General features: G+C 47.7%; 9 protein-coding genes across 13 annotated transcripts in view; 4 read left to right on the top strand and 5 right to left on the bottom strand.

The window, feature by feature from the left end:
- Positions 1-9,281, bottom strand: part of ric1 (RIC1 homolog, RAB6A GEF complex partner 1) — a 21,669-nt gene extending 12,388 nt beyond the window's left edge. The window contains 2 exon segments of the mRNA XM_067250854.1: positions 1,207-1,314; positions 8,791-9,281. Coding sequence (XP_067106955.1) covers positions 1,207-1,314; positions 8,791-8,931 — 249 coding nt within the window. The 5' untranslated portion in view covers positions 8,932-9,281.
- Positions 9,282-11,779: 2,498 nt separating this feature from the next.
- On the bottom strand, positions 11,780-20,118 carry si:ch211-241b2.5 (programmed cell death 1 ligand 1). The gene is made up of 7 exons (XM_067250957.1): positions 20,017-20,118; positions 16,829-16,888; positions 16,350-16,694; positions 15,458-15,736; positions 14,703-14,819; positions 13,565-13,627; positions 11,780-11,956 (listed from the first exon to the last, which is right to left on the bottom strand). The coding sequence occupies exons 2-7, from the start codon at positions 16,881-16,883 to the stop codon at positions 11,817-11,819; spliced, it is 999 nt and encodes a 332-aa protein (XP_067107058.1). The 5' UTR covers positions 16,884-16,888; positions 20,017-20,118; the 3' UTR covers positions 11,780-11,816.
- A 2,413-nt stretch (positions 20,119-22,531) lies between these two features.
- plgrkt (plasminogen receptor, C-terminal lysine transmembrane protein) lies at positions 22,532-29,744 on the top strand. Its single transcript, XM_067250626.1, has 5 exons — positions 22,532-22,654; positions 23,068-23,164; positions 27,532-27,662; positions 28,605-28,714; positions 28,899-29,744. Exons 2-5 carry the CDS (start codon positions 23,084-23,086, stop codon positions 29,024-29,026), a joined length of 450 nt encoding a protein of 149 aa, XP_067106727.1. The 5' UTR covers positions 22,532-22,654; positions 23,068-23,083; the 3' UTR covers positions 29,027-29,744.
- A 594-nt stretch (positions 29,745-30,338) lies between these two features.
- rln1 (relaxin 1) lies at positions 30,339-32,145 on the top strand. The gene is made up of 2 exons (XM_067250992.1): positions 30,339-30,685; positions 31,280-32,145. The coding sequence occupies exons 1-2, from the start codon at positions 30,493-30,495 to the stop codon at positions 31,654-31,656; spliced, it is 570 nt and encodes a 189-aa protein (XP_067107093.1). The 5' UTR covers positions 30,339-30,492; the 3' UTR covers positions 31,657-32,145.
- Positions 32,146-32,928: 783 nt separating this feature from the next.
- Positions 32,929-52,808, bottom strand: jak2a (Janus kinase 2a). The gene is made up of 24 exons (XM_067249691.1): positions 52,142-52,808; positions 46,059-46,347; positions 44,494-44,617; positions 43,777-43,894; positions 42,354-42,499; positions 41,292-41,586; positions 40,932-41,051; positions 40,621-40,778; positions 40,382-40,493; positions 40,048-40,234; positions 39,684-39,805; positions 38,864-38,998; positions 38,659-38,746; positions 37,948-38,075; positions 37,539-37,677; positions 36,951-37,102; positions 36,580-36,730; positions 36,269-36,396; positions 35,938-36,127; positions 35,447-35,571; positions 35,133-35,305; positions 34,927-35,044; positions 34,630-34,746; positions 32,929-34,436 (listed from the first exon to the last, which is right to left on the bottom strand). Exons 2-24 carry the CDS (start codon positions 46,303-46,305, stop codon positions 34,329-34,331), a joined length of 3,381 nt encoding a protein of 1,126 aa, XP_067105792.1. The 5' UTR covers positions 46,306-46,347; positions 52,142-52,808; the 3' UTR covers positions 32,929-34,328.
- A 1,715-nt stretch (positions 52,809-54,523) lies between these two features.
- On the bottom strand, positions 54,524-61,261 carry rcl1 (RNA terminal phosphate cyclase-like 1). Its single transcript, XM_067249722.1, has 9 exons — positions 61,033-61,261; positions 60,428-60,499; positions 59,903-60,078; positions 59,728-59,802; positions 59,450-59,574; positions 58,927-59,052; positions 58,693-58,849; positions 55,705-55,808; positions 54,524-54,712 (listed from the first exon to the last, which is right to left on the bottom strand). The coding sequence occupies exons 1-9, from the start codon at positions 61,244-61,246 to the stop codon at positions 54,559-54,561; spliced, it is 1,203 nt and encodes a 400-aa protein (XP_067105823.1). The 5' UTR covers positions 61,247-61,261; the 3' UTR covers positions 54,524-54,558.
- A 574-nt stretch (positions 61,262-61,835) lies between these two features.
- On the top strand, positions 61,836-67,345 carry ak3 (adenylate kinase 3). The gene is made up of 5 exons (XM_067249725.1): positions 61,836-62,196; positions 63,351-63,470; positions 63,622-63,794; positions 65,204-65,322; positions 65,993-67,345. Exons 1-5 carry the CDS (start codon positions 62,049-62,051, stop codon positions 66,111-66,113), a joined length of 681 nt encoding a protein of 226 aa, XP_067105826.1. The 5' UTR covers positions 61,836-62,048; the 3' UTR covers positions 66,114-67,345.
- Positions 67,346-67,351: 6 nt separating this feature from the next.
- Positions 67,352-73,749, bottom strand: cdc37l1 (cell division cycle 37-like 1). Of its 2 annotated transcripts, none has more exons than XM_067249723.1 (8): positions 73,417-73,749; positions 72,236-72,526; positions 71,984-72,077; positions 71,790-71,905; positions 71,246-71,368; positions 69,982-70,173; positions 69,659-69,730; positions 67,352-69,132 (listed from the first exon to the last, which is right to left on the bottom strand). In XM_067249723.1, exons 1-8 carry the CDS (start codon positions 73,525-73,527, stop codon positions 69,016-69,018), a joined length of 1,116 nt encoding a protein of 371 aa, XP_067105824.1. In that variant the 5' UTR covers positions 73,528-73,749; the 3' UTR covers positions 67,352-69,015. The 2 variants fall into 2 exon arrangements, with proteins under 2 accessions (XP_067105824.1, XP_067105825.1); XM_067249724.1 differs by having other exon boundaries at positions 71,246-71,365.
- A 2,665-nt stretch (positions 73,750-76,414) lies between these two features.
- Positions 76,415-99,631, top strand: exd3 (exonuclease 3'-5' domain containing 3). Of its 4 annotated transcripts, none has more exons than XM_067251059.1 (20): positions 76,415-76,479; positions 77,718-77,782; positions 78,318-78,479; positions 78,705-78,890; positions 79,022-79,075; positions 79,196-79,335; positions 79,461-79,567; positions 79,689-79,762; positions 79,887-79,925; positions 80,054-80,220; positions 80,328-80,478; positions 80,623-80,821; positions 80,943-81,052; positions 81,446-81,626; positions 81,714-81,880; positions 82,000-82,218; positions 82,514-82,567; positions 82,682-82,813; positions 98,822-98,888; positions 98,979-99,631. In XM_067251059.1, exons 1-20 carry the CDS (start codon positions 76,452-76,454, stop codon positions 99,383-99,385), a joined length of 2,709 nt encoding a protein of 902 aa, XP_067107160.1. In that variant the 5' UTR covers positions 76,415-76,451; the 3' UTR covers positions 99,386-99,631. The 4 variants fall into 4 exon arrangements, with proteins under 4 accessions (XP_067107160.1, XP_067107158.1, XP_067107157.1 ...); XM_067251057.1 differs by having other exon boundaries at positions 80,048-80,220; XM_067251056.1 differs by having other exon boundaries at positions 78,318-78,509.
- Positions 99,632-102,724: the final 3,093 nt, after the last annotated feature.

Raw genomic sequence — 102,724 nt, 5'->3', positions numbered from 1 at the left:
AGAGTGCTGAATGTGGAGAGTGCGTGTGTGTCTACACCTATTCGATTACTGCAAATGCTTGGTTTCACCAAGGCCTCCTCTCCTCTCTGCTACAGACTGTTGCCTGGGCAACCATGCTTTAGTTAGGCCAGACCAGAGCGGAGAGACGGAAGAACACTTGTCATTTCACACATCCTCCTCCTCCTCCACACCACAAACACATGGCCAGGTCCGACACCAGTGTGGTCAGACACCACCAGGCCCGAGCAGATGGGGACTCTCGGACACCAGAGTCCCGAGACCTTCTCCAGATGGAACACAGGACGAGACAGACTCTTTGACAACTCCGGGTTTAGAACTTCACCATTCAGACACTACTATCAGTATTCCTCCCTGCTGTATCTGAGCCTGGCATGGCCCCAAACATGGTTCACTTCACTTTGATTCCCCCTCCCCTTCCATCGTTGAGGGTAAAGTACAAGCTAACTGGAGAGACTGAGGTAGCTATCAGCTGTGATGTCACAGAGAGCTCTCTCCTCCCTGCCAAGTAGGAACATTGTGTGACAGAGAAGAGACCCTACAACAGAGATAAGCAGGCCCACTATCAAGCACCACTCAGCTAATCATTACCAGAGGTAACAGTACACTCTCAGTCCGAGTCAAAACAAGACCCTTCATGAGATTCTGCTGGACAGGCCAAGACAAGGGTGAGCCCCTTGGACCTGCCTACTGGTGTGTCTGACCACTGCTCCTGGGAGGAAGGATGGCAGAATGGGTGATGGGCAGAGGGGAAGTTCCGCGGTGAACACCGGGCATGTCCGCCGCTCCCTGCACACGCGTGTGGGATCCACTAACTGAGATCAATTAAAGGATTCTTCTTTCTTTAACTGAGTAACTGATAATGACACCACTATACTGTGAGATACTGTTAGACATCTGTACTGTAGACATCTATACTGTGAGATATACTGTAGACATCTATACTGTGAGATATACTGTAGACATCTATACTGTGAGATATACTGTAGACATCTATACCAGTGTTTCCCCTACCATTATATTAGGGGGGCGCACCGGCACCCCTCGCCCCCCCTGGAAGGTCAAGTAAAAAATTAAAAAATAAACTTATTTTAATTTTATATATAGAGTGAAATAGAGAGAGGGAGAGAAACAGAGATAAAAGGAGGCAGAGAGAGTGAAATAGAAAGAGAGAGACGGCCAACTCACAGCCACAGCCACCATGGAGTCGTCTGGTTTCCATTCTGCCTGCTGGTAGAATCCAAACTGGGATGCCGCCTTGGACGACTCGATGTAGCTGACGACCAGAACACTGGGCTGGGGAGAAGGAGGGGGAGAGAACCAAGTGAGATGAACATTTTCGTCCTGCATTACAAAAGGCCTAAGCTTTAGTTGTGAGCCCAGGAGAGAGAGTTCCAGAAGAAGCCCTATATCCCTGTATGTAGGCTAGGCTAGGCAGTCAGAGCACACAGAAAAGAGGGAATATATAAATCACTGCAGCATGTTGTTAGCTGCAAGGGTGTATGTGGTGGTGGGGGGGGGGGGACGTTTTAAACAGGTCATGGACTTCAGAGGTACATTCCATATAAGTGTAATGCGCCGGTCAGCTTGTCAGGTCATGTCAGCACAGGAGAACAGGTGCCACACACTGCATTCTACACAGAGAGACGGTGGAGGGAGACATGGAGAGGGGGAGAGAGGGGGGAGGGAGAATGGGAGAGATGGGGGAGGGAGAGATGGAGGGGGAGAGAGAGAGAGAGAGAGAGGGGGATAGAGAGAGGGGGAGAGAGATGGAGAGGGAGAGAGAGGGGGAGGGAAAGATGGAGGGGGAGAGAGATGGAGGGGGGAGAGATGGAGAGGGGAGAGATGGAGAGGGGGAGAGAGAGATGGAGTGGGGAGAGATGGAGAGGGGGAGAGGGAGAGATGGAGGGGGACAGAGAGATGGAGGGTGGAGAGAGAGGGAGAGATGGAGGGGGAGATATGGAGAGGATAGAGATGGAGAGGGGGAGATGGAGAGGATAGAGATGGAGAGGGGGAGAGAGGTGGAGGGGAGAGATGGAGAGGGGGAGAGAGATGGAGAGGGGGAGAGAGATGGAGGGGAGAGATGGAGAGGGGGAGAGAGCAACAAAGCAAGAGTTGTTTGTCTCTGATGCAACCTGCTGCCAGCCAACAATAATCAATGCGACTGAAGAGCTTCCAAATTCCAAAAGGCATTACGTAAGCCTTGCTCTGTTACTGCTCTCTGTAAACACACACACACTTGTCCTAAAGTACTCTGAGGTGGACCATTCCAGGGTAATCATCATTAGAAAACAATCCGCTAATCGGACCATAGGATCATCCGTTTGCCTGCCTGCCTGCTCATAGAGCAGATCAGTATTCCAGAAGAGACTCTACGCTCTGTCTGTACAGGAGTAGCAGGAAGCAGTGAGGTGTGAAATATGTGATAAACACACACACACACACACTCGCAAGTATGTGGGGTAAGCTTGGTTTAATTTGAGAGAATCTTCTTAAAAGTACTCTTGAAAGTTGACACAGATAACTTTCCCAAATCAGCAAAACCTACTGTACATAACCTACTGCACACCCAGCCTACAGTAGATCCAACCTACTGTACAAGCATCCTACTGTACAAGCATCCTACTGTACAAGCATCCTACTGTTAACCCAGCCAGCAGTAGATCCAGCCTACTGTTAACCCAGCCAGCAGTAGATCCAGCCTACTGTTAACCCAGCCAGCAGTAGATCCAGCCTTAGCATCTTTGTGAATATGTTTTAGGAGGAAACTTAGCCAAGAACTTTTACTATTTAGAACTCTTACAGGTAAGATAAAATGTTTGGGAATACGGCCCCAGATTGATATAAACCATCTCATTTAAGAATTGTCTGAAGGCATTGTGAAGCCTTAGTTGGAGCTAGGCTAACCTGGGTGTGTTGCCCTGTCATTGTGAAACATGAAACCTGACCAAAATTCTTCCCCTTTACCTCCCGGGGCTAAAATTAAAACGTCACCGTGCCAGGGAGAACTCTGCGGAGAGGCCCGCAGAGAGAGCAGAGACAGAGCGAGCTCAGAGCTGGGGGACCGTGTCTTAGGCCAGAGACACCAGCAGAAAAGGGAGGTATAGCTCTCTCTCTGCTCCCATGCGTGGCCTGGGTGAGACCACAGCAAGGGTGGAAAGAGATGCAGGGATACCATAATGACGCTGGAGATAGAAACACGACCTCGAAACTAAACACAGCCTGCAGCAAACGATACAGACAAACCTCTGGCCTCTACCCTGGCCTCTACCCTGGCCTCTACCCTGGCCTCTACCCTGGCCTCTACCCTGGCCTCTACCCTGGCCTCTACCCTGGCCTCTACCCTGGCCTCTCTCATAAACACACAGCTTCCTGAGCAGACAGTCTGTCAGTCAGTATTAGTGTAACAATGCCTGAGGATAGAGGATTGGGGGTGGGTACTGTGGTCATGCTGTACTCTTTAGTAATAACAGCTCCTCTACCCCAGTGAGGACCACAGCCTATGGGTGAAGGGGGATGAAAACTTTGGGAAAGACTGGGGAAAGGCTCTGGTCCAAAACCTCCATCCCGTCCCCTCTCCCTTCCTCTCACCAGCTCTCCTTCTCTCCGCCTCCCTCTCCCCTCTCTTAAACTTCCCCTCCTCCCCCACCACCCCCACAGCGCAACCTAGTCCAGCTCAACCACAGTCCCAGCTAGGAATACAGCTAATTAGCATACAGTGCACCGCCAAGGGCATGGGCTCCCAAAATGTAGGCCAGCATTTTCATAAGCCCGTATAGGAGTCTGTGAGGCTCTCTTGCCGTGACACTTCAGCTTCACACAAGATAACATTCCTCGGGAGCAGCTGGGCGGTTGACGTAGATAACAACAAGAGCGGAAGTATGAGTTCAAGATAACGTTGTGTAGCCTAAACACCTGGGGCCTCATCTATAAAAGATTGTGCAGCTTTCATACCAGAAGATGGCGTACGGCCAAAACTTCAACAGTACCTACGCACAGAAATATTCACATGTATAAAACCGGTCGTACGCCAGGTCCTGCGCACCTTTCCTTTATAAATCACAATCAACGTGAGATTGACCGCACGTGAACGAGCCACTGACCCCGCCTTGCCTCCTTCCATAAATGAATATGCAGATGACTATAAATGCGCTCCTGTGGTCATTTCTTTGTCTGAATTGAAATAGCTAAACATGCAAAAAAGAACTAATTTCACAGACTGTGAGATATAGGTTCTAACAATAGAGGTGGAAGCGAGAAAATGTGTCCTGTTTGTCGGCCTGTCATCAGGTATAAGCAACAAAAGAAAGTTGGCGGAGTGGAAAACTGTCACTATTTGTGCCCTTTCTTTTTTTTACCTGTAGCACTTTGAGATTTAGCTAAATGTAAAGTGCATTACAAATACAACTATTATTATTATTATTATTATTATTATTATTATAGGGCTGTAAATGCTGTGGGTTCGAAGAACCGGACCATGGCAGAAATTAAGAAGAAATGGTCCGATGTAAAACTCGAAATGAAGAAACGAGTGGTGGCGCATCGTAACAGCATGGCAGCTATAGGGTTAGCGTGACATGCATTTCCTGAGTGATTTTGGCGTTCATTTGACACCTTCAAGTTTAACAGAAGCTATTAAGTGGTGGCGGATTAAACAGTATAGCATTTCCCGTTTGGGTTTTGGTATTTTGATGTGCTCATCCACATTAATGATCAAACTTTTATTTGTATGTTTTTTTGAATAGTCAATGTCATAGACGTATGACAGCTTCCAGTTTAGTGGAAAATGTATTTTGTAATGTTTGGTGAGTTTCGGCACTTTTCAGTTAGAATTCGCCACGTTACAGAGCCAGACAAGACTTTGCGGACGGTCCGCACATTCTCACGTCAAGTACATTTTTATACATCAGACCGTGTGCGTGAAAACCAGCGTACGCAAGCTTTTTGTGCGTAAGCAACGTTTATACATGAGGCCCCTGGGCTTCTGGAACCTCAGCACACCTCTCTCTGAGAAACACAATACATACACAGAGTAGTGAGAGACAGGAAATATGGTTAAGCTTTGAGACTACAATACCCAGTCTTGGGGACTAGCAGTTCCTGCTTCTGTCTCTCTAAAAGGATGGAACACGGTCACTGAGACGCCCTACTTGAACTCTGAGCTACTCTTTAACCCTTGTGTTATCTTTGGGTCATTCTGACCCATCAGTCATTGTGACCCACCGTCGTATTGCGACAAATTTACCTCATACAAAAACAAAGTGAAGCATTTTCTTTTAACTGTCGGGCTGTCTCAGACCCCCCACATTGGAATGGTTAAAATAAAATAATTTGTTTTTGTTTTTGTATTGGGTAAAATTGGGTAAACACAATGATGGTTGGTTATGAACCTTTGGGTCATGTGACCCGGAGGCAGCACGAGGGTTAAGAAACAGAAAACAACTTCACCGCCATTTTTTGCGCTTCTTCCAAATTCATGACTCAAGGTGATTCTGTGCAGTGGCATCCACAGAGCATGGGAAACAGTCATTAGACAGGTCCTTACAGGCCCCTGGCTTCCCTAGAAGATGGATTGTAAGTTGCTTTCAGTTTTGGACTTGACACCCAACACTTCCCTGGTACTGCCGCATGCCGTGTCTATTGGAAACCTAGCCCACCCGCATATCCTGTCCCCTGCTTACCTCCAGCCCACACAGCCTGTTTCCCTGTAAGCAGAGACAGGACTGGAATGGATAAGAGGATGGGTATAGCTCAGTGGTAGAGATAGGATGGGTATAGCTCAGTGGTAGAGAGGATGGGTATAGCTCAGTGGTAGAGAGAGGATGGGTATAGATTAGTGGTAGAGAGAGGATGGGTATAGCTCAGTGGTAGAGAGAGGATGGGTATAGGTTAGTGGTAGAGAGAGGATGGGTATAGCTCAGTGGTAGAGAGAGGATGGGTATAGCTCAGTGGTAGAGAGGATGGGTATAGCTCAGTGGTAGAGATAGGATGGGTATAGCTCAGTGGTAGAGAGGATGGGTATAGCTCAGTGGTAGAGATAGGATGGGTATAGCTCAGTGGTAGAGAGGATGGGTATAGCTCAGTGGTAGAGATAGGATGGGTATAGCTCAGTGGTAGAGAGGATGGGTATAGCTCAGTGGTAGAGAGGATGGGTATAGCTCAGTGGTAGAGATAGGATGGGTATAGCTCAGTGGTAGAGGATGGGTATAGCTCAGTGGTAGAGGATGGGTATAGCTCAGTTTATCGTTTCTTTTATTATTATTTTAATTTTAAAGGGGTTACTGATGAAAGAACACAGCAGGCACTAGCAGAGGAGATGTGGAAAACTAGTAGATGGACAGGAAACAATATCAATTCTCAAACAGTTCAAGTTAGGACATTCCTCATAAAAGACTGTTGGAGAATGGAAGTCTACAGGCTGTTTCCTGGCCTTCGTCCTCCACTATATGACTCACTCCCTGGACAGACACTGCAGGCATGTTTAATGGTCTTTTGAGTCTGAGATTTCACCTTTGTTTTGGTTCTGACATTCACATTCAACTAGTGGCATTGCTTGACCCTTTTTACTGGGGCGCATGCAGTTTTACCTAAAACACAAACTGATGCGTGCTTGCAGGGGGGGGGGGGGGGGGCATGTAGAGACAGAAATGACATGCCATCATGTAAATAAGATAAATAACATAAGACCATTTAGTTTGTTTAATAAAAGAGCAAGCTATAGACCTGTTTTATCGGAAAGGTAACCTTAAATGACTTATTTTGTGATTTTTTTTTTTTACTAAATTAACTTGACCTTCCAGGGGGGGCGGGGGGGGGGGGCGTTGGGGGGGTGGGGGCGCCCCTCTAATATAATGGTAGGGGAAACACTGGGCTATAATATCCACTGCAGCGTGCACACAGAAGTCCAGGTGTCGGCACGCAAGTCAGAACTGAAAGTAATAAGAAAACATCACAAAACTGAAGAAAGTTTCTAAATAGTTGGTCTACCGATCACCTTATTTGGACTCAAACATAATAACATGAGTCCAACGTATATTACATGAAGCTCAAAAAACTTTATTTGCTCTCAAATTATTGTGAAGAAAATTCTCATTAACTATAAATGTTCCTGCCAAAGCTGATATCAAACTTATATCCCTGAACTGTATAGTGGGTTAAGCAAGGGAAGTTTGTATAGTGCATTGTGTCACACACTCTTGTGCGCAAGCAAGCTTGGGGAAAAAACAAAGGGATTTGAGAATGGGGCCTGTGCCCCAGTAGAGCTTTAAGTCTAGCGCCCCTACATTCAACCCTAAAAAACTAGAACTGAACGGCACATGCAACATTAACTTCAGCCTTAAGCACGGTGAAGATTCCCCAATCTTTGCATTACATGGATCAGTGTGTTCTAGTCAGTCTAAGCTGTCTAGGTGATTTATAGATCTGCTTGTATATGTGCTCGTACGAGGCCCTGGCAAACACATGGACACAATCTGCAGAGAAGAATTTCCAGCATTAAACCCAACTCTGCACGCACAGCTCAGACATGACAATAACGCCTCTCACAGATTGGACAGGACAAAATATAAACCTGAAGATAATATTCCAGAAATCAATAATGATACGTTGTACTGGTCACATTATTAAAGATCTCTCACAAGTGCATCTGAGGCCAGGTTTTGGAGCCAGTGTTTGGATGGGAGTTAAGTAATAGTGCAGCTGTTAGGGCCTGAGGAAGGAGGGAGAAACAGCCACATTCCTGTGAGGAGGATAGGGTCCCTACTTCCTGATGGTAGTCTCAAGGCAAGAAAGGCAGGAAGGACTATGGGACACATCCTTCAGGGCAGGGGGGATAAACAATGAGAGTATACAGGCATCCATTCAAGGCCTAGGAGTGCTCTATCTATAATCGACACCGTCTATACAGCACAATCTGTCTATAAACTAAACGAAGCTATGCCTGTAACGGACATGAATAGCTTACTGCACAAGCCTTGCTAGACGATCAGTCTTTCACTTGCGTTCTTCTTTTAACTTCTTAAACAACGTGTAATCAAGTAGCTACATAGCCGATAAGTGGCCAATTCGTCTCCAGTTCAGACTGGTGAGGACAAGAGAGAACCGGAGGTGGTTTTCCTTTTAAGCAGCTTGATAAGTGTGAAGTGCCCAATGAGCTACCTATGGTTCAGAACGGGATTCAACAGGTTACGGCGTCTGAGAGGATGACTCCTCACTGTTTCTGAAAATGAGGCCAATACTAAAGAAACACGAGTCTTGACACTATTTCTAAATTATCCGATGTACGCTGAATTTGCCAGCGAGTTTACAAATAGCCTAGTTGTGTAATGGTTTTAGCACTGATAATACTCCACGGCTCACTGTTTCTCCCCATTCTTCACCGAGAAAATGCAATTTTGACAACAGTTAAATCAAGTTAACCTTTGTTTACCGATACACACCAGTAAGACAAGCTCGTCACAAGATGACTGATATTGCTTAGTCTGAAACTTCTAATCCCGACCTTGCTAGTTAGCTAGCAAACACCTACAAAAAATGCCAGTGACATGTTAAGTTGGTGTTCATAAAAACACATTTAACTGGATAGTCAGATATTACTTTGTGTAAATTGCTAATGTTCTGCTAGCAAGACCGCCTGGTGGTAAACCCACCATGCCGTGGGAGAACCAAAAACTCGGTGACGCGGCAAAGTGCCGAGTAGACGGGGCTCATGCTAAGAAGCTAACTAGCTAGACTCACTCTTCAGACATCACTTATTCCTCGACTTTCACTTACCCGACTGAACCAAATGCTGAGTTGTGTCTCCGATAGCACTGCAAAGTAAAACCTCTGTGAGCTTGGTTGAATATGAAACGGCTCTTCTTCACTTTTTAGCGGACAAAGTAGCCTCCGCGGCCAGCCAGTTAAAAAATACATGACGACCGAGTCAACCCACTTCGACACTGGCTGTGTCGCGACTGGGCCAGTTCAATGGCTATATTCCCTAAACTGAAGAGATCGTATGCCCAATTCGACCATGAAAATTATTTTTTATCAATCCCCAGTAAGATCTCTTTGCGATCCCAATGTTGTGCTATTCCATTTCTGGTAGACTAGGCACAGAACTGAGCTGTCACTTGGTCTTCTCTAAAACAAATCGCTGGCGCTCCCAGCGCTGCGACCATCACGCCACGCAGCACAGTTTGTTAGACAATTTGTCAGTTGCTTCTTTATGTTATTATTAATATGGATATTTAGCTATCTGAAGGAACAATGTCTGTGTATAATAACGGTGAAGCATCCAATTTTCTTTACGGTGTCCCTCGCCGTCGCCATCTTTACTGATTCTATTTATCCTCAATCTGATTCGCTATCCGAAAGAGCCCCCCTCTCCCAGTATGCGCGTGATGTTGACGTCTGACGTTTTCTCCTGGAGAAAGATGCTGCTCTCTGGTGGAGAAATGTAAAAACGAGAAAGAAATGTATACAGAAACCGGTTTTGTATTTTAATCTAGTAGTACGTTTTTATTTTTTGTGAAGGCTCAGCTAATAATTTTATTTTGTAATCAATCTGTGTTCTTCATCTAATGTTGTATGCAAATTGTGGGTTGTTCTTTACTTTGCAATATTGTCATTGTTTAATTGCATAAAACATATTTTAACCTGTTATTTTACCAATCAGAAACACAAGCAGCCCCCCCCCCCCCCTCCCTCACACAAACACACATACATACACCCCTACCCCCGTTGCGCTTAGCAAGGCAACATGACCAAAGACTAGAACAATTCGGGGAATAATCTGTCACAGTGGGTGAGATAGGGAGTTCCTTTTAATGGTTGAATGGTTGTAGCCAAAATATTTGCATACTCTCTGTAGTTCATTAAACACGCAGTTTAATACTATACACACCTCAAGGAACAAGGAGTCAATCGTCGTAAAATTCCAGTGATGTACTTGCGAGATCCGAATGCTTTGGCGGGACGAGTAAGAGTATATCTACGGTTTGACAACTAGATAGTGCTGTTGTCTAAGTGGAATACACAATGAAAATCCCCGCGATCCCCGTCCAAAAAAATCAAACATGAACAATAGGACATCCACCTACACAACCAGGAAACAACTCCCACCAGCGACGGATATGTTACATAGAGAAAACGTGTTCGATCATGTTATGTAAATTAGGGTTAAGTAAAGTTAAGTTGTCCTACTTCCTGGAGTGGAGTTGAAGTAAAGGAACACAGACCAGTGTTGTAGCTTCTGTTCAATAGTTACATTTTTGGTAACAATCAAGTCGATGAATAAACTGTAATTGTTAGTTCTTTCACCATAATGGAAACAATGCTATAATTTTCTTAGGAAAGGTTCCAGGATGTGATGCTGCCTGACTGGTTTGTCTGACTATGGTCTCCCTCCTTAGATACCAAAGTATCTTGTGTGACTGAGACAGAAAGTGAAAAAGACATCACCAAACACTCAGCCAAGAGATGAACAGTAGTTTTGCAACAGATGTATACATGGCTCTCAAGTTTTATAAAAAGTTTGAGGTGAGATAGGCCTCCCTGTCAACGTGGGGGAGGGGGGGCTGCTGGTGTTTTTGATTGGCTGGTAGGTGGCATTTAACTCTGTATAACCGAGACACCTCTCAACACGGCAGAAAACTTACCTCCGTATGCCTGCCCCTCGTCCATACATTTTATATAGCAGGACGTTATCCCTTACTTCTCAGCATGAGAAATACAATGTGAGAGCATGTGAACTGGTTGAAACGGCAAATGCGTGAGACTTGAGAGCCCTGTGTTTATACTCCATAATGGCTGGAATCAACCACTATGCCTTGAGAACTCTCAACCATTAGAACTTCAGGGAATAGCTTGATGTCTCAGCAGGCTTTCAGAGGACTTCCCCTATTTAACCCTAGGTTATAGCTCTCTCTCCTTCTACCCTCAGATTGACTGTACACAGGAACATTTGAGATTTCTCACACACACACACACATCTGTTGACATGTTCCTCTCAACTGTATTTTCTTAGTCAATATGGTAGTTTGAAATGAAGAGACGATCTGAGATATTATGTTTTGGAAACAAGTTATTATCAATTACATTACACCCCCCCCCCCCCCCCCCCAAAACAGCATCACATTGAGAAAAGGAGCCAGCCTAATTTCCGATGTTTACGAAGATGAAAGGGATGTTCATTTATTCTGTATCCATTTAACACAAGTAAAAAAACAATGTTGCATTACAATGATCATAACAAACAGTTACAATTAGAGACAGTAGCAGCTCACAATATGTTCGAGTTATGATATTGTCATGTATGTCCTTTGAAGAATGGAAACATGATTGCTACATGTTGTGCCATGGTTACTGCACATATTTCTTTCTATTTTTACACAAGCCTTTTCAGTGTATGTAAGGCATTCTGTAAGCTTCCCACCTCATCCATTCGACCAGCTCCTCTTCAGAGAGCTCCAAACCTAGGAGGAGCTGTGACATCACTTCCTGAAAAGTCACATTCTGCTGTGTTTGCAAAGTATAATTCCACTGGCGGGTAAGAGGGGTCACAGAGCTGAGCCATGGCTTTGTAAGAGGCCCGGACACGGGCAATGGTCTTTTAGGGGAAGGCTTGGACACTCAGACCGGAGCATATGTCAGTAGATTACAGGATGCAAGTCCTGCTTGTTCAGTTTCCTGTGCTGAGGTACCATGTAACTCTAACAACCCCCCCCACACACACACACACACACACCCCTCCTCCCCTCCCTGTGTTCACACACGCCCACTCCTATTTCCTAAGAAGTTCTCCCACAACCAATGAATCACAAGCTCTGTTGTGGAGTACCACAACACGCCTTCTCACAGAACACAGCGAGGTGTTCTCTCGCCTCCTCGTTGGTGGAACTCTCAGTGCAGTTCGTTCTCAGGACCTTCCTCAGGTTCTCCATCGGTTCCACACCCACTGCACACACACGCACAACAAAGAAAACATCTCTCTTTACTTCCCGTACATGAGTCATACAGAACAAATGATTGTCAAATGTCACAAGTCTGTTCCTTGCAACAGCAGAAAATGCTGCTAGTGGTTTGGAAAAAGAGGAGTTGAACAGCAAACAGCTGATACCCCCTGATGGCTCACAGGGTAGAGGGAGTACCACATGAGCTGAGGTCTTACCGCAGGGGCCTGGGTTCAATTAAACCCCAGGCCATTTCCTGAATGTTCTCTCTCTCTCAGGAGGGGGCCTCTGGTAGTAGAGGATTAGTGAAGTCTAAAAGGATCTAGCAGCCTCGGCTATTCTCAGAGAGGAAAGGGGGGAGGGAGAGAGAGAGAGCGAGAACGAAGGAAGAGCGAGCGGGATTCTGTGGGAAGAGAGGGTCAGAGGGAGAACTCTGGGAGGTCAGAGAGTGGGTGAGGGAGATGAAAAGAGAGTTGGATCCTCGTGGTGTATGTATGTTAAACATTAGGCAGGCAGGTAGACACATCCTTAAGAGTCCAGAAAAGCAACGCCATAGAATCCATATTATCACGCCTCAACTGTGCGTGCTGTGCTTTGCTGTACTGTGTGTGCAACTCCAGTGCTGATGAGTTTAGCAGATGCCAGTTACAGATCCTCCCTCTGTGTTCTCCAACCATCCCAGTTCACATGCTGTTTTCTAGGATAGCTGCTCTCTCTCTCTCTCTCTCTCTCTCTCTCTCTCTCTCTCCTCTCTCCTCTCTCTCTTCTCTCTCTCTCTCTCTCCTCTCTCTCTCTCTCTCTCTCTCTCTCTCTCTCTCTCTCTCTCTCTCTCCTCCTCTCTCTCTCTCTCTCTCTCTCTCTCCTCTCTCTCTCTCTCTCTCTCTCTCTCTCTCTCTCTCTCTCTCTCTCTCTCTCTCTCTCTCTCTCTCTCTCTCTTCTCTCTCTCTCTCTCTTCCTGCCTTTCATGTCTCTCAACTGTCACTATCAAATTAAATAAAGAAAACAATATATATAACAAAGTGTGCAGCTTGCACAGCTAAAACACTTTCTTCTCATCTTCAAAGAGGAGGATGAAACGACTCTTAGGTTCTCCTCATTCAGGTCTGTCTCTAGACTGGCTTCCTGTTTGAGTCAATAACAATGGTGTTTTACATATCTCTGGTATTGTTTTGTCACATCCAGTATTGTTCATAAACATTTATAGACTTTTAATCTTCATATTAACACACAAACTTGTTTGCACCTGAGTGTATTGTACACAGCAATCATCCAACCAGAAAACTAAAATGTAATTCTTCTGGCCTGTAGTCCTTTGACATGCAAAATGTTAATGTGTTAAATTTAGTTAGAAACTCAGCTTATGTATAACATTGATAGACTTAATGTGATCAAATATATTTCTGTGTATTTGTATATCATAACTGTGTTACAGGTTTGACATTAAATACTGTACACAACATGAAAAAAAAAAAGAAACGTTACTGAGATCATATTTTTACATTAACATGTCCTGATATGTTTAAAACATCTGATATGTAAAACAATTCAATAAATAAGTGATATTGTTCCCTCTGTTCAGTCACGTGTGTGTTTGTGTTGTGTGTGCAACTCACTTGTTGCATCAGATGTGCCCTCCTCAGCAGTTACAAATATATGTTTGGTGTCCCTCCTTGAACCTAAACACACACACACATAACACACAAGCAAACGTTTCAATAAACAAGATACATACTACTTGGAATGGAATTGTATTGGGCTTCAAACAGGTATCCAACAGTACTTTCATCAACTGTACATGCTTTCACACTGATCTAACAATTGTTAAAACTGTTCAGTCATTTGTCACCTCAAGCTGCCTAAAGCAAACTTCAACTTTTTCATTCTATTTTCACATCTCTTTATTTCTATCAACCTCAGACCTAAAGGGTTAATATGTCACAATGGTGACAAATACCGAATGATTAAATCAACAAATGTGCCCACTCATTTAATGGATAAACAATTCCCCTGACACCAGAAATAGATCAGTCAGGGTGTTTCCATAATGCATATGTTTTGAAAATCCTGTCAAGTCATGTTCTCACATGTCACCAAGTCACATGGCATGTAAAGTCCCCTCAAATGTCCTGTGTCAAACTAATCATCACGGCACCGATGAAAATGAAATACTTCTCCTACTGTAACCAATGCTGTGGAAAGCCCTTACTACAAACTCATTGCCAAAATGTTACAAGTTGTCTAATAGGTCTGAATTCAGTTTTGGTTTTACTCTGTAAAAGGTGTCATTAAGTACCTTTGAAAGAGCTGTTTTTATGACAACCTGTAAAACCCCTCATCATACAAACTTGATTATTCAAACTCCTTAAAGGGTAGATTCTGACACAGTACAGATTACAGTATACAAAGACTACACAGGCTGACTTGTGTAAAATGTCTCAAATGTGGCATCTGTGTGTGGTCATCTACACAAACTTGTTGTCGAACCTTCAGGGAACAAGCCCCAAGAGATTATGGTATTTTACAAGAAACCCATGGGTTGTTCTATGGTCACAGGCCAGGGACCACACTAACCACACTAGACTAGGGACAAGTGACAACAGCACATTAAACACAGTAGTAAATCAACCCAGTTTTTTTTCAATATGTTTAAACTAGCTATATAAATGAAAGATTTACAATGTACTGTGTGTAGTTAAATCATAAAAGGTTTAGTAGCTACAGGAAGGAAGGAGTTCTGGTTTACAGCTTTACCTTTCTGTCTACTGTAGTACAGGATGATTGTGATAATGAGTCCAGCTACAACCAAACAAGGAATCACTATCACTATAATGGGAGGGTTGGAGTTTCTAGAAGGGTCCAGTATATCATCTGTGAAAAATGGAGAAACAATCATTAAAGCACAGCTGTAAGATACTCTGTAATTCATTTGTTTGGTAGTTTTTTATATTTACAGTGTGTGTCCGTCTCTCTGCTAATAGTACTCAATGTCAATATAATATAAAGGTGTACCCGTGTGCCACAGATAACAAAAAATCCTGTGCTTTAGGAAAGTACATGGAGCAAAAAAAGTGTATCAAAGTTGGAAAGTATCAAGCAAGAACGACATGACAGAAAACGTCCTCCCTTTAAAAGCTGTCTTCTGCAGCAGGTATGATGATAAGTGTTCTATAAATAGTCTGTTGTTCATTAATAGTCTACAACAGACAGTATTTCCATGGAAAAGCTTTTCTCAGTAACCTACTACATACTCCCACTTACTTTAATTCCTTTGAACACAGATAAACCCACACTGTTTCGCACATGCAGGACATTTGATAATGTTTTCAAATGTTATGTTCTGTGTTCCACTTCACTCAGGCTCGGCTGAGCTGGGCTGGGCTAAGCTAGGCTGGGCTGGGCTAAGCTAGGCTGGGCTGTGCTAGGCTAGGCTGGGCGGTGCTGGGATGGGTGGTGCTGGGTTAGCAGCCTGCAATTGAAAAGCAATTTAGCCTAAAGCCATTCCATACCTGGTATAATAAATCTGGCAGAGCGGGTGTTCAGCATATTCCTCTCCTCGAACACACAGGTGTAGTTATTCATGACAGAGGATTGGACCTTCAACTTGCTAGTGACCTGGAACAGCTGTTCCGGTGTCCTGACTGAGGTCACGTTGGATGGAAGCTCCTGGAAGGTTCCGTCCATCCAGGTGACAGAGGCCAGAGGGTAGCCCACCGACTGGCATCCAAGCTCCAGCTCCCCACCCTTCGTTGACCTCTCCAAGGTTTGGATGATCGCCTTATAAGACGCTGTACAGAGACAGGAGAGTAATCTGTGAGATCTCCTTCGCTCCATCCAGCTGGCAGAATACAACCGAATAAATTAAATTTGCAGTATTGTAGACACTAATCTTACTAAACAAAATATTGCTCCCCAGTTGCTTCACTACCGGGGAGTTTCACTTTCAGTTTTTTTTCCAAGAATACCAATTCTGGTGGTTTACTGGTAGCAAACGTGTTGTAAGTTTCGTGTTTTTTAAATTGGAATCCACTCATAGGCCTATGTGAAATTTCCAATTCCAACTGAGAAGTGGTTTTGTAGAAATATTTAAATCCTATTAACAATCATAATTTACATTTAGTCATTTAGCAGACGCTCTTATCCAGAGCGATTTACAGTAAGGGACATTCCCCTGAGGCAAGTAGGGTGAAGTGTCTTGCCCAAGGACACAACGTCATTTTGCACGGCTAGGAATCGAACTGGCAACCTTCAGATTACTAGCCCGATCCCTAACCGCTCAGCCACCTGACTCCCTAATAATAATAAAAGATATTCCATCATGGGTCTAGGAGTAGCCTATATAACCCAGGAATATTTTCATAATCTTCTGGGATTTTTTCTGTTTAACTGAAAGTGACTCACCTTTGACAGATAGCTCAGTCTGTTTATAATCTGCTCCCCCCATCTCCAACAGGCACTGGTACGTCCCAGAGTCGTTGATGCCTAGATGGGTGATCTCCAGCCTGGCCCACCCACTCGCCAGGTCCTCCATCACCAGCCTCGTCCGCCCACTAAACGACGGATCCTGGGTCTCCAGGTCCTCCTTTCCATGTTCCAGACGATACACTTCCAGGTTTTTACCGGGGCTTACCCGTTGCCAGACCACTGTCAAGTCACCAGTCCCAGGCTGGAACATGCAGCCCATTGTGACCTTACCCTGGTACTGGGCCTGATATGACCCTTGCTCCACCTCCACTGTGAACAATGCTGGGAGGGCAAGTAGAAAGAGATGGGGGTGAAACACTGGCAGCATACCAGATATACAGCTGTATCTAAGTTGTTCTATGCGCAACCTTTATTCAGAGGGTATATCATTGCAAGGTGATAGCCCGAAATCGTACCTGAGATAGTCTGCCATAGAAGTGACATTAAAATGAATAGAAATAGCCCGTCCATCGAACCTGTAGGATGAAAAATTAAATGTTGAAAGCTCTTTTCTTTAGTTGTTATTTACCAGAAAGCATCCTGCATGTCATCGTCACCAATAGAAATCAGTCAAGTAGTCTGGTCTCAGTGATGATTAGGTCAGGTCTTTCTTTGATTTTAAAGGCAACCTTTGACCCCTAATGAGTCAGAGATGTACTAAGCTACTAAAACAAGGATGTGGAGCCGTCAACGGGCACTTCACTGGCGTGTGCGTCCGACGTGCACTGCATTACACAGTGAAACACATTGAAGACTCAAAAAACATTTGACAAAACCACTGTCCTAAGCCGTTAACCTGTCTGCCTGCCTACTTCTCATATCCTAACATCATATGAAATATTTTGAGAACTATAGCCATTAGGAAAAATCTGTCTGCGTTGCCAACCCTTTTATGTGAACGACCACAAACTCCTATTAAATTAACACCGAATCAACACACCAACGTCTTAATCACCAGCTGCATCACATGCATGAGCACTAGCTCATGTGAGAACACACAGTCAGCAGTCAGCACAGAGTGACTCCGCTTTATACCGAACCAGCATAAGTCATCATTCCAGTGAAAATAGGATCTGTTTCCTTGTTACTACTATACTACTTTAGTAGCGACTTACAGTAAGTACAGGGACATTCCCCCGAGGCAAGTAGGGTGAAGTGCCTTGCCCAAGGTTAGGGTCATTTTGCACGGCCGGGAATCGAACCAGCAACCTTCTGATTAAATGTAGGGAGTCAGGTGGCTGAGCAGTGAGGGAATCTGGCTAGTAATCCGAAGGTTGCCAGTTCGATTCCCGGTCATGCAAACTGACGTTGTGTCCTTGGGCAAGGCACTTCACCCTGCTTGCCTCGGGGGAATGTCCCTGTATTCACTGTAAGTCGCTCTGGATAAGAGCATCTGCTAAATGACTAAATGTAAATGTAAATTAATAGCCCGACTCCCTAACCGCTCAGCCATCTGACCCCCATTAACACACATGCACAAACTAGTGCAGGGATCGTGTCCGTGATGCCCGAGCCCATGATGTAGCCAGAGGGGGTGCGACTTAACAGAAGTAGCCCTGGCAGAAATAAGAAGGCATGTCCTAGGCCTAATATACGCATGCAACATTGATCAAATATACCGCTGTAGTTTGACTATGAAGAGTGCTTACGTTGTCCTTGGTGCTCAGTGCCAACATTGACAAGAAAAACAAATATTCAAATAACGAAGGTTGTTTTACTCTTAGACTAATTAATTTTATTGTAGGCCTATTTGTTTATTTTTGGGCTAAAAACAGGGACCTCCCTTGGTAGGCTACTGTTTAATTCAAGGCCGTAGCCATGGTGTCCCCATTGGGGGGGACGAAATCTGCTGGGGAGTCTGAAGGTCCCGCCCTGAGAACTTTAAAAACAAATGAATTAATTTTTATATTTGGTTGCCTGTCATAGTGTAGCACATTTATATTGTATTTATATTTTTATATAAATATATTGGGGGGGACATTTTGACCAGATTTGAATATTATTGATAATAATATTCTATATACTATGATTACGGCCCTGGTTTCATAATCTACTTCACTTAATAAATCATATTTTTTCCCTTCATTGGGAACTTTGAGAAAATTACATATGCTATCTTACAAGTTCGTCAAACTTTAGCCTACAGTTACTCAGCCCTGCATGGGACCTGCTAATGGGCAGTGACCTGCCTGCCCGTTTTATATTACATCAAATAGGCCTAGACCTACACTTTTTTCTTTTCTTTTGTCGCGTCCTAACAACTTCACCCCCTCTTAGTTACACCTGCCAGATTTCAACTTCATTCAGTGACCGGTTCACGACGCACAGACAGACAGACAGATCCTAGCATCATAGCGGTTCACGACGCACAGACAGACAGACAGATCCTAGCATTATAGCGGTTCACGACGCACAGACAGACAGACAGATCCTAGCATCATAGCGGTTCACGACGCACAGACAGACAGACAGATCCTAGCATCATAGCGGTTCACGACGCACAGACAGACAGACAGATCCTAGCATCATAGCGGTTCACGACGCACAGACAGACAGACAGATCCTAGCATCATAGCGGTTCACGACGCACAGACAGACAGACAGATCCTAGCATCATAGCGGTTCACGACGCACAGACAGACAGACAGATCCTAGCATCATAGCGGTTCACGACGCACAGACAGACAGACAGATCCTAGCATCATAGCGGTTCACGACGCACAGACAGACAGACAGATCCTAGCATCATAGCGGTTCACGACGCACAGACAGACAGACAGATCCTAGCATTATAGCGGTTCACGACGCACAGACAGACAGACAGATCCTAGCATCATAGCGGTTCACGACGCACAGACAGACAGACAGATCCTAGCATCATAGCGGTTCACGACGCACAGACAGACAGACAGATCCTAGCATCATAGCGGTTCACGACGCACAGACAGACAGACAGATCCTAGCATCATAGCGGTTCACGACGCACAGACAGACAGACAGATCCTAGCATCATAGCGGTTCACGACGCACAGACAGACAGACAGATCCTAGCATCATAGAGAAACTTTAAACTTACACAGGAGGGTAGACATTTCCACCGGATTGATTCCAATTTAAGTATGATTTTCTGTTGTATTGTGCACTTATTTGGAATTTGTATTCAATTAACGGGACCATTTTGGAACATTATAAATAAATTGCCTAAATTAATTGGACACACGTGTGCGCTAGCACAGACGCATACACACAGTCGGATATCAACGTGATGCAAGCTGCTTAGAGATGTGCAAATGTTGACACATTCAATTGAACGAGATGAATAGCTTTTTAAATAAAAGCTGGAAATTGAAGATTGGTGACGCAAACAAGTTCAGCCTTTTTTAAGATGCAACACGCAACATTCTGCAAAACAATATACATACCTTAGTGTGGTCACAGAGGCGAATCAAATGATATTTTAACAAAAACCTCAACAAAAGCTATTCAATTCTCGTTAAAATCAATCTTAGTCAATCTTAATTGCACAACCGACTGCAACAGTACTAATAAATACACAATCAAATGTCCGACGACAGCTCGAGCATAATAACGGTTCATATCTTACCTTGTCATAGACTCTCCAGGAAAAATGTGTTTCTCGTCAGCGCATCAAACTATATCAGTTATTGCTTCGCCTCGAGCGCAACCCTCCCTTAAGAATTTAACTTGCTCTGGACATAGAAGACACTGCAGACATCGGCAGTGGTTAACAGCTTTTAGTTTTTAAACAATTTAAGCAATACAGTCTATGTATATACGCTTCACGGTGCGCGGTGCGTCTTCTGTTCCTGCCAAATTAATTGGCCCTTTCACGCGGCGTTGATTCTTGTGTTATGGACTGCGCATCACCATGCTGCCGCTGGGAACAAGGAAGTTGAGTTACAGTAAATAAAGTCTTCCACATTGACCAATGTTGCTGTTTCCTGGAAAATATCGAGTACGGCGAGACGAATTTAGGAAAGTTAGCTTATTCATTGGGATTCCCAAACGTTTGATTCTATTATGATTAATCAGAGTTATCTGCCGCCTGACTGGGCTGAAAATGAAAAAATATTAGGTCATAAAAAGAAATACTCAGTCAAGGTGTCGATAGTTTCAATGACTGTTTGACGCTCATCTCCCACCACAAGTCTCGTCTTAAACATATTGTTATCCTATGGCGTTCAAGTCAGTATAGGGTCACGTGGTCCAACTGTACTGTTTGATTCATGTCTTTATTTATTCTATTTTATTGTGGTGTGTCCTATTTGATTGGTTGACAATTTTGTACAGCACTTTGGTCAGCATTGGTTGTTTTTAAATGTGATAAAAATAACATGTTCTTGACTTGACTGGATTTTTACGATGACTGGAAATTCTCTTCATGACTTCTGTTTATAACTATTTTGTTGGTATTAGTTTTATGGTTAGGCTACCTGAAGTTGTTGCCAAATCAAATATGGACTGTTAAATCGTTATTGTAACATTAAGACATCGTGTTTAAACTTTGTTCTGACAGAAAGCGCACACGAAGAACAATGTATCGATCTTTTTTTGTTTATTTTCTCTATAGCTTGTGCCCTGTAGCTTTTCTTGTCATGTTTATGAGACAGCACTGTGAGACGAAGCCCCATTGTGTTTATATGGGGAAGGTGAGAATTACTTCAGTTACAGGAATCAGCCGTTAAGAAGGAGTGGTCATCAACGATTTACCAGCAGTTGGAGAAATCAAAGCCAATGATGATGGCTTGGCTTGAGCTATCCGATACTGTTATACTATAGGCTATAGCCTATTATACTGATACGAGAAAGCAAAGGAGATGCTTCGAGATAGGGTGAATTGGGGTAATCTGGGAAATGTTTTGCATGCATTTTCTCATCGAAGCTTCCCGATATAACTAATGTCACCCTTTCTGTGACACCACACCAATCACATTTTGTGATTTCAGTCACATAACATCCATGCAGACTCGGCTCCAGAACGAATTAAATGGGTGGGCATTGTTTTTCACACACTAAGAAATGCTGGGTTATTTTTTCTACCCAAACGCTAGGTTGAACCTGTTGGGTCATTTTGTTGGGTTATTTCCATGGTGCAAGGGGGCACACACTTACAAAGCATGTATGAGTCCAAATCAGAATCAGAATGGGATTTATTCGCCATGAAAGTTTGCGCAGACAAGGAATTTGCTTTGGCAGGAAGGTGCATACAATAAACATATAGGGACCTAAAAAATAAGAGCAGACCTACATATTTACCAGGAAAGTGTAGCCATCTTGATATTTAATTTATATACAACTCAAACAGAATTATGACACACTTATTTATACTTTAACAAAATTATTTTTGTCTCCCCCTTGGAGCCGACCCTGCATCCATGCTAAACCTAGAAAGTTCTGTGGACTAGACATTGTCATAGCAGGGAAGAAAACGCCCTGGAGTTAGGTGTCCCACATTACCCAATGTCCCAGATTACCCGAATTCACCCTAAGGCCAGGCAAGACTCCAATGCAGGGAGATGATTGGATGGGTGAGAATATTTTTTTACAGTTTCTGTGACCTCAGCTGACACTCTACATAGCCTACAATGACCATTGGCAACTGGCACTCAGCAGGTTGGATGTCCTGCATCCCATGAAACAGCTAACCTGTGGTTGAACTTGTCTTGAAAAAAAACGGACACAGTTCTGAGTCGCATATTTCTAATCGGAATTGTTAAATACGCGGAGTGTACAAGGTATTTACCGTTGTTGAAAAAAGTAAACGTTTTTATAACTTCTTTACAAAAACGTGTATTTAACGTTTGGCCTCTGTAGCCTTAACGTGGCTCTATCTTCCGTGTACTACTGAGACTGAACACTAAGAGGAGTCATTCTACAAATGTATTGATAGGCTACGTAGTTCAAACGGAATACAAAGCTAGACTTAACACGGTTAAAACAAAATACACTATTGTAAACGGTCTTTGGCTAAGGCCGTATTTACCTGTTTTGTGCTGATAAATGATCATTTTTTTATTACTCAATGATTTTTTAGCAACTCCAACGCGCCGGTTTTCCCGTTGGCAAATTAGACCAATGAGAAGCCACGCTTAGGTTGTGTGGGTGGAGCCCGCCGTCCAGCGCTGTCAGTTTGGAAAGTGCAGTGACCATGCCCTTGGAACTTCAATGAAAACACATAACTAATTTTTAGCAATATTAAGTACACCTGCAAAAGTCAAGGGGTATGTAGTGGAAACACGTTGTAGACTATAAAGTCCTATACAGAATCTAACTGGATGTTGATTAGCTTGCTACCACTGTCCTTTCATATCTCTTAAGTACGGCAGGTTGCTAGAAATGGCTAGCTCCTTTGCTACTATCTTAACTCGTAACTGGAAGTTCGCTGAAAGTATCAAGCTGTCAAGTGGCGTAGCCAGCTACCCATTTACTAGAATACTATTAAAGTTGTCCAACCATGTATGCGCCGGCAGGACTAGGTTGACTGGCTGGCTATGAAAACAAACCAAAATAGTCGCTTGCTAGCTAACGCTAGCTAGTTAAATTAGTGCAGCCTCCTCATTAAGTGTATGGTAAGCCATTATGCGTAACATAAAAAAAATGATCTCTCTTTCTCTGTCTTTCTTCCGACCGTCAGCTGAGATAACACCATCATGGGGTTCCTGCTGTCTAAATCCATGGACCAGAACTTTCAGAAGCAACAGGAGTTCATGCTGCACAATGCCAGACTTCAGGTGAGACAGACTGGGGTTTGACTAAGAGTTCTTAATTCATGTCTGTATGCTACTGATAAAACTAAACTACTATACCAGGCTGTGGGCCCCTGCACACCTAACACTGGGCACAAGGCTGGCGGCCCAAGTTCAAGTAGTTTACACATCTATAAAACAAATGTTTGTTTTGGCTTAGACATACAATTAGGGGGGGGGGGGGCGCGGGGGTTATGCATTAACTTAAACATAAACGTTACATGTGTATAAGTCACAAGTCATCATGTATTTTTCTGGGTAAAAATAGAGTATGGGAAATATGGTGTTTAAATGTTGTATAAATTGTTTTCTTTATTGATGTTCCTGTAGAATGTAGAAGCCTGATCAGCTTCCATTCACCTCTCGGTGTGAAATAGAAAATCCACTTTTTTCTTCAATGTACCTATACCAGGAGAGAAAAAGCATTTCTTTTTTACATTCCCTTCCTTTTTTGTGGACAATTAGAGTTTGATTCATTCTTAACCCGCGAGGGAATCGTCACCTGCGATATGCAGCTCTCCCCAGCCTGCTGATGTAGTTACCAGAGAGCAGAGAGAGATGGCCACAGGCATGCCACACTTATTAACCACTCCAGAACATATGGGTTTGCCTTCCTCCACTGTAACTGTACCAAATGATGACCAATGACCATGCTCCCTTGCTTCCGTAGTGTGAGCAGCAGTGACTGAGTTGGAGGTATGTGTTCCTGGATAAGGTCACTGCGATGACTCACGGGCAGATTTGTGCACCTGGGGATTTATCTGAATTATGTTTAATATTGGAGGTGGATTCAGTTCATCTGAATCATATTGATTTGGATGTCTTTCCATTGAGTTCACTTCATATGTAGGTCTGCTTGTATGTACGTTGAGTTTAAATGTTGACACAGCCTTAATTGCGGTCTTATTTCGTGTTGATAAGGATCATCTTGATCTATTGGAAGAATGGGCTCCTTTCACATGATCAATGATGACTTTGTGTATGACCAAGGCTGTATGAGGACAGATCGATGCTGCCGTCCAGCGCAGCTGCCCATCCCCCCGGCTTTGTTGAACGGCCTCTCGTGTGTGTGTGTGAGGTGACGCGACCCCGGCCGTGTGACACGTGCGCCTCGTCTCCGTGCGTCCTGCATTAAGATGTCAAGGCGATCGCACGACTCTGCGGACGCTCTTTTCATGCCGTGCCAATCACGGCTAATGACACGCTCGTCGCCGCACATTGTGGTCGGGATCTCGCCGGGCTCCGCGGCCACGTCGGAGACGGACACGTCTTGTGTGAATGTGTCTCCGGGTAATTGGAGGTTCGGACATTTTTGATGGGTTCAATTTGAAAACGTAGGACGAGGACGGCAACTTGATGATAGGGTTGAGTAGGTTCTGGTGTGACGTTAACATGACAGACCCCCTGGGCTTGTCTTCCCATATGACCTTGACTGACTTTCACCTCATTGAGGAAAAGGCTATATTAGTATAGTGTAATGTGGTTACAGGTATCACAACAGTCATGCCAAAGGGATCTGACACGTTTTGTTTCAGGAGTTGGATGGGTTAGGAGCAAAGCAGACATGGGGCAGAGGTGACTGGCGTGCTGACTGCACAGGCTGTCTGTTTGCTCGCCTGTCTGCCTGCCTGCTTTCCTGGCCACCTTGCTGTCTGTCTATCTGCCCGTCTGTCTGTCGGCTGGGCAGCCTGCCGTGTCACTGTCAGTTTTCCGTCTGGTTTGCCAGCCTGTGACCTGGCCAACTCCTCTTCTGGCCTTTAGGAAATGTCAGTGAACTTCCCTCCGCGTATGCTGCTTCCACCTCGACACCTCGCTACGACTCTCCAGCCCTCTCTCCACTCTACCTGCCCTCCATCCATACCTCCCTTCCCCCACCTGCTCCCCCCATCCTCTCCCCATCGCCCTTACGTCCCCCAGTCCTCATTCATGTCACCACGACACGATTACAAAGCAAACTTGAACTCCCAAATATTGCTCCGTGAAACTTGACTTTGGATGGTGCTGGGGTCGAAAAGAGAAAGAGCGAGATTAGGGAAGGGGGAGGGAGAGTAAAATGGGAGAGAGAAAGAAGAAATAAAGAGAGAGATAAATGTCTTCCTCAGTCTGATCCCGGCATCTAGTGTTTTCATTGCCTTACACACACAAACACTGGTATAAAAGCGCCAATATACTGGAGATTGTAGCGTTGACCTCCCCAGTTCTTCTAAATGGAAAGTCAGATATAAACATCCAAGTTGCCTTTCTCTTTGTGTCACCTAATGAAAAGACAACTTGTCTCTCCGGATGTTCTGGCTCTTTAGAAAACACATTACCCCTTATCTAAACTGCACATCATCCTTCACTCCCTACTTCCTTCCGGAAATGTCTGCCTCCCAGAGGGGGCGGGGCCATCTCTTGGGTTGGGGTGGCACTAGGGGTGATAGAGTAGGGAGGGGTATCAAGGGCTTAGCTCTGCGTCACACAGCCAGCCCCTGGTTAAAATACTGCAGATGAGAACTCCTTCCTGTCTGATGGTTATCAGAAGAAAAGATGATATCCCCCCCTCTTCCTGTGACCTGATTGGACGCGGCCCATCCTCACCCCCACATCCTAACTTCCTGCCTCTCGACCAATACGGAGGCCAGGGAGGCTTTGGAAACCTGCCTATGGTGTCTGAGATAAATGGTTCATGTGTCCTCAGCACCCTTGACCATGGGGGCGTTGATCCAGGTCCACTTCTCTCTGCTGGTTGCTGAACAGAGATGTAAACCCCTCATCCCCTGTCTCAGTGCCCAATCTCTGCCCTCTTCCCCTGTCTCCCTGCCCAATCTCTGCCCTCCTCCCTCTTCTCCAGCCCCCCTCCTCCCCTCGCTCCAGCTCTCTCTCCACACCTTATCTCCATGCTTGGGTCTTATTCACTTACATCTTACATGCATTGACTCCACTCAGCTTCCCTGGGCTTTATGAACAAAAGATTCTTGATTAGGAAGCGAAACAAGGACTAGGAAAAAATAAAATGTATATGGTGACATTTTCTCCCCTAATTTTGTCATCATCCAGTGCTTGTTGAGGTGCCAGAATGTCAAGGGGACTTACATCAAGCACCTCTCCTTTATCTGCCAGTGACACACACACCTCAACACACACACATACTGATTAGGCCGCTTGGAGCTCACTACCTCTTCTATTGATTGGAACCATTAGACTCGTTGGCCAATCAGACTTGCTAAACTGCACAGTTGGTCGCATCAACGCAGGAAGTGTGTTTTTCCAAGGTATTGTTGCGCACTCTCAGAAGTGTGATTTTTATTTTAATAGGTAGCTTGATTACTGAAATGATCGGTGGCTGGTGTACATTGTAATTTAGACATTGTCCAAATGGTGTCTCATAGGCCTTCATATGATGCCATCGGCTTATGACGCCATGCTACATGAGAGAAAAGAGCTATTGAAATAATGGCAGTGACAGCCTATAATTAGTCTCTCATCATGAGAAACTAAATGGCATTTTAGTCTTTTGTATGGTTCGTACAGTGAAGTCAGCCTCTACCCTTGATATGCACGTAGCTTCTTTTTTTTTTTTTTATACCATCTTTGACATCTGACTTTCAGAAACAAAAAGCTCTCGTTTGAAAAGTCAACCATCTTCTATGTCCTGCAATGGCCGTCACAAAGAAAGAGGAAGCTGGGAAGCAGGAAGTGGCAAGCGTACTCGAGGTCAACAGGAAATGGTGCAGACAAAGAGTCAAGTTGACTTACCGCAAGTCACCTTCAGATACGAAGGGTCTGTGGTCTTTAGTCCTTTAGAAGTGTGGCTTGGACGTCAGTCTGTCTGCAAATAAGTCTTTTTGTCCTTGATGGAATCGTTAATGAGATAATTCACCTGAGCCTTACTACATCCTCTTACCGTCACCCCACCTACTACGTCCACCCCTGACTCTTCCTTACACACACACTCCTCTCCCTTACACACACACTCCATGCTACAAAAACAACCACGCACGCACACGCACGTGTCCCACCACACGCACACAGGCATCACACAGCGTCACAGGCGTCGGGGGTTAGCGGAGTGTGTCTCCCCAGGGTGTGTGTGTGTGTCGGGGGGGGCGTCAGTGTGTAATAGATGTCTCGATCCTTCCCCTCTCCTCTCGATCTTTGTTAGCATTGTCCGTGCGCTCGCCACACCGGCAGATCCAGAGTCTCTGGAGACCATTGTTCTGGAACTCTGGAGACTTAGCTTGTTGGTACTGAGGTTCTGTTTCGTTCTGTGTAATAATTTGTTCTACTAGCAGTTCTTTTTTCCATTGGTTCTGTGTTCTAGGTCATTTCGATGCAGTTTCAGTGTCGGGGTTGTGATGTTTTGGTTTCAGATGGAACGTCAGATCCTGATGCAGGACCAGATGAGGGAGAGGATGGTGGCCATGCAGATTGCCTGGTCCAGAGAGTTCCTCAAGTACTACGGAGCCTTCTTCAGTCTAGCCACACTGGGGCTGACCGTAGGGTGGGTCGCACACACGCACCCTCTCTTTTCTCTGCCTCTTCATCTCGAGCTCTCTCGCTCTTCCTCTCTCTACCGTATCTTTCCCTCCTTTTTTCCCCACTCTCTTTCTCCCCCCCCCCCCCACCTGTCAGAGAAGCAGGCAGTCGTGTGACCTCACCACAGCACAGGTTCACGTCTCAGGCACATTCATGTGAGGTCATTCCTCGCCAGGTGAGGAGACTCAGCCATTGAGCGTTGTCCCCCCTGTGTGAGGTAGCTGCTGCATGTCTTAACATCAGCGGCGCTGTGAGGCGTTCACAGATACAAACCCTCACAGATAACGAACCACGAGGGAAGGTCAGTGGCCTTTACAACAATACCCCTGGTTTATTCCCACCAACAACGGTGTGCTTGTGCACGCTCAGGTGTTGCTACTGAGAGACACAAGCCTTGGTAGGTGTTGGTACCAGTGTACATTTGTAGCCAAAACTATTGGCAGTAAAACATTTTGTATTGGCAAGGTTTGCTCCTTCATTGGCCCCAAAAAATGAACTTGATCACAAAAACCCACATTTCACAGTTTGTGGGCCCTAGCATAAAATTGCCAGCTAACATAATTACACTAAATCCTTAACAAGTTTCAACAAGTTCTAGTCAGGTGAAATCCCGCTATCATTCTGATTGGATTAGATTGATTGCTACAAAGGGGGGACTCTTTGCATATATTGAATGTTTTTGCCAATGAAAGCCTTTAAAACTTGAAATGCATGTTATTGTTTTCCAGGATGCCATAGAAACATGTGAAAAAATGATCTACAAATACTGAACCAGCAAACTTTACAAAACACAATGTGTCACTGCCAACACTTTTGCCCACGACTGTACTTACTTTGTGTCTGTGTGTGTGTGTGTGTGTGTGTGTGTGTGTGTGTGTGTGTGCCTGCACCTGCACCCTCCTCTCAGTGCAATAAAGCAGAAGAGGCCGGCCTTCCTTGCTCCCCTGGTCCCTCTCAGCTTTGTGCTAGCCTATCAAATGGACATGGCCTACGGAACGTTAGGGTACCGGATGAGGGGTAAGACAGTGACTATTACCCCCCTTCACCAACCACCTCCAGTACAATGTCGTTTCATAGCAGGGTTTGGTGTACTGTATCCAACTCTTCTGTCGGAATCGACCGATATTGATAAAGGAGGAATATCATGAATAGCAGATGTGTTTGTGTATATTTGTTTTAATGTGTGCGTGTGTGTCTCCAGGTGAGGCAGAGAGCATCATGGCTTCTGAACACGATCGTCTGCCCATGCCCCACGGGACTCCAACCTATGAGAGCATAGAGAAGGCTCGCCGTGCTCGCAGTCACCTGACGTCACTCCTGGAGAAGTAACGCACACCTGACGTGGGGTCCGTGGAGCCAGCCATCCAATCAGCACAGACCCCAGCACTTCCTTCCTCGAGGATAGGACAATTGATTGGTTCACACCTTCATTGACAGACGGTCCCAGTACCGAGCACATAAAGAATGTATGAGATGAGCTGCAGGAGTGACAGTTCACATTTACAGGATCTGCATACAAGTCATGCTAAATTTGAATCATGTCACTGAATCATTCGTCCAGTACAGAATTAGAATTAAGTTATTTGTATTGTCCTAGTTCTATTCTTTACAATGGTACTACATGTATATGGGTGCAGAGATACTTATTATATACATGTAAATATTATACTGCAAAATGGAGGTGTCTTACTGGCCATGATTGTGACAGCCAAAATGTGTCACCACTTTGGTGACAGTATGTGCATTAACAGTGAAAAGTATGCTTCATACATTAGCCTACAATCTGCATTTTTTGTTGAATCATTTAGGAAAATATGTAATTGGGAATGTGATTAGCACCCATGTTCTTTAAAAAGAAACAACACTATTTTTTTATTCTATCATGTAGACCTATAATTTGTCTTCAAAAGAGAAAAGCCTAAATTATCGATATAGCTCTTTATGTAGGCAGGAAAATATCTATTTCCATACTGTCTGAATCTTCCATGATGTGAGGTCATTGTATGATATGTACAAGCCTTTTTAAACGAATAATAAAGTCAATTTCAGAGGGTTGCTTGTGTTTAATTCCACCCGACACCAATGCAAAGCCTTGTTTAGAATTCTATACCATAAATGCCAAAGCTACGTTCTTCTCTCCGTGACAAAGTCAACCATAGATGAGCTTCGAACCACAGAGTTAAATCTCCGATTTAACTTGGTGAATTTAAATGTGCTTCACACAGGTGTCTGGGGCCCAGTGTTTATTAGATCAGATGTTCTCTTCCTTACTGCTTTCTGTAGAAGTACCTCCTAAGCTGCGTGAGCTTAGGAGGTAAAGCACATGGATATTAGATAGGTCTCAGGTGGAACTGGCGATGTGCTCCAAGCTACAATGTCTTAACACTGCAAACTGACCTTTCTCTGTTATTCCGCCAAACGGAAGAAATAACTCCACGTACGTCATTATCATCCATCGAACTGGCAGAGGAAGAGTGTGTGTGTGTGTGTGTGTGTGTGTGTGTGTGTGTGTAATTGGGGGAAAGGGGGGGGGGGGTATGGAGAGATGGAGTATCATGACTCACAGTTTGGTGAGGTGTGGACTATATAAGATGAAGCTGTGGCAAACCAAACATACCTTAAAAACAATCGGCGTTTGAGAAGAGGCTGAGGAGGCGGAATTCTTCCAAGTAACAAGAAGGAACATCAGCCAGCAGCATCTCAGGACAGATCAAGTCCAAGCGCAAACAGCACCGCACTTTGGGCGAGTTGTAGTTTCAACGTTCCTTCAAAGCTTATCAACCAAGTTTCTTAGAATGCTCCTCAGACTCACGTCCGTTATTCTTGTGTGTGTATGTAGTATGTTGACGTGTGTAGGCGCTCAAGGCGCAAGCAAAGTCGTTTTACCGAGAGACTACGGGGTGAAACTGTGCGGTAGAGAGTTTATTAGAGCCGTTATCTTCACGTGCGGCGGGTCCCGTTGGAAACGTTCCTTAGAGGAAGGCTTTGGTGAGTAGTTTTTTTTATTGCTTTATTTACTATATTTATGCACATAAATAGGACACATAGCTCATGTTTAGGTATTTTAACAGTAGCCTTTCAAAAGATGAAAATATGTTAATCTTCAAAATATGTCAATAGGCCCACCTGTTAAAGAATACATACTGGGAGTATTTAAAATGCAATATAAAATTATTATACCATAATAGGAGTAGAAGAAAAAATCGGCAGAAACGTTGTTGGCCTAGTAATAGCATGTCTTTGACCACGGACTGCTCCTGTGCTAACCTCATTCTGAGATCACGGTCCGCAGAGTGAGTGCACAGTTTTGTGTTTAATGACAAATCGACGGAAGTAACTGAATGAAAAAAATGCTGCCACTTAAAAAATATATTTTTTCCTTCTCTTTTCCACAATATTTCACATATGCTTGCCTTGATCAAATTGGTTTTGTGTCAAAACCCTTTATTAAAAATGTAATATCTTGATTGATTCTTAGATGGATGTTTGCACCTATGACCCTCTCACACTGTAATTACTTGATTGATTGACTGATCAAAGAGGTGACTCTGACCTGTATCTTCCTTCCTCCCCCTCCCTTAGACCCCTTCCATATCAGCTCCTACAGTGACATCACAGAGGGAGGCGACCGACTGTCCTGGGAGCGTGGCATGGAGATGGGGGCTCCCCAAGCAGAACGCTCTCCTCTCCAGCTCCCCTCCTCCTCCTCCCCCTCCCTGGCAGATCTCCTGGTCATGCTGGGGGCGCCAGCAGAGCCCCGTCAGTCCCCGGCGGACACGGACCCCATTGATCTGCCCCAGGTGGCAGCCATGATGGGGGGCGGGGCCGGTGAGCAGGGGAGGAGCCCCACCCTTTCTTGGCCACGCCCCGACAGGCGAAAGAGGAACTTTTCCCTGGGTGTGGCGGGCATGTGTTGCAACCAGGGCTGCACCAAGAATGACATTGGCCGGTTGTGCTGAGACTGGGTGGGGTTTGGGGGGATACGAGGAGAAGTGAGGTGGGGTTTGGGGGGATACGAGGAGAAGTGAGGTGGGGTTTGACTCCTACTGGGGAAGCGACCTCCCATTCTAGTACACACAGGTTCTAATACTCACACTAACTAGAACGCATGGTCAGCATTGTATTAGTGTACTAGTGTGGGTGCTGTAGGACGTAGCCATGTTTGTTTTTCTGTGAGTTTGTGTGATAACATGTCTGTATAGTTTAACTGTTCTGACAAAGCTGTGTTCCTATCAGGACAGTACAGGATTTTGGTTTGTTCATTTCTGTTGTGACACATTGCTATACACTCCCATTCTGTGATTCATTATCTGTCACGTTTTTGGCCAGCATTAAATGCTTGTTTTGCTGAAAAGCAAGAGCACTGATGTTAACCTGTTCTGAAAAAAATGTAGTTTATATGCTAGAAGCATACACATGAATGATGTCATGTGTATTCTAATCTGTACAATAAAGAAAACCAAAATAAATACCATTATGTTAACCATGAACTTTTTGACATCACTGGGTGCTTGTTACAAATCATTGTTATTCTGGCCCTGTGGAAAAAACTGCATGGACTGAATTATAGATATCAACTCCATACAGCTTTAGAGATATCATCCTAAACTTAGTTTCATTGCAGAAAAAAATGGTGATGTCAGTGGAACACCGGAGGCCACCTGTACAGCCCATAATGACTCTGAAACTAGACCCGAGGGATGACGGTAGACAAAGTAACTGTTCGTTTTACCAGTTTTAATCTGTTACCTAGACGACGGTTGCAGGCCACAACGCTGTGTTAACGACCCTTTAATAACATAGAAACATATTTTAGTGATGTGCTGTCCAGGTGTGGCCTGCAGGTCCTCAGCAGGCCTGTCAGAGCCATCAGAGGGAAGAGGGGGGCTGGAGATAGACTACACTACTACACTAGAGACCCCTGTGGAGAAGACGAGGAGAAGCAGGAGGGAGATGGCAGAACTGGAGATACTCCCCACAAAGATCACCCAGAGATCCATCTACATCTCCACACCACTGTCAGCTAACCCACAAGAAGCCCTTTGGCCCTGGAATTTCAATATTTTAGTAGAACAAAATACCACAGAATTAAAATGTTGGAAAGATTTGTGTGTGTGTGTGTGTGTGTTTGAGAATGTAAATACTTCTGTAAGGAGTTATAGAGGGAGAATTATTTTAAAAGTCAATACATAATCAGATGTCAATCATTCAGGCAACCAATGTAATTCCAGGAAATAGAAAGACCTTCAGTTTTAATCCAGTAATACTCTTCATCATGAATTTAGGAAAAACACAAAAATTAGATGAAACACGATACAGAACTCTTGTCGTCATCGCCTCCATCTTACAGCATGCAGAGCTTCACAAAAAAACGCCTCACAAACTCATAGAAAAACAGACAAATTAATAAAACAAAGAAGAACAGAAACATTCTGATTCATTTCAAAGGCTTCCTCCAGACCTGCAGCACACAGACAAACATGGAAAATATTAATCTTATTAACGACCATGCACCATACTGTTCCAGTAGAGATGTGTATGTGTGTGTCAGGGGCAGTTCCAACAAGCTTTGACTCCCTTGTGGTCCCCCTAAATGTAAAGTCTGTATTAACATGGTCTTTTTCCTGTCATTCAGTAAAGAAAACTATATGACAACAATAATGTTTAACGTAAATGGCCCCTCTAACAGTCAACTGACCCAGCTTGGCCCCCCCAGCTTGGCCCCCCCAGTTTGGCCCCCCAGTTGAAATGGTCTACAACCTCCCCTGGTGTGTATGCCCCAGTGGCCCAGAGGTGCGCCATCGAGGGGAGGTTTGTCCCCATCCCGCCTCCCCGTCAGCTGGGCGGAGCCACAGCTGCCGCACACCAGCTGGTTGGGAGACGAGGACAAGCAGGACAAACGGAGGAGAGCGGGGAAGACAAGCCAAGGTGCGGGTGAGAGCCGGACTCCGGCAGCAAACACAATACTGTCAATAACTAACTGGGCTCTGTTTCACAGACCGTGCTGGTGGCGGGGGGAGTGAAGGCCCGGCAAGCAAGGAGGATTTTTCAGCTTGGTTTGGCTTTGAGTTTTTTGGTCTTATTTTTGTTGAATAAAACGGCGCTCTTTATGAAGCTCAGCTTTTAAACCCTGGTGTGCAACTCCCTCTCTGCTGTGCGCGACATGCTGAAATATTAAAAGCATAAGGATGCGCTTTCGGGCTTGGGCTGAAGTTGTTTTTCTTTCAGAGGAATAGACACCATTCAACATCCAGCAGACATGAGAGAGAGGATGTTCAGTCTGTCGCTGCACAGTCTTCTCTGTGGGTGTGTCTTTTCGTCTGGCCTGATACTGTCATTACAGCAGTAAACAACAACAGCATCAACAACACCACCACCACCGACCAAAATGGGTCTTCTTCAAGCGTCCAGAGTCCCATATCCATAAGAACAGATGCATATTACAACAGACAACCTTCCTGGAGCACAGAGAGAGGAACTTCCAAGGTCAGAGGTCAGTCTAGGGCCGCCTCTGGTGCTGTCCACTGGTCCTCTCCCAGAGCGGGTCGGATGGGACCGCTGAACCCCTCCCCCCCACCCCTCTCGCCCCCAACACCCGGTGAAGGGGGTCAGGTGTGGGACGGGCGTGGCTTCAGCTGCCCTTGCTGTCCCGGATGGAGTCAACAGTCTGGGCCAGCTTCTTGAAGGAGGGTCTAAGGGATGGGTCGCTGTTCCAGCACTCTGACATGACATTATGGATCTGGAGAGGGGATAGGAGGAGGAGGAGGCATTAGGTAAGTCCACATTAAGATCTCATATTTAAATGTTTAAGATTCCTATATGTTTCATGTATGCACCTTCCTGCCAAAGCAAATTCCTTGTCTGTGCAAACGTTCTGATGTGTATCCAGTCACCCACCGCCACCAGACTGTAGCGGAGGCCTTGTTTCTCACCTCAGGTAGACAGCCGTCAGGGGCTGGAAGTCTGTAGCCTTGCTTCAGGAGCAGGTCGATCAGGTGGTACACGATCATCTGACCCTGCTTGTCACTGCCCATCTCGTCCATGAACACCTACAGGCACAGGGGGGGGGGGGGTGGGGGGTGATGAACGTGGAACAGGTCGGACACTGGCCCTCCAGAGGAATGCAGAGAAGAGCCCAGAGTAGGAGAGAGCAGGGGAAGAAAGAAGAGAAATGAGGGGAAAACAGAGCAGGGTTACAGCAGAGGAAGAGGAGAGGAGGAGAGACATACTGCTGGTGGGCTGTGATTCTTGTCACTGTAGGTGAAGAGTTCGTAGAGGACAACTCCAAAGCTCCACACGTCAGACGCCACCGAGAACTTACTCTCCGTTAAAGATTCAGGGGCGTACCTGGAACACATCATCATCCATTTACACATCTATGTATTAGCAAACCCCATTTTTGTGAAGGGGCGTGGGGGGTGGGGGGGAGACTCACCAGAAGATGGGGCTCTCTCCTGGCTCTCTCACTGTATAGTACTCCTTGTCCTGGGGCAGGACCTTGGTGAGGCCAAAGTCTCCAATCTTCACTCTCATATCGGTCTCCACCAAGATGTTCCTGGTGGCCAGGTCTCTGTGGATGTAGCGCTTGGTGGCCAAGTAATCCATGCCCTGCACGCACATCCCCAGGAACACAAACACACACACACCATGAAGAGCACCAACACACACACACACATCATGAGAAATGCATGCACACACCAATAATGAGAAATACATGCACACACCAGACACACCCACACCCAGCAGTACCTTGCAGATCTGTGAGGAGTAGTGCAGCAACTTCTTGAAGTCAAAGCGTTCCCTGTTCTTGACCAGGTAGTCTCTCAGACTGCCGTAGGGGAGGTACTCCATGATCAGACGCAGGTTCTTGCGCCCTGGGGGCCGGGCAGAGGAGAGCAGAGCAGGGGAGGGGAGAGCAGAGTAGAGCAGAGTAGAGTAGAAGATGGTAGAATTGAGTTGAGTAAAGTAGGGTAGAGAAGATAAGGTGAGAGAAGAGGAAGGTGGAATTGAGTAGAGTAGATGAGAGTTGAGAAGTACAAAAAAAGGAGCAGGAGCGCAGTTGGAGTCCAGTGGAATTGATGAGGAAAGAGTAGATTAAAATACAGTAGAGTAGACCAGACTAGAGTGGTTAACAGGCCCCTCCCACCCCCCGGGCCCCTCCCACCCCCCGGGCCCCTCCCACCCCCCGGGCCCCTCCCACCCCCCAGTCCCCTCCCACCCCCCAGACCCCTCCCACTCACCGGCGCTGTAGCAGACGCCCTTGTACTTGACGATGTTGTCGTGCTGGAGGGACTTGAGGATCTCGATCTCGCGCTCAAAGTCGCGGAGGTGCTCGGCCGTGCTGTGCTGCAGCTTCTTCACGGCCACCACTTCCCCCGTGCTGTCCTGGAGGGGGTCATAGCGGCACATCTCCACACTGCCAAAGTTACCCTGGGGGGGTGGGGAGGGGGGGGGGGGGGGAGAGGTAAGTCGAGAGACCTCACGTCTACAACGATAACGCTAGGACAGCCTTGCACAGCTCCGACATCCTGCGTACGCGAGTGCACGTGTGAGCACGTGCGCGTGTGTCACCTTGCCCAGCTGTTTCAGGAAGATGAGGTGACGTTCTTCAAACTGGGCTGGCTCCAGACTGTCGAAGGTCCCCGGGAACCCTCTGCTCCTGGTGGGAACCATGTCGCTCTCCACCAGCAGCTCATAGTCTACCCACACACCACAACCACAGTCATGCCTCGCCAATCAATACTCTCAAGGGCTGTCTGGAATCACGCCTCGATTATTCATACGTTGATCAACACTAATAATCTCCTTTCCCAGATCTGTACAAATAATTCCATCCCCAGATCAATACTGCTAGTACATCAGTAATGAGAGGCGTGTGTGACCTGGAGTGAAGAGGCTGTTGAGGTCTCGGATGACGGCCCTGAAGGAGGGCCTGTGACAGGGCTCGTAGTCCATGCAGCTGGTGATCAGATTGGCCAGCTCCGTCCACTTAGGAGCGGGCAGCTGGTGGCGGTCCTCGTAGAACAGGAACTTCTACAGGAGAGAGAGAGGGAGAGAGGGAGGTGAGGAGAGAGAGGCAGGAGAGAGGAGAGGGAGTGAGGTGAGGAGAGTGCGAGAAGAGGGAGCGATGGACAAAGAGAAAGAAGGGAGGGAGGAGAGGGAGAAACAGAAGGTGTCAGAGGCCGTTCTAGAGAGACAGCGACAGCATCTTAGTGGCGGTCCTATTCCACCCAGGCCCATCCTGCTGACCGACCTTGGAGCAGTCTAGCGTTCCCAGGGGCTTGTCTCCTCCGCTGCAGATCTCCCACAGGGTGGTCCCGAACGCCCACTTGTCCGTGGCCAAGCTCAGGTTTCGATGGTCGTTCACAAACTCGGGGGGCACCCAGGGGATACGCTCTACCAACACTGGGGGAGTGAGGGAGATGTCCCAGAGAGGGAGAAGGCAGAGGAGGCAGTGAAGGAGGGAAGGAAGGAAGGAAGAGGGAGGAAGGAAGGAAGGAAGGAGGGAAGGAAGGGAGGAAGGAGGAGGGAAGGAAGGAAGGAAGAGGGAGGAAGGAAGGAGGGAGGGAAGGAAGGGAGGGATATGTTGAGGAGATGAGGGGGAGGGGGGGAGGTGGCCAGGTGGGTAAGGGTACGAGGGCAAGGAAAAAGAGAGGGTGTGAGGAGGAGGAGGGGAAGGATGGATGGATGACGGAATAGGAGAGGAGGAAAAGAGTTGACGTGATATAAGTTAAGTAGTAGAGACATATCTGTCATTAGTAACTCTGAGAGCGCTGTGGTACGTGTGAAGTGTTTGATTATGGAATGTGTGGTTGCCATGCGTCGTTTCCATGAATCGCACCGTCTCGGGGGAGTACGGTGATGCTGATTCCGGGATCGCTCAGTTTGATGAAGGGGGGGTTCCCCAGCTTTCTGTCCTCCTCTCGAATCAGCAAAACGTTCTTGGCACACACGTTACCATGGACCAGGCCTTTATCCTCCTGATAGACACACACACACGTTACCATGGACCAGGCCTTTATCCTCCTGGTAGACACACACACACACACACGTTACCATGGACCAGGCCTTTATCCTCCTGGTAGACACACACACACAAACAGACATGTGCAAACCAAGTCTGTGTCCGTGTGTGTGTTTGATGAGTGTGATGTTTGTGTACGACAGTGGGAATACTTTGACGTTTAAGTGGGATCAGTGTATGAGTGTGTGTGTGTGTGTGTGTGTGTCGGTGCTGTCTGGGTTCCCACCAGGTAGTGCATAGCCCAGGCAAGCTGTTTGGCCACCTCCAGCTTCCAGGGGATACTGAGAGAACCTTTGGTCTTCTTCAGGTAGGTGTCCAGGGATCCGAACTTCACGTACTCCTGCACCATCATGTCTGGAGGAGACATCGAGCAGGACACAGCACTTAGGAAAACTGGAAGAATGATGACCTCCCTGACCTGCCTCTCTCTCTCCCCCTCTACGCCTGTCCCTCCCTCCCCACACACATAGATATATATAAAGACTAGATGTCTCGTCCGCGTTGCCGGACAACGGAGTCGAACGTCCGCACATGGCGGCCATCTTGCTACAGTCAACTCGCTCACCCATAACTTTGTGTTGATGCTACATGTACTTTTTAAATGACCATAATTTGCTCAATTTTCAACCGATTTTTAAACGGTTTGGTTTGTTATCAACGTCAGAGATGTCGTTATGCCACTGCATACTTATGAATAATTATGTTATAAAAAAAATATATAGAATAGAAGTAATAGACTAGACTCCACTGTAAGACATCTAGTCTTTAAATATATCTATGCCCACACATCTGCCCTCTCATTCCGGTCAATCCATGATCCCCCCCATCTCTCTTTTCCCCATGTACACTTGTGTCTGGAGCCATGTAAGCCTTTAGCTTCACGTGTGTCAATCCGAGGCCTTCGCTCGAACTGCCGTGTTTGTCCGAGGACACTCACTCTCCTCTCCACACACGCACACTCCGTAGGTGAGAAGCAGGTGCTTGTGGGACAGCTGGCTCATCATGCTGGCAGCCTCGAAGAACGACTGTTGGAAAAGAGGAGAAAAAAAAGGTCAGGGGGGGGGTCGCACTAAAATTCAAAAGACAACAGCTCCTGAGTGACAGAGTAAACGAGGGACACGTTGGAACAGAGGCCTGGGCACCTCTGAGTAGTTGCGGTGAGCTTTGTCCAGGATCTTCACGATGACGTCCATCTGATGCATCTCCCCATAGTCTCCCAGCTCCTTCCGCACACCGTAGAAGATCTTGGTGAAAGTCCCCTGACCCAGGCTGTCTTTCTGGAACGCAGATATACACACATGGTCACACTTACAGGGTCACCCACAGGGAACACACAAATATGATTATAAACACACACACACACACACACTATCTGCTAACTGCATAAATGAATCAAAACACACTTCAGTGAAGAGTAATGGAACACATTCCACTTGGACCAGGATTGAGATTCATTTCCAGAGATGAATCTCCATTTTAAAATGCTTTAAACACAGCATCAGGAAATACCAGCAGCTGGAAGACAGCCGTGCCTGGTCAAGCCTTCCTGCAGATGCCACCATACTGCACCTGGACTACAGTCTTGTAGGCGGCATGGTTTCTAAAGGTCTACAGGTCAAAACCCAGTCAGCTGTCTACTCATCTAATCTGAGGCTAGCTGAAATGGAGGACAGTCAATATATGTCTCTGAGAGAGAGAGAAGAGAAGGGGGGCAGAGAGAGAAGGGGGAAGAGAGAGAAGGGGGAAGGAGAGAAGGGGGAGGGAGAGAAGGGGGAAGAGAGACAGAGAGAAAGACAGGGGTGACAGGGAGGTGAGACAGGGGACCTTTCTGAAGCAAATCACTTCTGTGGGCGTTGGGACGACGATGAGCTCCACCCAGCCCAGACCTCGCACAGTTCAACTGATTCTCCCACAACCCACTGGGCTTTCCCTGCAAACTTCCGGACAGGCAGACCGACTCACAATGTCCAGGTCCTCTTGGCGGATCTTGTGGAAGACCATCTGGCTGATGTGTCTGTGGAGGGAGGGGGTCATAGGGACGTCCACCCCCTGGTTGGACCTGCACACCAGCAGGTTGGACTTATCTACGGGGGCGGGGCCGAGAGGAAGCGAGAGGGTGAGACAGCACGAGTGAGAAGGAGAGAGGAAAAGAGAGGGTGAGACAGCACGAGTGAGAAGGAAGGAGGAAAAGAGAGGGTGAGACAGCACGAGTAAGAAGGAGAGAGGAAAAGAGGGAGAGAGAGCGTCATCTGTGAGAGTGAAATACACAACAATAAGGTCCAACAAGTACGGAGTCCGTCGTCTGGCCCCTAGATTGACCCCTGACCTCTGGTCTTGGGCGGGCAGCACTTTGTCAGGTGGAAGATGTGTCCGTCGGAGCGCAGCGCCTCCTTCTGGTAGCGGTGGAGAAGGTCACGTAGGCTGCCAAAGCTCTTCTTCGCTCCGCTCAAGATGTACTCCCCGAGCTCAGACTTCACTATCTGGCAGTGCTTATACTCCACCATTCCGTCACACTGGGGGGTCGGGAGGGGGTGAGAGAGACAGGGTGGGGGCGGGGTGGAAGAGACAGACGGAGGAGGGTAACACATGTGGTGAAACGGGACAGGTCTATTATGGACAGGAAGGTAGATAATAGGAAGTGCTCATAGACCTTTACTCACGCCCACAATGAAGGACAGGAAGTACTTGTTGTAGTCCTTGGGGCTGCTGCGTAGGATGTACACCCCACGGTGGTTGCCAGAGCGACGGAGTTTGCTGATGGTGAACTCCATCCTGCCGAGAGGGCACATGACACACAAGCACAGACAGACAGGCTTGTGAACAACAATGTTCAGTGAAAATACTCTCTCTGCTATCAGTGTGCGTGTCCTCACCTGTGTAGACCAATTTGTAGACTTACGAGATGGGGCCGTGACAGTAGCTCTGTATGGCTTCCAGTAATCTGGGAGGAGCCACTTCTTTACACAGGAAATGGTGAGCGTCAGCAATCAGCCGATAGTACCCATCAACCAATGAAACAAAGGATAGAGCCTCCGGGAGCGAATGAAACTCTAGTTCCTGCATTACACAAACAAGAAAGATAGAATGTGTTTTAGGGAGAGGGAGAGCGAGAGCGATAATGAGAATGAGAGTGAGAGTGAGAGCGAGAGTGAGAGCGAGAGCGAGAGAGAGAGTGCGCATATGGACCCTGTACAAGCACCCTCGGCGTACCAGAGTCTGGTTGTCCTGCCTGTTGATGGTGACGATGCGGCTCTCCACAAAGCTGTCCTTGTTGGCCTGCTTGATGCTAATGTCAATCACCTCTGGGAAGTCACAGTATGTCTGCAGGACCTGAAGAAACACACAGGACAGAACAGGAAGAGAGGAACTGTGTTGTCAAAAGGCCTCAAACCAGAGGGCTGCCAGGCAGGGGAACTGAGATGGAGGAGGGACCTCTACTGGACTAAAGATGTACTGTACCACAGACAACCACAAAACAGACGCTGTTTATACAGAGAATAGAGGACAGTGATGGAGATGAGGGGGGGACGAACAGAAAGAACCACACAGATGTCTGATCTCCTTTCGTACCTGATCTCCCTTCTCTCCTTCATTTCCAGAGGACCACTGAATGCCGTTGTTGCCAGTGACGACGATGGTGACCTCCCCGGCGGAGGCCTCGTTGACCCAGAAGCTCTCAGAGAAGAAGGCGGTCTGCAAGGACTCCAGGTTCATCAAGTATTTCAGCTTGAGGTCGCGGGCCGTGGCTTTGCATTGGCTGAACTGCTCGATGAACTTCTTGAACCTGAAGCGGATCCTCTTTCTGGTAACAAAGTTGTATTCCTGGATACAGGCTCGCATAGCCTTGGGCAAGAAGGACTTATAACTGGGGGAGGAGGAGAAGAGAAGGGCCGGGGGGTGAAGGAGAGGGGGGGGGGCGAGGGAAGGGAGGCAGGTAGAGAGGTGGGGAAGAAGAGAAGGACAGAGCGAGGGAGGGAGGGAGGGAGGGATAGAGAAGAGAAAGGCAGACAAGATGGAGGAGAGAAAAGGAATGAGGGAAAGAGGAACGGAGGCCGTCCGGGAGCATGAGAGGAAGGGACAAGGACCAAACAGGGAGAATGAGTGAAGGACACAATGTACAAATGACATTGAAATCCCCCACACAGCTAACAATGTCATTACGTTGCAAGGCCACACTTTCGACAGTTCACTACAACCCCCCCCCCCAACCCGTCTGAACCAGGACATGAGCGCCTCAAGATGAAATCTCTCTTATTATCCTCCCTCTGTCTGAGGTGACCTGCGGAAGGGAGGCTGCACAGCTACTTTGGATTAGCTCATTATACCGCTGCCTGTTCTATCACATTCCTGCTGGTGTTCTCTGACCCCCCCTCCCCTACACCCCAGGACAGCCAGATCTACACTAACTAGTCATCAAATCCTAATATCACCATGGTAATTAACACTCAGGGACACTGAGGCAGGAGAGAGAGAGAGAGCGGGGAATGAGAGAGAGAAAACAAGCTGACTGAAGCACGTCCGACCAGCAGGTGGCGGTGTAGCCGCTGGAGCGTGGTACACTGTCCTACTGGCTTTCATGGCAGTAATACTACCCTGTTGTCGTGGTAGCAGGTCAAACGTGTGGTGCCATACCTGTTGTCGTGGTAGATGTCGACAGGGGACTGGCCCAATTCCTTGGCCAGCCTCATCATGTCCAGCACGGCCATGCCCAGACACTCTTCCTGGGCCTCGTGGCTCACCTGCACACTCACACGGCCACTCACAAAGTCACTACGGCACTGGGAGGGAGAAGGGGGAGGGGGAGGGCAGAATGGATGGATTTTGGTAAGCTTCCTCAACCTGCACAAGATGCAACTAATGTCATTGTTCCAGTACTACTTGTACGATTTGAGAGAGAGCCAAAGAGGTGGTGTCACACCTCACAAAGAGATGGTGGGATAGGACAGTGAGCATGACAGACAGAGGTAGAGAGAGAGAGAGAGAGGTAGAGAGAGAGAGAGAGGGGGGGGGGGGGGAAGAACAACCTGACACACTTTCATGTCTTATGGGTCGAAAGGTATGGGACAGGAAGTTGTGATGCAATATCCCCTGAATTCAGACCAAAAAGTCATCCTCTTTTTACCACAGACATGCTACTAAAAGAGAACATACAACTCATGAGAACACTGCAGCTCACAATCTATACAGTACTGTTATCATCCACACAGGAGGACGAAAACAGTCCATGTTTTCTTTAGACTACAGTAGAACGCTTCCTGGTCTGCAGCCTGACAGCAAACTGCTAACGGCACCGATGCCTCCTCTGGTACGACCATATGTTTGTGAAGATAAAGACCTGGAGAGGCCCCATTTCACACACACACACACGCCAGTTCCGCTACAGCGCCCCTCCCACACTCTCTCAACCACTTCCCTTTTCTATACTACACCCCTGGACAGACAAACAGGCAAAGACAGACAGACAGACAGGCATACAGACAGGCAGACAGGCAGACAGACAGGCATACAGACAGGCAGGCAGGCAGACAGACAGGCAGACAGACAGACTGACATACTGACAGGCAAACAGACCGACAGGCAAACAGACAGACAGGCAGATAGGCCTCTCTGGTTCTTATTAATCAGACATGGACTCTTATTTAGCAGCATTGAATGATTCTTTGTCCTCAATCTTGACCCACTTGGCTTTGCAATAAGACACTTGAGGTATAGGTGCATTACAGCCTCTAGTACACCATTACAGGAAAGTCCCTTGGAACCTTTTTATTTTGATATTATAATATAATATTTTAATTATGCTGACAAGGACAAATTAAGCAACGGCTTATAATATCTGAGCTTGCTTAAACACATTTGTCACAAAACTTATGAGCTTGGATTTCGAACAAATCCTTGAAGCCTTATAAAGATAAACCCTAGCGCCAAATGTAGCAACACTTACCTAACCTAATGAAGCAAAAATTAAGAATGCACGCATAATTCCGATTAAAAAAAAGTGCTTGCTGTGCAACATACTGTGGTTTAGAAGCAGAGTGTGTGTTTGTGTGTGACAGACCTGGGCGAAGAGGTAAGCCAGACCACAGTCATCCAACACAGGACCCTCCTGCCCTGTGGATACTCCATACCTGTGGGCACTGGAGGGGCCGGACTCGTACCAGCCCGGGAAGTAGAATCTGGAGGATGACGGGTAAGGGGTTGGTTGTTTGGGTGAGAGAGATGGAGAGACATGGTTGGGATGGGGGAGAGAAGGGGGAGATTGAGTAAGAGAGGGAAGAGGTGGGGAGTAAGTAGAAGAGTTAGTGATCTGAAAGAGTGTATCATAGACCTATTATTAAGCAGACCAAGCAGCAAAGCTGTGCATCCCTTTCTATGGCAAGTGTTCACTGGCGCATTGAAGCCTGCAAAATCGATATATGGTCAGCGCCATGTTGAACTTCCAGCTCGTCTGGTATTAAACAGTGGTTTTCCGTGCTCCTGACCCAATAACAAGTCTATGTAGTCTTTGACATAAACAAAAAGAATCCTCTTCTATGAAAAAGCTATTCTTTTTGAGCCAGGTTAAAGAACCAAAAAAAAAAGTTTGGGGGAACATCATTTGGGATATTAAGACTGGAGAAGATGTGAGTAATGTGACAGAAACAAGACCACCAAGCTTAAATGAGGCCCGTGATTCAAGCTGAGGAGTCATTGGACCTGGACTGCAACCCTCAATGTTATTGTCCCCCATCATGCATCATGCAAAAGCTCACCACTCCTCTTCCTCACTTCCTACCTCAGTCTGAAGAGGAGGCTCTCATTGGCTGAGTCATCCATCTTGAGGATGTGGTTGGGCGGGAGCCACATGTGATCACTCTCTCTCATCAGACCAAAGAGACTGCTGTAGATCGGAGAAAGGCCTGAAGAGGCGAGACAAGACAATTAACAAATTAATCAATCAATTGACCAATCAGATGAGAAAGAACACAAAAACCAGTCCCTAACCCTTACTTAAATATACTACCACAGTGCCCATTAGCGGAAAACAGGTTTAAATGTATTGCTAAATGTTTATATTTATGTTGCTGAGAGACCATGATGAAGGTCTTGAAACAAGCTGCTGGTAATGATGTGTGCAATATGCCTCCCTCTTGCGCCTCTCAACTTCCAGAAAGCTTATTTTAGGTGTTCAGAGGAGTTTGAGGGATTCAGAAGTCCTCCTCACATCTTTGCTGGGGGGGGGGGGGGGGGGGGGGGGGGTTCAGGCTTGACTTAAGTGAGGGGCTCTATACCACCATCCACTGGAATGTCTCACATCTGCCTCAGATTCTCAAACATCTCCAACCATTCTCACAACTCTGGGTAGTGGATACTACACAAGATACTACAGCACTGTATCACACCTATACCCTGTGTGTGTGTGTGTGTGTGTGTATTTGTGTGTGTGTGATACCTAGACAATTGGGTCTCCTGAATGGACCCAATTGGTCCCTTCAGTGTTTCCCTCAGTAGGTAACAACAACAAGATTTGTGTGTTTGTTTGTAGTAAACACATGCTTTCATACATGTGGAAGTAACTGTTCATAGCAGCTTTCAGAGATGAAAGTAAGGTAGCTGCTCATCTAGAGGAATGTCCTTCCGTGGCTTCCAGACAGTGTCCTTAACAACGGTGGTGTCCTTGATGATGTCACCCTGCCCCCCTTGGAAACATCAGCCTTGTTTGACCAGAGGCACGGTCTAACCATCCAGGCTGCAGGCTGATTTTAATGCAACTTCCTGTTGGGCTTAGATGCAGTAAACTGCAACATTCACAAAGGAGAAATGGGTATGTAAACAGGAAGTGACACCAGAAACGGCAGGAAGTCTTGTAGACCATGACCAGTGAGTGGGGGTGGTGGGTGCAGTCTCTCTAAGAAAAAGAGTCTTATCTGTGCCAGATGGATTTGTGGAAGGGAGTTGAGAGAGATAGAGCAAGAAAGAAACAAAAAAGTAAACAGCTTCCTGAGGTCACACACTGTGTGTGTGTGTGTGCACGTGTGTGTAGCACATGGTGTGTGTGAGTTTCACACATGCAGCACTCAGCCTAACTATGGTGCATAACAGTGGATCTCAGTGCAATTCTGTGTGTCTGCTAGTCTCGCACCCACACTCCCTCCCTCCCTCGCACTACCTCTCTCCTGCCACTGCTTGTCCATGTCTTGTCGACCTGCTGCCTTTTAAACGTGTGGAACAGCAAACTACCAGTCACGAAAACTCCACATGGAAAGGGTTTGCCTGATGCCAGTATTGACCGTGACGTGTTCCACAACCACAAACTGTAATGTGTGTGCATGTGTGCTGGTTTAACCCTGCCGAACCCACCGCATGCTTTGGCTGCGTCGACGCACAGTGCCTCAGCCACGTAGTCCCCTGGAGGGTAGGTGAGGACGTCCTCACCGCTGGCCCCGGGCCCTCCCCCTGAGACCTGGTACAGGTGCACCCTCAGGCAGGTCACCTCCGCCTGTTTGAGGTCGGAGACGGGGTCACGGTCCGCACCGAGATGGGCGGGGCTGTCGGGCGGACAGACGTCCTGCTGGGGGGAGGGGCACGCCGGCGGCTCCATGTCCATCGCTGCTATCCACGCAGCGAGGGGGCGCAACCATACAGTCACCTGGGGAGGGGGGGGAGAAATCATAAAAGTGAGTAATAAACATGAGTTAGCCTAGGCGTGTCACACTGATGAGACTATAGTACATATATTGCTGCCAGGTCAGGTTTCATTCTCATAGAAACCCAAAATAGCCCGACCAACAGCTACAACTCTGCAAACCGTGCACTCTCACTTCCTCATCAAACGTTCCTGAATGAGAGTCACAAGGTGGATTAGGTGGATCACGCTGGACCATACGGTACAGGATCTCTGATTCGTCTGAGTGAACAAAAATCGGAACGAAACGTGAAATGAAATTTCCCATGAAATGAAAAACCCAACAGTAGCTAGCTACTCTCATAGACAACATACAGCTGGCCCAATTTCCTTCAAACTAGAAAATGCTATTGCCACTCTCTTCCTCTTTCCCCCTCTCCCTCTTCAGCTCACACAGAGGGGTGGAAGATTGTGTAAGGTCTGTGTGACTTAGCAGCCACTGTATGTTGGATGGTTTTACTGGCAGCAACCACCTACAAGCCTACACAAGCAGGGTGGCACCCAGGGAAGTGAAACACAGAGTGTACATGAGCGTGTGCTCGTGTGTCTGTTGTGTGTGTGTGTGTGTCAGTTGTGTGTGTGTTGAGTGCATGTTTTAAAAGATATCCCGCCAACGTCATATTGAACTGCATACTAACTGTATTGTTGCATCCTAGTCAGCAATGTTCTGGAGCAAAGAAGAGAAGCCGGGCAATGACAGTCCTGCTATTAACCAAACTGAACTCTGCTGGAAGGCTTTGTGTGCGGAGTGAGGCAGGAGGGGGAGATGGGGTGCATGATGGCTGGTAGAAGAAAAGGTCTGGTCGTAGAATTTCCATCCTCACCGACAGTGTGGCATCAACTTGGGCCAGCACAGCTTGTTTGTACATGCAGCCGCTTTGCTGATTCAGAGCTGATTTACATTTAGTCATTTAGCAGTCGCTCTTTCCCAGAGCGACTTACAGTAAGTACAGGGACATTCCCCCCGAGGCAAGTAGGGTGAATTGCCTTGCCCAAGGACACAACGTCATTTTGCACAGCCAGGAATCAAACCGGTAACCTTCAGATTACTAGCCCGACTCCCTAACTGCTCAGCCACCTGACTCCCTGATTTACCGCCTGGTTGACCATTTGGAAGCTCACAGTAGCACAGGTTGGTTAGGTAGGAAACGTACTGGGGAATTTCCATGTGCCATCGTCAAGGATGGGGGGAGGGGGGGCGTGAGTGAGTGGAGCAGTCCTCTGAAATGCAAACTTAGCAGTGTGAGGGGCGATATATCCAAAGCAGTCCAGGTATTTGAATTGTTTGAAGTAGTGCTGCTGGTCCAAGGCTGTGTGCAGGAGGTCCTGCCACTGGGAGTGAAATGGAGGGAGGGGGGAGGTCGGGAAGGAAGGGAAGTTGTGGCCAGATCACAAATGTAGACTGGAGCCAGCCCATGCACTGCTTTCAAGGTTAACATAGGAATTTGTTTATCAATAGAGATTGGAGTGGTAGGCAGTACTATCAGAGCTATAACGTTTAAAGTTTGTTCAAATGTCATGTGGTTAGCACAGCTGGCAGACACTGAGGTAGTAGGACGCTAACTATTTATATGAGGGTCTCAATGCTGCCACTGTAACAAAACCAAATGTTGAACACCATGGAACTGTAATTGTTGTGGATCCAGATCTTTGAATACGTCTACGTCAAGTGTGTAGCTTGGCTTACAAAACTATAGCCGCCCAGCTATTCCAGAGGAAAAGATAACCATAGCTCATTGGCACAGCTAAGCACAGCTAAACAGGAATGCAACAGCTCACCTTAGATCTCCCAGACGTCTTGCAGCCACCCTGGTCCCCCAGTGTCTGTGACCAGTGACACACACTGCAACCAAACAGGAGGGTCTACAGGATCTCCCAGCTGCGGGAGATTGTTGTGCACGGCTGCGAGGAAGCCCTCAGTCTCCTGCACTGTGGGTCTGATTTATAACCCCCTGGCTCAGATCATTCTCACTCTGGAACACGGGCCGACTGCTGCACGCAACGTGAGAGCTTCTGTGATTGCGTGTGTGTTTGTGGTGCGTGTGTGTGAGACTGTTCAGGTGCTGCTGGTGACGCCTGTGTGTGTACAAAAACAGGTGTGTGTGACTTTAGTGTGTGTGTGTGTAGCATCCTCCTGAAATTACAGAGTAAACAGGGGGGGGGGGGGAGGGGGGGGCAGTTCCTCTTCTGCCTGAGAGGAGATGAGCACCCCGTACAGACCTACCCTCATTCTCTCACGCTGCTCTGCATCTGTGCAGCTAACCAACGCAGCGGAAGCGGAACGGAGGCGGTTTGGAACCGCAGTCTCGTGACGAGGTGGCCCAGTCGTACTCTGAGGCTCCCTAAGGAAACTGGAGGGAGATGACGCGTGTCGTCTTGGTCTAATGATAAGGGACCTGGGGTTCCAGTCCGTCACCAGGTGTGGATGGCAAAGTGCTCCGCAAGTCAACCTGGCTTCTACAAGTATTAAAGGAATCCAGTTCAAGAGTAACCGAACCTAGCTAACTGTACCTTGCAATGTCAACTGTACTGTTGTTGTAATTCCCCCAGCGTCTGCTACAGACCTCCAGCAGAGAGGCCTGCAGAGGTACAATCTTCCAAAGCCGGGCACAGACATCTCACCACAACAAGGGCCATCGTGAAGCTGAATCGAGAGCACGGCCATTGCTCTCGATTGTTCCTCAGTCTCTACCAGCGTCACAGCTACGCTAGCTACCAGGCTTTTTGACATGGTCACACACACCGCTGGAGCCCGGCCTATCTGTCCACAAATGAGGAAGTGATGAACATGCAGCACGCAAAGATACAACAGACTATTGGAGGGGAAGGGTCAGAGATAGAAAAATGTGGAGAACGAAAGAATGCGTGTGGTACGTGTATGGGATGAAAGTCTTGCATGCCTTTTTAACAAAACCCTTTCACACTGAGGCTGTCCCACATAAACGTGGCAGGCTTGCTAAATCAATAAGCCTGGCTGGTTTGAGCAAGGGCTTTTTAGATCATATTTACAGACTATGATGGAATCAATAAACCTGATGCTGCTGATTTGTAGTCTGTTACCCTGCTAGCGCCCCTTTTCCTCTTTCTGTCTCGGTCCTCCTGTATCTCTCTCTTTGTCCTCCCCTCCTCATCTCTTTCCTCCTCCTATTCTCCGTTCTCTCTCTCCTCCAATCATTCTTTTCTCCTACCTTCAACTCTCTCTCCACCCCTCCTCCTCCTCCTCCTCTCCTCGTCTCTCTCCACCCCTCCTCGTCTCTCTCCACCCCTCCTCGTCTCTCTCCCCTCCTCTCTATCTCTCTCCACCCCTCCTCGTCTCTCTCCCCTCCTCTCTATCTCTCTCTCTCTCTCCACCCCTCCTCGTCTCTCTCCACCCCTCCTCGTCTCTATCTCTCTCCCCCTCCAATCCTCCTGTGTGTCTCTCTCCCCCTTCTCTCTATTCTCCTGTCTCTGTCTTCCTCTCCTCCTATGTCTCTATCTGACTCTCATTCGTCACCCTGTATCGTTCTAAACTTCTTCTATAGAATCCGTGACTTGACTGTCAGTTGACCTCCCTGGGCCACCCCAGACTTATACAGAACACCAACACAACTCGGCACCACAGACTTATGTTCTTAAGGTGGCTTAGGGTGTTTGACAATTAATCATGAGACAGGTGCTATGTATAGAACTAGCCTCGTCTGTGTCATCTTAGAGTGGTTAAACCATTTGTTACACTAATGACATTATTGTAGCACTGTAATATTCATTTTATTTACCATGACAGGTAGCTGGCATGTGGTTACTTTGCAATGCGGCTGCAAATACAGGCCGTTCCTTGACTAACCACCAGAAATACGGTACAACTATGCACTTCTGATCCTGTACTTTCTGTAAGCACTATTTGTACATTGCAAGTACAGTAGAAACGACTTTTCAACCCCAACAATTTGGCAGGAAAGGTGTGCTGACGGAGACTGAGTGCCAGAGCGTGTGTGTGTGTGTTTGTGTGTGTGTGTGTGTGTGTGTGTGTAGCCTGGACCAGAGTGTGTGTGTGTGTAGCCTGAACCAGAGTGTGTGTGTGTAGCCTGAACCAGAGTGTGTGTGTGTAGCCTGAACCAGAGAGTGTGTGTGTAGCCTGGACCAGAGTGTGTGTGTGTAGCCTGGACCAGAGAGTGTGTGTGTGTAGCCTGGACCAGAGTGTGTGTGTGTGTGTGTGTGTGTGTGTGTAGCCTGAACCAGAGTGTGTGTGTGTGTGTGTGTAGCCTGGACCAGAGAGTGTGTGTGTGTAGCCTGGACCAGAGTGTGTGTGTGTGTGTAGCCTGGACCAGAGAGTGTGTGTGTGTGTGTGTGTGTGTGTGTGTGTGTGTGAGTGTAGCCTGGACCAGAGAGTGTGTGTGAGTGTGTGTGTGTGTGTAGCCTGGACCAGAGAGTGTGTGTGTGTGTGTGTGTGTGTGTGAGTGTGTGTGTGTAGCCTGGACCAGAGTGTGTGTGTGTGTGTGTGTGTAGCCTGGACCAGAGTGTGTGTGTGTAGCCTGGACCAGAGTGTGTGTGTGAGTAGACATTTTAGATTACTAGCTCAAACCACAGCAGTGTGTCAACCTTAGCTAAAAAGCCAAGAGGATCCGTTTCATCTTAGCCCTTCCTGGCCACATACCCCACGCTCCACCTCCGAGATGCTAAGCGAGATGCTAAACACCTCGTCTCATTTGAGATGTGTGTCCTGTCCACGTGTGATTCTGTATGCCCACTAGCCTAATAACTAGTGACATTAGAAAGTATGGGAGACCTGAACTCACCCCTGCCTGGCTGATCCTCTCAGTCCTGCTAAGCCAGTTTGGCCCCAGCCAAGACTGGGGCTGCTCTACGCTGGCTGGAGTCACGCTAGCTAGGCTGGCCTAAGCTTCTCTGCTGTGATACTAGGACCAAGGAAACTATGAATGTCTCTCTTACAGACTCCCAAACACTGAACTAAGTGTGTGAGAGACAGTCACAATCGATACTCTCTCACTCTCCTTCTTTAATGTTCTCATTCTTACTCTCACTGGACAAAGCTTAAATTCTATTGCAGCATGTTCTGACGTCTCAGCTGAGTGGGCTTATTTCTATTCGATATAGTTAAGTCCATGGCATAACACACTTTGCTTTTTGTATAACATGTCACAAGGTTGAGTGAGGGGTCTTTGCCCCCACCCTGAAAAAAAAACAGCTGGATTTACTGATAAAGGGTGTGTTAGGACTGGGCGGGTTAAAAGCCTGCAGTCAATAGGTCTCAGGTTACTGAAACACAGAGTAACCAAGTCAGCCCAAGCCAAACTTGAGTATAAAGGTGTGTACCCCTTTATGTTCAAAAGTAGGCCTACTGACTACACTGAAGTGAACGGCAAATAGTAAACTTGGTAGCCTATTGGTCCATGGAATATAAGGTGAGAGGTTCGAAAGCCATCATAATTAATTTAGCCTACACGTTAGCCGTTCAGCAGACGCATTGTAAGACAAGTTTGTTTGTCTATGTAAACAAACTAAAAATAAATCCATGAAACCCATCTCAATGTATGTAGGGCAATAAAGGCTCAATGGCCAGCTATCTGCTATTGATTATGAATTATTAGACATGAGTGACGTTAGCTTGCAGCACATCATTTATTATTGAGCTTGCGGACAGGCTGTCAAATGGAGGAGCTAAGCAGCTCTGTATTTGACACACTACCCAAAAAACTAAAAGCGATTAGCGTTTTAGGAGTTGAAATTGGTACCTGGAATCAACAGAAACAGAACTTACTTTCGACCAATAAGTCCACGAAGCGATGTCCACGAAGTTGCGTTTTTAACTCCAAAGAGGACGGAAAACGTTAGACTAGTAGTAGTAACGAATGTAGACCCCGTTAGCCAGCAGTACAGAAGTTATTAATAAACTTCAGTAGATGTGGCACCAGCTTCGAGCCGTGTTCTTTTCTTTAATCTTATCCATTCTGAGTCCAGTGTTGACTTGTGTTAAAGCAAGCGATCTTCTTGCGATTTCATTGAAAGCGTCTGCCTTGGGTCATCTCGCTCGCCATGCCATTGCCTACAGAGACCGGGAAGTGTCATCTACAAGAATCAAACTCAGTCCCTGAGTCATTTGACAACTAGCATTTTCCACCAAAACTGAAGCAGTTAGTAAAACCCCACACAGGACTCTTGCTTCTGCTTCTTTGACTGTGATTGGCGGATCGCATCCAATTTAAAGGTGCAAAACTCTTGCTGAGAACCATGCGGCTCCTTCACATCGAACTGTTGATGTCGCGTTACGGTTTTAGTAAACCTGTATCAGATAAGCCGAATTCTGTTTTCCTTTTTATTTCTTCGTTAACGTACCCAAACCCTTACATTTCCAATTATTTTAGAATTCGCCCTTCCATCTTTCTCGCCAACAACTGTCTGTTGTAAGAGTTTCACAACGATTGTAAATCGAGTGCATCTCCTTTCGACAAATGACATCCCAAAACAAGTGAAATCTATGGAAGCAAATTGTTACCAAAATTCAAATGAATTTCCAGAAAAGCATTTTAATTTTCAAATTTTACATTTCAAATTGAATTTTGGTATCTATTTGCTGGGGCATGTTTTGAAAATAAAATCTCAAATGTCTATTTCTTTTTCATTTTAATTAAGTGAAAGATTGAGCACTCTTGAAGAAGAAAATTAAAATGCAAATAGGATGATTGATTACTAATTTCATTTATAAGTCAAATAATGCAGCCACATTCTTAAAATGCATTTGCATTTGCATTTGAATTTTGGTAACGATTTGCTTCCATAGAAATCAGCCATGCTTCCTTGATTTCTTGTATGGTTTAGCCTACATTTCAACTAACGAGCGCCCCCCTACGGTGTATGGAAGCAAATCGTGACCAAAATTTAAATTAAAATGCATCTGCAGAAAGGCTTTTTCATTTTAAGAATGTGGCTGCATTATTTGACTCATAAATGAAATTAGTAATCAATCATCCTATTTGCATTTTATTCTTCAAGAGTGCTCAATCTTTCACTTAAGTAAAATTAAAAAGAAATACACATTTGATATTTAATTTTAATGCATTTTGATTTTCAAATTTTACATTTCAAATTGGATTTTGGTATCTATTTGCTGGGGCATATTTTGAAAATTAAATATCAAATGTTTATTTCTTTTTCATTTTAATTAAGTGAAAGATTGTGTTCGCAGGGTTGGGGAAAATAAATCAATTACAGAAGAATACAAATTACAATTTGCTTTGCAAACTTTTGCAACTTTGGCAAAAGATTTCAGTTAATGTATATGTTTTTTTCAACCCATGGGTTAATCCTACGTCAAAATCAAACATTTAAAATATTGCACCATATACCATTTTTGTTTTGTTTAAATGCATCCAGCATTTACAGTTGCTCCAATTCAATACCTTAGAACACACTTAACACAGTTGTGGCACAAACTACATCTGTCCTGTGTCTTCTACAACATGTGGGATGCTGTTTCTTTCATGTATGTTTGTGTTGCTGCTGTTTTTTTAATCAAAGGCCATATGGACCATTTGTACTTATGTCTTCACTTTTTGATATTGGAATTAAATAACAATTTTATAGAGATCTGGTACCCTAGGAACTGCAAGCAGTTTGTGTTAAAGGCAGGGTATGTAATAATCTTGAGTCACTTATATTTAATGAAATAAACTTCACACCCTTCACATTAACAAATTTTCCCAACAGTAAAATAGAATAAATCTGATATGAGGCCTTTGCAGGACTGTAATAAACACGAACAATCATTGCGTTCAGATCGAATGCAATTATTGGATGGGCTAGCCTATTTGCTTGTTGTCTTTCTCCTGGCAGTGGTCAGCAAGTGCGTTCATGTGTTTTGGTTACAAAAAATTACAATTGACAATGCATCTACAATCTAATTGCACATATATTCATATGAAATCAGGGTCCATTACAGTTAAAATACATTTTTTTGTATTGATTGCATAATCCCAATTATGTGTGAGCTGTTACTACCCAACCCTGACTGTGTGCTCCACTGCCCCTACATTACTTCACAGTGACGGATAACATGGTTAATGACTCCAGTGTGTCATCTAATTCCTGAAAAGATTTGTGTCTTTTCAATCATCAACGATGTGATAAAGTCAAAGAAAGTGTATCACGAAATGAAATACAAATTTTAATATAAAAGTTTTATTTGATGGATTTGCTGATGTTGGCGTAGCCAGCTCCCACACAGGTCATCAGGACCTTGTCCCCTCCTTTCCTCTCATCATCCAGGGGTTTCTGTGTCTCAATCTTAAACATGATCTGGAAGAAGTCTCGCACATGCCTCAGGAACTCAATACTGGGACAGAGAGGGGAAGGAAGGAACAGAGAGCGAGAGACAAATCATTGACAATTTGTTTATCTTTCTCACAAACAGACTGTACACACACACACACTTAAGGTGAACATAACTCAACAGCATGTGAGGAGTGCCATTTCAACAGAGTTCAACACTAAACAGATCAGTGTCATGTGGACAGGGGAGAGTGGAGGACGCAGGTAAACATGAAACCAGTAACACTGAAGCCCAGATGACCTTTGACCCCTATGTCAGAGCTGACCAGCCAGGTGTACATTTTGAAATTCACCAAGCAGAAAGGTCAGTGAAAAACAACAATGGCATGAAACTACACAGACCATCTAACTATTAAGGCTGGAATGTTTGTCTTGCATTTGTGACCTGATTATTCATACACTGTATGAGGTTAAAAAAAATCATCTGGCGTATTGCTCAGGACCCATGGATATACAAGTTTGCTGCCCTGTTGAGCTTCACTAAGCGATGGAGCCTTGGATGGTTGGGTGGACGTAGTTGTGCCCATTCAAGAGTCCTCCAGAAGCGGCAGTCCTGCTGACGCTGCTCCTCCACATTCCAGCGTTGGCCCATTGCGATGGCACTGCCAATCTTCAGTTATCATAGTACTGTACTTTACAGAGACACAGCACCGGTACCATGATAACTGAAAATGGACAGTTCATAGCCGGGATCTCTGACACTCGAGCCACACACACACACACGAGAAAGAGCCCACATAGGACCCACACATTTACTGTCCACATAGAAAGGTTAAAGACAATGAACAAATCCTTTCTCCCCCTCTCACATGACGACAAACGTACAACAAAAAAGGAACAAAACTTTAAGGCTAAGGTTTTGGAAAATGACAGAAACACACCAACAATATTTGTTTTCATCAAACATTGTCAAGTTAGTCCCCATGTTTCAATTCCCACTGCAAGAGACCTTTGTACCCCCTGAACCTTGCCAAGTTGTCAAACACACACACTTACGTGTATGGAGAGAGGGGGCCGAGCAGGGCTTTGGACACATCTTGCTGGCCCAAGGTCATATACAGCAACGCCAGGCTCTGATTGGCTGAATCCACACAGCCGCCCTGTACACAAATGGAGGAACAAAAACATCAACGGGAGAATGCGTATCAGCCTGGTGACGTCCATGCTAAAAAAAAAACACCACTGTATTTGCATCACCTAGGCCCACCCAGGGTTCACTGATCATTAGAAAACCAAATACTGCCAAAAGTTAACTCAAATATCAACAATTGCATAGATTTATATATCCACCAGTCACATCAATCAATCAGATCACTTCGGTAAAGGTGAACACAGATGAAGATAACTCGAAACAAAAATTCAGAATAATGGCTGAACACTAACAGTTATATTTTTCGTTCTAGCAGTCTCCTCCGTGAAGTCAAGCCAGTCAGTCGATCAGTCAGTCAGGGAGTCGGCCAGTCAGTCCCCCAAACGGCCAGTCATTCAGACAGTCAGAGAGCTCCACCCTGGTCCCCTGTCACTGCACTCCTCTTGTGACTCCACATATTTGGGATGCTGGAGGACAGAGAGCCCAGTCTGACCAGCCAATCACGTGCCATGCTCGCCCCAGAGCGTTGTGGGTATTTAGCGTGACACGCGGTCAGCAAGAATATGATTCAATCACCTAACCATATCAAGAAACCATGGCAACATTGTTTTTCCGACATTTAGCTATGTTGACGCGATCAGAATTCCTGACTGGGTTCATTCATTGTCTGAGCCAAATCAGTTACATAAAAACATGCAACCCCGGGCTTTCATCCAATCTAGATCTACTGTAACGCCACTGGGGTTGCTAAGGGGTGGACAATTCCATGTACATTTCTAGAAACACACAAATAAAACGGGGGGGATATTCATGGGAACTTTCAATAGCAAGTGTGCCACAAAACACTTTCAAAAACGACATAATGTCAGGTAATGGGGAAAAAAATTAAGCTGGCGTTGAGTCAATGATTAGTCAACTGCAGAAATGAAGCAAAGTAATGTAGTCAACAAGACCCCATAGAAAATGTACTTACCTTAAACTATCAAGGCTCACCAACAACCAAGCCTAGCAACCACACTGCAGGTCTGATAGTCAACCTTACAGGACCATTAAACAGAGGAGCCATCATGACGTTAACACTTCAGTAGAAACTCTACACCCTCAACCACTAGCTAAAGCTTCTGGAAAGTACCTGGAATCCTCAACCACACAGACCACCAACGGCCTCCATCCTTGGAGAACGCAACATTTCGGTCTCGTCTGAAGTACAACAATCCAAACCTTTGGACCATCACCACAAAAAAATACAATCAACAAACTGTATGTATTTGTAGGCGGTCAAGCATGCACAGCAACTATACGGAACAGGACAACTTCAACAGTTTAGGACCAGTTGGATCCAGTAAGATCCTGTGAACTTGCTGCAGTAAGATCCTGTGAACTTGCTATCCCGCTCGACCCAAACGGACAGCAGTGTGCTCCAGTCTTCCATCTCCTTTTCACGTGACGGTTCAAATTCTCTCTCTCCCCCACCCCCCTAACTCAATTACCACCAATGAAACATGCCAAGGATCCAGACAATGGGGGAATATTTACCTACATGTTAAGTCACACCAATGTAGTTCCAGAACCCCTGAAAAAAACGTATAAACTGTCACGAGAGATCTGCAAGGATCCAGCTCCCGTCAAACATCCATTCCTCTATATGGAAACATTCCACGCCTTCATTCCAGTTATCATTTTTAAACTCTTGACTTTCTCTACATAGGATTATCACCATAGTGGCTATCCAGTATTTGTATACCAGATTATCAGAGCACACCACTTACATCTTTTCTTGTCGCTGCGTCACACTGTCCATTTGTTATTCAGCTTTACTACGTTCACCAGAAGTCCATACTGATTAACCACAAACCAAACATCCACACAGTCCCTCTAAACACACACTCAGAAGGGACCCCAGCACACGTGAACGCTTCAAATATTAACAATGATTCCAGCTGTCAAAGAGTCCATCGAGCCTTCTCTGCTCTCCTCGCCAACCTGCTCTGGTCTCCTCGTCTCTCCTCTCCCTGGTCTCTCCCCTCTGTCTCTGCTGTTCTCTCTCTTCTCCCTGCGCCTCCTCTCCACCGGTCTCCCTCTCTCTCAGGCGCTTGTGTGAGGGTTCTGAGACAGCAGCGTTCCCAGACAGCACTTACAGAAACACTCCCAACAATCTCCTTCTTTCAAAGCCAATCATCTTGCTCCGTCCCCCCAGGCTAACGCGACTCACATGTCCTCATGATAGGGGCCTCGACCACGGGGGCCAGCCGCCCCACAGAGGAGTCACTGCCGTGGCCGGCTAATTGAATACGTCTTGATGAAGAGACTCTTATTCTCAAATCAAAAATGTACATAGCACACATTTTGAACGAGAGCACACATCAAATTGTTATGCTATTACCATTACGGACGAGCCAGCACAATGACGCTGCTTGTACCCATTAGACCTCCATGGTCCAAAACGTAACACGTTCACACTTAGGACATGTCAACACGCATTAAGGGTCATGAATACACAGACTCACACATTTAAATACATTCTATGGAACCAGATATAAACACTAGTTATTTTTGCACATACTTGTAATGGGCAGACTAATTGGTACAGTCCCTTAACCAGGACACCAGGCTCTGGAAGATTCTTTTACAAAGTCCCATCGTGGTAGGCTCATGTCAAATGCGCTACGTGTTGACACACACGGACACGGACACGGACACACACACACACACACACACACACAGTCCCTCACAGTCCAGGGTTTGACTCAATCACAGACATGTAAACAAATCCTCCTAAATGTTTACCCACATTCCCAGTTAACAACACTCTCGAGCTACTCAGAGGTCTGAGGATGGCTGTGTCTTTGTCCAGTACAGGGACACATTTGTGTGTGCGTGTGTGTGAGACCCACCCTGTAGATCTCCTCCAGCAGCAGTTTGGCACAGTTCCTCCCCAGATCCTCAGGCAGTACAGGGTCTCCCTGGCCCTGTGGTATGGAGCTCATCTCAGCACTGAGGAATGATCCTGTCAAGGTCTCAGCTACAAGGGTCAGTCCAAAACCTGGTGACCTGACACACACACACAGTTAGAGCTTGTCCAGAGGGGGAAAAAAAAGGTGTATGCGTGTCTCTGTGTGTGTACATACTTCCCCGAGTTCGCTCCCTTCATATGGTCTGTGTAGATGTAGATATCAGGTATGAACTTGTTGAGAATGCTCCGGGCAGAGTCCACAATCCTATTGGCCATCTGGGGGGACACTCTCACAGAGTAGCTGAGCCAATCCGATCAAGGTGTTCAATACCACAGTTCACACGGTGTGTATGCAAGTGTGTGTGTGAGAACATGATTCAGTTAGTACTGCAGACATGAAAGTTCAGAGCTAATAACCACCCAATATACCAAACCAAGGGTTGTCCCATGGCCGCTGGCAACAGCAGTTTCAATTCAGTTTAAACATGTTTTATTACATAAATGAGCCCAGCTCTAATTACAGCCTAAACACACATACCAAGGCCCCATACACACACACACACGGTTGCCTGCCGCTACATTAGAAATTCAAACTAACCAAATCAAAGCAGAAACAGCTGTCAAACATTCCAGCTAAACTGTTCTTAAAATCTGCCCACATGAGTGTGTGGCCGGCTATTCAGTGTCGCCAAGGATACGCTATCCCTCGGATCCTCTTGATCTTCCCAGGGTCAGTGAGCTGGACTGGTCGGATGGTCCGCCTGACTGGACACCTGAACAGAACCTCCCCTCCTCCTCCTGGGGCCACGCCCCTCTTGACCACCTGACAAACAACACAGGAAGACTCCAGACCTCCGTCTTTCTTCACATTCCTATCGATCCTTTAGCATGTTTTAACACCGACTCGTTCATAACGTCTGATCTGAGTCCGGTTCAGTTGATTCACTGAGGTCTTCTCACTGTCGAAACATCTCACCTTCAGTTCAAGACCTTCCCCGTCAACGCCAAACTGCTTCATCAGAGGAATGGCAGTGGACTTCAGAAGGTCCACCTGGAGAGAGAGAGAGAGACACAGGTCATGAGCTCCCCACCCCCTTTTACCCACCGTTCCACCACAGATCCCCCACCACTGTGTGTTAGCGCATACTCACAGAGGGGTCCACTGGGTCATTGGTGACCCCCTTCAGTGTGGCTCTGAGAGGGTTCTTCATGAAGGGAGCCAGCATGAGGAGGGCCTCTAGGTAGAACCCTATAGAACGCTGGGTGTTACACTCATGTTCTATAGTCCCTCCATACAGCAGACCGGGCTGGTAGAAAAGCATTGTGCCTAACAAAACAGAGAAGAAAACCTCAGAACAGAACTCAGGTCGGTCGTTCACCAGGGGTAGGGGGCAGAGACCCTTAGGGGGGGTGTGGGCAGGTTTAAGAGGACACAGCAACCCACTTACTCTACACTTTTTGGTGGGCATGAGGCCCACATACGTTAAGGTATGAGGCCAAATATTTACATTTCTCTAAGTTCAATGTGTGAATATATACACTCTATATGAGAACAAACAAATGGTACCTACTAAATTGATACGTCTGTGTATGAATACATATGTAACTATGTAAATCCAAATGCACTTATTTGATTTGTACATTGATTTGCAAAGCATCTCCTGCATAGAGCTTACCTGTTTGATTTATTTCTATTCTGGTTCCGTTTGTCACCTTGTCCAGGAGTCTGATAAAACTAGCTTCGAAGTCTGGAGGAAACAACAGTGCTGCATTATAAGTGTGTGTGCTTAAACCTGCATGAGCAATACGCTGCTAGTAAACAACTGTAGATCATGTCAGACATTGCCACACCCAACTGGCTAATGCAACGTTAGTATGTCTTGGTTAAGACAAACAGACTTCTAATTGCTGTTGAACGATAACTTCTAGTTAGTTAACCGTGTCTGCATAATTAGATCAAGATGTTAAGATTTTATTTAGAAAAGCGTGTGGTAGAGATGGCTTAAGGACGCGTGAGGGCATGGCCACTAGATAAGACGATTGCCAGCGTACAAAAATTCCCACCCAACAATCACACTGATAACAAGAGTTCATTTTCATTGACTTGAGTATCAACTGTTCTTATAAAAAAATATGTCCGTTGACCAATTTGCTGGCAACAGGCGTCAAGTGTGACGCACGAAAAAAAGCTGAACTACAAACTGCGTAGCAGCTAGCCGAGCGAGCTAACTAGCTTGCCATGTGTAAAACTGCGACACCACATGTTTTTGTAATTACGTACCTCGAAGCCCGGGGTTGTCATCCTTAGATCGTATGTTCCTTATTTTTACCCTTTTACCACTTAACGTTGATAACACTAATCTCTGTCTGAAGAAATTACAACCGTCGTAAGTGAGCCCGTGGCTTGCCATGCTGTTGTTGTTGTTTCTAAAAGTACCTTCATGGGGATACACGTGTTTAAGACGTGACGAATAAGACAAGCTACGGCAAGTCATGAGGGAGTAAAATAGTTCTGATTTCGTATTTTCATTTTGAACCGCTAGATGACACCGAAACACTGCTGTGTACGGATGTTGCTGATTCTCTCCTTAAACAGCCTTCAGGTTTCACCCAGGTAGGCTACATCATCAAATCTATTGCGAGAACACCCTAAACTACTAACTCACTTGTTAAAATAGACATAAATGCATTGACACCCATCCACTCTGGCACATTCCTGTAAAATTCCTATCCTCTTATCGAGATATTATTAAGAGAATATGTATCTTCCTAGATCCGTCAGATGCCAGACCCGAGACCGACCGAGAGAGCTCGTTGGGGTAAACCGACCTTTTCGAAGTTAGACACTGAGGATTATCGCAGTAGCTACAGTAGTAACATTTTATCCCAGTTAACCAGGACAATAGACCAATTATATAATAGTGTTTCACAATAAATATAGCAGAGTCGGATGTATTGAAGCTTACATAACAGCTGCTATAATTATATTTTAAATGGCTTGGATTAAAGAGATGTCAAGACTGCATGCGTTAGGAAAGGTGCGCGTGTCCTCATTTGCTGTCGTTTTTTTTACAGTGACTTCCTCCTCCTTCTCCCCCATCCGCTTCAAGATTGTCGAACATGGGGGGATTTGACCGAGGGACCACGTCGAGCTTTAGACTACAGAACTGTGGGAGACGCCCACATCTCTGTTACGCACTGTGCTTATAGCGCACTTGAAGAACCTCTCCCTATCAGGAATATTCATTGGGAAGAATAAGTCTATTCTCTAACTTGTGAGTTTAGACACACTGGAAAATGGTTTTACAAAGGGTATTCCGTGCTGTTATCATGGGACCGCCCGGTTCAGGAAAAGGGACCGTGTCAGAGCGCATAACTAAAAGTTTCAGTCTTAAACACCTTTCCAGCGGTGACCTTTTACGGGCCAATATTAAAGCCAAAACAGGTAAGTTGAGTGTGCATGATGCTCACCTTTATTTACAGTTGTATTGCATCAGAGAAGAAGGAGGATACGGCGAAGCAGCTGTCCATAACACACTAGTTATTTCTGAAGTGTAAGCTCTGAAGTGTCACATTTTATCAATCCTATTGCATATTTGACCTTGCCTGGAGGGATGGGCTATAGTAGCTTATAGAGATCAAAAGTTGGAAAAAGTACAACAGCGATTTTTGCCCTTGCTAATTATCTGGATTTCCTGCCAGAATAATTGAGAAAAGATGACTGAGAAGAATGTAAACCAACACTCACCCAGGCCTGTTTAAAGTCTGTTTTCTGGACCTACCAGATAAGAGAAATACTCCCTATCCTTCATTTTGATCTTGCTGTTTAAAAGTCAAACACAAACCACACAGTCCTGAAATGGGGGAAAGATACTACACATAAAACAAATTTAAACAGTAATCCATGTTTGATTTTATAAGAACAGTAATTAACACTTTAATGAGCACGATCCATTGTATCGGATTCTGACTCAGTACATATGCTATCTGACAAAGCCATATGACCCATGTCTTGTGAAGGACACGGTGTTAGAGTCTAACCCTTAGGGCCTAACCAAGGCTAAAATACTCTCCTTAAAGAAGTCTCCTGAAAAGCTTTCCCCTACACATATTCTGTTCATTGCCATTGGAATTTGTAAGTTAAAAAAAGTCACACAAAAAACAACATTCCTCGCCTGCAAGGTTTACAAAGGCATGTAGCAAAACTGGTTTGTATTGACAACTCACACTGCTTATGGTCAGCTTGTTTTTGCTGGTCGTTACATTGAAGGCTAGGATACCCTAGAGGTTCATCCCTACAAGGAGCTGGCTTGTATTAGTATTCCCACAGTAGGTCCTGCAGGGCCTCTCTCCCTGTGTTCTTTTTGTCTGGAAATTCCATTCTCCTATTGGACACCGACCAATTAAGGAGAAGGCCACTGAGAAACTCTACCCTCCCCCAAATCAATTTGAAAATACTTGTTGAAATTTTTATTTTTTATTTTTATTGACACAGAAAAAGAATTATGTCTAAATAATTATTCCTGTGTCCTGTCTCCTGTCATCTCTCCTCCCCCTTGTACTGCCCCTGCTCTTTCCTCCTCCTCCTCTTCTTGTCAGAGCTTGGTCTGCTGATGAAATCCTGCATCAGCAATGGTCAGCTGGTGCCTGATGATGTCATCTCCCGCCTAATCCTGGCAGACCTGCGAGACATGGACCACACCAGCTGGCTGCTGGATGGTACGTTCATAAAACCTGCTACCTGTAACACAGCACATAGTACCTACAATCTAGACCTAGCACCTAGAACCAGCGGTCTTCTGGACAGCAGCCCTGTAATACTAACCTCTGTCTTTCTTTTTCTTTCTCTCTCTGCCATCACCCCCTCCAGGTTTCCCTCGTACGGTGGCCCAGGCCGAGGCTCTGGATAGTGTCTACAGTGTGGACACCGTCATCAACATGGACGTGCCATTCCAGACCATCCAGGAGCGACTCACCTCCCGCTGGCTCCACCTCCCGAGCGGCCGAGTCTACAACATCAACTTCAAACCACCAAAGATTGCTGTGAGTGGTCAGAGCTAGAAGCTAATATACTGCAATTTTGGTACCGGAGACTATTTGGTTTGGTAGTCTGATACTTACTGTTATGGTGAGATGATGGTCATGGTGCTTCCCTAAACAAAACACCATTGAACCTTTGAACCCATAGAAGACAATGACTACTGAGTGGGTAAGAACACAACCTTGGATGCATAAGAGACATTTACGCAATCACATGATTTCATAAGGGACACAAGGTATCACAAGAAGTAGTGTACTGCTTATTGTTTATAGGGGGGAGGGGAGGGGAGTGGGTAGCAGACCCTCTCCTGAGGACCTGGAAGGTCTAACCAGATAGGTATGGAAGGACCTGAACCAACAGTGAGTGTTTCCAGTGACGCCAATTTCAGCCAGCATGGAGATGGGAAGTTGACAGTGTCTGTTGACTGTGTCAACAACGTGAAGGAGGGACCCCAGCCGCAAACAGTTGAGGGAGGACGGGTCCTGGGTCGGCTTCTCCAGCAAGGGGGCGACTTGAGCCATCTTTGAGTCTGAGGAGAAAACACCAGTGGTTAAAGAGGTGTTGATGATTGAGGAAAGATGGAGGGAGGAATAAAGTAATAAAACCTTTACTACTTTACAAAGTGTTGTTGTCCTTTAGGTTTCTATGATATTGTGTCTCTATACCCGTTGCACACACATTCTTGAGTATTTCTCAGATTCTCCATGCAACCACTTGACTGAGTTTGGCTCTCACACGAGTGGTTATGGGTATCTGTTTTCACAAAGTCTAATTGTCCTTGAGAGAAAACTAGGCCAGTGTTTTTCCAGGAGAAGGGAAGAGGGAGTAGAAGAGAGGGTGGAAAGGAGGAGGGGAGAAAGAGAGTAGGGTTGGACAGATGGATTAAGCATCAACGATAAAGGCTAAGGGAGAGAGATAAAGAAAGAGAGAGACAGAGAGAAGGAGATAAGACAAGGTGTGGATTGTTTACTGTAGACATCCAAGTTAAGACCTTTAGTCTCATCTCGGCTATTCAGGCTGAAGTTACGCCAGGGCAGCTGTATTGTGTAAACATAACTGTAAAATGGGAGCTGTGCTGTTTGGCCTCTGTCCATTTCTCCCATGTCTGTGATTTCCAAGGATTGTAATGTGAGACTAGCACTTCATGAAGCCCAAAAGCTGTAAGACATTTCTGGTTGAATATTAACTTCTGTATTTGTTCTAGTATGCGCTGAGAAGTGACTGAGTTTAAACAATAGACTGACAGTGTCAAAAGGTTTCCCAGAGCAAAGCAGGGTGCTAGAAAAGGGGGACATTGCTGTTCCAGAAACTTCACTCCACAAAGTTGAGTTCTAGTTACAGAGTTCACAAAGAGCTGCACAGTTCTTGGTGTGTATAGTTTGTTTTACCTTGTCTATTCCTGATTCCTCAGGGTCTTGATGATGTCACAGGAGAGCCTCTGGTGCAGAGGGAGGATGACACGCCAGACACGGTCTCAAGGAGACTGAAGGCCTACGAGAACCAGACGCAGCCAGTCCTGGAGTACTTCAGGTAACATAGCAGAGGCGGTTCGGCAACAGAATACAGCAGAAAGACCTGGTCACCTGGGTTCAAGTCTCACATACACTTAAATAACGTTTAAAAGGGAGACCTAACAAGAACCAATTTTAGCTCCCCAAGCTAAAGCCTCAGACATGGCAGGACTATGAGTAAAATAAAAACCAGGCTTACTCACTACGTGTGCATCAATCAAACTTGTGTGCCCTGAGCGAATACGTAATACATCATGTCTATTTTTGGACCAATTAAAAGGATGAACATTCAGCTTTTCCAGGGGCATGTGTCCCATTTACAGGCTTTTCCCACCGCAGATTGTTGGTATCTCTTCATCTTTGGTGACTAGCAGACAGCATGAAGATGAAGTGAAAGGTATAAAACATGATGTCACAGAGACAGAAATAGAAACAGTGGACTCAGGCACCAGGCCAGTGAATCAGAATCACGTTACCTCCATCCTCTTTAAAAGAAACTAGTAGCACTGCTACCAACAGCTGCTCATTTACAAAAAGCTATTGTTGATAAAAGAGACACTGAATCTTGATACAGCATAAATGATGGGATGTAGCATGAAGATAGTCTTCCTTCTCAGCTTCTCTTCCAATCCTTATGTTCTTTGTTAACTTGAGGTAAAGTGTGGGTCTTATTACATTCTGTCCCGCAGGAGTAAAGGGGTCCTGCAGACATTCTCTGGGACGGAGACCAACCAGCTTTGGCCTCACATCCACGCCTCGCTGTCTAAAATGCTCTCCAACCAGAGCCAGAAGGTGTTGGGGAACATGTAGAGAGCCCTCAGTTCTCATGGCCTCGAGGAACCGTTCCTTTCCACAGCTACACTCCCTCTACCTTCCCTCTCCCTCTACGCTCCCCCTACCCTCCCTCTACGCTCCCTCTACCCTCCCTCTACCCTCGCTCTACCCTCCCTCTACCCTCCCTCTACGCTCCCTCCACCCTCCCTCTACCCTCCCTCTACGCTCCCTCTACCCTTGCTCTACCCTCTATCTACACTCCCTCTACCTTCCCTCTATGTTCGCTCTACGCTCCCTCTACGCTCCCTCTACCCTCCCTATACACTCCCTACCTGGACAAGAATGAGGAAGATGTACTGGGGGCTGTGTCACATTAGGGGTGTATCTCAATGGTCTCCAGTCTCCCTGTTGTTTTCTCAATTAGCTCTTCATCATTGCACTAGGGTGGATTTATTGAAAAAGGTTCCCTTCTGTCTGGGGGGTTCCTCAGTCATAGACACAAATGAAGGTGAGGAGACAAGGGCAGCGCAGACTGTTGAGATGCACCCCATCTGTCTCAGTTATTTTGAGTTGTCTGATCCAGAGCCAGGGAACACTCCTCCCCCTGTCTGTCTGTCTGTCTGGCGCAGGGCAGGGTCATTCCTTATCACGTTTCAGTAGCACAAGTGCCCAATGTGTATGTTGACACTAGATCATGAAGTACCTATGATGCAATTTAATGTCTAGAATGATTGTTTTTACAGAAACTATGAATCACAATGCTATTAAGGAGACTGACTGATTTGTATGCCTTTTTAATGACTGACACTTGATTGTGGTGCAGCTTCATAGTGTGGCCTTTGGTAGCTGACCATGGGTACACTGTGGGAGTAGACAGAGATACCAGGTACTGTTTGTTACTGAGTAGGAAACATTACATTGGCAAACATGACATGCACCTAGCTTCTCTCCAATAAAAGACATTGTTGATATAGAACAGCTACATACATAGATGTACCATAGAGAAGACGTCCATGAACGCAGCACTGTGTAAACCTGTAGTTTGTTCTATGATCGTGGCCTTATTTCCACTAGATTCTAATATAATTTGTTTTAATATGGAGTTGTTGTATATAGCATTGTATGTCTTCACCAGCAACTTAGCAAAACATCTATTGTTATTTTTGATGAAGCAAGACATGTGTGAGTTAGTATACTTATGTGAAACAAGTTTATCCACCTCAATGGAATAATTTAAGGGAATACATGAAAATAAATGATGCACACAGTAGCGGTTTACATCTTCATTCATGTTTATTGTCACTGTCTTTTAGAGCACATCAAAGTACCTTATTAAGGAGTGTGCGGAAGGAGGCCACGCCTCCTGTCCAGTGCTTGGCTAGCGTACAGAGCCACCAGCACAGTAATGGGATCTGTCTCTAATCTTGTGACTGCCAGATTAGTGTTTGGTCATTAATATCAATATCCATGCTCCATTAAAAGGGCACTGGAGAAGCCGAGCATTGACGCTAGCTAGTTTCATATTTAAATCCTGAAGAAGCCATTGACATCTTTGTGCGATTTACGTACATTAGCTTACAAGCGTACAATGACAACGTTGGAGCTATACCCGGTTCCTGGAGTTTGAGATTTCCCCCAGTTTATAGTGAAACAACCAACGGCATATTCCAGATAGTTCCAAGGTGGCACATACATAAACAAACCTTTGTGTCGAGTAATTCCTTTTACTGTCACAGCAGCTGAAACCCAATTTTGCTTTGCATAGTAAGTCAGTCATGGAGGGGACAGGCCTAGCATGACGCTGTGAAGGCTCACAGCGTGACTGCTGCGACCCCGTCATCTATACAAGCACAGACAGAGCCACCAGCAGAATGGCATGGTGGTAAATGATGATAGCTTATTGAGACGGTCGTGTATTCGATGCTTGATGATGACAATCCTTATTGAAGTTCAGCTGTCTCTGTAACAATCCAGGTAAGTTTTAGTCAGGGCTCAGCAAGTTAATGCACTTTCCTACAAATTCCTTTTGATCGATTAGAGGTTGGATGGAACTCAGTCAACTGGGAACAGCAGCAGCACTAAAGCCAACAGTGTACTTGAATTAACCACAAGTAAACAGGTTGGTGGATCTCGTCACAGACACACACCCTCTCCTCCCACAAGCATACGCTCGCTCTGCCAAGCCGTCTGTGTAGGTCACTCTCCGTCTCTTTGATGGAGAAAAGCGAAAGAGATGCTGGATCCAGTCACAATTCCCCACTTCCGTGTCGTTTTCACACCTTCCAACTAGTGACTGTGCCCGACGTGGATGGTGGGAGCTTGTTCGTGGACAGGTCAGCCTTCTGTTCGTGGACAGGTCAGCCTTCTGTTCGTGGACAGGTCAGCCTTCTGTTCGTGGACAGGTCAGCCTTCTGTTCGTGGACAGGTCAGCCTTCTGTTCGTGGACAGGTCAGCCTTCTGTTCGTGGACAGGTCAGCCTTCTGTGTGACACTCAGGACCCCTGAGAGGTAGCCCCAGCTGGATGAGCAGTTCGATGCCCTTCGAAACACACAGACTGACATTCTATCAGACAAAAGTAAAAAATTCTGATGGTCTAAAAAATAAAACACATGCCCAAATGCATCTGCTCAAGGAAAAAACAACAATCTGACAGACTTTCAAATCCACGTGATTAGGAGCCAGTGACGGTGAGCAGGAAAGAAAGCAACAGGAAGTGCCTCAGAAATGCCCCTCCCTCACTTATTTTAAATACCTTTCCGTTTGGAACACATTTAAAGTGCAGGACACATTCAGACGCAGATTCTGCATACAAAAATAAGTCTCTATGTGAAGCTTAGCCCTTAGTCCTCCATTTTGACTGTATCCTATATTGAGGAGTCATTCCCTTCCGATGGGGGTGGGGGGGGATGAGGGAGCGAGAGGTCTTGCACCCCATAGGCTAGGAGGTCTCCATCATGCGCAGGTCGTCTGTTTCTGCAGCGTCGTCCTTCGCCCCCCTGGCTGTAGTTGCCCAAAGGCCTGCCTCCAGACAGCGCTTTACATGGTACTCTGCCACCTGGTGGAGAGAGAGAGGAGGAGGGGGGAAAGAGACCAGGCAAAATGAGAATGTGCGAGAGAGAGCGATAGAGAGAGAGGGAGAACAGAGAGTGCCGAGAATGACAGTGAAACACCAGCAGGAGAGGGATTACCAGGCCCTAGTGCTCAAACAGATTAGGATGTTACGTAACCTCTCAAGCACTAGGCTGCGCAGAGTGTCATTGGTTCACAGCTAGAGTTCTGGAACTCTGGCTCAGAACCGGTGCTGTGGGAGGGGAGGAAGAGGAGATGTTTGTCTCCCTATTTGGCAGACAGTCAAACTGAAGGGCTTTCTGGGAAGGGGGGGGGGGGGGTCTTCCTCTCATTCTTTCAGTCCAACAACAACAAGCTGTGTTCTGAAGCACTACAGCATGACTGTCTCATTAGAACACACACACAGCAACACCATCTGCCACCTCATCTATTACTATGGCTACCTTTGCTCCGATCTAGACTTCCTGTCCTTCAGAGCCCCCTGAGCAATGGCTTATGGGAAATGAAAATACCTGTGGGTTCATGGTGCTCAGAACATTCTGGAGGATCTGCCTGTCTTGCATCTGGAAACCTGCCTTCAGCTCCTACACACAACAACATCACCGCAAACAGTGATGAACTTATCGTTAAATCACGTATACGTCACCATCCTGACATATTCGTCATAGCGTAACACATTAGAACAGAAACAATATGGTAGGTGCTGTAGAGGATTTCTCTCCTTCACACAGCTTTAGATTTCCTGTAAACACGCGACACGTCGTGGCGTGACGCTGGTCCAGGGGTGCGTTGCCGTCGTGTCCACCAGGGACAGGAAACATCTGGGCGGACTTACGGGAGGCAACGACTCCAGAACCTCCTTGGGGTCGAGGCGACAGTGTGGCGTGGCGATGGCCTGGTGTTGGGCGTCTGTGGGGCCGTCTGTGGGGTCGTCTCCGCCCTTTGTCTTGGCGGTGTACTCCCTCACCCTCCCCTTGAAGGCCTCCAACTCGGTCAGGAACACGTCAAGGTAGCCCTCCTGCCCTGCCTGGGACACACCACACACCAACTACAGTTTGACTCATCACCTGGCCGGTGGAGGCGTGTTCAGGTCTGGAAAAGTCTGGCATCCAACGCTTTCCCCTGGAGGGAGGGATGCTCACCCACCAAAACTTGAGATCATTTATTTCCAAAGTCAATCAAAAAACGAATAAATGGCATAGTTCAAAACAATAACAGCTAGAGTGTCCGCAACAAAAATATGAATCCAAATGAGTTTTTCATTCAAGGCTATTCTTTTGGATCAGAATCATGCAGTCCCACCTGGTTTGAGGAATAGGGATAGCTGCCGCAGGGATTACGCGGGTTTCCCCTGACACAGGTTAGGCCTGACTCAGACGTCTGATGGAGGACGCTCTCTGGATTAGGATTAATCTAGTTGATGGAAACCTCATCTAGCTTTGAGCCACCATTGACCCAGCATTGAACGGAGCTTGTATGATGTGGCATTCCAGACAGATTCACTAAATGCTCACAGTGGAGTCAGATGGCTGAGCGGTTAGGGAATCAGGCTATTAATCAGAAGGTTGCCGGTTCGATTCCTGGCCGTGCAAATTTATGTTGTGTCCTTGGGCAAGGCACTCCACCCTACTTGCCTCGGGGGGAATGTCCCTGTACTTACTGTAAGTCGCTCTGGATAAGAGTGTCTGCTATATGACTAAATGTAAATGTAGATGAAAATGCAGTGCACTTCAGGCATGATGTGTGTGTGTGTGAGTGTTGATGATTACTCGTCATAAATCGTGTCTCTCCCTAGTGGTCAAAAAACAGCAGTGCATCAAACTACACATTTCTCCTTTGGTTCTCCTTTACTTCCCTCACTATCCTCCCTCTCACCATCCCTTCATCTCTCCAGGACAGCTCGTCAGACAGTTATATATAGTGTTTCACCTTGCTGTTACATAAGAACATTACTGAAAGCAAGAGGATCAAATTATAACACTGTTGTTAACTCACTTTGTAACTTTTACAGCTCCTGCTTACTAGTTATACCCTGCATCTTCAGGCCAGCTCATTGTGTTCCTCCCTACTACAGCTCCGTTCCCCCTTTGTTTACTCACTTTAGCTTTGTGGAAGAACTGTCGGAAGCACCCTCTGGGGTCCTGCTGGGAACTGCTGGCCATCTCCAGGATGAACTGCATGGCAACAGCCTGGTGAGCCACCTGCTCCATCAGTGCCTCCTTCTGAAGAAAGCACAGATGGGCCGCTGGCCTGAGAGGGTGTGTGCATGTGTGTTTAGCAGGTACCTTGAACTTCAACACTGGTGGACAGTTGACAACAGAGCAGGGGCATTTTCCATGAACCCCGTTTACAAAAGGCTGGGATTAAAGTCCCAAACCTGACTTTAATAAACCTACAAATTAATCAGGGCTTAAGCGGTTCCATAAAGGTTCACGCAATAAATATGTCTTCTCTGGAAGGGACAGGACTAAAGAATTATCGACCAATCATTGCATTCGGCCCAAATGTAATGATAGGATGTCAGTCCTGTCTGTCAATCTAGATTTGCACACTGACACGTGACAATGGAGGGCAAACCACAGCAACCCTCCTCTGGCGTGCTTGTGTGTGTCTGCGTTAGGAGTGCATGGGTGTGTTTCTAACCTCCTCGGCCTGCAGTCCGAAGCACCAGAGGATCAGGTAGTTGGCCGTGTCTTCACAGATGAGCTGGGGCAAGTCTGACAGGAAACGCTGGCTGTCATCCCACCTCCTCAGCATACCTGATAGCAAAAGTAACAACAACAATTGTCGCACGGGCCGCGTCAACGCGTGTTGAATTAAACTCCCCAATGCCTTACCAAAATGTCTGAGTTCTTGTTCATACTTCTGAACAAAAGTCTTGCTCTTGTCCTGTTCCATGTCAACATTCTTGCTTTGGACATTGATGATGCTCTACAACACAGAAGGTGGGTTGGAGGTTGGCTGAGTCACAACGTCACTCAGAGTATGCATGCGTGTGTGCGGGAGTAAATGAATGTGTGAGGATGTAACGGAATGAGTGAGAAAACGATGTGAGTTAGCGAGCGAGCGGCCGTGTGTCTCAAAGTTACCTTGTCAAAAACATCTCTGCTGCCATGGGCACCAAGCACGGGGCTGTGGCTGGGGTCATGACCTCCCAACATGCTCTCCTTGCGCCTCCACTCCATCTCGGTGACGCTGAGCTCTGCAAAGGAGGCCCTGGCCCGTGCACGCTCCTGCTCTGTGGACTCTGAACCGTGCAGCTCCAGACTGCAGAGCTGGTCCTGGGCCTCCACCAGCCCCCAGCTGGACACCACTGAGGCCTTGACACTCTGGCACAGGGAGGCCATGGACGAGGACAGGCCCTCTGCCCTGGCTTGAGCCTTGTCAGGAGGGTAAACAGGTTTGGTGAGGAGGATGGGGGACAATATTGGGGGAGGATGAGGGTTGAGAGGATGAGGAAGAAGAGAGAACAGAAAGAGATGTAAAAGGAAGATGGGGAGTCTTTGTCAGTGACAACAAAAATAAACCCTTCATTAACTCCCCAAGAAAAGATAATAGCCTTAACATGGCAACTGTAAACAAATCCATGGCAACATCGCCCACCTTTGCTAAGCGAGCCACAGATGTCCATGTACTCATGGACACTGCACATTAGGGAATTGTAAGGTGACGCACTGACTATATAGGGTTGGTGATCTCATCCTTGGGGATAGCATTAACAGCTGAACTAGCTGTTATTTGATGACAGCGCATGAATACAGACGTCCAAGCCTCGCATAAGCATGTAAGGTCTAAGACATCAAACGGCTACCGCAGCCTCCAAACCGTATTCATGTAAGGCGGTTCTGCCTGGCTATATCAGACGGACACCGTGCTCTTTGGTTTCTTGATGTAGCTAGCTATAGCCATTGTTAGCTAGTTAGCCGACCTAGCATAGCTGGCGAGCTGCTATTCACATTAAACGTTGATCTCGCTGAGTCAGTGGCATTCCCTAAGCACAAAAACAGTGATAGTGTAAGGTAACTCTAAGACGGCTTTAGAGCTTAATAGCTAGCCTACAAGCCAGCCTTTTCTGATGAGGACATGAAAAAGAACTCGTTTGTAAGCTAGTTAGCATTAGGTAATGAAAGCAAAAGCTCATGCTAAAACTCCTCTCAGTCTCGAACTCTCCTGATTTAAGCTAACCAGCTATTGTAGCTAGCTAGCTAACTACTATTTTAGCTACTATTCATAAATCCCCATTCGAAGGCGAAATCAACACCAACAATACCTGAAAGTTAAGGGGCGGAGTGTCGAAGTTATTTGGTAAAGAGCCTGAGGCACTGCAGGGATCTCCGTCCGGATCTGAGAACATGGGATCTCCGTCCCTGAACCACTCCATAGTCAACACACTGTCTCTGTCTTTGGTCTCACTCGGGTTTCTCACTGGCGACGCGATCGCTACCAGCTCACACTTCTCCGTCAGTTCTGCAAGGTTTGGCCGAAGTTCCAATGCAGACCATCAATGTGCTAACTTGTCTATGTAATGTAATATTGCGATGAATCGGTAGTCTGAAATACAACACAGTATTAACAGCTTCTTTTTGCTGACAGTCTCCTCCACCTCCTTGTCCATGCTGCTGTGCTGTGTCACTAGAGCACGTGGCCGACAACATTGATCACGTCACACTTGTTTTGACGAACAATTGAAGTCCGTGTAAAGCAAATTCCGAGATTTATTTCTAAACACATGAATGTTTTAAATGTATTGCTAAACACGATACAAAGACGATGGACTATGTAGTACTGAATTGTGGAATTGGATCGTTAAAAAGTTTTTCACAATTTTTGTGTTCACGATTTTTGGGGCGGGACTGAAATCATCAATCGATTACGCATTGTAGGCACTTGATATGGTCCCTCTCCCAACTCTATAGCAATGAGTTTATAAGGCTCTTCTGTACTGTACTCTTGTCAATAGTAACTAGAGGGCATTAACATCAGTGGTTCGCCTGCTCAATCGCGAGTAAGTTACTGTCATCACCTTTTATTAATTTACTGTAATTTCTATAGCCTACAGTTTGCTAACTACACCGTCATCTCGCAAATGGATCCCTGGATGCGAGAATTTACAAAACAGGTCGGTCTCCTTATTTAGAATTCCCAAGAAGGATGAGATCAAGAAGAGGTGGATTGATTTTCTGAGGAGCCAGCTTGATGGAAAGCTGATGATCTACACCAACACCCGCCTCTGCACTGAACATTTTATACCGGGTAGCCTAGTTTTACAAACTTCCATTATTTTTTGTTGTAGGGGTTTTTGACAGTTGTGAGCATAGACATATACACTTGTGAGGCACAGCTTTCCCGCGAGTGGGCGTGGTTTCAAGCCCTCAGCCGACACGCCCCTTAATTGTTCAAGATTTTGATTACTTATTTTATTGCGATCATTCAAATCTGGCCGGGTGGTTCGTAACACATTTTCTTGTGGTGTGACAAACTCAGAACACATATTTATTATTGACTTTACACGTACTTTAAGGCCCTTGTTCGTCCAAAAATTAAATAATTGCAAACACAATTAAGAAAAATAAAAACTTTTCTAAAGTTCTAAAGGAGGAGTCAGGTGGCTGAGCGGTTAGGGAAGCGGGCTAGTAATCCGAAGGTTGCCAGTTCGATTCCCGGTCAAGCCAACTGACGTTGTGTCCTTGGGCAAGGCACTTCACCCTACTTGCCTCGGGGAGAATGTCCCTGTACTTACTGTAAGTCGCTCTGGATAAGAGCGTCTGCTAAATGACTAAATGTAAATGTAAAATGTAAATGTAAAGTTAGTGTTGTCCACATTCGTGACTGTCATAACCTTTGTGTGATATATATTATATACAGTTACATATCATCATATTACTGTTAATGCCTGACGTGAAAATATATTACATTTACATGTACAGGATTGTCGAAGTAAGTTTACATACTCGAGTGTACATGTACGTGTCCGTGCAAAACCTTTCCCAACAGGATGTTCGTTCCGCGCTACTCGGAAATGAAACGCCACATATTTTCCCCTTCCTGTTCGTGTTGAAGCATTTACAGGGTGAGCGAGGCTATTTTCCCTATGTTTTAATTAACGCCGTTTATCTTACAACAGCGATATAAGAATGTGGTTATTCACAGAGATGTAGAAAATGGTCAGGTGTGCCACTTGTACAGAAAGGTTTTCTGACAAAACTGTTCTCTGAGGTAAGGCTACGAGCTAGCTAGCTATCCGTTGACTGTGTGTGAGGTAAACTCTTAGGCTGCTGTTCCAATTTCACCGCTTAGTGGCAGTAGAAGCCAGCAGAGCATGGAGTCGTGCTGCGTCCCGTAACTGAGAACTTGGTCTCGAGTGCCAGGCGCCTCCCCCTGCCGCTGTGGAGCGAAAGGGAGAGAAACAGTCCAGACTCCAGACCTAACAAAACATCCGCAGCCTCAAAAGCACGTCTCCTAGCCAGCTGGCAGCCTGCCTCTTCTTGGGCTGCTGTTCCCACAGGGAATGTGAGAGAGAGAGAGAGAGAGTGCAGACTTGTTAATAAATTGCCTAACCGAAATTTTGAGCCTGATGCTGAAGACCAGATTTTTCTAAAGCTTCGTCCTAAGTAATCACGGTTGACTAGTTTTAAGTACGTGTACTCTATTGACTGCACACCTCACTATGCAGAAACCATCTCGCTGTCAGCAAAATTGTGCTCAGGGCACTTACAGAGCTTATGTCAACATTGTTTTATCTCAAGTCATTCCCTTGTTTTAGACAAACACTCTAGTCCGCTCACAGCGATGAAGCAATCTTTCATTGATTAGGGAATAGGTGATTCTATGGCCTGCTTACATAGAAGACATTGGTTGGACGCCACAGTGTTAAGTATGACTACGTTAGGGTAGATAATAAAGGAGCATGCAGCTGGTGGACGTCAAACACCAGGAAGAGGAGAGGAAGGAGAGAGAGACCTCTGTTCAGGAAACGTGTAGTCTGCTATGTGTTTATGACGATCCCCACCAGTCAGGTGTATCTACTGTGGCTTGTAGGCACCAGCTGTGGACATGTCTCAATACTCCGTGTAGGGCAGGGGGAGAGGAGAAAAGGTTCAGGGTATGAAACCCTGCCTTGTTTGTTTTTCACAGCTCTGTATTTTTAAAAACAATTTCATGACGTATTTCCTCTTTCCTCTTGCCACACCCCCAGGGACTTAAGGCACCACTCAGCCCCCCCCCCCCCCTTGACCTGACGACGACAGCGAACGTGCCTCCACCCCCCCCACCCCGCTCCCACCACCTCTGACCCGCTGCGGAGGAATGAGCCAGGCGAGCCCGAAGCGAGAGGGTCAGTACCCAGTAGCTGAGTGGAGGAGACGGCCCTCTCACACGAGGACAGCTCGGTTCACTGTTCTCCTGGAATCCAGCGTAGCTGTGCACAAGCTGCTGGCGTTTCTGCTCTTCTGTTTGGCTGCTCCACTCAGGAAAGCTTAGGTTGGGCCTGGTCTAGAATAGGCATCTGCTAAAATGGACATGATATGGATCGGTGGTTCAGTCGTTATTAAGAAGGGGAAAAAGCAGAGATACGCACACACACACACATCTCAATATGACAGCGAGTCTTAAATCAGGGATGTTTCATGTCTCGAGGCTGGCCTGGATCTCGCCCCGCTGTGGAGCACAACATCCTGGTCGAGGAGAGAGAGATGTATAGAAGTAGGACTTTTCAAAGGAAAGTAGAAAGAGGAAACGAGACACACGAGGGATGGCCAGTTGTCTTTATTTACGAGATAAATAGCGAGATCTCTAAAGAAGGCTAAGAGAAGAGGGCAGTGGAGGGAAGGCAAGTGGAGAACGAGAGAGGGTGGAGGGAGGGAGAGGGAGAAGCCCTTTGGTCTGCTTTCCCAGGCTGGCTGTCAGGAAGGCAGGTTTTTTTTACACCGTGTTGCCCTTTCCTGGGGAAATCCGAGACAAACAGCACTGCGGGGGAATGGGGAAGGGGGGATGGGGGGGGGCTGGGGACACACTGGTCTGGGAAGGAGGGAGAAACGGAGGGAGAGAAGGGTGGTGGGAGGGGGAGGAGGTGCAGGAGGAGGAGCCCACACAGCATGAGAGAGGGGCCAGAGCTTTTGGGAATGCACAGAGAAACACCATGCACACACACACACACACACAACTCCCTTTGTCTCTGCTTTGTCATAGGGTCTTATTTTAACGTTGGCCACCATAGTTCCTCTGCCCTGTGCTGTTTGCCAGCGCAGAACACACCACAACCGACGAACACACCACTACAGACAAACATACATCAAAGAAAAAACACACAACAAAGTTATACATGCACTCAACGGCAGGGGCAATAGGGTTCAGTGGTTGATTCAAGACAGACAGAGCCGCGATAACAAGAGAACAGGACCAACAAGGTCTCAATGACTCCTGGAAGTCAACAGCCTGTGTCTATCAGAGTAGTGGAGGTACAGGAGCTGTAGAAGGATGGGTTCAGAAAGTGAGAGGAACAATAGGGGTTTCCCCGTGACAGGTTGGGTCAGGGGTCAGGGTGTAACCCCATATCACCTGTGTGACCCCCAGGTGTTGACCCCACAGCTCTGAGGGACCAGCTCTTTGACCTGTGGACCCGCAAGGAATTGGAGGCGGTGAGAAACAGGCCCTGTGTGTGTGTGTGAGAGAGAGTTTCTGTGTGTATTTGTGAGTTAGTGAGTGAGAAATCATTCATGTGTCTGTGTGTCGTTTTCAGTGTGTGTTGTGGTCATGTGTGTGTGTGCATGCCTCTGCTAATGAGAGAAACCGCTGTGTGTGAGTGTGTGTGCACGCGGAGGGGGGAGGAAGGAAGGAATTTGAGTGTGCAGTGTATGAACATGAGAGGTGTGTGAGGGGGATGCATGGACACCGTCTGGTAGATGATTTAAGACAGGAGCTCAACGGCCCGACTATCTGTTTCCCCCAGAAAACCTCCACACCGCTACTGCTTAGCAACTCTGCAGGACTACTGGCAATATCAGCCCTAAGATCCTTCCTTCCTTTCTGCATGCCTTCCTCCCTTCCAAAAATGGCCCCTTCCTTTCATTTCAAGTTCCCTCTCCTTTACTCTTACTATTCGTACTTTTTTTCTTATCGTCGATCTGTCTTCCCCGTTCTACCTGTCTGACCTCTGCCCCCACCCCCCTCCAGCTGCGTGCCACTGCCCAGCATGGCTTCTCCTCCCTGGGGGAGCCTCTGGCAGGTCTGATGGAGCTCTTGGAGGGCTGCCCGGGCAAGCAGAAGGGCAGGGCCTCCACCCTGGGGCACTGCATCCTGCAGGAGTTTGAACGCTGGAGACGCCAACACCCACAGGTGCAGAGCTCCACAGATGTCTGGAGCCAGGTGTAGTACACGGAACACTGTACACGTCCATACATACGTGTGTTTAATACCAATACCAATGTTAAATACTCCCCGAGTCAGGTACATACAGTTCAATTCTGTGTAGTGTGTGTGTGTGGGGGGAGAATCTGCACCTCAAATTGTGAATGAACCCCTCATCGCCCCACCACCACCCCACCCCCTGTCCCGCTCCAGGTGAGCCTCCAGGCCTTGCCAGAGGACCAGGCTGTGGGCCTGCAGCTCCGGGCCCTGGGGCTCCTCACCGACGCCCAGCCCAGCTACATGGAGCCCCTGCTGGACCTGTACCAGCTGGGCTCCCTGGACCCAGTCCTGCTCAGGCAACACATCACCAGGCTGCAGGCCCTCTGCTGCTACAGGGAGGTGGGTGGAGGGGTTGAACGGGTTCCTTACTGTAAAGATCAGATACAAAAGGAAAGAAGATGGGTCACAAAATGACAATGAACGAACCATTGAACCAACTGCAATAACAAAGGTCTGTCTCTCCCTCTTAGGCTGCTATACTGAGCGCCAAACTCAAACTACAGAGAGAGCTCAATATGGAGGAGGTGAGACCACTGGGTTTGCCCATGTGTGTGTCTGTGTGGAAGACACATCCATTACAAGGGTTGAGAGAGACTTAAGTGACGTTTGTGTGTGTTTGTGTCCCCTGCTCATCCGTGGTGCAGGTGTGTGTGCCCCTGATCCTGCATGACAAGCTCCAAGTGGCAGAGTCCTGGGTGGCTGGTCACCCTGACCTGGAGAAGCGTCTGGTCATTCTGCTGGACTCGTGGTGCCAGCCCAGCTTTAACCCAGCTCAGCTCCAAAGGTGCTTGTGTATGTGCGTGCACGGTTCTTCTGGCATGTGTACGCTTGTTTGTGTGTGTACTCTGGATGTGTGTGTGTGTGGGCATGGATGTGTGTATTCATGTGCGTCTCCCTGGGATTCTGCAGGCAGTTCCCCAACTTGAGTCTGTCCAAACACCAGACGGACCAGATCCAAGCTAAGCTGCTTAGCAAGCAGGTGTTCAGACTGATGGACAAGTTCAGTATCGACCCAGGTGTGTGTGTGTGTCCCTGGGAGTGTGTTTGTGTCTGATGTGCAGTTTGATGACATGACTCCTGTAGTACATGATGTGTAATAAGGGCGTAATGACTGAACAGATCCTTTTCCTCTCTCAGGACTGTGTCCCAACTCTGTGTACAAGCGTAAGCTCGACAGCCTCCGGTTCCTCATGTACAAGAGGTTTGTGGAGGTAAGCAGGACATGGGACCAGTGCTTAGAATAGGACCAGTTTCCTGTCCTCTGGGACAAATTCTCGTGTCCATTCTCTGCGCCTGTCTCTCATTCCCTGTCCTGTTGTCCTTCCTGTCCTACAGAAGGGCATGTCTGAGGAGAACTGGAAGGACCATGTTCAGGTAGGATCCCCCTTTCCTTGTGGCATCAGTGGCTGTGTGTGTGTGTGTGTGTGTGTGTAGTAACATGCAGCATCAGTCCATAGTGACAGGGTGTGTGTGTGTGTGTGTGTAGTAACATGCAGCATCAGTCCACAGTGGCGGGGTGTCCAGAGCTGCAGGTCCATCTGGTGGAGCTAGTTCTGAAGCACAGCGGGCTCCAGAGTGCCGCCCAGTGGTCACTTCAGTACGGCGTCCCCAGAGACAGGCTGCCATTCGGGGTTTGGGACGCCCAGCAGAGCCTGCCAGCCTCGCTGAGGTGAGTGAGTGTTTTGTGGTGTTTGTGTGTGTTTTAGCCATCACAGGGAAGAAGCAGAATCTCTTTGTCTTACGCACACACACGCACACTTATATCTCCTCCCCCAGGCATGTGTGTGGGAACGACTCTCCCCAGAGCGAAGAGTGGGACCCTCCCCTGTCTCACCGGGATAGGTTCTACCAGGTGCCAATCACCCGAGACAACGTCCATTTCCTGGATACACAGGACGGACTGCAGCTCTGCCAAGACATCATACAGGCACGGTTACCACGGTGATGGGACAACAGTCTCCCGTTGCAGAACCCCACAGATTCCATCAATTAATGACTTCATTCATCCTTCCAACTGTCCATTCAATGATCCATCCATCTGCTCATCCATCCATTGTGCGGTGTGTTCCAGGCGGGGCGTGTGGTAGGTGTGGACATGGAGTGGAGGGCTGGCTTCGGCACCGTCAAGACCCAGCGTGTGACTCTGATCCAGCTGGCCGTTCAGGGACAGGTGTTCCTGCTGGACCTGTGTGCCGACGGGTTCTGTCAGCACAGTGGAACCGTCCGGTTTATCAGAACCCTCTTTTCAGAACCCAAAGTTCTTAAGCTGGGTATGTTGGTGGTTTAGGTTTGGCTTTAATCTGAAGGGGGGGATAGCCCTGTTACATCTAGACATGAAGAATAAAGTCAATGCATTTGTAAGGTTTCCGTGGTTACTGTCTGTCCTTCCAGGTTATGGGATGTCAGGGGATCTGAAGTCCCTTCTGGCCACCTGGCCTCAGTTCACTGAGGAGCCTCTGAAGACAGAGGGGGTGCTGGACCTTCTCAATGTTCACCAGCAGGTTGGCTTAGCATTCACCTAGCCTATCATTCACCTAGCCTAGCGTTCACCTAGCCTAGCGTTCACCTAGCCTAGCGTTCACCTAGCCTAGCGTTCACCTAGCCTAGCGTTCACCTAGCCTAGCGTTCACCAAGCCTAGCGTTCACCTAGCCTAGCGTTCACCAAGCCTAGCGTTCACCTAGCCTAGCATTCAACTAGACTAGCGTTCACCTAGCCTAGTGTTCACCAAGCCTAGCGTTCACCAAGCCTAGTGTTCACCTAGCTTATTATCACCTATCCTAGAATTCATTTAGCTTAGCATTTGTTTATCCTAGACTTAATACATCTTAGCATTCCATTAGCCTAGCATTCGCTAACTTCAAATGAACTTGCCCTCGGCCACTGTGTGGTTCAGATACAACGCAGCGGCCGCGGGAGGAGCGGGGCTTCGCGGAGTGTTCTGGTGGGGGACGGGCCAGCAGAGAAGGGCCTCAGCTTATTGGTCCAGCAGATTCTGGGCCGGCCCCTGGACAAGATAGAGCAGCTGTCTAACTGGGAGAGACGACCCCTCCGCACCAGCCAGTTACGATATGCAGGTAGGTACACACACACACACACACATATGGACACACACACAAAACAAACAGACTTTTCTTATTTACCCCATTCTTCCTCTCCCCCAGCGGCTGACGCCTACTGCCTACTGGAGGTGTACTCCGCCCTCTCTAAGGACCCGGCATGCTTCGGGCTGCCGGCCGACCTGCACTCCGTCTCCTCCGCCCAGGCGGGGAAGAAAACTAAAGAGAACAGGAAGCGGAAAGAGAAGGCCAAACAGGCTCGCCAGAGAGAGGTCAGGGGTCAACCAAGTCCCTCTGTCATAACGACCACTGCTGTTCTTGTTGATGTTGAAATGGATGCTCCTGGTGTGTTGGTGAGGCTCTCTCTCTCTCATTGTCTCTCGTTCGCCAGGAACGCCAGTGTGGAGGGGGTCCTTCGCCGGCCCAAACCCTGGAGGCGAGGAGCCCTCTGGCTGGGGAAGCCGGGGCGTGTGTAGGCCCCCCCATGTCCCCCCAGCAGCTGAAGGTGGTGTGTGACAACATGCTGCAGGGGCTGGGGAGGTGCCTGCGCTCTCTGGGGGTGGATGTGCGGATGCTGGAGAACACTGATGACCACCGAGTAGCAGCACAGGTCAGGCAGCAGCACACACACACACACGCTGAAACACACACGCTGAAACACACACACACACACTTACAAGAGTACGTGTTAAGACAACAGGACCACACAGAGAAGTAAACAAACACACCCTCACACACACAGAGTAACAGGTTAAACAACGTGACCACACAGAAACAAGTAAACGCGCACACGCATTTGGACACGCACTCCTAAAACACACACACACACACTTCCAATCCTAACCCTTTCTGTGAAAAGATCCTGGTGTGTGTTTCTCTTCTCTGACCCTGTCTCCCCTGCACAGCTTGCTCAGTCAGAGGGCAGAGTCATTCTCACCTGTGGACAGCCCTTCCACACCGTAAGTACCCTCCGGATCAGCCCGCTGTTCAGTTAGCTGGTCGGCATGGATACGTGGGGCGAAAAGAAACACACAGCACTCATGGTTGGCTACCCTGTGTGTGTGTGTCTTCAGCTGAGGTCCCAGGTAGGCGAGGGCCGGTGTCTGGCGCTGGACTGTTCAGAGAAGGCCAAAGACCAGGCCATCAGGGTCCTCCAGCACTTTAACATCCAGCCCACCAAGTCTGACATCTTCAGCCGCTGTCAGGTTAGATCCTCACTGTGTGTTTGTGTGTGTGTGTGTGTGTGTGTGTGTGTGTGGGCCTGGTTCAAAGACCCTGTGTTCCAGATTCTCACTTCCCTATGTCTCTGTGTGAGTGTGGGAATGTGGTCAAATCTGCACCCCGGCTGGGCTGGTGAGGGTGGACACACAGGACTAGGTCACCACAGATCTTCATTCTGCCTGCGCAGCGAAGGAAGTGCAGCGAGATTTCAGGCGGTGAGATTTCAGTGGAAGTTTTTTCCCATCGGGGAACCTGTTTCTTAACAAAGCCTGCATGCGGAAGGTCTAGAGTGCATCAACCTTGACAACCTGGATCCTAACCTGCCTCCTCAACCTGCTGCCAGTCAGCCAACCAGGCTGATTGTCTGTCTTTCCGTCTCCTAAGGGTTGGTGGCCTGGCCTGAGGGTGGTCTGCCTGTACAAACACCCCCCCCCCACCTTCTGCCTGCTTGTCTGCTGAAGGGCTGTCTATTGATAAAGACGGTTATACGTGTGTGTGTGTGTGTGTCCCCTCCCAAATGTTTCCAATATATTTGTTTTGTTTTGTTATAGTCCTGGGATCGGCTGCGGAGTGCTTGGGGTAGACCAATGAGCAACCTTCTTTGCTAGGGGGGGACAATCACAAAACAATGACATGAGGATGAGTGAAGTTTAGTAAAGGAATGTGTGTGTGTGTGTGTGTGTCTGAAGCCCACCCAGGCGAAGTTAACCCTTTTGTTGCCTCGTTGTAAAAGCCCTTTGATTGGCAGGAGTGTGTTGGAGTCTTGACCACCTCATCCCCGCTGAGCTTCACTCAGAGAGAGAGAGAGAGAGAGGAAAAACTAAAACAGAGATGTGTGTCTCGGCCAATATAGACTCCCTTCAGGCTCCCCGAACCCCCCCCCCCCCCCCCCCCCCCCCCCCCCGGGCCCCCTCTGAAAGCACTCTCTCCCAGGCCGGCCGCGCGGAGACATTCCTGAACCCCTACTGAAGCCCCTGTGTGACCCATTGATACACAGGGCCAATTATTAACCCCTTCACTGCCCTGCCCGGGAGAATAGTGCCTGCCAGTTATCTCACTAATCCCCTCTGCTGTCCCTCCTCTGTTTCCTACCTACACCTCTCTCTCTCTCTCTCTCTCTCTCTCTCTCTCTCTCTCTCTCTCTCTCTCTCTCTCTCTCTCTCTGTCTCTGTCTCTCTCTCTCTCTCTCTCTCTCTCTCTCTCTCTCTCTCTCTCTCTCTCTCTCTCTCTCTCTCTCTCTCTCTCTCTCTCTCTCTCTCTCTGTCTCGCTCTCTCTGTCTCGCTCTCTCTCGCTCTCTCCCCCTTCCCTCTCTCTTTCCCTTTTTCTCCTCCCCCCCCCTCCCCTCTCTCTCTCTCTCTCTCTCATTCTCTTTCTCTCTGTGTGAGAGAGTGTGTAATATTGGGAAAGAGTTTGACAAGTTTGTGTGTTTGTGAATCCCGCATACTTGATGGATTTGTGTGTGCTGCTTTCTTTAGCGTGTGTGTGTGTAGCTGGATGAAGGTGGATAAACACATTAACGTCAATGTTCAGTCCATCAGACGACAGGTTCATTGCTGTCAGGATGCTAATACTGTCCCCTGCTGACCCCAGCATGGCTGGAGAGCCCATGTCAGATACAGTATATTGGTAGAATGTAACCTTGGCCTTTCAGTTTTCCTCTCCGACACCCTGTATGTGAATTCCATCTGAGGGAGGGGACAGGGGTTAGGTTTGTCCCACGGTGCCACCCCTACCCGACCCGGTCTCTCACCGGCCGCACCCAGCTACTTTTTCAAAGAGCTCTTTCTCCCAGTGCATCAGATGTCGGCTCTGGGGCTGTTTATAGACGTGTTGAGGCTGAGAGATAGACATCATCCTTTAGGCTAGACCTGACTAGACCTGGCTAGACCACACTAGACCTGGCTAGACCACACAAGACCTGGCTAGACCACGCTAGACCACACAAGACCTGGCTAGGCCACACTAGACCAAACTAGACCACACTAGACCTGGCTAGACCACACTAGACCAAACTAGACCACACTAGATCTGGCTAGACCACACTAGACCTGGCTAGACCACACTAGACCTGGCTAGACCACACTAGACCTGGCTAGACCACACTACACCACACTAGACCAGGCTAGACCACACTAGACCTGGCTAGCCCACACTAGACCTGGCTAGCCCACACTAGACCTGGCTAGACCACACTACACCTGGCTAGACCATGCTGGACCAGACTGGGCTAGACCAGACCAGACTAAACCATTCTAGACCAGGCTAGACCATTCTAACCTGGCTAGACTAGACCAGACCAGACTAACATAGACAGACAATACAGGCCTGGTTCCCACGAGCCACAAGGAGGGAAGTGAAAACGAGAGCAACAGGAACTGCAACACCGTGAGAGTGTCAAGAGAGGTGGGGAGGGGGGGTGGGGGGGAGGGGTGGAGAGGTTAGGGGAGGGAGCGAGTGAGGGAGTGAGCGACATGAAGGAAGGATAGAGGGAGCGCTAGAGGGCAGTGAGGAATGTGAAGGAGAGAGAGAGAGATAGAGAGAGAGCAAGGGGGAGAGAGAGAGAGCAAGGGGGAGAGAGAGAGAGAGGTAGAGATGGAAAAAATGCATTGAATGAGAGCGAGTATGTGTGAAAGAGAGTGAGGGGGAGGAGGAAGTTGGAGAGGGAGTGGTGACAGGAGAACTTGTTGCTCCGTGCTTTGATCTACAAAGGGGGTAACAGGCTGAGAAAGGAAGAGGAATGTTGGAGGATGAGACACGTTTAGAGTTACCCTTCGCTGGGTGTGCGAAGGCATGTGTTTTTGTGTCTGAGAGAAAGAGAGAGTGTGGGTTTGTGTGAGTGTGTCTGTGTGTGTGAGGGAAAGTGTGTCTGTGTGAAAGTTTGTGTGTGTGTGTGTTCGAAAGGACAATGATAAGTCCTTTTAAGACGCTGTTTTCTCAAAGTCTGTATAAGTGTGTGTGCGCGCGTCTGAAAGTGTGTGAAAAACAGGGCTCCGTGGTCTCGCCACCCCACCCCCTGGAGACAAGAAGAAGGGGAGGGAGGGAGAGACCGGGAGGGGGGGGGGGGAGGAAGGGGGGAGAGACATTCCTGAGACACGCCAAGACATTCCGAGGGAAACCATCCCAGATATTTCCCACTGTGTGTGGTGAAGGGTCTGCTACTCCTTTTACTGAGAGAGAGAGTGTGTGTGTGTGTGTGGGGGGGGGGGGGGGGGGGCAGGGGGGCAAAGAGACATGGAAATGGAGAGAGAAATACTGAGATGGAAAGGAGCGGGGGCTAGGAAGGGAATGGTAGGGAGAGACTGTGATGGACAGACTGCGGCAGAACAGGAGAGGCCTGGGCTCACCATGATGGTGACGGGTGTGTGTTTGAGGGAGAGAGGGAGGGGGAGGGAGGGAGGGGGGGGAGAGAGGGAGGGAGGGAGGTAAAGAGAGAGAGATGTCTGGAGGGAGAAAGATTATCTGTGTGGAAAAAGATAACTGAGTGTTTACTGCATGTGTGTGTCCGTGTGCATGTTCATGCATGTGAGTGGAGAAGTGCGTGTGGAGTCCCACAACAGCAGTAGTGTTGTACTGAGTGCAGTCATCCCAGACATCAGCTCCATCTGGTCTCCAGGAATCCAGTCGGCTCGCTGTTCCCACACTGGAAATCTGCCTATGGAGCACACAGCTTCTCCATAACACCTGTGTGTGTGTGTGTGTGTGTGCGTTGGTATAAATGTTGGTTGGTGTGTGTGCGTTGGTATAAATGTTGGTTGGTGTGTGTGCGTTGGTATAAATGTTGGTTGGTGTGTGTGTGTTGGTATAAATGTTGGTTGGTGTATGTGTGTGTTGGTATAAATGTTGGTTGGTGTGTGTGTGTGTGTGTTGGTATAAATGTTGGTTGGTGTGTGTGTGTGTTTGTTGGTATAAATGTTGGTGTGTGTGTGTGTTGGTATAAATGTTGGTTGGTGTGTGATTCTTCCTTTGATGTATGCACAATGTCCTTGTGTGTTCAAGGACTCTCAAGGAGAGATGATCACTACAGAGTTAATAATCTGATTCTACTTCCTGTTCCTGTCTGTGCCCCCACCTCTTCTTAAACCTCTTTCCCCTTTCCTGCACACACACACACACACACACACACATATACTCCCTCACCTCTGTCTCTGCCTCACTTTGTTTCTCCCACCTTTTTCTCTCTAATTTCACTTCTCTCTATCTCTGTATCTCCATCTCTATTTCTCTCTCCCCTTTCATTCTTTCTCCCTCATTTTAATCTTCCCTTTCTCTCTTCCCCCCCCCCCCCCCCCCTCTCTCTCCTTCTCTTGGAGAGGAATCCAGGGCAGCCGTCAGCTGGAATGTCCTGTTTGTCTTGCTCTGTTTGTGCTTTTGTACCTCGTGTTTTCATTGGCTGGCTGGCATTTGTGTGTGTGTGTGTGTGTGTGTGTGAGAGAGCCGGTGAGACTGTAAGAGGGGCTGGTGCTGTTTGATGTGTTCCATTGTCTGGGAGCCAAGCTGCTTCCTGCCCCTGCTTTCCCCGATAGCTGAGAGAGAGAAAGAGAGAGGGGGGGGAGAGGGAGGAGAGAGAGAGAGGGAGAGGGGGAGAGAGCTAGAGAGCTACAGAGAGAGGAGAGATAGGGAAAGTCAGGGGTGGGGGGTGGAAAGTGAGAGACGGGTGGAGGGAGAACCTTCAATAGGGCTTTTCCTCCAAACACCAGTACAATGAAGTAGTGCGTAATTTCCCCTGTATTCTCCACACACACACACACACACACACACACACACACACCTTCTCCTGCACACAGTAATGAACCCAGCATGATTCCCAGCATTGGAATACTTGCTCTTACCTCCGCCTCCATTTTTAGATTCTCATCTCCTGTGTTGGTTTTGTGTGTGTCTGTGTGTGTGTGTCTGTGCGAGAGAGAAAGCGAGAGAGTGTGTGTGCACGTTTTTGAGACGGTAAATCTGGTAAGGTTTAAGGACAGCATGAGGTAGACGAGAAAGACGAGCTGGATGACAGTATGAGGGAGGGAGGGAGGGAGGGAGGTGGGGAGGGAGGTGGGGAGGTGGAGGGGAGGGAGGGGGTAATTGGTGTTTTGACAGAAACAGAAAAACAGAGAGGTATCTGGGGGGTGCAGTGGGGAGACAGTCCCAGCGACGTGAAGATGAAGAGACGGGGAACGAAAGATGAAGACTGTGAGACAACGAGAGACTGATAGTGTGAGAGAAAGAGATATGGAGAGAGGGATAGAGAGAGGTAGAGAGAGGTAGAGAGAGGTAGACAGAGGTAGAGAGAGGTAGAGAGAGAGGTAGAGAGAGAGGTAGAGAGAGAGAGAGAGAGAGAGAGAGAGAGAGAGAGAGCGCGCATTCCTGCTGTGTGCTGATGTCATGAGAACGGGCCCTGAGCAGACAGGCCTGTTTATGTTCTATCAGAGGAGGGGGAGGGATGGAGGGGATGAGAGGTGGGGGGGGGGGGGGGGCACTTTCCTCTGCCGCACAGGGAGAGAGAGCAGAGTTGGACAACAAGAGAGGGGGAACACCAGAGGGGGAAAGGGAGGAACGGAGGAATGGGAAACCACAGAGAGAGAGAGAGAGACCCACTCGCCGATGGCTTCTGTCGTACCCGCACGTGAGAGTGGTAGCTGGGGTGCACAGCTTAGCTACAGCGATGTAGCAACCTTCCCTTTCCCCTTGTTTGTAACCTGGTATCTGGTTGGAATGTAGCATATTAGCTTCTCTGGTAGAAGATGAAGTATTCAATCGTACCGGTCCCATTTCTAATCCTTCTCATCAGAAACGGGCCGTTATTTCATCTAATGAGACTGCCACCACACCCTGGTCTTTTCACAATACAATTCTCTTTTTCACTCTTTTTTTTCCTTTTTCCTGTGATTAAGGGAACTACTGTCTCTGCGGTCGTGGTAGAGCGGTTTCCCCGGTGATGCTGAAATGCGATATGCAGTGTGTGGTCAGTGAATCACGCTAGCCAGCCAGCTCTCCCACACTACAGCATGCTCCCCACTGCTCACTTCTCTTCAACACACACACGCATCTACCAGACAGCACTGCCTCTCCCCTGTCTCCTCTCTTCTCCTCTCTTCTCCTCCCTGTCTCCTCTCTTCTCCTCCCTGTCTCCTCCCTGTCTCCTCTCTTCTCCTCTCTTCTCCTCTCTTCTCCTCCCTGTCTCCTCTCTTCTCCTCTCTTCTCCCTGTCTCCTCTCTTCTCCTCTCTTCTCCTCTCTTCTCCTCTCTTCTCCTCCCTGTCTCCTCCCTATCTCCTTTCTTCTCCTCCCTCTCTCCTCTCCTCCTCCACACACAGCTCCTGACAGCAGAGAGATATGTAGTTGGCCTGGAGAGCCAGTTTGAGTCCGGTGAGGCCCCGGGGGGCCACGGCTTGGAGCTGTTCTCCACCACTCTGGTCTGTTCTTGCAGAAGTGAGACAAGCGGTGATCTTTCACCTAGATAGACACTTCCCAGAAGTAGGGAGGACGGGAGAGGCAGTGCGAGATGGAGAGGGGGGGGGGGGGGGGGGAGTTGAGAGAAGCAGTGAGGGAGTGCGGTTGAATTATTGTGTAGATGTGCCTAGTCATTCTCATCCTGAGTATAGTTTCCTAGAAACATCCTGCTCTGGTGCAACGTCTGTCTGCACCAGAGAACAGCATCATGCACGGTGTCACATCACATCGCGAACAGGAACCTTGCTTCTCATTGGTCGGTTCCTGCTGTAACTTTCAGTTCAGGCCTACATGTCTGAGATATGTCATATATAGGCCCATGTAACACTTATGAATGGACTCCTACTAGCCCTTAGGGCCCCAGTGTGGGGGTCTCCTACTAGCCCCTAGGGCCCCAGTGTCGGGGTCTCCTACTAGCCCTTAGGGCCCCAGTGTGGGGGTCTCCTACTAGCCCTTAGGGCCCCAGTGTGGGGGTCTCCTACTAGCCCCAAGGGCCCCAATGTGGGGGTCTCCTACTAGCCCTTAGGGCCCCAGTGTGGGGGTCTCCTACTAGCCCTTAGGGCCCCAATGTGGGGGTCTCCTGCTAGCCCTTAGGGCCCCAGTGTGGGGGTCTCCTACTAGCCCTTAGGGCCCCAGTGTGGGGGTCTCCTACTAGCCCCTAGGGCCCCAGTGTGGGGGTCTCCTACTAGCCCTTAGGGCCCCAGTGTGGGGGTCTCCTACTAGCCCTTAGGGCCCCAATGTGGGGGTCTCCTGCTAGCCCCTAGGGCCCCAGTGTGGGAGTCTCCTACTAGCCCCTAGGGCCCCAGTGTGGGGGTCTCCTACTAGCCCTTAGGGCCCCAGTGTGGGGATCTCCTACTAGCCCTTAGGGCCCCAGTGTGGGGGTCTCCTACTAGCCCTTAGGGCCCCAGTGTGGGGGTCTCCTACTAGCCCTTAGGGCCCCAGTGTGGGGGTCTCCTACTAGCCCCAAGGGCCCCAATGTGGGGGTCTCCTACTAGCCCCTAGGGCTCCAATGTGGGGGTCTCCTACTAGCCCCTAGGGCCCCAGTGTGGGGGTCTCCTGCTAGCCCCTAGGGCCCCAATGTGGGGGTCTCCTGCTAGCCCCTAGGGCCCCAGTGTGGGAGTCTCCTACTAGCCCCTAGGGCCCCAGTGTGGGGGTCTCCTACTAGCCCTTAGGGCCCCAGTGTGGGGGTCTCCTACTAGCCCTTAGGGCCCCAGTGTGGGGGTCTCCTACTAGCCCTTAGGGCCCCAGTGTGGGGGTCTCCTACTAGCCCCAAGGGCCCCAATGTGGGGGTCTCCTACTAGCCCCTAGGGCTCCAATGTGGGGGTCTCCTACTAGCCCCTAGGGCCCCAGTGTGGGGGTCTCCTGCTAGCCCCTAGGGCCCCAATGTGGGGGTCTCCTGCTAGCCCAGGAAATAAATCATGAGAAAACATGACACAGGCATCTGAAGACATCATCTTTCATCCGGGGTCACTGTGGAGGAGGAGGGCTGGGAGAAGAAGATGGGAATGTTGTATTATCATAGCAGGCACGGAGTAGGGATGCCAGAAGATCTGTGTGTGTGTGTGTGTGTGTGGGGGGGGGGGGGTCAGTCTGACTTGCGTAAGCAGCAGGGTTTAGGCTCCAGGCAGATCCCTGTGGAGACTCCGAGAACATAGACCCCATCACAGACCCTGGTGTGTGAACTAGTACTGTGTGTGTGTGCATGCACGTCAGAGCAATTGTGTTTCTGATATATGGCTGTTTTTGTAAGTGACTTTGACTATGAGATGTGATCCATCATTGTGCTCCTTTGAATGTGTGTATTTTGTGGCAATACATATGCTGTGTAGTATGTAGCTATTTGCTTTTGACTGTGCAGATGTGTGTGTGTGTGTGTGTGTGTGTGTGTGTGTTGAACTTGAGGCAGGAGGTTATTTACCATTCATATTTGAGCTGATCTGAATTTAGCCAGCAAGCCAACCATCCAGTTCAGAGCGGTCGCCAGCCAGTCAGTCAGTCAGCCAACCAACCAGCCTGTCAGCCAGCCAGACAGCCAGCCCAGAGCTCCTCCTATGAGCAGTGATGTTAGCAGGGTTAGGAGCCTGTTTGCTTTGGGAGCGCTGGGCAGTCCGGGGTGGGAAGGGGTCTCAGCCGCCCCCCCCCCAGGGAGCAGGGAGGTAGAGGGCTGGAGGGGTCAGGTTGCTTGGCCTGGGAAAGGCCTGGGAGAGGCCGGCCCTGCCACTGAAACACAGCAGATAAACATGGAATGGAAAAATAGACCCCAACCCCACCGGCCAACTAGAAGTCAGTCAGCGTGTGTATCTGTGTATGTGTGTGTGTCCGAGTAAAAAAGAAAAGATGCGCAAAAGACGCATGTCCACTTCCGTTCCTCGCGACAAACCTGTAGTTCTCACAGGAACTGCCCGCCAGCGTGTGCGTGTGGGCGGGTGAACCGGGTCTGGCTCTGAGTGTTCTGACCCAAGTAAATTGGTTGCCACGGTAAAGCCCGCCAAAGTGCAGTGTGGGCGAATATACCCTGTAGGGCGGTGTGCTGTTCTGGCTACCTGCTCTGTGAGTCAGGACGGCTAGGTGTTCTCTCTGCTCCTCCTCAGCTCAGCCCGTCGTCATGGAGGCACGGAGGGCGCTAACGCTAACCCTGTCTCAGGGCTGGGAGAGAGGGCGCTAACGCTAACCCTGTCTCAGAGCTGGGAGAGAGAGCGCTAACGCTAACCCTGTCTCTGAGCTGGGAGAGATGGCGCTAACGCTAACCCTGTCTCAGAGCTGAGAGAGAGGGCGCTAATGCTAACCCTGTCTCAGAGCTGGGACAGAGGGCGCTAACGCTAGCCCTGTCTCTGAGCTGGGAGAGATGGCGCTAATGCTAACCCTGTCTCAGAGCTGGGACAGAGGGCGCTAACGCTAGCCCTGTCTCTGAGCTGGGAGAGATGGCGCTAATGCTAACCCTGTCTCAGAGCTGGGACAGAGGGCGCTAACGCTAGCCCTGTCTCTGAGCTGGGAGAGATGGCGCTAACGCTAACCCTGTCTCAGAGCTGGGAGAGAGGGTGCTAACGCTAACCCTGTCTCAGAGCTGAGAGAGAGGGCGCTAATGCTAACCCTGTCTCAGAGCTGGGAGAGAGGGCGCTAACGCTAACCCTGTCTCATAGCTGGGAGGGAGGGCGCTAACGCTAACCCTGTCTCAGAGCTGGGAGGGAGGGCGCTAACGCTAACCCTGTCTCATAGCTGGGAGAGAGGGCGCTAACCCTGTCTCATAGCTGGGAGAGAGGGTGCTTCACAATGAAAAGTAGAACGTTGATTAGGATGTTTTCGATGTCTTTACCTGGACATGTCTCTGCCACGACACTTCCTCAGCCTGTGTGTGTGTGTGTGTGTGTGTGTGTGTGTGTGTGTGTGTGTGTGTGTGTGTGTGTGTGTGTGTGTGTGTGTGTGTGTGTGTGTGTGTGTGTGTGTGTGTGTGTGTGTGTGTGTGTGTGTGTGTGTGTGTGTGTGTGTGTGTGTGTGTGTGTGTGTGTGTGTGAGAGTGTGTGAACACCAGTGTAAGAGCGGTCCCACTGATCCTAATCACACCAGCAGGTCCATAATGATATGGACGTACCTGTCTGTCTGAATCTCTCTCTCTCTCTCTCTCTCTCTCTCCTTCCCTCCATTTTCCTCCCTCTGTCTATTTTGGTCCACTGGTGGCCTGTTCCCACAGAGCCGTTCCCATGGTTATCGCTACGGAGATAGCGGGGCCAAGGGGGAGGAGGTTGGAGGGGTGTGGGGTGGGGGGTCGGCGGGGGTGACATGCAGAGAGCGGGAGGGACAGCGGCTGCTCTGTGAGATACAGAGTCGGCCACTGGAGAGGGGGGGGGAGGGTTGCTCCCATGAATATCATGGCAGGCCAGGAGAGCTGTGTGCTGGTGAACGGGGTGGCAGGCTGAGGGGGTAGAGCGAGGAGAAGGAGGTTTGGGGAGGGAGGGAGGAAGAGGGGGATGGTTTGAGGGCAAGAGGGTGATGAGGGGGTGGGGGGTGGACGGGGGCACTGAGAAAGGGACAGATCCAGTTCCCAGACTTCTAATTACTGTGTCACAGGAGACTGCAAGGGGCTACCGCTGGCCCTGGGGAATGTACTGGGTGAGGGGGGTGAGAGTGAGGGGGGCCTGGGGGCCAGGGGGGGGGGGGGGGGGTTATTGGGGTCTATGACACAGGGAACTCTCCCTGCTCTTTCTTTCGGTTTTACCTCATTGCTTTCACACCAGAGGTGACCCCTTCCACCCGTGACCCCTAGATTCTCAACCTCTCCCCTTCCTTCTCACCCCATCTTCCCCCCGCTCTCCTTTCTTCCTTGGGCCTTTTGTTCCCCATCTTGTCCAGCCTTCCCTTTAACCTCCGAAACACACGCTCTCTCCCCCCCACACACACACACACACACACACACACGTCTTATCCTGAATCATCTCCACTTAACCTTTGAGTCACTGCCCACTCTTTGAATTCCCTTTATCTGGCCCCCTCACCCCAGTGTGGCTGGGTGTGTGTGCTATCAGTCTCCCATGCCTGTGGACTGGGCCAGATGATAACCAGGTGACAACCATCAGTGGCCATCTTGATGTTTTCAGACCTTTTGATGTTCCTCCTACTGAGCTCCTGAACTTGCCTGCTCCTCCTCCTCTTTCTCCGCCCTCCTCCTCCTGTTCCTCCCCCCTCCTCTCTTGTTTTGTCCTCCTCTCATACTGATCCCAGTCCAGACACCTTCCTCCTGATGCCCGGAGGTTACTGTGGAGGCGCAGACGACACGCATAGCAAAGCAGTGCCTCGAGAGAGTTACATACCCATCACACCTTGTTGGCACACACGGACATACATGCACACACATGAACTTGTTGGCATACAAACACGCACACACACACACACGTCCTGCAGAGTTCTCAGGGAGAGGCATCTCCAGGCATAGTACAGCAACTATCAATATTTAAAGACCGGGATGATTCACCGAGCACAACAGGAACATTCCCTGCGTTCCTGCGAGTGTGTGTCCTTGTTTTGTCCTCATGAGTGAGTGCCCTGGTGTGTGTGTTTGTATGAACAACCACGCTTATGTGTTTCATGTCTGTTTTTGTGTGTGTGTGTTTGGCAGAGGTGTGAAATATGTGAGGGGTTGCGCAACAACACAAGAATCTTTGTTAGTGCTCCCGTTCCCATGACGAAGCTGTCAGAGAACCGGATTCTGTGGAGACATGATACCCCGGTGTTATTGCGTGTGTGTGTGTGTGTAGATGCATGCGTGTGTGCATGTTTGCATGTATGTGCCTGCATGTGTGTATGAGACCGAACATGTGAGAAAGCTGGAGAGAAGCAGGGAAAGTCTGGAGAGGGAAAGGGGTGAGTGGAGCTTCAGGCTCTGAGGCAGTAGAAGGAGGCATCTGTATGCCCCCCCCTCCCCCCCCAGGAGGCCCAGCTCTCCCAGGGACCCTCCAGCACACGCAGGCCCAGGTCCCAAGGGCTAAGCCTGGGACAAAAAGCCTCCTCTGGGCCCTTTGTTCAGGGCCATGACTGGCCCTCCACTGGCCTCAAACGCACCAACCAACCAGGTCGTGGGGAGACACGGTGACAGGCCTGACAAACTCAAGCCAAGAAACACTGTGTGTGTGTGTGTGTGAAAGAGGGAGAGAAAGAGGGATACATGCGTGAGAGGTGTGTTTGGAGTTGGGGCAGGTCTGGTCCAAGTTCAGACTCAACAGTGACACACTGTCATTATGATAAACTGCACTGTAATCACAGACCTTCTGGTGTGTGATGTGTGTGTGTGTGTGTGTGTGTGTGTTAGTAGGGACCTAGAACTGTTTTTAACTTGTACGTATATCTTTTTTTTTATGAATCATATTACCATTGATAAATAATGTCTACGAATATTTTGTGTGTACATGTCACATAAATCTTACATTTAGGTGTATATTTAGTATACTGTATATAATAAGTCAGTCATATGGTAAATGTATTATGTAAAGGTATACCAGTGAGGTAGCGCTAGCAGTTGCAGACAATCTCCAGAACACCCCCCCAGTTCCCACCATGTACCTTACCTGACTGTGCTGCCGTTTGAATAAAATCACTCAGGCTCCATTGGCCGAGGAGTCTAGGTCACATGACCTAGAGGCCCCTCCCTTTGTGTGCCGTCCACGATTTTCCCATGGGAGCGGCCTGCAGGACTGAGCTGTGCGTGCGTGCGTGTGTGTGTGTGAGAGAGAGAGAGAGAGAGAGAGAGAGAGACCGTCTGAGAAAAGTCTTCCACCTTCCTCCCCATTCTCTCTCCTCAACATCCCCCCTCTCTTTTCTGTCCCTTTTCTCCGCCACCTCCTGTTCTTTGAAATACAGTATCAGCCTCCTGATAGCCTTTGTTGTCCAGAGGAAGAGGAGGAGGGGGAGAGAGAGAGCTCAGCGTGTCTTGTAAGAGTCAAAATGTGTGTGAAATAGTATACAAAGTTCTGCTTGTTCATCCTCGTCTCCCTTCAGCAGTATACATGTATTGACTTCTTGGAAGCGACTGATACTGCTACTGTTGAGGAAATATGTTTACCGTGAAGACATGTTTGTTTGTCTATTTTATGTGTCGTTTCTAATATTCACATCATATTAGTTTTTAGAATAATAATAGCAGATGACTTGTTGGACTACAGTAAGCTGTACCATATTTATTTTTATTCCAATTTTATTCCAATTCCAAATAAAGATATTTGGACAGCAATAGTCTTTAATTGCCCCTGGGTGTGTGCTGGTTTATGGTGCAGGTGTGTGTGTAACAGTGGTGGATGGAAAGAGTGTGTGAGACTGAGGATAAGCCCACAGTGTTAGACATGAGCAGGTTCAGACTTGATCTGCCATGGGAAACACTAGTGGGTAAATAAACTCTGTTATCCTGGCTGGAGCTGGGAAAGGAGAAGGGAGAGCAGAGGAGGAGAGGAGTGATGAGTGATGTCTGGGAAAAGAGATGTTGGCTAGGTAGAAGGAGTGTGAATGTGCAAGGTTGAGCCAGGGTGTGTGTGTTTGTTTGTTTGTGTGTGTGTGTGTGTGTGTGAGAGAGAGAGAGTCATAAGCAGCAGTTCTCACCTTGTGTGTGTGTGTAGGGGAGGGGGTCTGTCTGTCTCAGTAACTGTTCCCCCAGGACTCAGATAAAGAGTCCTCCCCAGACCCCAAGCCTCACCAACCTCCTTTCCTCAGTTTCCCCAGCCTCAACCCTCTCCCTCCAGCCTCCTCTCTCCAGCCTCCCAACATCCTCTCTCTAGCCTCCCACCATCCTCTCTCCAGCCTGCTTCTTCTCTCCAGCCTGCCTCCTCTCTCCAACCTCCACCCTCCTGTCTCCAGCCTCTCTCCAGCCTCCACCCTCCTCTCTCCAGCCTCCACCCTCCTCTCTCCAGCCTCCCACCCTCCTCTCTCCAGCCTCCCACCCTCCTCTCTCCAGCCTCCCACCATCCTCTCTCCGGCCTGCTTCTTCTCTCCAGCCTGCCTCCTCTCTCCAACCTCCACCCTCCTGTCTCCAGCCTCTCTCCAGCCTCCACCCTCCTCTCTCCAGCCTCCACCCTCCTCTCTCCAGCCTCCCACCCTCCTCTCTCCAGCCTCCCACCCTCCTCTCTCCAGCCTCCCACCATCCTCTCTCTAGCCTCCCACCCTCCTCTCTCCAGCCTCCCACCCTCCTCTCTCCAGCCTCCCACCCTTTTCTCTCCAGCCTCTCACCCTCCTCTCTCCAGCCTCCTCTCTCCAGCCTCCCACTCTCCTCTCTCCAACCTCCACCATCCTCTCTCCACCCTCCTCTCTCCAGCCTCCTCTCTCCAGCCACCTTCCTCTCTCCAGCCTCTCAACCTCCTCTCTCCAGCCTCCACCCCCACCTCCTCTGTTGATTTACCGTCCAGCTCTTAAGTGGAGGCTTTTTGTCCGAGTGGTGCTCAGGTGTGTCGACAAGGCTTTTAGCACTGCCATGCTACTTAGTTGTGGGGGGGGGGGGGGGGGGTCATAGAGACGAGAGGGCATCGGGGGGGGGGGGGGATAGTTTGACACTGTGGGGACAGACAGGGGCAGCTGGGACGTCAGGTCAGGACAGGGGAAGGGTGGGAAAGCTGTGTGTGTGTCACCTCCTCACATCCACACATGCCTGGACACCGTGCTTGTGTGAAGAGGCATGTGCATGTTGAAGTATTGGGAGATCGCTGTGTGTGTGTGTTGGCGTGTATCCTGCCTGTCTGCTCTGCTCTTGTGTTGGCATGCACAGGCTAGACAACACGGCACTACATACCTGAGCTGGGTTAGGGTTACCCACCCCTGACCCTTACCATACTCTGACACTAACCATACAACGTGAACCTAAGCCTAACTCCTAGTCTACCCCACCCTCAGAGCGGGGCCTGACCTCCCTGGGGACCCTTGCTCCCTAAGCAAAATTCTGCTAAGGTGCCCTCCTACCTGACCCATGGGCCGTGTAAAACATTTGCCACACAGTCACACCTGACACCCCAGTGCTCTCGCTACAAACCTCCCTCCTTTAAACAAAACAGTTTACTGAGAGACTAGATAAACATTGTCTTCACCCATGTTTGCCTGGTCCCCACAGAGGCTGCTGCTGGAAAGCGCAAGTTTCATGTCATGCACGGTTATCTTTTCCAAGTTGCAGTTTAGACCGTTACACCCATTGGCGTTTATCAAACGTCATAAATAGTTGTCTTTCACTCTCAATTTTGTCAGGCACACAGTTACAGAACACAGGGCTGGAAGTGGCTGACAAGCAAGCAAGACACAGACAGACCGAGAGAGTCACTGCCCGGCTGAGTTAGCAAGACAGACAGGCTAGCGAGAGATGCACCACAAGCTAGCACATCAACTTACCTCTGTTAGTTGGGAGAGAGGAGGGAGCACAGGTTGACCTGATTACTCTTCCCACAATTCACTCTCGTGGTGGGTTTTTTCTTTTGACTGCCAGTGTCAAGATCCGAGAGTGGAATCGGTAGCTCTCCAAACATCTTACCAGCTTGTTTTATAGTTCTTGAAAGTTTGCTCTTGTTTTTGACAGAGTTAAACCAAGATACAATATCAAAAGTGAGCACAGATTTAATAAGTGATGTATACACAACTTTTAAAATGGCCTTTTCAACATTAAAGCACCTCCGGTTTCCTCGTTGGGACAACTTTTTTGAAATACCGTCTGAGTGCTTATCAAATGTAAATTGGGAGTCAGTCTCTGGACCAAGATTTTTCCAGGAACCCGCCTGATGTACTTCATCTCCGTTAAGTGACAAAGGCTTAAAAAGTGTCTGTTCCTTGTCAGCACCACAACACAGTTCCTTGGTTTTGCTCATATTGAGCTCCACAGACCTATCCTCTGTCCAGATTGAGAAAAGGAACCAAAGTAAAGTAGCTGTCCCAGGTGTGTGTCCTTCACTCATGTCAACTGCAGATTTTACCAGCACCGGATTAGCATTATTCCGAGTCATTTTGTTTGTGTGAAACGAAACAATGATGGGAGGGAACACAGTTTGAGGAAGGGTGGCGGAGCATTAACTGTGATTTTTCACTTTTCCATGTGTGTGTGGATAGGTGTGCAACAGTGACGAGTACATGAAGATGCCCAGAGAAGACATGGAACTACTCCTCAGACAGAGAGGTACTTCTACAACATTTTAAACCCTACTCTCACACACACACACACCCTGTTGGAGCAAAGATCTATATTGAGGCATATTGTTTTGGGCAGGTTTTCTACCGGGCCAGGCTGTAGGTGGACAGGAAGGAGTAACCTGGGAAGAGGAAGTAGGCTGTGACCCTGTGCCTCCGGCGCCGTCTGACTCCCCCAAGTACACCCCTCAGTGTCGCTGGGCTCCCTTGTCCCACCTGGACCCCTGCACCCTCACCTTCCCTGGAGGGGCTGCCCTCCAGATCCACAGCGTGCCCCCCACCCTCCTACCCAGAATACAGCAGTTCTACATCTGCACAGGCTGTGGCAAAGTGTTCTGGGAAGGCTCGCACTTCAGCCGAGTCATCTCACAGTTCCAGGAAGTACTTCGTGTCTCAGAGGAAGACGGGGACGGGGACTGGAAGGAGACTCTAGACCAAAAAATGGGAACCGGTACCACGCCCATTGCCGTGCAGAACAAGAACTAATGGAGATGTTCTTGACGATGGCGCTTCTACCCTGGAGTGGGCTATCCATCGATATATCTATCAAGTTGAGAATACTAAATCAGTTATCGACCTTTGGAGACAAAGTGTTTTTACGTTTTTAGATTGTTTTAGATCTTCTATATGGCTGATAAGTCATGGCCTTCCTACATTGTCATATCTTGATATATTTTACTTTTGAAACAAAATCAGTTGGGTTTTTTATGATTAAAACAAGGATGCATTGTTTTTGGTGTGGTCAATCTTACACTGCAGATCTGATATTTGTATATCAGATCTGAGTCCTTTCATCAGTAGCCATTTTGGGAACCTTTCTCTTATGTATATGCTTCAGGCTGCCCTCTAGTTACCAGAAGTCATGTGAGCAAGACCCAAGGAGAACACAGTGTGGGACCATATGGTTAGTGTACAATGTAGGGCTTTAGAGTGAAGGGTGTAAAGTCTACTCTAGTGTAGTTGTAGGGTGTAGGATATAAAGGTCAAGTATACATTGTAGTCTTAGGGTGTAGGACATCCAACATTGATATCAGAACAGGTCCTTGGTCCACCCCTTTCTATACTGTGCATTCCTTGGTGTGCAAGGTGTAATATGAGCAGGAACTGGGGTTTCCCCATCCTTAGCCCAGGGCACTGATACCAGGGTCACCAGGTAACCCAATGCCCTCTTCTCCTCTTTATGCTCTATCCATATATTTCTTCCTCCCCTGTTCAATGCAAAACGTTGCCAAACAGAGCCCCAAGTTTTTAGATGCAAGTGTGGGGTATTTTTCCAACAGTGTAACAGGAGTAGGATGGTTGGTTCATAGCTACACTGTTGGCTGGCAGCAGTGTTGCAAACAACCGTTTATTTGTTACATTTTAACGAGAGACATTAGCAGATTTCCTCTGCTTGCAACAGCTGAGCTGACATGACCAAAAATGTGCGCCCCTCTCAGTCTGGCAGGGGGCCCCCGTAGCGAGCACAATGTGGGTCACTTCAGCTTGGATCACCGATAAGGCCGTATAAGCTACACCTTTTGAATACACGGAAAACGGTTTAATGGCTGGTTACATATGCGCTTGCTTAACATATGTAGGAATAGGCTAAATCTACTTTAACGGAATTTTACACTTTGGCATTAATCCACGTTAATGTATGATACGTTTTTATTTATGTCATGATAAAACTATAAATAGGTCTACATTTTAATCCGCTGAATAACCTACTTTTCAGCCTCGGCAATAAGCTGTCCCCGCCTGTCCTTGTCCGGCTGCGGCGCTATACCTTGCCCTGCGTCGCTACAGAGCTTTTTGCTGCACTATGTTATTTGATCCCAGGCTCTTTCTTTGCTGGGAAGAAAAGCTCGCCTCTTTCCCACGCTCCTTGAACACGTGGTGCTGTAATGAATTGGATTTTGAAGACCCACCCCTTTGCTGAAACGTCACACCCGCTCAACAGAATCCCTGGGCCGTGAGTCAGGGCTCCTCCCGTCTGCCCCCGGCGCCAAAACTCGACAACTGTAGCTTGGCCTCCGCTGCAGCTCCAGCAGACCACGACAAGTCGGGACCTTTCTAAACTGGAAACGGTGTTGATGACAAATTACGGAGCACTGTTATTTCTTTGCTCACAATGTGTTAAGTTTACGTCAGAGGTTATCAATGTTGATTTGAGAAAGCCATCGGGCCGAGCGCTGAAGTTGTGTTTATCTGCCACGCTGGCTAAACTTAATCATAATAATAATAAAAAAAACTAATATTGTAGGCCTATTTGTAAGTTATTCCAGGATCTACCGTTACGAAAAAGAAAAAAGTGCGCTCAACCTTGAAAAGCAGTTAAACTTGAGGGACCTGTGGGTATAGCCTATACTGAATAGATCACATGACATTTTATTAGAATGTGGGGTAGCCTATCAAACCAAACGCGCTTATTGTCCAAGTGGACGATGTGAAGCAGCACGAGGTCAAAGTGGCCTTCAACAGCAGAACTTACACAGGCCTACTTTGGTCCACAATTTAGTTTTCACCTCAGCGACCAAACCCTGGCGGAGAGAGAGAGAGAAGGCAAATGCCACAGTTTGGGAAACGGATGGAGCCAATAGAAAAGCTCCTGCGGTCTGTGCAAATGTTTCACAGCCGGTCAGGCCGACAGACACAACGTTCTGTGGGTCCGATTAAGCGGCAGATGTTTCGGTTGTGGAAACCTATCCCGCCTTGGTTGGGAGAGCAAACACACTGTATGTATGCGTCAAATGTGAGCCAAATGTTTATTACAGGTGTAGGACAGTTTTTGCGCGGTAGGTTACTGCATTCAGTTTAACAGTCATGCGTATTACACACATTAGGTATACCTTTGTGTATTAAGGTACCGTAGGTTAGGCTACTCGTGCTCTTGCTTTTCTTTGGCCGATGCTCACTCCTTAAAAAGACTTGTAGACCTCACTCATGTGTGATTAAATAAAGGGAATTATAACATTGATTAACATTACACCACAGCTGGGGAAAACATAGGCTAATGGACTAGGTTATAAAACATCAGGTCGGCCCTTGCATCTCCCATCGTGTTAGTATCTTCACAGTAGCCTACAGACCAAGGTTTCTGCATCAGAATAAATTATTTTGACATAAGCATCACTGTTTTACGTGAGAAACATGTAGACCACACATTCACTGACACACACACACACATTCAAATTCTATATAGGCCTAGTATAATTTCTTGAACTGTAAATAAGGCACTTTGAATCTGACGGAAAATTGAGCACGACTGCTTTGGAAGTATGGGTGGAAATCGTTTCCATGTGTGCGTTGTTAACTTTCTGTTACATGAAGTAGGTTACTCTAATATACGTGACCCCGTTCTTCTCCACAGGCGGAGTGTCAACGTGCTCAAAATACAGTTTGAGTGTGGGAAACCGGGGACAACCTGAAACTGTCTGACCACGAAAAAGAAATTGGTGAAGCCACGCTCATAAACTGGTGTAAAGATGAAGTCTCGACAACTCCCAGGCAACCAAACGGAGCAAACGGTTTTAGTCTACCTTTGTGCGGTTTATACGCCAAACTCGTGTGAGCGGGGTGAGAGAATGAGGCGAGAGAATGAGGCGCAGCATTGCAGCCGTCCGGTTCCCACGGTGCTGCTGATCTGCGTGTCATTCTATGCGCCGCGTCACCTCTTTTCACTTGAAAAAGGAAGTCGCTCAGGCCATTGTTATGTGAAGTTCCATTGCTTGTCACTTAAAACAACTGGAATATCCGCAGTTGATATTTAAACAGGCCGTGACCACTACGAACGATGTGTTTTTATTGAGAGGACGCCCGTGCAGCATGCCCTACTTTTTCACT

This window comes from Osmerus mordax, chromosome 14 (assembly GCF_038355195.1).
Source record: "Osmerus mordax isolate fOsmMor3 chromosome 14, fOsmMor3.pri, whole genome shotgun sequence".
NCBI classification, from domain to species: Eukaryota; Metazoa; Chordata; class Actinopteri; order Osmeriformes; family Osmeridae; genus Osmerus; species Osmerus mordax.
Note: the sequence above shows the minus strand (reverse complement) of the source record. Positions and strands in the feature narration are given on the sequence as shown.

Excerpts from the sequence above, each read along its gene's own strand:
- si:ch211-241b2.5 (XM_067250957.1), bottom strand. The coding sequence starts at position 16,883 with ATGGACGGGCTATTTCTATTCATTTTAATGTCACTTCTATGGCAGACT. Across the intron at positions 16,695-16,828 it reads TCTATGGCAGACTATCTCAG|CATTGTTCACAGTGGAGGTG; the intron begins GTACGATTTCGG and ends TTGCCCTCCCAG. Across the intron at positions 14,820-15,457 it reads TGCCAGATTTATTATACCAG|ATGATATACTGGACCCTTCT; the intron begins GTATGGAATGGC and ends CATTTTTCACAG.
- plgrkt (XM_067250626.1), top strand. The coding sequence starts at position 23,084 with ATGGGGTTCCTGCTGTCTAAATCCATGGACCAGAACTTTCAGAAGCAA. Across the intron at positions 27,663-28,604 it reads ACACTGGGGCTGACCGTAGG|TGCAATAAAGCAGAAGAGGC; the intron begins GTGGGTCGCACA and ends CCCTCCTCTCAG. Across the intron at positions 28,715-28,898 it reads GTTAGGGTACCGGATGAGGG|GTGAGGCAGAGAGCATCATG; the intron begins GTAAGACAGTGA and ends GTGTGTCTCCAG.
- rln1 (XM_067250992.1), top strand. The coding sequence starts at position 30,493 with ATGCTCCTCAGACTCACGTCCGTTATTCTTGTGTGTGTATGTAGTATG. Across the intron at positions 30,686-31,279 it reads TTCCTTAGAGGAAGGCTTTG|ACCCCTTCCATATCAGCTCC; the intron begins GTGAGTAGTTTT and ends CCCCTCCCTTAG.
- jak2a (XM_067249691.1), bottom strand. The coding sequence starts at position 46,305 with ATGGACATGGAGCCGCCGGCGTGCCCCTCCCCCCAGCAGGACGTCTGT. Across the intron at positions 37,103-37,538 it reads CACCGTACTCCCCCGAGACG|TGTTGGTAGAGCGTATCCCC; the intron begins GTGCGATTCATG and ends TCACTCCCCCAG. Across the intron at positions 34,747-34,926 it reads AGAATCACAGCCCACCAGCA|GTGTTCATGGACGAGATGGG; the intron begins GTATGTCTCTCC and ends CTGTGCCTGTAG.
- rcl1 (XM_067249722.1), bottom strand. The coding sequence starts at position 61,246 with ATGACTTGCCGTAGCTTGTCTTATTCGTCACGTCTTAAACACGTGTAT. Across the intron at positions 59,053-59,449 it reads AAGAGGATCCGAGGGATAGC|CTACTCTGTGAGAGTGTCCC; the intron begins GTATCCTTGGCG and ends GGATTGGCTCAG. Across the intron at positions 58,850-58,926 it reads AAGGGAGCGAACTCGGGGAA|GTCACCAGGTTTTGGACTGA; the intron begins GTATGTACACAC and ends TGTGTGTGTCAG.
- ak3 (XM_067249725.1), top strand. The coding sequence starts at position 62,049 with ATGGTTTTACAAAGGGTATTCCGTGCTGTTATCATGGGACCGCCCGGT. Across the intron at positions 63,471-63,621 it reads CACCAGCTGGCTGCTGGATG|GTTTCCCTCGTACGGTGGCC; the intron begins GTACGTTCATAA and ends CACCCCCTCCAG. Across the intron at positions 65,323-65,992 it reads CCAGTCCTGGAGTACTTCAG|GAGTAAAGGGGTCCTGCAGA; the intron begins GTAACATAGCAG and ends TCTGTCCCGCAG.
- cdc37l1 (XM_067249723.1), bottom strand. The coding sequence starts at position 73,527 with ATGGAGTGGTTCAGGGACGGAGATCCCATGTTCTCAGATCCGGACGGA. Across the intron at positions 72,078-72,235 it reads GCAGAGATGTTTTTGACAAG|AGCATCATCAATGTCCAAAG; the intron begins GTAACTTTGAGA and ends TCTGTGTTGTAG. Across the intron at positions 70,174-71,245 it reads AGTTCTTCCACAAAGCTAAA|GCAGGGCAGGAGGGCTACCT; the intron begins GTGAGTAAACAA and ends GGTGTGTCCCAG.
- exd3 (XM_067251055.1), top strand. The coding sequence starts at position 76,452 with ATGAGCCAGGCGAGCCCGAAGCGAGAGG. Across the intron at positions 82,219-82,513 it reads ACCACCGAGTAGCAGCACAG|CTTGCTCAGTCAGAGGGCAG; the intron begins GTCAGGCAGCAG and ends TCCCCTGCACAG. Across the intron at positions 82,568-82,681 it reads GTGGACAGCCCTTCCACACC|CTGAGGTCCCAGGTAGGCGA; the intron begins GTAAGTACCCTC and ends GTGTGTCTTCAG.